A 121,896-nucleotide genomic window follows, 5' to 3' on the forward strand; every position below is an offset into this window, starting at 1 on the left:
ATGCCCTACACGCCTAGAGTTGACAACTGCACCCATGGATGACACGGCCCAGGGATGGCTGTACTGACACACTACTGAGGGTGGTGGCTGGGGACACAGGGGCTTACGGGGGTGCCCAGCCTACAGATATCGCCCTGGCCTAGGGGGACCCACAGCCCTCCTCCCCCACCCAGACACCTCCACTGCGCGACAACAGAGTAGATGATGCTTGTACTCACCCCCTTGTGTCTGCTGTGCTGCCCTCACGCGCCCATCCAAATCAGGGTAGGCCACCGCCAGGATCCGGAACATCAGGGGGGTCAGTTGACGGCAGGCACCCCGCCTACGTTGGGAGGCCATCCCCAGCAGAGACTCGGCGGTCTTCTTGGTCCCGCGGCGGATGTCCTCCCACCTCTTGCGGCAGTGGGTGCCCCGTCGATGGTGGACCCCCAGGGTCCGGACTTCCTTGGCGATGGCACGCCAAATCCCGATCTTCTCATGGGCGCGGACCTATGTGACACGTACAGGGAGGGAGAAATACCACGTTCAAGTTTGTCTGCATTTTCGTTGCCAGTGGCCCAACGCCCCCCATCCCCGCCAGGCCCCCCGCCAGGCCCCCGCCAGGCCCAACATGCCCCCCATCCCCGCCAGGCCCCCCGCCAGGCCCCCCGCCAGCCCCAACATGCCCCCCATCCCCACCAGGCCCCCCGCCAGGCCCCCCGCCAGCCCCAACATGCCCCCCATCCCCGCCAGGCCCCCCGCCAGGCCCCCCGCCAGGCCCAACATGCCCCCCATCCCCGCCAGGCCCTCCGCCAGGCCCCCCGCCAGGCCCAACATGCCCCCCATCCCCGCCAGGCCCCCCGCCAGGCCCCCCGCCAGCCCCAACATGCCCCCCATCCCCGCCAGGCCCCCCGCCAGCCCCAACATGCCCCCCATCCCCGCCAGGCCCCCCGCCAGCCCCAACATGCCCCCCATCCCCGCCAGGCCCCCAAGCCAGCCAGTGGCCCCAAATCCATATTGAATTAAACTCACTTGTTGGTCTGGAGGACCGTAGAGTAGCGCATACTGGGGGAGGACCCCATCCACAAGTTTCTCCAACTCCTCTCCAGTGAAGGCAGGGGCCCTTTCCCCAGTCGCAGCAGCCATTGTCCCTTCCAGACCGAGGTCACAGCAACACTTGCAGTATAGGTCCTCTCCTGTGAAAGTTCAAGTCGCAAGTGGATAAGTAGATAGGAAATGGCGGTCACGTCCGCGGCGGTGCGTACTGCGGCGGGGCGTACCGCCACCGCCGGCGCCCTTCGCCATTGGCTCCTGAAACCCATAGGCTTCAATGTTAACCAATGCGGCTTCGCGCCGCGGTCTTCGCCCGCCGACCGCCGCGGTGTGCCACGCCAGCGCATTGACCTCACATCCCATTGTCACACTTCACATGTCAGGCAGCCGCCATTTCGAGGGTCCCCATGGCTCAATTTCAACTGCGTCACACAGGCCTAGGCCTTGCATAGCCACTCAGACACGCCATTCACTGCATAGAGAATCGTTTACTGTGCAAGCTGTGAGTACGTACCTGTGGGTTGCTTGACTCTGTGCTCCATGTTGTCCTTCCTAGGCACCGTCCGCTGGGTTTGGCGAGGAGACGGATGAATCCTCCCGTGTACCGACCGCTGGTGGACCTGTCGACAATGGAAGAACGCCACATTATCCTGACCTACCGGCTTGACCGTGCCACTATACATGAACTGTGTGCCCAGCTGGAGCCCGACCTGATGTCCCCCATCCGCCAACCCACAGGGATTCCCCCTCTGGTGCAGGTCCTGTCAGTACTCCATTTCCTGGCAAGTGGGTCATTTCAGACAACAGTGGGAATTGCTTCTGGGATGTCTCAGCCCATGTTTTCGAAGGTGTTATCCAGAGTGTTGTCTGCCCTGATGAAATACGTGAGGAGCTACATCATTTTCCCTGAGGTGGGCGAATTGGCTACAGTGAAGGGTGATTTCTACGCCCTTGGACATATTCCCAACGTCATTGGTGCCATTGATGGGACCCATGTGGCTTTGGTTCCCCCAAGAGACAGGGAGCAGGTGTACAGGAACAGAAAAAGTTACCATTCCATGAACATCCAGGTGGTGTGTTTGGCTGACCAGTACATCTCGCATGTAAATGACAAGTTCCCTGGGTCAGTGCATGACGCCTTCATCCTGAGGAATAGCAGCATCCCTTACGTGATGGAACAGCTAGAGAGACACCGTGTATGGCTATTGGGGGACTCTGGGTACCCCAACCTGTCGTGGCTACTGACCCCAGTAAGGAATCCCCGGACCAGGGCAGAGGAACGGTACAATGAGGCCCATGGGCGTACTAGGAGGGTGATCGAACGCACCTTTGGCCTCCTAAAGGCCAGGTTTAGGTGCCTGCATATGACAGGTGGATCCCTAATGTACTCACCTAAGAAGGTGTGTCACATCACCGTGGCCTGCTGCATGCTTCACAACCTGGCTTTGCGCCGCCAGGTGCCTTTCCTGCAGGAGGATGGTCGAGACGGTGGTGTAGTGGCAGCTGTGGAACCTGTGGAGAGTGACGAGGAGGAAGACGACGGGGCTGAAACAGACAACAGGGACAGAATCATTGAACAGTACTTCCAATAGGACACAGGTAACAATTCAAACATAATTTAGTGAATGTGAACTACTCTCCTGCATCTCTGCTGCCTGTCTATTTGCCCCAGTGTATGATGACTGAGTTGTGGCTTTTCCCTCCCTATTTCAGATCTGGGGTCCCCACTACGAGTCCTGTGCTTCGTTTCCCCATGGACTACAGCTTTGTGGCAGCTGTTTGTTGACTTCACTATGTACAAGGACATATTTGCAATGTCATGTCAATTACAATATTTTGAAATCACAGCCAGACTCCAGATAGTTTTGTGCTAAATGGGTGTTTATTTAAGTGCTCAAAATGGGATGGGTGGTTTCAAGTGGGTGGGGGCTATGGTGAAGGAATGTCCATGGCAGAGTCCAGAGTAACAGTCACACAGGTGCATTGTCCAGAGGCCTGTGGAGAGATGGAGCATGGGCAGTTCAAGGATGGACAGGGTGACAATGTGGGACAGTGGGATGACATCAGGTGGTATCCTTTGCTGGCGGGGGTCTTGACATCCTACTCTGTCTTCTTGCGAGATCTCAGGGCCCTCTTGCGGGGTGGTTCTTCTCCTGCAGGAGGTGGGGGTCTGGTGGGCTGCTGTTGTGCGGGGGCCTCCTGACCACTAGCGCCGGCGGAGGTGGTTGGCTGTTCTTGGTCCAGGCTAGTGGCAGGGGCCCTTTGTTGGTGTTGAGTGTCCGTCCTGGTGTTGATGAGGTCCTGCAGCAGCCCGACCATGGTAACCAGGGTGGAGGTGAGGGCTCTGATGTCCTCCCTGTACCCCCGATAGTGTTCCTCCTGCAGTACCTGGATCTCCTGGAACCGGGCCAGTACCGTCGCCATCGTCTCCTGGGAGCGGTTGTATGCTCCCATGATGGTGGTGAGGGCCTCGTGGAGAGTGGGTTCCCTGGGCCCGTCCCCCCCCTGTCGCACAGCTGCCCTCCGAGTTGCCCTGTTTCCCTGGGCCTCTGCCCCCTGGCCGGTGTGCCCACTACCACTGCCCCCAGGTCCCTGTTGTTGTTGGGGTGGTGGGTTATCCTGGGTGCCCTGTAGTGGTAGACACACCGCAGATTGACGCGCCCTGGAGACAGAGGCATGGGCCCGCTGGGTGGGAGCTGTGCTGGTGTTCCCAGAGGGGTTTGGGTCTGTGGTGGCCTGTGGCTGTCTGAGGGGAACCGACTGTCCAGAGGTCCCCGATGGTCCGGGCTGGTCATCGGTGTCTAGGTCGACAGAGCTGCTGTCATCGCTGACGGCCTCTTGGGTGGGGGGTGTGGAGAATTCTGGGCCCTCCGTGGCGGTGTGTTGGCGGTCGGGTCCTGCAGGGGTATAGAGGTATGGTTATAGTTTCAATGTGTGGCATATGGGTGTATCTGTGGGTTCCCGTGTCCCCAAGTGCTGGCATTCGTGTGTGGGGGCTTTGGTGAGGGTGGCTTGTGGGGGGGATGTGTATATGCATTGGGCATGCTTTGGTGATGGGTGTCCATGCTTAGTGGACGCATGCAGGCCTAGGTTTTGGGATGTGTGGGTTGTGATGGTGAGACATTGGCAGGGAATAGGTGTGCTGGGGGTGGGGGTGAGGATGGTGGTGGGGGTGAGGATGGTGGTGGGGGTGAGGGTGAGGGTGGGGGTGAGGATGGGGGTGGGGGTGAGGGTGGGGTTCGAGGATGGGGGTGAGGGTTGGGGCATGATTTGGCATGCAGGTGGGGGGGAAGCAGTAGTGAAGCTTCAACTTACCAGTGTCCATTCCTCCGCCGACTCCTGCGAGGCCGTCAGGATGCAGAATGTTCAAGACTTCCTCCTCCCATGTTGTAAATTGTGGGGGTTGAGGTGGGGGTCCTCCGCCAGTCTTCTGCACGGCGATGTTATGCCGGGATACCATGGAACGCACCTTCCCCCGTAGGTCGTTCCATCGCTTCCTGATGTCTTCCCGATTTCTGGGGTGCTGTCCCACAGCGTTGACCCTGTCGACAATCCTCTGCCATAGCTCCGTCCTCCGGGCAATGCTGGTGTATTGGACCTGTGTGCCGAAGAGCTGGGGCTCTACCCGAACGATTTCCTCCACCATGACCCTGAGTTCTTCGTCTGAGAAGCGGGGCTGTCTTTGGGGTGCCATGGAGTGGTGTGTATGATGTGTGGGGTGGAGTATGTGTAGTTAAGTGTGTTGAGTGTGGTGGTGTGTGTTGTTTTGTGTGTGGATATTGTGTGGGTGATGGTGTAGTGTGCCTCTGTGTTCGATGATGTGTCTCTCGGTGCTTCTTTCTGAATTTTTTGTCGTAGGGGTTTGTGGGTGATGTGGGTGTGTGGTTTATATTGTATTGTGTGTGTGGGAGTGGTGTGTGTATGTGTATCAGGTGTGTGGAATTCAAATCGGCCAATGTGGCTGAGTTTTGTTCGTTTGTGTGTATTCTGACCGCGGCGGTGTGTACCGCCAATGGAAAACCGCGTTTGAATGACCGCCGCGTGGATTCGTGGGTCGTAATGGCATGGGTGTATTTCTGTTGGCGTGACGGTGGAGGTTTGGTCACCTCCACTTTTCCGCCGACCGCTGGTCTGGCGGTCTGTTGTGGCTGTCGGACTTTCGGAGGTTTGGCTGCTGCGGGTCAGAATGACCGTGGCGGGTTACCGCGACCGCAGCGGAATTATGGAGGATTTCTGACCGGCGGTAGGTGCCTTTTACCGCCGAGGTCAGAATGACCACCTTTGTGATCTGACTCCTTGGAGGATTTTTAAATAACCCCTTGCAATATTATTTTGATAAATTTACACTGTAGTGTTGTTATAAATTTGTCAGAAAGTTAAATAAAAATGTATGGCTGACAGACTGTGCCACGTGTGACTTGTTGAAGAGGGAGATGATGATCTAAGTACTGAAATTAACAAAAGAGAAATAGAAACTGAAAACAATCTGGAGTGAATCTTGCTAACCGTCTTCTTTACTTCTAAGCAGGCACTTACTTCTTTATGTCTTTATTTTGCTGCGTTAATACCCCTGAAGAGGTAGGACTCGTCCCGGGTGTCAATACTGTTTATATTGCAGTGTTTTTGCACTAAGCATAGCATCACTGTAGAAAAGAAGCAGATGAATAAGGCACCATAGGAGAACCAGAGCGAACCGGACCTGCATTTTTCAGAAAACAAGGAAGCATCCCTAACCCAGTTGGGCCGCGGCAGTGGCTAATGCTCCCACCCCAAACCACAGCCTACTCTCGAGGCAGGTTAGAAGACAGGAGAGAATTATCAGGGGCAAGAGGAGTATTTTTTCCTTGGCTAATGTTATATGACGACTAAGCTGATAAGTGACCACTACTGCACATCCCTATAGAAAGCCACACACTGCTGTCACCACTGAGTAGCAAGCTTGTCTTAGTTCTCTAAAGTTACCAGTACTAATGGCAGGATCTAGAGAGACCACACAGGTTGTTATCACTGAAAAGAAGATGGCTACAGCAATTGCATTGCTGAACAATAATAAAGCCACAGGCCCAGATGGCTCAACACTTCTATTTTCTATTTTACAAGATGTTTGTCATGGCCCATATCTCAACCATGTGACTGTATAAACAGGCCCACCACACTAACGCAATTACCCTTTCCTGTCAAAAATAAAAATACCTCACCGCTTGCAAAGCCTTAGAGTGGTCTTACTGAAGACTTACTGAATGTACATTTTGTCATCACATTAGCTTATGTTTTTTATGACAACAGTATGGAGAGTGTTGAACTTCGGGGGGATTAGATTTGCTATTCCCATTGCAGCACAAGCAAAATCAGGGAACTTGCTGGACTTTGGAGGCAATATATCTAATAGACCTACTCCAATCTAAGCAACAAATAGGGAGAGTGTTGGACTTTGGAGGGGTTTGATTTACTATTCCTTCTCAAACGTAAGCAAAAATAGGGAAACTGTTGTACTTTGGAGGGGGTATGTTTACTATTCCTACTTCAAAGGAAGCAAAAGTAAGGAAAGTGTTGGACTTTGGAGGGGTTTGCTATATCATTCCAATTCCAATATTGTAAAAAAAAAGCATTATAAATAAAAATGAAATGTAATTGAAAAAGTAAACTCTAATAACATAAAAGTAATTTTAAAAATATACAACAAAAATAATTTAAAATAAATACACTTCCCTCCGTACTACTAAAACCTACATTTTAAATAAATAAATAAGACATCAACAACATTTTAATGGTAGTTAAATAAAACAAATAAAATAGAAAATAAGGACTATAAAGTTTAATTGAAAAGTGTATTATAAAGTATATTTAGCAAAAATCTACCAGTTATTTAAAATATGACAAATAATTGGCATAACAAAAAATCTATTACATAATTTACACAATTAATTTCCAATAATTGTTTTAATGAACCTTAGAACTTATTACAGATGTAAAAAAATAATTCATATTTTCGAGACATTCCCACCCTAGTCCCCTGCCAAAGCCACAAACCACTTCCAAATTATAAATTAGCTATTACATTTGAGAAAATTTATGTTGCCAACTAAAAGCACAAAATACCTTTAAATAATTCAAATAACAATGAACCAATAAAATAATTAACATGAGTAATTATAATTAAATAATTAAGGTAAAATTAATGTAATATCAAAAACAAGAAATCATAATTTAAGTAGCTTCCCACTCTGTTCCCCCAGAAATACAATCTGCAAATAAATTATAATTGACTGATTAAATGTACAAAATATTTAATTACGCATAACTTACAAGCTATATTAAAAATATAAAACAGTTATTATACCAATACAAACACCTAAAAATAATATAATAACTAATATTAAACAATATTATAGACAACACTATTTAAAAAAATATATATTATATTTCTAAAAAGCGCTATTATTACCTTTTATATTCTGTGCCACAATATTTTAGAGTTGGGGATAGTTCTGATACCCGATTGTTGCACTAAATATTTTGGAAACAATATTTTGGTCATTCACCCCAATGGCAGGCCACCCCATAGGGAAACAGCCTCTGGTTACCAAACTCCTTAGAAGGATTAGATTTGTTTCTTCTCCTGAGCCCAAATATTCAGTCCTTTTGGACATTTCCATCATCCTTTGCTTTCTTCAAGTCTAGCCCAATAACGATCTATTATCTTGGAAACAGTTGTCAGCCAAACTCACCACATAATTGTGCCTTGCATGCATTCAGAGAGTCTCTGATATAAAAGCCTTGGACCTAGCTTTGGATCTAGCACTCCACTAGAGTGCTAGGTGTCACACTGATAATCTTTAGAAGAACAAAAACTGATTCAAAATAGATGGCACACCTTTCCCACAGATTCCATATAGTGTGTTGTGAGTTGTGTAAGTTTATGTAAACGCCACAAGAGACCTCAGATCCTTGCCATCTGGCCAGCTCTTCAATTTCCTTCATCCAGCCTCACAGCCCAGTTTCGGTACCCACTTTAGCCAGGTGAGTTCATAGGATTTTGTCTCAGGCTATGTGTCTATATTTGGAGTACGTTCAGTCAAGGGTGCTATGACCTCCAAGACCGTTGCATTAGGTGGAAGCCTACAACATATCATGTGCATGGCTGAATGGACATCAGAATCCACATTCAAACAATTCTGCTATAAGACAGTAAGTAATCCCTTTTAAAATATTATAAATCAGCTCTAAACTTTCATAATTGGAAGCCTCTCGCTCTGCAATAGAATCAAAACTTTTATTAGCTTTCATGAACAAGAATTTTCAGTCCCATTAAGGTCACAATGGCAAGGGTTATCCCACCCTGTGATTTATGAATATGTTGACATGATTCATATTCTACATTGTATGTTTAATTACTGTTTACTACCCACCCATTGTTTGAATGGGATCATATGAAATGATTATTCTTTATTTTATCCACAGATCAGAAGCAAGAATGAAAGTCTTACAGGATACAGCAGGAAAACGTCATAGCAATAAAGAGAGGTGATTAAGTTTACAAAATGGTTTATATGCTACACTGGACTATGATTGGTGTATGAACTCCTATTTTGGGAGTAGTAGTTTTTCCTCTAAGAACCATGGTAGTTCTGTTTTGTTTTCTGTGAGTAACATTTTCAATATAACTGCTATTTGAATAAAGCAGGAATTAGATTCAATAATGCCCTAAAAAGAATTGAAGATTCTTGTTCATGAATGGTAGAAAAGTTTTAATTCTATTTCAGTTGAAATACATCAGCATCAAGATTTCTGAACATTTGTTTGGAAGTGGAAGGACACTTTTAAAAGGACATGGAACATAAATGAGGCCTCTATAAAACTACTAACCTGCTGTTGTTGCCATTTGGCAGGAGAATGGTCAGTATAGAGGAAAAGGCTTCATTCACCAATGGGACAGATACAAAGTGGACTTAGTACCAGATAACAAGAACAAACCTACCCAACTCCCCCAACTCCATACTTCTCAAACCTGAAGCATCTGTTGCAGACCAGGATCTATCCCAACTCTAAAGGGGCTAAAGGTCGGCCGTGCTCCAAACATATCCCATATCTCAACTCATTCACACTCAATGCAGATGCAGCAATGTACCTCCTCCTACAAAAGGTTGTGGTACTGATTACTCAGGGTAGTTTAGGGGGTGGATGTAGTCTCCAGTTTCCGCCTGCCTCTGGTCACCACTCATCCCTGCCCCCTAGAGGGACTCCTCTAGGCCCCCCATACATATTAAAAGTATATGCTGAGACACACCGTATTAGAGTTTGTGTCTGGCCAGTGATCTGGGGGTCTTCCGTATCTATGACCTTTAAGTTAGTCAGGTCATCCCAATGGCTGGTCTGTCCACTTGGTTGCCTTCGTATGTTTCTCCAGGTCAAGCGAGGTTAGTTCTTGTTCCGAGCATGCTCTACAGGATGGCAAGTTGATTGTGAGGGTTAATCTTGTGTGGAAGCATCATTGGTCAGTCACGTGGAGTGTGGGGCTTAATATTGATTTTTACGTCTGTCCAGGTGAAGATGTTCTCCGTGGCGTAAAAGTAGATTGTCTTAGATTGGTATGTAACCTTGAGCCTTGCCAGACAGAGGAGCATTTATCTAATGATGAGGTCTTGCAGTCTCTTTTTGGCTGACATAAAAGCTTTTTTCTGTTGTTGGATCATTTTAGTGTAGTCTGTGAAGATCATGCTTCTCCTGGCTCAATCCTCAGGGTCTTCCACTCTAGTGGAGGGTTTCTTTGTTTGCTCAGGTGGGCTACCTTGTCCTTAGCCATGCCTGTGATGGGGGGGGTGATCCATGGCGCAGTGGCGCCAGCTCTCAGAGTTTCCTACCAGCTAATGACCTTGCTGTCTTCTTGATGAGGCAGCATGAGCGGTCAATGTGCAAACCATGCTCTGCGGAGTCAACAGGCACTCATGTTCCCAGTGTGCCAATCAGCCTTCAGTAGGACAGTTTGCAATGTGGCATGTACCAGTGTTAGCCTCCCGGGAGAGACCGCCTCCCATACCTCGTTTACGTCACCTTAATGGCAAGTTTCCCCTCTTCCTTTATGTGGGCTTACACCCACCTCAGCTTACGTTTTATATTCCAGTGGGGGGAAAACGGGGCTGTGTCATTTTGCCCCCTCAGAACGTTCACAATGTGCAGTCTTCATGCAAGCCTGGCTTTGGTCTTTCCCACATGGAGGGGTTGTCTCACCCGGAACACCGAACCTGTGAAGCCGTCAATTTCTCTTGACCCAAGTAAACCCCACTTTTGAGGGGCGTCTTCTCTGCTAAATCGCACAAGAGATTGAGAAAACTCATTAAGACATGCAAATGTATTTGCCCGAATAATTCATGGATACTGTTCCACAGGGTAAAAGATCCTGATCCCCGTGGAGCACATAACAGCACAGCAAAATCTGATAATTCTCAGCCAAACACATGGTGTCAGGGGCTGAGGCAAGGCACTTTGAGTTTTCATTTGTTGGAGCCTTTGTCAAGACTATTCAGCCAAGAAGTTGAGACATGGAGAAAAGATCAGTGTGGATATTCTGAAGGAGTCCTCCCAAACCAAACTGGCATCTATGTTTAAACAGTGTAAAAAAAAACATTTTTGACACTTCATGCCCACATCCCTAAGTTTCAATGATGCAAACAAAATGCCAGCTCAAGGGAACTAACAGCAACACAAAGGAACATGTAGACAATGTGCCAAAGGACCTGGCCATAGAAGATGATAATGATGATGAACACATCCAAATCATTTCAATGAATCAGGCACCACCACTGTGTCCAAGGGCTCCACAATACACCAATGCCTGTCAAAAAACATTACTAAAGCTTTGAAAAAACATAAGAAGATAAGCACCAGCATTTCAAGAAAGTCCTCTGGGTCCGGTTTGGCTGTGCAAGCAAAATAAATAGATGGGTTGCTGTGATTTAACCATGGACAGTACTGGTACCTGCAATCACTGCAACATGGGTGGCACAAGTTTTCACTGTCCAGAGATGTTGGGTGGCGCCGGCCTCTACAACATCGGCAGTGCCCATGTTCTTAACTTTGACAGGACATCCTGTGGCAAGAAGGGCATCCTTGCATCTCAGACATGCTTTGGCTTGCATGCTTCATGATAGAAAGGCAATGGCTGCATTTGAGGCTCTGGCACAGTCCTATGCAGGTTTCTGATGTCCTATGTTTTCACTTGCCTTAGCTGATATGTGCCAGTGCTGATGGGTGAATATTGAGAAGAAATCATTCCTTGCCTTACTCCATATTGTATTCTGTAGCCAAGAAGGGGCATAGTCAGCTTTCTTATTTTTATATATTTTCCCAAATCCAAGATGGCCACCACTTACATACTTTTGTATGAGACCAATTCACTTAAAAAAAACAAAGGTTGCAGTGACGATATAGTTAGGCACACATTTTAAACATACAAAACCATAGAAATTCACCTGTTGTAATTAGAGTTTTCTCAAGTAACTATAACGCATGCCCTAAGGTAACTATAACTTGCGCCCCCGCCATGCACAGTTATTTCATCAAAAATTTTACTGGATAAGTTCATTGATATTATCAATGACGTTAACAAAGATGTCACGAGTGCTGTAATTTGTGGGATAAATAGCAGTGCATGGCCAAGGAGCAAGTTATATGTATAGAGATAGATAGATAGATAGATAGATAGATAGATAGATAGATAGATAGATAGATAGATAGATAGATAGATAGATAGATAGATAGATAGATAGATAGATAGATTGATTACCGGGAAGTTATAGTTAGGAAAAATAATTTTAAAAACCGTAGAAATTCACTAAAAAAACTAAAGTTACAGGGACACTATATTTAGTTCCAGATTCTACACACACAATACCATAGAAATTCAGCAGTTTTAGTTATCTCAAGTAACTATAATTTGCGCTCTAAGGGAAGTATAACTTGCACCCCTGCCATGCACGGTTTTCTCATCAATAATTTTACTGCAAATGTTGCAGTGATATCACCAATGATGTCATAGAAGATAGCATGACTGATGTAATATGTGGGGTAATTAGCAGTGCATGGCAGGGGGGCAAGTTATAGTTACCTTAGGGCACTAGTTATAGTTACTTGAGATAACTATTACTGCTGATTTTCTATGGTTTGTGCAAGTTATAGTTACCTTAGGGGTAGAGTTGTTTTTTTGGTGAATTTCTATGTTTTTTTCAATTCTATTTCCTAACTATAACATCCGTGTAACCTTTGTTTTTTTCAGTGAATTTCGATGTTTTTAATGCTATGAGGTTCCTTTGTGGCCAACTCACACCTATAGCTACTAACACACCCACACAGACACTCAGAGATGCACTCAGAAACTCATACACCCACTCACAGACCCAATAAGGCACTGATGCACCCACTTACAGACCCACCCAGACACTGACGCACTCACTCATAGACTTACTTAGGACACCCATGCACCGGCTCACAGACCCACTTAGACAGTCGTGCATCCACTCACAGACCCACTCAGACATTCACACACCCATTCAGGCTGTCACACACCCACTCACAGACCCACACAGACACTCACACACCCACTCTCACACCCAGAGGCTCCCTCTCATATCTACTCTCACGCCCAGACACTGTCACACCCACTCCCATACCAACATAGACCCTCTCACACCCAGACACTATCACACCAACTCTCACACCCAGAGAGGCAGGTCCTGCATGGCTCAGGTTTGGATAGGTATGGGGGTTAGCCACAGGGCCTGGCCACGGGAATACCCTGCGGTCAACTCCTGCTGCGCATGGCTGTGCATGGCGCAGGGCTGGGTAATTATAGGGGGTTAGCTGCAGGTCTTGGCAACACGCCAAGCCCTGCTGCCAACCCCCACCACACAAGACTAAAGGCTGTGTGCGGCGGTGGTTAGATTAACTTATAGTAATTAAAATTACTTTGTATTAGAAAAACATAGAAATTCCATGAAGAAAACAAAGGTTACAGGACCTTATTGTTAGGTAATAGAATTTTTTTAAAACATAGAAATACACTGAAAAAAACAAAGTTTACAGGGGCATTATAGCTAGGTTCTGAATTTACTTGCACAAAACCTTTGAAATTCAGCAGTTATAGTCTAGAGTTATTTCTAAGAAAGGGGAGGGGAGCCACGCAGGACCCTTCCCTGAGCCTTCTTGGGTCCTGGGGACCCCAAAACCCAGGTCCAAATTCTAAAGGAAGGGGTTGCGCAGCCCCCCTATCTAAGACTTAATAGGCCCGAGGACCCTATCCCAAAGCGTATATATTAATGGGAAGAAGCATGCAGTGCTCCTTTCTGATCCTCACACTGCCCCCCTCCACTTTTTATTGGAATTTGGCAGTTTGGGGATGAGTCCCTGGGGCCAATTAAGGCTCAGGGAGGGGGGCTGCATACTCCTTCCTATTAGTATATATGTTTTGAGGGTCCAAAGGACAATGCTACGCCTTGCACACCAAAGGCTGTGCACAGCGTGGGGTTGGCAGCCTGCTGGGGGGTTGGCCACACTAAACCCCACGTTACACTCATTTATTACATCTTCTTTGATATAATTGATAATATCACTGCAACATTTGCAATGAAATTATTGATGAAAAACTGCATGGTGGGGGCACAAGTTATAGTTACTTGAGATAACTATTTCTATAACTGGTGAATTTCTGTATTTCTGTGTTTTTTTGTTTAAATAGTTATGTTGTCACTGAACATTTCACCTAACTATAACACTACTTTACTTTACAAAACTAGTTCGCCACTCACTTCAGCTGCTGTCTTGAAAGTTTCAGGGTGATTCGTCAAGTGGGGACCGAGAAAAAGGGAGATTCCAAAACTCGTTTTCCCCATGCTATTTCCCTTAGAAACTTTGAACACGGCTTCAGCCCAAACCGCTGAACCGAATTGCACCAGATTTTACGGAAAGCTATATTTTGGCCCACAAAGAGTGCTTTTTGTAATTTGGTGCAAATCTGTTCAGTAGTTTTTGCGTAAAGAACAAATGTATATATCTAGGGACTCACCGGGTCAGTGGATCTGACATATCTGAGGATGAGATCTGACTGGCTGCCAACATTTCAACCAGGAGGTGTTGTCAGCCATCTTGGGACTTGAACTGAGTTCCAATAAAAAAGTTTAAAAAAAGATGGAAGTGGGCAAGGTAGGTATAGCCTGACTCCCTAGCCCTTGTAGTGGGGTCCTACAGGGACCCCACTGGGGGTCAAAATCCTTTTTGTTTTTTTACATTTGTGCTGCAAATTCGTTGAGGATCCCTAAAAGAAAGCCATTAAAAGGGCCAGCAAGGAATTTTAGCATCCGAAAGGATTCTTGCAGCAGAAAATACAGCAAAATCAGAGACAAAAACTAATTAGTCAAGGGACATTGAACACAAAGAAAAACAGACTTCTAGTGCACTGCAACACATCCACTCCTTGTCCAACTTCCTCTATATTCAATATTCACTCTCTCTCTCTCCTTCTCGAATATATAAATATACAGTGACTAGAATGTTAAATCTTACATATTGCCATATGGCAAGTGAGTGATGATCAACAAATTAATTACATGTAGTAGTGATTTTTGTGTTTATATGCTGATTTGTCCCTATGGTGTTCGTTATGTGGGAGGTACCATTTTTCCTGTGAAGAAGCAGATTTTGGAACATTTAAGAGCCCTTAAAAATGGTGATCAAGGCAACACAGTGGGTAGGCACTGCATGGAGAAGAACTCCCAAGACCCTGATACACTTTATTTTTTTGGCATTGACAGGGTGGTGCTGACAGCATGAGGAGGCGACAGGGAAAAGAGACTTTGGATCATGGAGTCAGAGCATATCATTTGCCTCAATAGCAGGGCCCCAGGGGGTCTTAACCTGGACGAAGAACTGTTTGTTCACATTGGTTGAGTTTCCATATGTTTTCTTTATTATTAATCTGCGCATATGATGCAATTATGAATTGAGATTATGAGTTTAATTAGCTTCTACAGCCGCTAGTCATACCTCATGGGGTGTTTTCTTTCAGTTACAGTTTGAATATGTCACACCATTTGATGTAGATGACTGAGCTCCACTTAGATAAGCATTTGTTGTGCACACCTTTTTGTTTCTTTCTAGCTGCTTTCAGGTCACTTGGAGTGGTTATTGTGTAGCATAATCTCAGTAAGTGGTGAATTATACTATTATATGGGTTGATTTTTTACAGAAATGTACAAATTAAAATATTGATGGTATATATATAAAAAAATAAAGAATAAGAAAATTAAACAATTATGATTTTGAATTAATGACACCACATTTGCAAAATCAATAGGATGAATGATTATCTTCTATTGTGATAATTTGTTTGTCTTACTATGAGATAAGAGCTGGACGACAGTCTTTCTATTATGCTCATGTATTTGGCGTTATTTGTTTTTTAATGGTTTTAAAGGTGGTTGGGCACATTGCGAGTAAGAGGCTGTGAGGAAGATCTTATTTTGATTATAACCAGGTTACAGGGACATTATAGTTAGGTTCTGAACTTACTCATACAACACCATAGAAATTCAGGAATTATAGTGGAGTTCTTTCAAGTAACAATAACTCGTGCCCTAAGGTAACTATAACTCACGCCCCTGCCATGCACAGGTTTTATATTGAATAATTTGACTGCTAATGTTTCATTTATATTTTTAATCACGTTATAGAAGTTGTCATGAGTGCTGAATATCTGGAATAATTAGCAGTGCATGGCGAGGGCGCGAATTATAGTTACCTTGGGTCACTAGTGCTGTGCACAGCAGCGCTACAGCAAACCCCTATAACAACCCAACCCTGCATGGCCCCCCACCCCAGGCCAATCTCGGCCCCGGGGACCACTTCCCTTAAGGCCCAGCCTAACTATTTCATTTTTAGTGGGGGGCCATGCAGCCCCTCCACCCGACCTCAGCCCTTGGGACCCCAACCACTGGGGCCCAGCTAAATATTTAATTTATTTGGGGGGGTGCACCCCCCTCCCCAGGCCAATCTCGGCCCCAGGGACCCTCTTCCCAGGACCCTGCCTAAACATTGAATTTTTTTTGGGGGGGGGCAGTAGGACCGTAGCGTGTGGCCTAATTATTTGTTTTTCTTTAGGGGGAGAAGGCCACGCAGCCCCCTTTCCCAGGCCGATCTCAGCCCCGGGGACCTATCACTTGGGGCCAAGCGCTACACATTTTTCTTTTTTGGGGAAAGGGGTGCCGATCCCATGGGGGGAGCCAGAAGGTCCGACGGTTCCAGCTGGCTCCCCACCTCCCGTGGGAGCCAGCATTGCTGTCACAAATGGGGAGGAGGGGGGGCTGCTAAAGCAACTCCATCTCTGTGAGAGCACTTTCCTCTGTTTGCCTGCCTGCATCTCCGCAGTCAGAGGAAACTCCGCTCCGATGAAGAGTGTTTGCTGTGAATGGGCGGCAGCTGTAAAAGCTGCCACCAAGCCACAGCAAACAGCTATGTCCTGGGGGTGGGCACCCCAGGACATAGCAGGAGCCGGCCCTGGGAGGGTGGCAAGCTCCAGGGCCATCATTGGCTCCTTGAGGGGATGGCGCAAACATATATAGCCCCAGGGAGGTAGTGGTCCCCATGGTTGCGGGGCTGTGTCCCCACCGCACACAATGTAATTAATGCCCCAGGGAGGTTGCGTCCCCGGGGCTGAGGGGGGGGCCGCACGCCCCCTCACATGATGTAATTGATGCCCCAGGGAGGTGGCAGTCCCCAGGGCTGCGGGGGGATGAACCCCCTACTTGTTTTTAACTTTGCACTGGGAAGGTGGTGGTCCCCGAGGCTGTGGGAGGGCTCCCACCACATATATAAATCAATTTATATATAGAAAAGAAGCACGGGAATCTGTGCTTGTTTTTTTAACTTTTTCCTTGGATTTGTGGATCCGCCAGAATTTATTTTTTTTAAATGCTTATTAGCTCTGGGGGTCCCACTAGGACCCCACCACCAGAGCTAAGGGGTCAGGGTTTCTCTACCCGGCCCCCCTGTTTTTTTGTTTTTTTTAAAACATTTTTTAGAGTCCCCAAATGGCTGCCAACACTTCCTGGTTTGAAGTGTTGGCAGCCAATCAGAGCTGCACATTTCCCTGCACGAGCTTGTCATTATTCTTCAAGTCATTGCGTCCAGAGATATACAAATTTGGATTTCCTTTAGTATCTCAAAAACTACTGAATGGATTTACAAGTACCATAATCTGCGTACTGCAAGCTAGCTTTCTGACAGTTTTGGTGTCATTCCATCCAGTGGCCTTGTTCAGAGGTCCTAGGGGAATTAACATGGGAAACACAACTTTTTTGACTCCCGTTTTTCTTGGCCCCTGCTTGACAGATCACCCTGAGACTTTCTGTGTGCTACAAGAGTCACCGGGGCAATTTTTTTGGGGGGAAAATGTTGTGAAGATTTGTCAAAAGGTAGCAAAGATATAGGCAAGTCAAAAAACACTTTATTCTATGGAAACATGGTCCTAACTATAACTACTATTTTACCTACTGGCAGTTGCTATTAGGTAGTTATACTTAAGACCTAGTTTCCTTAGGAAAACCATTTTTTGTTTTGCTAATAACTTTGGTGCCCTTTGCATATCTTGCTGGGCCCTAGAGGATGGGCTTTGCTGGCCGGGCCCTGTGAGATGGGATACCCATGGCAAAATCAGCCAGGGGAGGGAGGGGTGCATGGCCACCTTCGCCCTTTGCATATTTGGCTGGGTAACGGGTCCCCTCCCCTGGCCGATTTCAGCCCCGGGGACCCCATCCTCCAGGGCCCAGCCTCAAAATATATTCTTTTTTATTGAGGTTTTCAGCCACAGGGACCCCATCCCCAAGGGCCAAGCCATGTCACTTGGGTGACCACAGCCACCAACACTGGGGACCGGGTGGGAGCCTGAATGCTACTGCAGTCCCAACCAGCACCCCGCATCTTGCAAGGAAAGAGCCGAAAAATCCTCTCCCAGCAAGTGAGAGCTGTTTGACAGCTCTAGCTTGTTGGGAGCGGAGTTGTGTTTGCTCTGACTTGGCTGGATCTGTCAAAGCTCCAGTCAACTCAGAGCAAACAGCTATGTCCTAGGTGTGGGCACCCCGGGACATAGCAGGAGCCGCCATGGGGGTACCCAGGGCCACTACTGGTTCCAGGAGGGGGGCCTCGCAGCCTCCTCCTTCTGTTTTTACGGGCCAGCCCAGGAAGTTGGTGGCCTCTGAGGCCCTTTATGTCCTGGAAGTTGGCTGCGCAGCCCCCGCCCTCGTAAATAATAGAATTGGCCCCAGGGAGGTGGTGGTCTCCAGGGCCTGGGGGACTGTGAGGCCCCCGTTACTTTTAACTTAGCCCCAGGGAGGGGGTGGTCCCAGGGGTATGATGGGGGAGGATAGTCTGTGAGGCCCCCATTATGGTTAATTTGGCCCCGGGGAGGTGGTGGTCCCAGGGGATGTGGGGGGTCCGCACTGCCCCCCCATTACTGTAATGTAGCAACGAGGAGGTGGTAGTCCCCGGGGCTCACGGGTGGGTTCAGGCGGCACTCCCGTTACAAGCATTTAGCATGTGGTCCCTGGAGCTCGAGGGGTCTGGGCAGCCCCCCCCATTACTATCATTTAGCCATGGGGAGGAGGTGGTCACCAGGGCTAAATGAGCCTCAGGGAGGGGGCCCTCTCCTGTTTTTTAAATAAAGGACTGTAGTGAAATGTGTGTTTTGACCACTGACTTTGTGTTGCACCACTTTGCACTTTGCACCTGGCTTAGCTGTGCAGAGTTCACCAGTTACAGACTCCATTTTGTATTCAGTTTAGCCTTGGCTTCATTCTGCCTATTGACTTTATTGTAGCATTAGACTCTGCCATGTTAAAGGCTGCCCGTAATTTTCCACATTGTAAACTGTGCATTCTGTCTTGTTCTCGTATTAATTCCCACCAAGTGCTTTGGTTGATAAGAATGTACTCAGACGGCAGGGAACGACCTTGCTTTGACTTAACGTCTTGGGATTGTGGCCAAATCCCAACGTGTTATTTTCAAAGCATGCCTAAACTAGCTAGCATGTTTGAATACTTCTTGCGCAACTTGAGGGTTTTTTCCATAAAGCTCCTTTTTTTTTTTTTTTAAAGATATAAAACAGATCCAGTTCGACAGTAGGAGATTCAAAGACCTCAATCAGGATTCAGGCGTCCGATGCCTGATATAGGTTTCCCATGAGGGTAGAGATCTCTCTTTCGCAGTCGAACGGGGTCATCGGCTTGCTGGCAGGAGAAAGATGAAGCACCTGACAGGCCCTATGGTGATCCATTTTTATTAATTATTTGATTTGCATTATAATATAGATACATATATTTGCTGTGTATATTGCAGTCGAGAATCATTTTGGTATGTTTTCATTTAATTGCTGTGACTATTTTTAAACATGTGCCGTCAATGTGCTAATCTCCTTTTAGGAACCTTGCATAGTGAAATAATAAATGTCTTCTTTGGACTAAGAAGTGCATTCCAGAGATTTTATGTCAGTGCATGATTATTTCAGCTCGGTCATTAGTGTAAAGCAAAACATGTGCATGTGAGGATGGCCGGCTCAAGACAACCGGCCAAACTGCCATTCGCAGTGTAAACTGGGGGAGTATGTGCCACTCCCCTACTCCCAGTCAGCAGCAATGCCCCACCCTCCGCTCGGGCTGGGAGCAGTGAAAAATAAAATAGTAATTCATTTCAATACCGTTTTATTTTTCACATTTGCTGCACTGGCAGAAGCGGGGTGAAGCTCCTCTGCCCTAATTGGGGGGCTGCCTCTGCCTATAACTGCAAACCAGTTGTGGATCCTGTAAACAAGGAAAATAGCAAGAAAAGGCCAGATATGAAAAACCAAGATCAAGACAGTAGCACCCGAGAACAAGGGTTGGCATGAGGGGTGCTGGGGAAACTCACTTTGCACCCACCCCATCCCTCACAGAAACTATGAGACTATGACCTCTAATACTTTGAGCAAATTAGTTTTAAGTCAAAGTGGATGCCTGATTGCGCTTGTGGCTATTTTTGTTTTTTTGAGCTTAACATTTTTGGGAAGCATATTACGGTTTCCCTGGGAGCATTTGTGACTGAATGCAGACATACATGCCAACTGACCCGATTCAGGTAGGAAACTCCTGTTTATTTAAGCCAAAAATGGTTTTATTTTAGGTGTCTCGTCTTCAACGTACCTCAAAGGGGAAAAGCAATTCCCAATATTTCTTTTCAAAACCTCCCTCTTACCTCATTCAAAATGCTGGCATGTATGCTAAGATGTCGTAAGCCATTCCTGTAGGGCACTGTTAGAAATGGGTTCTTTGGTTGGCAGTCAGGTTATCCCCTGTCCAAGCAAGGAGCCTCACTCTAGTCAGGGTAAAAGAGAATCACCCTCAGCTAACCCCGCTCACCCCCTTGGTAGCTTGGCACGAGCAGTAGGTTTATCTTCCGAGTGCTAGGTGTAAAGTATTTGTACCAACACACACAGTAAAACACTACAAAATGACACAACACAGGTTTACAAAAATAGAAAATATTTATCTTAACAAAACAAGACCAAAATGACAAAAATCCACAGTACACAAGTCAAGTTATCAATTAAAAACTAAAAAGAATCTTCATGTAATCTTAAACACAATGCTAATGCTGTTAGCGTGGAAATGCACCTGGGTGAGTCAAAAATAACCCAGCGTGGTCTAGTGTGTGTAACAAAGGGCTTGCGATGCGTCGATATCACTCACGAGCGAGACCGTGAGTCGTTTCTCCTTCAGTCAAATCGGCGTGCGTCATTTTTTCTCTCCTCAGGAGAGCGATGCGTCGATTCGAACCGCACTCTCGGGTCCGGGCAGGTCTTGCGCCGTTTTTACACACCCAGCGATGTTTGCGTCGGAAATCCTGCTGCATGATGATCCGAAAACCATGCAGCGCGGGTTGCGATATCACCAGCCTCCGTCAGCGATGCTGCGTGTCGTTTCTCCAGCCGCGTGCGTCGATCTTTCAGTTGCGCTGCAGTCGAGCATCGAATTTCAGCAGCAAAGCGGGCAGCGCTTCGATTTTCCAGCTGCAGATCGGTAGTCTGTGCGTGGATTTCTCACTCTTGTCCTGCCAGTTTCTCCCTTCAGGGTCCCAGAACTGGATGGGCACTACTTGGCATGGTAAGTAGGAGTCTCAGCAGAGGCTCCAGGTGCTGGCAGAGAGAAGTCTTTGCTGTCCCTGAGACTTCAAACAACAGGAGGCAAGCTCTAAATCAAGCCCTTGGAGTGTTCTTCACAAGAAGGAAGGCACACAAAGTCCAGTCTTTGTCCTCTAGCACAGGCAGAAGCAGCAACTCCAGGATAGCTCCACAAAGCACAGTCACAGGCAGGGCAGCTCTTCTTCCTTCAGCTCTTCTCCAGGCAGAGGTTCCTCTTGGTTTCCAGAATTATTCTAAAGTCTGTGGTGCCCTTCTTATACCCATTTTGCCATTTGAAGTAGGTTTACTTCAAAGAAAAGTCTCTCTTGTTTGTGAAATCTTGCCTTGCCCAGGCCGGGCCCCAGACACACACCAGGAGGTTGAAGATTGCATTGTGTGAGGGCAGACATAGCCCTTTTAGGTGTGAGTGACCACTCCTCTCCTCCCTCCCAGCACAGATGGCTCATCAGGATATGCAGGCTACACCCCAGCTCCCTTTGTGTCACTGTCTAGTGAGAGGTGCAACCAGCCCAACTGCCAAACTGACCCAGACAGGGAATCCACAAACAGGCAGAGTCACAGAAAGGGTTTAAGCAAGAAAATGCTCACTTTCTAAAAGTGGCATTTTCAAACACACAATCTTAAGATCAACTTTACTAAAAGATGTATTTTTAAATTGTGAGCTCAGAGACCCCAAACTCCACATGTCTATCTACTCCCAAAGGGAATCAACACGTTAATCATATTTAAAGGTAGCCCCCATGTTAACCTATGAGATGGACAGGCCTTGCAACAGTGAAAAACGAATTTAGCAGTATTTCACTGTCAGGACATATAAAACACATTACTAAATGTCCTACCTTCACCATACACTGCACCATGCCCTCGGGCTACCTAGGGCCTACCTTAGGGGTGCCTTATATGTAAGAAAAGGGAAAGTTTAGGCCTGGGAAGTGGATAAACTTCGAAAGTCTAATTTACAGTTTAAAACTGCATACATAGACACTGCAGTGGCAGGTCTGAGACATGATTACAGGGCTACTAATGTGGGTGGCATAACCAGTGCTACAGGCCCGCTAGATGCATTTGATTTACAGGCCCTGGGCACCTCTAGTGCACTTTACTAGGGACTTACTAGTAAATCAAATATGCCAATCATGGAGAAACCAATCAACAATACAGGTTACACAGAGAGCATATGCACTTTAGCACTTAGTGCTAAAGCCAACAAAAACAGGTCAGAAAAAGTAGGAGGCAAAAAGACTGGGGATGACCCTGCTAAAGGGCAAATTCCAACAGGCACCATTCTGAGTGTTTCGCTGATTTGATTGCTCACCATGTGCCCTGTACTCTGGGCGCTTTGAGAGACATATACCCCCATGCTACACTAGGGGCGCCACCGTTCTCAGAATAACGTATCAGCTATTTATTTACAATTGCTATTTTGGATGGACCAACAGCTGGCGGGTGAAGAGAATGTGGGTAAAATTCTAATTTTTTCAATTGTATCATTATCTTCTTTTACTTTAATACTGTTTATTGTTTTGTGTTTCTGTTTTGAAAGGGGAAAATACCGGATTTTACTACTTTTGTCATTTTTTTTACGGGCATGGACATAACAATTCAGACCAGAACGGTAAAATACACTGCACCCAAGAGTCTCTCTTATATATGCCTAGTTCTTAATGCCATCCTTCTTGGAGATTCAAAAGGTTAATACCTGCCAAATGTACCCATCTCAAGTGTAATGCCCTCAGCAGCAACATGAAGAGTAGTTCCCAAGTTTTCCAAGTCCATATGCAATGTGCTTGTCAAGTCCAGGTTTTCTTCTCTGAATTCTGGAACTTGTAGCCATGTTCATTCCATTATAAAACAAGACTACAGGTCCCGTAATTCAATGAAAAAAACATGGACTACAGTAGCACATCATGGATCAACCTGGGAAACTTAGCAGCTATGCTTTAGGTTTTTGTAATAACCACTTTATTGGACTTTGGAACTGCTAATCTTGCTTTAACAGGTGCAAATGATGTTAGCCAAAAAGTAAAAGATGGGGCTTAAAGTAAGGGTGGGCGAGCCACTGACAGTTCAAGTCAGGCTTCAGCCTGAAGCAAGGCTCCAACTCAGATCAAGGTCCTCTTCGACACACAAGCCCAAAGCGAGTCAAGGTTTCATGTGACTTCTGCATGTCTGCCAAAAACGCTGTACCCATATGTGCCAAAACATATGTGCAAAGCAGTAACCTTTGATGTGAAACATGAAACTTTTACTGACTGAACTGTGCAACGTAGAACTAGAAAACTAGGGATCATTCCGGTTTTCCCTGCTTCATAAAACTGTGTGATCCTTCTAGGTTATTAGAACTATATCCATTAGGACCCTGTGACTAGGGGCGGAATTATGAAGGACATTATGCAATTAATCTGGGAGGTGTCAGGATGTGGTTTTTAACGCTTATTGGGATGGAGTTCAGTTACAAGTTGTACCCTGATGAGTAATGATATTAACTATGAGCTCTGTGTGTGTTGGGTGTTCTTATGCATGCTACCAGGCTGGGGAGGATACGACAACTGGAGACAAGGATGGAATAGGTGCCCCGAAGAATCAGAAGTGCTCTGTAATGAGAGCCTGCAAGAAATAGCAAACTGCGTGTGCTTGTCCGTGCGCCTAAGCAAAACAAAGAATCTTGCAGTTGGTGTATGTGGAGTACAAGCGTCACTCCAGCCAGTACGAGGCTTCATGGAGCAGTTGAAGGCCCAACAGGGGAGCGCCAGTAGAAAAGCCCACAAAAACTTACTCACCAACTACGACCTCAAAATCGGATGAGGTGACTTGAGACTGAACACAAGAGTTGTGCTTGACAAGTTGCTGATCCCCGAAGAAGCTGCTGGTGTCCTTCAGCACAACTCACAAGATCTTCAGAATAATGAATATTTCCTGCAGCTGCTGCATAAAACATGGAATACAGTGCTGTTGCGTTCTTGAAACCTCCACCACTATTCGATACTGCCAAAACACAGAATATTGGCACCAGATGTACTATGTGGATCTAGACTTTCAATGATTTCTTAGATGCTCTGGATGAAGTAAGTGAGGAGAAAATCATAAAATTCTTAAATAATCTCTCTGGTGACACAGTAAAAGAAGTGATAAAGAAACTCACACAGACTGAAACAATGTCTTATTTTCAAATTAAAGAATCCTTAGGAGACAAGTTCAATCCGATGCCAAACGTTGACTATAAAACCTAAATGTTTAATCAAGCAAGACAGCAAGATGGCAAAACGTTGGCAAATTTGGTGAATTTAATGATGAAGAAGCCATGCGCCTAAGCGTTATTGATGGTTGTTTGTCGGACTTGTTCAGAAGAGGCAGGTTGCAAGAAACGCTCAGACTAGAAAAGTACTGCTGGAGCTGAGGAATCAACTGATCGGCAAGCCGTTGACATGGAAGTGGGAAAAGCAAAAGGTGAAACGACCTTAGTCATGAAAAGTAGACACCAGTGCCAAGTGGATGCATGTAAGTTGGCATCCTCTGGAAAGGAAGACTGTGTTTACGATATGGATTTTCATTTTCACATCAGAATAAGTGTTGAGCCATCAGACAAACATGTAAAGGGTCCGGAATGGAAAACCACATTATAAGCGTTTGTAAAGCAGAGAAAAACCCAAGTGTGTCATGGCAGGAGGAGAAAATGGATGCCAGAAGGTTACAGAAGCAGGCTCTCCACACCCACAAAAACAAATAACAACCTCATCTGCGACAGGTCGAAACGAAACTACGTTGATCGTCATCAAGTTAATTCTGCAAGAGTTCTGTGACTTCACCATCAAGTGACAATGAAGAGGGTGAATGTGCAATGATCATAGATAAAGAAACAACATATACAAGTAGGCCTTGCTGCTTGCACGGAAGACTGAAAAGGGGCAAAACCAAGTGAGCTGAGAAAGCAAAAGAACTCATATGGACATTGCCCCTAAATCAAAAATAAGGTTTACCGTTGACCAGTAAATTTTGTAATCGATAGAGGTGCATCAGTCAACATCATGCCAGTTGAACAATTTCACAGTCTATCACTTATACCATGACTCAAAGCGTCAAGTACAAGGTGTACATATGGGCTGCTTCCAAGCAGTTGTGGAGTCAGGGATAATTCATAGTGACCCTGTGGCACAAGAAGACGTCTGTGCAGGCCCCAATTCATGTTCTTTAAGGTACTCCATCTAGTGCATGCCTACTTGGCTTTACAACTGCTGTTGACATGGGGCTGATATCCATCAATAACAACCTAAGTACACAACTTGAAATTGTGAGTCAGTTCCTGTCACTGTTTCATGGTTTAGGAAGGCTCAAAACGATGAAGGTACAACTTCACATTAATGAAGACATCACACCTGTTGCACAGCAACAATGCAGAATAGCATTTCACCTACAGGAAGCAGTTGAGAAGAAGCTAGAAGCTCTGCTGAAATATGACAATGTTGAGTGCTTCACTGGTTCTACAACATGGGTGTCAGTAACTGTGGTAGGGCTGAGAAAGGACAGTGGAGGTGCAGTGAGCATCTGTGTGGATGTGCGCCAACAGAACAAAGCAATCGAGAAAGAGAGATATCCTCGTCTGCACATTGCAGATATGATCATGCAGTTGAATTGAGCCAAGAAACTGCAGGTACAGTACCACTTTTTCGACTCATGTTGGTTTATTTAGATATAAAAGATTGAGCTTTGGAGTATCCTCTGCTGCAGACTTTTTCCAAGATGTTATACATAGGATTATTCAGCCTGTGACACATGGCTTGAGTTACAGTGATGACATACTGGTATTTGCTGCAAAATGAAAGAAGCATGACAAAGCCCTCAAACAAGCATGTCAATTACTTCAAGGTGCTAGCCTCACCTTAAGTGCTGAAAAGTGTGAATTTCATAAAACAGAGCTCAAGTTCTTTAGAAATGTATGGTCTGATGGAGGCATGCCTTCTGATCCTGACAACGTTTGAGCTCTATCCGCCACCAATCCTGCACAAGAAGTCACCATGGTATGATCCTTCTTGGGCACAGCCAGCAACTTGTTCTAGATACATTTGTGACTTTGCCACAAGGAGTACCTCTTTGCAAGACCTGACAAAAAGAAATGTCCAGTTCCGATGGTCTGCTGATTGTAACTGCATTTTCAAAAACATAAAACATGTAATTGAAAGTGCGACTGAGATGGCTTACTTTGATCATAAAGTGCACACATAGATTACTGTTAATGCAAGCCCAGTGGGGTTGGGCGCGATCCTCGCTCAGCATAGTGGACATCCAAATGCTCGGAGACACATTGGGCTGTACGCCAATCTAAGTTTCTCTGAGACAGAACGCGCCTATTTCCAGCTAGAAAAGGAGAGTCTGGCGGTTGTATGGGCCTGTGAACATTTTCATGTGTTTCTGTATGGAAAGCATTTCACAATTGTTACTGAACACCAGCCGTTACCATTTTTGCCAATCTGAAAGCCAAGATGCCCTCTTGCATCGAGAGGTGGGGGTTGCGTCTACAGGAATATTACTATACAGTTGTGCACAAGCAAGACAACAATCAAAACCCTGTTGATTATTTCTCATGAATACCCTTACAGTGGCACAGTTCAATGTTGAAAACCTCAGAGTACATCAACTTTAATTTTAAGTTCACCATGTCTGCAGCTCTGTCTATTGAGCAAATCATCACTGCTACCAATGCTGACAAGGACGTGTGCCCTTAGAGACATTATTGCAGCCTAGTCCTGGAGACGGAGTGGTTGACCTTTAAGTGACGATGTTGAATTTAAAAAATATTGTAATGTCAAAGATGAACTGTCCGTCATTAAAGAAGGGATTGTGGTATGAGGATCCTGGATTGTCATACCCATGAGTTTGAGACAGCAAGTTAATGAACTCGCCCATGAGGGGCATTCGGGCCACTAAGAAGGCATTGAGGGATTGCCTGTAGTTTCCTCGTCTGGAGAGGGAATTAAAAGAGTGTCATTTATGCAACAACTGCTTGTCTCCTAAGATGACCCACCATTCCCTGACAATGTCCGATCTCCCTGATCATGCATGGGAAAGAATTGCTGTTTATTTCTTAGGGCCTTTGGCCAACGGACATCACCTTATGATGACCACTGACGAGCATTCCCGGCTTCTGCTGGTAGAAGACGTCATCCACAAGCCACAAAAAAGTCATTGAACGGCTAGACAACATTTTTTGCAGTATTGGACATACCAGATATTTTCAAGTCGGACAATGGTCCACCGTTCAACAGCAAGGAGTTTCTAGCCGATCTTAACATCAAGCATCAGAAAAGCACACCTTTGTGGCCTCAAGTCAATAGTGTTGTAGAACGATTTATGGGGAACCTGAAATGGGTGATTCAACATGCATCATTAGAAGGACTTGGTCTGAGTCACGCGTTACACCAAGCCCTCCATGCCTACCTGTCAAACCCTTATTCCACTACTCGTGAGAGTCGGCCACTGTGATGTTCGGGATAGCCAAGAGAACCAAACTTCCACAGTGGACAGGATGATGTGGTTTGTGCTACTGACTCTTCTCCGAAGCATCAAATAGAGATGTATGCTGATCGACATCGTCAAATTCGAGAGGTCAAGTTTGAGGAAGGTGATTTGGTTCTCGTCAAACAAACGCGAAAGACTGATCCACCATTTGACATTGAACCTTTAAAGGTTGTGACAGGAAAGGGACATATATTAACTGCGTATCGTCCCAGCAAATCCATCACAAGGGAATTATCCCACTTCAGACACCTGTCTCATTGATCATCAGTCTGTGCGAATTTAGAGGAAAATACCCATCCTGAGGATTCTGATCAAACATCAGACCCTGTACCCCTGGTGTCTAACCCGAGCACAGCTCAGCTACCTCATACCACACAGTCTGTCTGAACTGTACGAGCACCTAGATGGCTGATGAAGGAAATGTAATGCTGCTAATTGTTCGTATATTTTGTTTGAGTCTTTTTATTTAACCACTTCGCTACCAGGCCTTTTCCCCCTCCTGTGCCAGGCCTTTTTTTGCCTATTTGGGGCAGTTCGCGCTTAGGCCCTCATAACTTTTTGTCCACATAAGCTAACCAAGCCAAATTTGCGTCCTTTTTTTCCAACATCCTAGCGATTCTAAAGGTACCCAGACTTTGTGGGTTCCCCTGAAGGAGGCCAAGAAATTGGCCAAAATACAGTGAAAATTTCGTTTTTTTCAAAAATATTGGAAAAAGGGGCTGCAGAAGAAGGCTTGTGGTTTTTCCCCTGAAAATGGCATCAACAAAGGGTTTGCGGTGCTAAACTCAGCAGCTTCCCAGCTTTCAGGAACAGGCAGACTTGAATCCAATTTTTCAACACAATTTTGGCATTTTACTGGGGCATACCCCATTTGTGCAATTTTTTGTGCTTTCAGCCTCCTTCCAGTCAGTGACCGGAATGGTCATGAAACCAATGCTGGATCCCAGACACCTAAACATTTCTGAAAAGTAGACAAAATTCTGAATTCAGCAAGGGGTCATTTGTGTAGATCCTACAAGGGTTTCCTACAGAAAATAACAGCTGAAAAAGAAAAATATTGAAATTGAGGTGAAAAAAACATCAATTTTTCTCTACTTTTTACTCTGTAACTTTTCCCTGCAATGTCAGATTATCGAAAGCAATATACCGTTACGTCTGCTGGACTCCTCTGGTTGCGGGGATATATAGGGTTTGTAGGTTCATCAAGAACCCGAGGAACCCAGAGCCAATAAATGAGCTGCACCCTGCAGTGCGTTTTCATTCTATACCGGGTATACAGTAATTCATTTGCTGAAATATAAGGAGTAAAAAATAGCTATCAAGAAAACCTTTGCATTTCCAAAAAGGGCACAAGATAAGGTGTTGAGGAGCAGTGGTTATTTGCACATCTCTGAATTCCGGGGTGACCATAGTAGCACGTGAATTACATGGAATTTCTCAAATAGATGTCTTTTTTACACACACCCCTATATTTGGAAGGAATAAATGTAGAGAAAGACAAGGGGCAATAACACTTGTTTTGCTATTCTATGTTCCCCCAAGTCTCCCGATAAAAATGATACCTCACTTGTTTGGGTAGGCCTAGCGCCCGCGACAGGATATGCCCCAAAACACAACGTGGACACATCACAGAAAACAGAGCTGTTTTTAGCAAAGTGACTACCTGTAGATTTTGGCCTCTAGCTCAGCCGCCACCTAGGGAAACCTACCAAACCTGTGCATTTCTGAAAACTAGAGACCTAGGGGAATCCAAGGAGGGGTGACTTGTGTGGCTCGGACCAGGTTCTGTTACCCAGAATCCTTTGCAAACCTCAAAATTTGGCTAAAAAAACACATGTTCCTCACATTTCTGTGGCAGAAAGTTCTGGAATCTGAGAGGAGCGACAAATTTCCTTCCACCCAGCATTCCCCCACGTCTCCCGATAAAAATGATACCTCACTTGTGTGGGTAGGCCTAGCGCCCGCGACAGGGTATGCCCCAAAACACAACCTGGACACATCACAGAAAACAGAGCTGTTTTTAGCATAGTGACTACCTGTAGATTTTGGCCTCTAGCTCAGCCGCCACCTAGGGAAACCTACCAAACCTGTGCATTTCTGAAAACTAGAGACCTAGGGGAATCCAAGGAGGGGTGACTTGTGTGGCTCGGACCAGGTTCGGTTACCCAGAATCCTTTGCAAACCTCAAAATTTGGCTAAAAAAACACATGTTCCTCACATTTCTGTGGCAGAAAGTTCTGGAATCTGAGAGGAGCCACAAATTTCCTTCCACCTAGCGTTCCCCCACGTATCCCGATACAAATGATACCTCACTTGTGTGGGTAGGCCTAGCGCCCGCGACAGGATATGCCCCAAAACACAACGTGGACATATCACAGAAAACAGAGCTGTTTTTAGCAAAGTGACTACCTGTAGATTTTGGCCTCTAGCTCAGCCGCCACCTAGGGAAACCTACCAAACCTGTGCATTTCTGAAAACTAGAGACCTAGGGGGATCCAAGGAGGGGTGACTTGCGGGGCTCGGACCAGGTTCTGTTACCCAGAATCCTTTCCAAACCTCAAAATTTGGCTAAAAAAACACATGTTCCTCACATTTCTGTGGCAGAAAGTTCTGGAATCTGAGAGGAGCCACAAATTTCCTTCCACCCAGCGTTCCCCCACGTCTCCCGATAAAAATTATACCTCACTTGTGTGGGTAGGCCTAGCGCCCGCGACAGGATATGCCCCAAAACACAACGTGGACATATCACAGAAAACAGAGCTGTTTTTAGCAAAGTGACTACCTGTAGATTTTGGCCTCTAGCTCAGCCGCCACCTAGGGAAACCTACCAAACCTATGCATTTCTGAAAACTAGAGACCTAGGGGAATCCAAGGAGGGGTGACTTGTGTGGCTCAGACGAGGTTCTGTTACCCAGAATCCTTTGCAAACCTCAAAATTTGGCTAAAAAAACACATGTTCCTCACATTTCTGTGGCAGAAAGTTCTGGAATCTGAGAGGAGCTACAAATTTCCTTCCACCCAGTGTTCCCCCAAGTCTCCCGATAAAAATGATACCTCACTTGCGTGGGTAGGCCTAGCGCCGGCGACAGGAAACACCCCAAAGCGCAACGTGGACACATCCTAAATTTTGGAAAAAAACAGAGGTGTTTTTTGCGAAGTGCCTACCTGTAGATTTTGGCCTCTAGCTCAGCCGGCACCTAGGGAAACCTACCAAACCTGTGCATTTCTGAAAACTAGAGACCTAGGGGAATCCAAGGAGGGGTGACTTGCGGGGCTCGGACCAGGTTCTGTTACCCAGAATCCTTTGCAAACCTCAAAATTTGGCTAAAAAAACACATGTTCCTCACATTTCTGTGGCAGAAAGTTCTGGAATCTGAGAGGAGCTACAAATTTCCTTCCACCCAGCGTTCCCCCACGTCTCCCGATAAAAATGATACCTCACTTGTGTGGGTAGGCCTAGCGCCCGCGACAGGATATGCCCCAAAACACAACGTGGACATATCACAGAAAACAGAGCTGTTTTTAGCAAAGTGACTACCTGTAGATTTTGGCCTCTAGCTCAGCCGCCACCTAGGGAAACCTACCAAACCTGTGCATTTCTGAAAACTAGAGACCTAGGGGGATCCAAGGAGGGGTGACTTGCGGGGCTCGGACCAGGTTCTGTTACCCAGAATCCTTTGCAAACCTCAAAATTTGGCTAAAAAAACACATGTTCCTCACATTTCTGTGGCAGAAAGTTCTGGAATCTGAGAGGAGCTACAAATTTCCTTCCACCCAGCGTTCCCCCACGTCTCCCGATAAAAATGATACCTCACTTGTGTGGGTAGGCCTAGCGCCCGCGACAGGATATGCCCCAAAACACAACGTGGACATATCACAGAAAACAAAGCTGTTTTTAGCAAAGTGACTACCTGTAGATTTTGGCCTCTAGCTCAGCCGCCACCTAGGGAAACCTACCAAACCTGTGCATTTCTGAAAACTAGAGACCTAGGGGAATCCAAGGAGGGGTGACTTGCGGGGCTCGGACCAGGTTCTGTTACCCAGAATCCTTTGCAAACCTCAAAATTTGGCTAAAAAAACACATGTTCCTCACATTTCTGTGGCAGAAAGTTCTGGAATCTGAGAGGAGCCACAAATTTCCTTCCACCCAGCGTTCCCCCACGTCTCCCGATAAAAATGATACCTCACTTGTGTGGGTAGGCCTAGCGCCCGCGACAGGATATGCCCCAAAACACAACGTGGACATATCACAGATAACAGAGCTGTTTTTAGCAAAGTGACTACCTGTAGATTTTGGCCTCTAGCTCAGCCGCCACCTAGGGAAACCTACCAAACCTGTGCATTTCTGAAAACTAGAGACCTAGGGGGATCCAAGGAGGGGTGACTTGCGGGGCTCGGACCAGGTTCTGTTACCCAGAATCCTTTCCAAACCTCAAAATTTGGCTAAAAAAACACATGTTCCTCACATTTCTGTGGCAGAAAGTTCTGGAATCTGAGAGGAGCCACAAATTTCCTTCCACCCAGCGTTCCCCCACGTCTCCCGATAAAAATTATACCTCACTTGTGTGGGTAGGCCTAGCGCCCGCGACAGGATATGCCCCAAAACACAACGTGGACATATCACAGAAAACAGAGCTGTTTTTAGCAAAGTGACTACCTGTAGATTTTGGCCTCTAGCTCAGCCGCCACCTAGGGAAACCTACCAAACCTGTGCATTTCTGAAAACTAGAGACCTAGGGGAATCCAAGGAGGGGTGACTTGTGTGGCTCGGACCAGGTTCTGTTACCCAGAATCCTTTGCAAACCTCAAAATTTGGCTAAAAAAACACATGTTCCTCACATTTCTGTGGCAGAAAGTTCTGGAATCTGAGAGGAGCGACAAATTTCCTTCCACCCAGCATTCCCCCACGTCTCCCGATAAAAATGATACCTCACTTGTGTGGGTAGGCCTAGCGCCCGCGACAGGGTATGCCCCAAAACACAACGTGGACATATCACAGAAAACAGAGCTGTTTTTAGCAAAGTGACTACCTGTAGATTTTGGCCTCTAGCTCAGCCGCCACCTAGGGAAACCTACCAAACCTGTGCATTTCTGAAAACTAGAGACCTAGGGGGATCCAAGGAGGGTGACTTGCGGGGCTCGGACCAGGTTCTGTTACCCAGAATCCTTTGCAAACCTCAAAATTTGGCTAAAAAAACACATGTTCCTCACATTTCTGTGGCAGAAAGTTCTGGAATCTGAGAGGAGCTACAAATTTCCTTCCACCCAGCGTTCCCCCACGTCTCCCGATAAAAATGATACCTCACTTGTGTGGGTAGGCCTAGCGCCCGTGACAGTATATGCCCCAAAACACAACGTGGACATATCACAGAAAACAGAGCTGTTTTTAGCAAAGTGACTACCTGTAGATTTTGGCCTCTAGCTCAGCCGCCACCTAGGGAAACCTACCAAACCTGTGCATTTCTGAAAACTAGAGACCTAGGGGGATCCAAGGAGGGGTGACTTGCGGGGCTCGGACCAGGTTCTGTTACCCAGAATCCTTTGCAAACCTCAAAATTTGGCTAAAAAAACACATGTTCCTCACATTTCTGTGGCAGAAAGTTCTGGAATCTGAGAGGAGCTACAAATTTCCTTCCACCCAGCGTTCCCCCACGTCTCCCGATAAAAATGATACCTCACTTGTGTGGGTAGGCCTAGCGCCCGCGACAGGATATGCCCCAAAACACAACGTGGACATATCACAGAAAACAGAGCTGTTTTTAGCAAAGTGACTACCTGTAGATTTTGGCCTCTAGCTCAGCCGCCACCTAGGGAAACCTACCAAACCTGTGCATTTCTGAAAACTAGAGACCTAGCGGAATCCAAGGAGGGGTGACTTGCGGGGCTCGGACCAGGTTCTGTTACCCAGAATCCTTTGCAAACCTCAAAATTTGGCTAAAAAAACACATGTTCCTCACATTTCTGTGGCAGAAAGTTCTGGAATCTGAGAGGAGCCACAAATTTCCTTCCACCCAGCGTTCCCCCACGTCTCCCGATAAAAATGATACCTCACTTGTGTGGGTAGGCCTAGCGCCCGCGACAGGATATGCCCCAAAACACAACGTGGACATATCACAGAAAACAGAGCTGTTTTTAGCAAAGTGACTACCTGTAGATTTTGGCCTCTAGCTCAGCCGCCACCTAGGGAAACCTACCAAACCTGTGCATTTCTGAAAACTAAAGACCTAGGGAGATCCAAGGAGGGGTGACTTGCGGGGCTCGGACCAGGTTCTGTTACCCAGAATCCTTTGCAAACCTCAAAATTTGGCTAAAAAAACACATGTTCCTCACATTTCTGTGGCAGAAAGTTCTGGAATCTGAGAGGAGCCACAAATTTCCTTCCACCCAGCGTTCCCCCACGTCTCCCGATAAAAATGATACCTCACTTGTGTGGGTAGGCCTAGCGCCCGCGACAGGATATGCCCCAAAACACAACGTGGACATATCACAGAAAACAGAGCTGTTTTTAGCAAAGTGACTACCTGTAGATTTTGGCCTCTAGCTCAGCCGCCACCTAGGGAAACCTACCAAACCTGTGCATTTCTGAAAACTAGAGACCTAGGGGGATGCAAGGAGGGGTGACTTGCGGGGCTCGGACCAGGTTCTGTTACCCAGAATCCTTTGCAAACCTCAAAATTTGGCTAAAAAAACACATGTCCCTCACATTTCTGTGGCAGAAAGTTCTGGAATCTGAGAGGAGCTACAAATTTCCTTCCACCCAGCGTTCCCCCAAGTCTCCCGATAAAAATGATACCTCACTTGCGTGGGTAGGCCTAGCGCCGGCGACAGGAAACACCCCAAAGCGCAACGTGGACACATCCTAAATTTTGGAAAAAAACAGAGGTGTTTTTTGCGAAGTGCCTACCTGTAGATTTTGGCCTCTAGCTCAGCCGGCACCTAGGGAAACCTACCAAACCTGTGCATTTCTGAAAACTAGAGACCTAGGGGAATCCAAGGAGGGGTGACTTGCGGGGCTCGGACCAGGTTCTGTTACCCAGAATCCTTTGCAAACCTCAAAATTTGGCTAAAATAACACATGTTCCTCACATTTCTGTGGCAGAAAGTTCTGGAATCTGAGAGGAGCTACAAATTTCCTTCCACCCAGCGTTCCCCCACGTCTCCCGATAAAAATGATACCTCACTTGTGTGGGTAGGCCTAGCGCCCGCGACAGGATATGCCCCAAAACACAACGTGGACATATCACAGAAAACAGAGCTGTTTTTAGCAAAGTGACTACCTGTAGATTTTGGCCTCTAGCTCAGCCGCCACCTAGGGAAACCTACCAAACCTGTGCATTTCTGAAAACTAGAGACCTAGGGGGATCCAAGGAGGGGTGACTTGCGGGGCTCGGACCAGGTTCTGTTACCCAGAATCCTTTGCAAACCTCAAAATTTGGCTAAAAAAACACATGTCCCTCACATTTCTGTGGCAGAAAGTTCTGGAATCTGAGAGGAGCTACAAATTTCCTTCCACCCAGCGTTCCCCCAAGTCTCCCGATAAAAATGATACCTCACTTGCGTGGGTAGGCCTAGCGCCGGCGACAGGAAACACCCCAAAGCGCAACGTGGACACATCCTAAATTTTGGAAAAAAACAGAGGTGTTTTTTGCGAAGTGCCTACCTGTAGATTTTGGCCTCTAGCTCAGCCGGCACCTAGGGAAACCTACCAAACCTGTGCATTTCTGAAAACTAGAGACCTAGGGGAATCCAAGGAGGGGTGACTTGCGGGGCTCGGACCAGGTTCTGTTACCCAGAATCCTTTGCAAACCTCAAAAATTGGCTAAAATAACACATGTTCCTCACATTTCTGTGGCAGAAAGTTCTGGAATCTGAGAGGAGCTACAAATTTCCTTCCACCCAGCGTTCCCCCACGTCTCCCGATAAAAATGATACCTCACTTGTGTGGGTAGGCCTAGCGCCCGCGACAGGATATGCCCCAAAACACAACGTGGACATATCACAGAAAACAGAGCTGTTTTTAGCAAAGTGACTACCTGTAGATTTTGGCCTCTAGCTCAGCCGCCACCTAGGGAAACCTACCAAACCTGTGCATTTCTGAAAACTAGAGACCTAGGGAGATCCAAGGAGGGGTGACTTGCGGGGCTCGGACCAGGTTCTGTTACCCAGAATCCTTTGCAAACCTCAAAATTTGGCTAAAAAAACACATGTTCCTCACATTTCTGTGGCAGAAAGTTCTGGAATCTGAGAGGAGCCACAAATTTCCTTCCACCCAGTGTTCCCCCACGTCTCCCGATAAAAATGATACCTCACTTGTGTGGGTAGGCCTAGCTCCCGCGACAGGATATGCCCCAAAACACAACGTGGACATATCACAGAAAACAGAGCTGTTTTTAGCAAAGTGACTACCTGTAGATTTTGGCCTCTAGCTCAGCCGCCACCTAGGGAAACCTACCAAACCTGTGCATTTCTGAAAACTAGAGACCTAGGGGGATCCAAGGAGGGGTGACTTGCGGGGCTCGGACCAGGTTCTGTTACCCAGAATCCTTTGCAAACCTCAAAATTTGGCTAAAAAAACACATGTTCCTCACATTTCTGTGGCAGAAAGTTCTGGAATCTGAGAGGAGCTACAAATTTCCTTCCACCCAGCGTTCCCCCAAGTCTCCCGATAAAAATGATACCTCACTTGCGTGGGTAGGCCTAGCGCCTGCGACAGGAAACACCCCAAAGCGCAACGTGGACACATCCACAATTTTGGGAGAAAACAGTGCCTACCTGCGGATTTTGGCCTGTAGCTCACCCGGCGCCTAGGGAAACCTACCAAACCAGTGCATTTCTGAAAACTAGAGACCTAGGGGAATCCAAGGAGGGGTGACTTGCGGGGCTCGGACCAGGTTCTGTTACCCAGAATCCTTTGCAAACCTCAAAATTTGGCTAAAAAAACACATGTTCCTCACATTTCTGTGGCAGAAAGTTCTGGAATTTGATAGGAGCCACAAATTTCCTTCCACCCAGCGTTCCCCCAAGTCTCCCGATAAAAATGATACCTCACTTGTGTGGGTGGCCCAGGTGCCTGCAACATAATAAGGCCCAAAACCTGAAGGGATAGAAGGGATAGCACAGCAAGTTTATAAGGGCATATTCTTTTATACATCTTTAGACGGACTCTGCTTTGGGGACCCACATAAGTGAGGTGTCATTTTACTTGGGAGACTGAGGGGAAAACTGGGGAGTAGGAATTTTGTGCTGGAGCGGTGATCCTACTAAGAAAAATCACGAAAATATGCTTTTTTATGCAAATTGTGAGGTTTACAGAGGAGTCTGGGTAAGAAAATGTTGGGGGAGCCACACAAGCCACACCTCCCTAGACTCCTTGGGGTGCCTAGTTTTAAAAAGTTTCTGGGTTTTGTAGGTTTCCCTACATGACGGCCGCACCCAGGACCAAAAACATAGGTGGGCCCTCCCCCCCAAACACAGGTATTTTTGGAATATATCACTTTGATGTGTGCACATACGTCCGTGATGTGCCAAACACTAAAATTGTGAAAAGAAACACACTTAGGTTATGTGAAGAAGACCCCTCACCCACCAACCAAGTTGGTGGCATGCTTCATCATCGGGGTCCCATCTGAGGCACCTAGCGTGTCTCAAGTGTGCTGCGACGCCTGATTACAGCGGAGCAGGTTTTGTCATTTGTACCACACATACTGGTTGGATTTGGCACGAGGGTGAGTGATGGTTCAGTAGATCAAATTTTATTAACAAGAGATTTCACAAAAGTGAAATGCACTGGTAATAACTGAAAGGCCAAAAAACTGAACCAATGACTCACAGCTCGTGAGCTGTAAAGCCACGACAAGGCACCAACCGCTTTACAGTCCATTCACACACCTTTCATACATGACATGCACTAGACCATTCACGCCGCCAGCCACGGGCCCAGCACATTACAAGACTCGCATCCACAGACAGCGCCAGTCAAGGGCCCATCACTTTCATACGCCCACATGCCTGATACAGCAATCACACCAGCTGATGAGTGTGTGGACTGGCGTTTGGCCGGCACTGCCAGCCAAGCGCCACCCCACCCACACCACCAGCCAAGCGCCACCCCACACACACCGCCAGCCCAGCGCCACCCCACACACACCGCCAGCCCAGCGCCACCCCACACACACCGCCAGCCAAGCGCCACCCCACACACACCGCCAGCCAAGCGCCACCCCACACACACCGCCAGCCAAGCGCCACCACACCCACGCCGCCAGCCAAGCGCCACTCTACACATGCCATCCCCTTTTTTTTGTTTTTAAACAACAAAGAAACCACTAATCATAAATTAGTACAAAACTACAAACACAAAAGCTCTAACTGAATACATGACTAATGCCAACCGTGAAACCGAACATATAAAAATATAAAACACCAGTTTACGCTCACGGAATTTCCCAATAATTCTTCTGTGTGTGGTAGCTCCTGAAACAGCCACCCACACACAGCCCAGGCTTTGAAGGACAATCAGGGCAGTACATCCTAGTCTCCTTCCTGATACCTCTTCGAGCACAGACTCTACATCTCTTAGCAGGAAAGTTTTTTTTGGCCGTGGGAGGAATGTGCTCAGCAAAGTGACGATCTTTCAATCTAGCCACATCCTCCACCACTGCTTCTCTAGGAACTCTTGCCTGTTCCAGCACAACAAGGCTAGCTATGATAGACTCCTGAAATTTCACAAATGTCATCCTTGACTCTGGAGAACTATCCTTAAACACAACAAAAGCATTAAAAGTTGCCAAGTGGAACAAGTGAAGCGCTAATTTCTTATACCACACATAAGACTTACGAGCAGCAGTGTAAGGTTCTAACCTCTGATCTACTCTATCAACACCACCCATGTGCTTATTATAGTCTAAGATGCACACAGGTTTGCGCACTTCGGCAACCTGACCCCAAACAGCCACAGGTGAAGTACTCTCATCATGGATGGTGCTTAGCATGTATACATCCCTCTTGTCTACAAATTTCAGAGCTAGCAGCTCATCATTCCGCAAGGCACTGCACTGTCCCTTCTCAAGTTTTTTACAGACAAGCTCTTTTGGATAGCCTTTCCGATTAGAGCGGATTGTGCCACAAGCAACAGTGTCCACTCTGAACAACTCCTTGAACAACCGAACTCCAGTGTAGAAGTTATCTACATATAAATGGTGACCTTTGTTAAACAGTCGTCTACCAAGTTCCCACACAATTTTCTCACTAACTCCAAAAGTGGGAGGACAACCAGGGGGGTCAATATTGGAATCCCTACCAGTGTAGACCCGGAAATTATAAACATATCCTGTACTACTTTCTGACAGCATATACAATTTAATTCCATACCGTGCCCTCTTGCTAGGAATGTACTGCCTAAAAACCAAACGACCCTTGAACAGGACCAAAGACTCATCTACAGATATTTCTTTCCCTGGAACATAGATCTCTGAAAACCGATCTACCAAATGATCAAGGACAGGTCTAATCTTAAAAAGACGGTCAGAATCAGGATGATCTCGTGGCAAGGCTAAAGCATTATCTACAAAATGCAACATCCGAAGAAGAAGCTCATACCGGTTACGACTCATGATGGCAGGAAATATAGCAGTTGCCATCAAGGGACTAGTAGACCAATATGAAGACAGCGACGGCTTCCTTATCAGCCCCATCAAAAAAGTTAAACCCAAGAACTTTTTCAACTCTTCCAGATTTGTGGGAATCCACCGGCTAGCTCTAGAGTGTGGCCTAAGTCTGGCAGCGTTGTCCCTCAAAAACTGCTCTGCATACAAATTAGTCTGCTCAACAATCTCTTCCAAAAATATATCGTCCATAAACAACTCAAAAAAGTTGACGGGCAAAATGTTTTCCGTATTAACTCGACACCCTGGAAAACCAGTAAACGCAGGCAACTGTGGCTGCTCCATGTTTGGTGCAACCCATGCGTCAGGTCTTCCAATGGGAAGCCTTTCAGCCGCTGGCTCCTGCACCATTGGCACATCACTGTCCTCCTCTAAAACAGGCCCTTCATCAGCACTGAGAGTGGCTTCATCATCAGATGATTCATCTCTGACAGAAAATTCACTTCCAGAATCCTGCACTTCCTCCTCTGCCTCAGATGCAGAGTCAGTCTCATATTCATGGTCAGAAGATGACTCAAAAAGCACACTAACAACCTGCTGAGCGGTCATCCTACGGCTGCCCATGATCCTTCCTACTAAAATTAACTGGACAAATACACCACCAACAACCAGCACTGTGTAAGATAAGTAACAAAGTATAGGTTTATCACTAAGAATTATAAACTCAAAAACTATACTGCTCACTTGCCTGAAAAAGCTTGACTCACCAGCAACTACTCTGCACAGCCACAGCAATCACCAACGATATCCCACTAAAAAGAGAAAAAAAAAAGCAAATTAGACATAAGACAACACAATAATCATTGTGCATAACTCTAAGGACAATTTCACACACAATCCTGCATTCAGTACACCACCTACAAACATGTAATTCATGCATTGCAACAATACTCACTTGGAGTAAATTTATTTACTTACCTAAAACATGCAACTACGCAAACCGCAGGACAACTACTGCCAAAACTGCAACAAGCCACAGCAAAGTCAGCAAAAGCTTTGAACTAAAACAAAAAGGAGAAAAACTGTTATTATCATAAAAGTAAATACTTCGCCAGTTGACAAACACTCCGCCACTAACCATTTTTTCATTTTCCCGTGTCTAGTCTTCTCTGCTTGGGGGAAGATGGGCCTAAAAAAAAAATAGGCCAATCTACCCCCAAGGGGAGGGGGCAGAAATCACCCAGATTACATTGCACCCTTTGGGGGGGGGGCGACCCTTGCCCACGGTGCCACACCCCCACACAAAGCACACACACACATACATAGTATCCCTGGCGCTATGGGGATTCTGCCCCCCTTGGGGACAGAAAGGCCTAAAAAATAGGCATATCTGCCCCCTAGGGGGGCAGAACTGCCCAAAAATACATGTGGGCCCCTGGGGGCGACCCTTGCCCAAGGGGCCACCCCCCAACACAAAAAATAAAAATCAACAATAAAATCCCTGGTGTCTAGTGGCTTTTTGCCCCCCTTGGGGGCAGATCGGCCTAAAAATAGGGCCAATCTGCCCCCAAGGGGGGCAGAAACGACAATAAATACATTGCGCCCCTGGGGGGAGCGACCCTTGCCCAAGGGGCCACCCCCCAACACAAAGCACACATACATACATACTATTTCTGGCGCTATTGGGATTCTGCCCCCCTTGGGGGCAGAAAGGCCTAAAAAAAATAGGCCTCTCTGCCCCCAAGGGGGGCAGAACTGCCCAAAAATACATGAGGGCCCCTGGGGGCGACCCTTGCCCAAGGGGCCGCCCCCCAACACAAAAAATACACATCAACAATAAAATCCCTGGTGTCTAGTGGCTTTCTGCCCCCCTTGGGGGCAGATCGGCCTAAAAATAGGGCCAATCTGCCCCCAAGGGGGGCAGAAACGACAATAAATACATTGCGCCCCTGGGGGGAGCGACCCTTGCCCAAGGGGCCACCCCCCAACACAAAGTACACATACATACATACTATTTCTGGCGCTATTGGGATTCTGCCCCCCTTGGGGGCAGAAAGGCCTAAAAAAAATAGGCCTCTCTGCCCCCAAGGGGGGCAGAACTGCCCAAAAATACATGAGGGCCCCTGGGGGCGACCCTTGCCCAAGGGGCCGCCCCCCAACACAAAAAATACACATCAACAATAAAATCCCTGGTGTCTAGTGGCTTTCTGCCCCCCTTGGGGGCAGATCGGCCTAAAAATAGGGCCAATCTGCCCCCAGGGGGGGCAGAAACGACGTAAAATACATTTGCCCCCAAAGGGGAGCAACCCTTGCCCAAGGGGCCGCCCCCCAACACAAAAAATACAAATCAACAATAAAATCCCTGGTGTCTAGTGGCTTTCTGCCCCCCTTGGGGGCAGATCGGCCTAAAAATAGGGCCAATCTGCCCCCAGGGGGGGCAGAAACGACGTAAAATACATGTGCCCCCAAAGGGGAGCGACCCTTACCCAAGGGGCCGCCCCCCAACACAAAAAATACACAGCAACAATAAAATCCCTGGTGTCTAGTGGCTTTCTGCCCCCCTTGGGGGCAGATCGGCCTAAAAATAGGGCCAATCTGCCCCCAGGGGGGGCAGAAACGACATAAAAAGCATGTGCCCCCAAAGGGGAGCGACCCTTGCCCAAGGGGTCGCTCCCCTACACTAATATTCACTCACACACACACACATACAGAAATCCCTGGTGTCTAGTGGGCATTCCTGCTGCCCGATCGCATCGCGATCGGGCAGCAGGAATGCTCAAAGAGACATCGAGGGAAAGGAAAACCCTTTCCTTTCCCTCGATGCCTCTCTGAGAGCACCCCCACCCCGCAGGAAGGTGAAATACTCACCTTCTCCCTTGACGCGCTGGAAGCAAATGGCTTCCAGCGCGTCATTCCCCGTTTCCATGAAATCAGCGCGCGATCGCGCGCTGACGTCATGGGGGGGGTGGGGGGGCGTGAAAGGGGAAGGGATTCCCCTTTCAGCCCTGGCCTGGGGGTGCTGGGGGGCGGCCCTCGGGGGAAGCGCTAGCGCTTCCCCCGACTGCCAGTCCCTGGACGTAATGGTTACGTCCATGGCGCCACACGGGCGCTGCCATGGACGTAACCATTACGTCCGTGGCGGGGAAGGGGTTAACAAGGGGGTAGATGTAGTGTCTTAGAACTGTAAGCATTAGGACCTCATGACTAGGGGCGGACTTGTGAAGTCCATATGAAGGGCATTACGTAACTACAGGGAGTGCAGAATTATTAGGCAAATGAGTATTTTGACCACATCATCCTCTTTATGCATGTTGTCTTACTCCAAGCTGTATAGGCTCGAAAGCCTACTACCAATTAAGCATATTAGGTGATGTGCATCTCTGTAATGAGAAGGGGTGTGGTCTAATGACATCACCACCCTATATCAGGTGTGCATAATTATTAGGCAACTTCCTTTCCTTTGGCAAAATGGGTCAAAAGAAGGACTTGACAGGCTCAGAAAAGTCAAAAATAGTGAGATATCTTGCAGAGGGATGCAGCACTCTTAAAATTGCAAAGCTTCTGAAGCGTGATCATCGAACAATCAAGCGTTTCATTCAAAATAGTCAACAGGGTCGCAAGAAGCGTGTGGAAAAACCAAGGCGCAAAATAACTGCCCATGAACTGAGAAAAGTCAAGCGTGCAGCTGCCACAATGCCACTTGCCACCAGTTTGGCCATATTTCAGAGCTGCAACATCACTGGAGTGCCCAAAAGCACAAGGTGTGCAATATTCAGAGACATGGCCAAGGTAAGAAAGGCTGAAAGACGACCACCACTGAACAAGACACACAAGCTGAAACGTCAAGACTGGGCCAAGAAATATCTCAAGACTGATTTTCTAAGGTTTTATGGACTGATGAAATGAGAGTGAGTCTTGATGGGCCAGATGGATGGGCCCGTGGCTGGATTGGTAAAGGGCAGAGAGCTCCAGTCCGACTCAGACGCCAGCAAGGTGGAGGTGGAGTACTGGTTTGGGCTGGTATCATCAAAGATGAGCTTGTGGGGCCTTTTCGGGTTGAGGATGGAGTCAAGCTCAACTCCCAGTCCTACTGCCAGTTCCTGGTAGACACCTTCTTCAAGCAGTGCTACAGGAAGAAGTCTGCATCCTTCAAGAAAAACATGATTTTCATGCAGGACAATGCTCCATCACATGCGTCCAAGTACTCCACAGCGTGGCTGGCAAGAAAGGGTATAAAAGAAGGAAATCTAATGACATGGCCTCCTTGTTCACCTGATCTGAACCCCATTGAGAACCTGTGGTCCATCATCAAATGTGAGATTTACAAGGAGGGAAAACAGTACACCTCTCTGAACAGTGTCTGGGAGGCTGTGGTTGCTGCTGCACGCAATGTTGATGGTGAACAGATCAAAACACTGACAGAATCCATGGATGGCAGGCTTTTGAGTGTCCTTGCAAAGAAAGGTGGCTATTTTGGTCACTGATTTGTTTTTGTTTTGTTTTTGAATGTCAGACATGTATATTTGTGAATGTTGAGATGTTATATTGGTTTCACTGGTAATAATAAATAATTGAAATGGGTATATATTTGTTTTTTGTTAAGTTGCCTAATAATTATGCACAGTAATAGTCACCTGCACACACAGATATCCCCCTAACATAGCTAAAACTAAAAACAAACTAAAAACTACTTCCAAAAATATTCAGCTTTGATATTAATGATTTTTTTGGGTTCATTGAGAACATGGTTGTTGTTCAATAATAAAATTAATCCTCAAAAATACAACTTGCCTAATAATTCTGCACTCCCTGTAATATGGGAGGTGTCAGGGTGTGGTTTTTGACTGTTATTTGGAGTTCAGTTACAAGTTGTACCCTGATGAGTAAAGATGATAACTACAAGCTGCAGGAGTGGTGACTTCTTACACATGCTACCGAGCTGGGGATGAGGCGACAATCCTTGACAAATATTTTATTTTACCGAGCACATTTTCATCTTAAATAGCACATGAGAACACCTACAAATGTGCAAGGATGAGCACTGTAGGAAAACTTCTAATTTTGGATTTAACAGATTATAATGTTCTCCATCTAATAGCTGAGGCTACATATTATGGCATACACATTACAAGTGACTGGTCCCTTAGATCAGCAATGGCACTGTTGTCAAGAGGAGGGGGGAAATGTTTCAAAACTATCAGTTTTAATAAATGCCCCTTGATGCAGTTATATGATGAGATGCACTATGGTGAAACGTGTTCTTGGCTGGCTCCCAGTCAACAAGCGCATCACATACAAATTCCTGATCCACACCTTCAAAGCACTGCACAACATAGGACCGGCATGCCTCAACCACCGTCTCACATTCTAGGTATCCAACAGACGTCTCTGCTCCTCCCGGCTTGCCCTTGCAGCTGTCCCCAAGATCCGGAAAAGTACAGCAGGGGGAAGATCCTTCTTCTACCTAGCAGCCTGTACGTGGAACAGACTTCCCCTCAAGCTCAGGCAGACAGCATCACTGAGCAGAACGCCTACATTCAGCGCGTTGAGACCCTATGGGTGATTAGCCACGCTTTACAAATCCATTATTGATTGACTGAATATGTTAGGTTGCAGTTGCGGCACTTGTGAAGTTCGAGGGCAGCCGCACCAGGAATATGGAGGTGATGTATTGGCGAGACAGATTGGCAAGATGGTGCAAGACACCATGCACTCGGATATCGAGTTGGGTTCAGATCTGCCGGGAAGAAGTCCCGTGGTCCCCTTTGTTATTACTCTTACGTCACATAATGGTTAAGCCCATTACTGTGAAGCCTGAAACCAAGGGGTCTTTCACAGATTCCTCTCTGTGAATCGGGCAAATATGGGTTGACCTATCCCACAACACAAAAAAACGCTTCTTCATGTTAAAGGAATACACTTTTTCAAATTTTGCAAAAGCTACTGTATTTCTACAAGCTCGTGCCTGTTGTACGATTTACATGTTAAAATACTTTCAGGGTTCGGCTCGTGTACTAGCTCATAGAGCCTGGCTCGGCTCTGCCTATTAAACTGCTTTGCTAGCCCACCCCTACCTTAAAGTCCCACAAGTGTATCACGAGGCTGGTCCCTCGGTAGCTACGTCTTCAACGATCAACATTTCTGACCACAGCGCCTCCTAATGCTTGTCTAACAATGACAGGCGGCTAGCCCTCTTCCTATTGGCCAATCACGCGGGGGGGCGGGGCTGCTGGGGGGGGGGGGGGGGGCTTGTGTCAAGCCCTGCCCCTTTGTCAAGTCACTCAAACTGATCATTGCCAACATGGCTGCCTGCTGGGGAAGGTTACTGCGAGCCGGGGTGAGACGGAAAATGTGGGGACGTAAGAAATATTGCATGAGACGGCAGCAGGGTGTTTGTGATTTTGCGGAGTGGCGGTAGCGAGCGAGACGGCAGTGCAAGAATAGGGGTGACAGTAGAGGCCGGGGCAGTGGGCAGAGAAAAGAGGGGTGAATGTAGCTCAAGGATGGTGTGGGGGTAATGTTGGGTTTGGAGCCCCGGGTTTCTGAGAGGACGCTCTGGCTTCAGGAGCGGTAGTGGGTCAGCAGGCCTGGGATGTGTTCCAAGGGAGAGTCGATAATTTTCTTCTTGGAGTTGTCGAATACATTGATCTGTTGTGACAAGGGGTGCAGTCAGAGGGGATGAAACTCAAAATGGGGATTAGATAGCAGGTAGGTTGCTCTACGACATCCAGTTCAGTTTTAGCTACCAACACACTCCACGCCGAAGTGTTTTTCGCTCATGCTTGCGTTGTTAAAAAGAAACTATGCCTCGAGCGCCACGTGCTGTTGGCCATTAAGCTCAGGATTGAGTCTTGGTGTCGTACAACACACGGATCACTTCAGCAGCCGTCCAGAAGCGTGGTTGTGTTATGGGCAGAGAGGGAGCTCTTTCAAACTTGGTTAAGGAAAGGTAAGTCATTTCGAAGAGAATTTGAGCGCCTGAGCGAGAGTTAATTGTGGCAAAAGATAATATTTAGCGAAGAGAGCGAGAACGGCGTGGACAGAGATAAAATCAAACGAGACTCAAGAGAGTGAGCAACTTTAAGAAGAGATGGCATAGGAGATGAGACAGTGAGGAGAGAAGTGGACAGTTTCAGAGCATGCGCGGGGGGATGTAGCTGTCAGTGCACAGTACAAACGGAAAGCAGCCGTTAGGGAGTTGATGCATTTATATAGCGCCACATAAAAAAATATATATATATATTGGAAACATGGCAAGCAATAGAAAAGCTAGTAGAGCATACACCATCATATATCAACTCAGCATCAGGAGTTTCACAGCAATAAACTAGACTTGTGTTCCTGCCTTCGAAGAGAGCAATATATTGGCGCAAGTCGGAATGAGCGAAACAAGGACCCCCTCTCTAGTCTAGGGTGACCACCTGGCAAGAAGGCAAATTCTGGACAGTGACAGTAAAAATTCAGGACAAAGAGTCAAAATTCAGGACAAAAATTAGGGCAAAAGGTCATTTTTATGGATACATCTGAGGACGTTGTGCGATTATAAAATAGACATCTGACAGAAGTCCAAGCCAAGATAGGTTTATGTTTTTTAGTTTACATTACACATTGGAGTGTTGAGCATTCACAAATAGCCGGACAGATTAAAAGACAACAACAAAAAACTAGTAAACATATACACTACAACCAGAATCTGGCAGCCAACATAAGAGGCAGGTTTCATAATTCTACCTCAGTACCGTGAACGATTGTGCCAGAAGCAGCGCTCTGTTTCTAAACAGACTAAGAGTTGACAGAAAGGGCACTATAGAGAGTGTGAAAAAAGAGGGAAATGACCGTGAGAAAGGAAAGGGGGCAATGAACAGAGGAGAGACAGAAGGTAGGAACTGTGAGAGAAGAGGAAAGCAGATACAGAGATACTAAGGGTAACAGAGAGAAGGTTAAAATAGAGAAAAAAGGGCAGAGGGGGCATATAAAATGCAAGGCAGAGGAAACCAAGACTAATGGCAAGGTAGAGGAGAGAAGGAAAGAGGGAAAAAGTCACTGAGAGAGACAAGGTTTAATAGGGAGTGAAGTGATGTGAGGGTTCATTTTGTAACTTGCATGAGAGAAGGAAAGAGGGGAAAAAGTCACTGAGAGAGACAAGGTTTAATAGGGAGTGATGTGAGGGTTCATTTTGTAACTTGCATGTCAGACCTTTCAATTCCATTGCACCATATCTTTGAAAATCTGGAGCTGATGTGCTCTTTCCCTTTCACTTAGCGCAGCGACTTCACATACTGAGCTGTGTTACATGAAATGTTAGTAAATATACCTCTCAATAATTTGGCTCAGGTGTCAGACTTAAAAAAAATTCTTGGAACTGGTTCAGTTCTTTTTTCAAAGAGTGATGGAGAAATCCATCCATGGTACCAGCACAGAGCATTTGTCAAGCAGGTTACATTGTGGCACTAGACGATTAGGGATTAGAACACTATGGTCATATCATGTAGGTGTTTCTACTTGTGCTCTTCGTTGTCCGTTAACTAGAAATTTTTAAACAAACACTACACAGAAACACTGATTACAATAAAAGTGAATCCTTCCATTCATAGACTTTGACATCCTACCAGTCGTCCACACTCAGCTGCTGAAAGTGCTTTTACATGAGGGCTTAGGGCACCTCAGAGGCTGTAGGAATGATAGAACTCTGACAGGGCCGGCTTTAGTGCTGGATGGTGTGAGAATATTTGTTGTGCCCCGATCCCAAAAAACACTCCTTCTCCAAAGATTCAATCAGTACCACCCTCCAATGGTGCCCCTCATCTCTACATAGACCCGCTCTCATGTGTAGTTAATTTCTTTTACAGAGCTACTCATTCCAAGTATATAGAGTAGAGTAGGGTGTCGGAAAGCATCATTTAGCACACATATTATGCAGACAAAATAGATTGTATTAAATTTGTAAGCCAATGTATAGGAAATGTTACTTGAGGCCAGGGTCACATGAATTAAGCATTTCTGAGGCTAAGGTGATTTTTAGGGGCGAGCGCAAAGTGCTCCGTCCCTCTTCTAATCTCTCTTTAGGGGGATTTTAACCACGCCCATGTGACGTAAGTCAATTTCATTGGTTCATCAGCTTTTTTTAAAAAAATCTGCTTGTTTTCATTCTTGAAAGTCATGCCTTTTCTGGTGTTTAGCCTTCCTCGGGAGCACCAGTAAACTACTGGAAACATACGAGGCTCCATGTTTTCCGTATGGTTTCTGGACTACTTTTTCTCTTTATCTCGTAGCGCGATCGCGCTCATTTTTTTTCTCTTCATTTTGTGGCAAGAAAAGTCCGGTTAGGAGTTTACAACGCTAATAGCTCTAACTCGACGTAATTTGAGACCATTTGCATTGCAAATGCTTGTTTCTAGTATTATAGATTTGCTGCATTTGCCACATAATCCAACATATGCCACATGTTCTGCGGATTTAATTCAAACGCTCAAAAGTAACAAAAAACGCAACAACACATGTTTCTGCACAGTGGAAAACGCTTTACAAAGCTGGACGGTCACCTTTCTGTTACCTATTGTTATATTTGGGTATTAAACTGGTACTAATGGGGTGCAACTATGCCCAGAGTGTGTTAACACGTTTAAAAATGACAAAATAAGTAATACTATCATAAAATGTGTCACAGTATGCCACATAATTTGCCTTTTCTTGATGCATAAATTTACTCAACACCACTGTATAATTTGTCTCTCCTCTGACACATAATTCCAGTGTCCCTGTTTAAGCAAAGAGGTCCACAAAATGTAGGAGTCACATGTCACCTATACTGATGGGCATTATTTGTTAAGAGTGCTTAGTCTGAAGAATTGCAAACTCATGATTTAAAACATAACATAGTGATTGGAGTTGTTTTTGCTAATAAGTAAATATTGTTATCCAAAGGAATCCTATTTAGCAGCCTTAGAATAGTGAAAGATTAAAATAAAGTAATTAAGGCTATAAACCTATGCCTAGGATAGTATCTTACGAACTACAATTAACAAAAATGTCCATGTGACAATAACAATACCCCACTGAACTGGAACTGTAGTAAAGAAAAGAAAAAAAAGCTTTGATCTGCATGTCACATATTGTGCTTCTCTGGAGGTACAATATCCCTCTGTGCTACTTCATGGTGAACCAAAACGCAGACAAGACAAAACTCAGATCTCTCAAACAGATACACTGTCACCAAAGTAAAAACTGACATTTTTATTATGGCCTACAAAATGCTGGCACATAACCTGATGTCTGTACTTCACTCATGTCAGAAGTGTCAAAATGCAACTACCCCTCTTCTCCTCCCCAGAGTTTGGCCCTGGTGAGGAGACACCAGCCCCTGAATAAAAGCAAAATGCCATGCTCTAGGGTGGAGCAGTAGGAGGCCAAGAAAATGCTGTAAGCGCACATGCTTTGCCCGTTATCACTCTGTATGTGATAATGGGCCAAGCAGAATGATAATGGACCGATAGAAGTCTGTGCTAGGCCGGGGAGGGGCTGATGCAGGTCATTGAGTTCACAGCAGGAGTAAGAGCCTGCCCCTGTTGTGAATGTTGCAGGGAGACAGCACAGCTCCCTTCAGCGTCCAAAATTACAGACAAAGGGTGTCCGTGAAAAAAATCATCACAAACAATGGACCCGAATCCTAAATTAAGGACTGTCTGTGAAATTTACGGACGGGTGTCACCCTACTCTAGTCCTTCCAATGCCCCCAGATTTTCGCACATTTTCGAAGACAACTCCAGCCGGCTTTCATATATCACTTTCTCATCCAACATGCACCAGTCCATGTTTCGTTTCCAGTTCCCCATTTGTCGTGTTTGTCCCACAACCCTCAGGCACGCAATGTTGCGTTGGCTATTGTTGCCAGTCCCATGGTCTTCCAAGTCCTCTCCATGCAGCCTACATCAGTAACATCCCAGATGCTCAATAGACACCATTTGGCAGAGGCCTCCTTGCTACTCCCACATAGATCATCCAGGCAACCACTCGTTCCCAGTGTTGTATCGCAGGGCAACTCCATATAATGAGGAAGAAGTCACCGCCTGCCACTCTGTATATAGCTCATCATTAGGCATAGCGTTATAGCACAGTATTCCTGAGTGTAGTGTATTGAGTGCGTGGCTGGCAGGGTTTTGTATCTGCTGTGTGAACAGTGTTTTGTTGTTCTGCCTGAGTGATCAGAGAAGTGCTCTTGTGGCACAGTGCCTAGGGTTGTGATTGAGGAGAAGGTCTGAGTGATAGGTGCACAAAATGTAATTAGATGGTGGTTATAATTTACTCTGCTGGATTCTTGTAATGTTCAATTTTTGTCTTTTATGTTGGGAGGGGAAAGGGTATGTGTGGTCTCTTTTGTAGGTATTCCAGTTGATTGGGTAGGTGGCGGGAACTAAAAAACAATATTGACAGCACCAACTTAGCAGAAGGGCAACAGGGTGCTTAGTGCGTGTAGAGCAAAGAAAAAAATGTAACAAGAGAAGAGCCAGTATTCAATATGGAAATATACACAAATCGGAGATGCTGTACAATGTGTAACATTATGTCAAATGGGCAAGAATTGAACTTGGTTGCTTCAGACGAAGCCATGCATGTTTTAAAAGGCAGGGATACTGGCAGCCGCTGCACTAATAGATCTCATGAATGAGGAAATAAGTGAAGCGAAGTCAGCGTTGGTAATCCGAGAAGAAACAACATAACCTTTAAAATGCCCAGATTTCACCAACTCCTGTTAGTCTCAAGGAAGCCAAATGTTTGTCATGGGGCTCCTGTCATGCTCCCAAAGGCAGAGGAACCCAAGTCAGATCTTGGCTCAGACCCTAGCTGGGCCGGCATGCGGCATGTGAGACAATGATGGTGAAAAAGAGTGCTTTGTAGGTTGCTGCCCTATCAGCACAAGACCAATTTAGGCTTTTCCCCTTCATGCCGGGTCAATACTTCTATTAGATCCATTACTCTTTGTCAGACCACCTTACAGAGGGCAGTGGGGGGGGGGACATAGGAGCTACAGGGCTCAACTGTGGGGGTTGAGGAGTTTTATTCCTGATGTCCCATTTCTGACCTACTATGGGCCCTGAGCAGCTGGGCCAAATATCACTTCAGCACTTGACTCTCAGTGGTAGTGTGGGTAGAGCTGCCCATGGGACAGGAGGATGAGAAGCAAATTGTACACAGGCTCGCAACTCAAGAACACTTTCAGCATTCCTTATAAATGATTGCCCAGTAAGCTACTTGCTCTTATTGTATTTTATAGGAGCACAAAGTGAAATACGGCATACAGTAAATAATACTCAGTCTTCTTAAGGCTGGCACCCTAGCATATTCTGGGTATATTCCTGAGTCTCACTTTCCTATTCCCCATTCATATGAGGCAACATTCATACTATGCCTTGGGGTGAGCAGAAGACTTGGTAGTTCCACAATGGCTTTTTAAAATTCAGAGTACCATAGCGCTGCAGTGCTTCATTTAGAGCAAGAATCCTCGAATGCTTGGCGGCCCCGTAATCTTTTTTGCCCGTTCACTCTGGAGTGCACATTCCAGAAGATCTGGGTGCGTTTCAGTGGCCCAGTTGTGGGCAGAAGTCTGGATCCCATGGGTGAGGCGGCAGATGTCTGCTGAGTTGCTCTGGTCATGTGGTAAGTCCTCCTGCACCCGGTGGTCGGTCCTGGGAGCTCTGGGTTTGGGTACTTGAATTGATGGTCTGCTTTCACAGTTCACAACCCCCTATGCTTCATGGTCACAGGCTGTTCTAGGGCAATGGCCCTCTCTCTTCATTGCATCCCTATTTGGCATATGGGGTTTATAAACAGCAGCACTCAGACAACAGCCTCTTCCGGGTCAGAATACTGCACTAGGTGACAGCCCTTTTTCTTTACCTCAGTCCCCACCTGGCATCAGGGGCCACAAACAGCAGCACTCGGGTAAAAAGCTTGATCAGTATAACATTCCTCAAACTTCACCACAGCCCCCACCTGGTATACAGGGGTCACGGATGGCCCGATCTGTGCAGTGGTTCCGACACAGACCCAAGCCTCACACTTTGTTTCAGAGATCCACGTGACGGCATCCACACAGGACCTTGTTCCCTGCAGGCACTCACCTCCTCCTCACAGGATCCTCTTGTCTCGGCAGGCAGGCATATACTGGTGCTCCAGGTTCCAGGGTGAGTGGACTTGTTTCTTCTGGGTGATGTCCCCGCACTCTTTATGGAGGTTAGCAGGCCTTAGTGCCATGTCCTGTTCACAATAGCCAGAAGTCGTTCTGAGCTTCTCCAGGCTGATGTTGCACTATAGTTTGACAATTTGAGGAGGCTAACCTGTTCCTTTTTATAATCCTCTTCCAGACACAGGTGTGATGAAGTGTTTTCGTCTGTGAAGTTCGTGTTGAGGCGGTTGTTCACTTTGAAGTGCCCACATCTTTGTCCTTTGTCCAGGAAGCAGTCTGTCAAAGCAGGAGTATCTCCAGACTGACAGCCCCACAACATAGGTCATGTGAGTGACTGGAGGGTCACACCTGGATGTCAGCCTGACTGATTTATGTCTATCGATTTACCGAGCCCCCAGCCCTGCTTCTTAGGACTCCCATATTAGCCCCATCTGCTTCCTGAGATGTCCTGGGACCCCCTGACCAGAATCAAATAACCCTTCTGAACTGCATCAAAGAGCCTGGCTCTCTCCCTTCCTCCAGTGAGTTTGTGTCCCAACCATAATTCCGGGACAGGGTGGTGAACATAGACTTACTCGGCTTCCATTGTTTTGGCCAGGGCAGCAGTCCGGCATAGATTTGGTAAACACACATTTGTTCAGTTTTAGCCCACCTGTTCTCCTACGAGCACGTAACCCTTAGCAGTGAAGGGAGAGTACAGTTGTGGCAGACATTGGCCAGGGTGATGACTGCCTGCATGGTTAAAGGGTAGTATTGAAAGTCTGGAGAGCCCATCAAGCGGGGCACACTAGTTGACTGTGAGGTGGCATGAGTATTAAATATGTAGGGGCTGCAGCATTAATGCTTAGTTGTGTGCCAGCATCTTGTTTACTGTGTGCCTTGGTTTATCAGTGCCTGTCTTATAACCTCATCAATATTAATTAAACCCTGCAGGTTCTTAAAGCCCGGTCTGTGTCCTTTGCTGCTCGATCCCCTATTGCCTTCCAGACCTGCGCTCAAACCCAACGTCCTACACCCTGCATCTTCCAGAGGGCATCATCCTTCAGCACTAGTGAGTACAACAGCATCGCAAGGGTGCCATGGGCACTCTTTTCACTGGTTATGTAGTCAAATGTAGTATAATTGGGGGATCAATGGGCCCCTGTGAGCCTTGTTCTCTTGATGTTGCTACACCTGCTGCTCTTTTTATAGCTATGCCCCAAGTGAATAAGAACGGTTGGCGTGAACCCAGGTTGTATCTCCGAGCCGATCATAGGGGGCATAGCACTTCACTTGCATTTCTCATGTTTAGCATAGGTTTGTGAAATGTATAGCTTTATCTTTTTGCCGTTTCCGTGCCACTTTATTGACTCGCTCAGTCAGGTGTTTACTTCTTTTCATACCATGCTTAGAAACTGTAAGGGTTTGACTTTGAGTTTTAGCCATCAGCTCGAGCATGGAGGTGCTGTCAGCAGGGTCATCATCACTTTTCAAATACACAAGAAATTGTAGACTTTGTGCCACTGAGATATCCTTGCAGGTAAATAAACCTGCTTTGGTTTTTAATGGGAAGCACGTGGGTGAGGACGTGAAACACATTGTAATAAGCGGCATATTTTGTGGTGATAAGCACAGTCTGTGCTCATACAACTATATAAACGGCTTACTCCGATACATATCAGTGTGAGCTACATCTGAAAGTTCCCACGTATGACTGCAGCGCATATTTGGGCACCATCAGCTGGCCTTCCAGTCGGATGACCCTCTCACTCCAGGTCATTAAGAGCACTGTCTCCAGCGATTAAATGTTCACCTACAAATCACTGATTTCAAGTGTTTCAGTCAAGTTCAATGGAAGCCATAAGAGACCGAATGCAGTAGATTATAATAAAGAAAAGTCCAGTAGTAGACTCAGTTGTATTGACCTAGAGGGAGGTGGTCATCCTAATTCCAGATGCAACAAGCTCTAGTTTTGCTTCTCCAATGTTACATGGATAGACTCTGTATGAATCAAACCTCTCCAGGTACGGAGGTAACATATTTAATGATTTACCTATAATTAAATTCCATGTTAGTATTCTAGTAAAACTTAACACACATTGGTAACTTAATGATTTTACCTTTAACAGATTCCCTGTCAACACAAGAGTCCAATTTTTCAAATGCTTTTGCTGACCTCAAAACAGAGGCCTTCGTGTTTAAAACAAATTTACAATGGCCTCTAATTTCATAACGTTAATTTGCACAATACTATTGTTAATTTTTTGCTGACACTGTTAAATTGCTCTACAGGCCACCCATAAGCCATGCTGCTACACCAATAACCAAAATAAAATCCCCCAATAAAATGAGGTGAGGGACTAGACTAGGTCTTTTGTAACCCTCTATTCCATGCAGGATGTATTTTTTTTTTTTACTTTTGGCATCGCAGAGATGAATGTAGTATTAGGGGAAGACTGGAAAGATCTTGATCCTGATTATCATGATCTCTTAATTCTTGTGAAATGTTTACAGCATTGCCTGAGAGAGCAGCATCTGGGTTTCATATGATACTTTGCAGCAGTAGTTTTGAGATCCAAAAAGCCAGATGTCTAGATCCATTTTCAGTGTGTCTGTAGGTGCTTTTTTTTGGGGGGAAGGGCAGAGGGGGATCATGAACTCTACTGCGTGCAGCTGTGTACAGAGATAACAAGTGCTGTATGACACTTAATGAGAGGTATCTCCGGAATGTCCCCGAAACACATTTAACACGAAAAAGGCAGCAATTGCTGTGATTAGCCTCAGAACAATATTAGTGTAAAGAAAATGTTGAGGTGAAGCAGCACTAGAACCCAGTCCAATGAGTTAAAGCTGAAGACCGAACAGTGTCTGTCCAGCATATAAAATGTGAAGACAGGCTCACTGTTATAATGTTCCTTGCATTGTGTTGGTCTGAAATCTCCTGTCAGAAATTCTATGTTCTTACTTAGAATTTTGAACAGTGGAGGTTCTCAGAGCTGGCAGTTACCTGCCGACTGGCGAGGAGAGCACCACGCATGAGAATGTGTTATGAATAAATACTTAAGCTACGTTTGGAAGAATACGACGCATCATTTCACTTTGGTGACGACTTACAGTGCAGCAGGTACTGTATGGAATTCTCAATTTGGATGCTGAGAACCCACATAGGGACAAATTCAAGTAAGGCTTTGTGGGTGGGGTGGTTTGACTGTGTATATGTGTAAGGAAATGCCTCCTTGGCATGGTTGCCCCCTGACTTTTTGCCTTTGCTGATGCTATGTTTACAATTGAAAGTGTGCTGAGGCCTGCTAACCAGGCCCCAGCACCAGTGTTCTTTCCCTAACCTGTACTTTTGTATCCACAATTGGCAGACCCTGGCATCCAGATAAGTCCCTTGTAACTGGTACTTCTGGTACCAAGGGCCCTGATGCCAAGGAAGGTCTCTAAGGGCTGCAGCATGTCTTATGCCACCCTGGAGACCTCTCACTCAGCACAGACACACTGCTTGCAGCTTGTGTGTGCTAGTGAGGACAAAACGAGTAAGTCGACATGGCACTCCCCTCAGGGTGCCATGCCAGCCTCTCACTGCCTATGCAGTATAGGTAAGACACCCCTCTAGCAGGCCTTACAGCCCTAAGGCAGGGTGCACTATACCATAGGTGAGGGTACCAGTGCATGAGCATGGTACCCCTACAGTGTCTAAACAAAACCTTAGACATTGTAAGTGCAGGGTAGCCATAAGAGTATATGGTCTGGGAGTCTGTCAAACACGAACTCCACAGCACCATAATGGCTACACTGAAAACTGGGAAGTTTGGTATCAAACTTCTCAGCACAATAAATGCACACTGATGCCAGTGTACATTTTATTGCAAAATACACCCCAGAGGGCACCTTAGAGGTGCCCCCTGAAACTTAACCGACTGTCTGTGTAGGCTGACTAGTTCCAGCAGCCTGCCACACTAGAGACATGTTGCTGGCCCCATGGGGAGAGTGCCTTTGTCACTCTGAGGCCAGTAACAAAGCCTGCACTGGGTGGAGATGCTAACACCTCCCCCAGGCAGGAGCTGTAACACCTGGCGGTGAGCCTCAAAGGCTCACCCCTTTGTCACAGCCCAGCAGGGCACTCCAGCTTAGTGGAGTTGCCCGCCCCCTCCGGCCACGGCCCCCACTTTTGGCGGCAAGGCTGGAGGGAACAAAGAAAGCAACAAGGAGGAGTCACTGGCCAGTCAGGACAGCCCCTAAGGTGTCTTGAGCTGAAGTGACTCTAACTTTTAGAAATCCTCCATCTTGCAGATGGAAGGATTCCCCCAATAGGGTTAGGATTGTGACCCCCTCCCCTTGGGAGGAGGCACAAAGAGGGTGTACCCACCCTCAGGGCTAGTAGCCATTGGCTACTAACCCCCCAGACCTAAACACGCCCTTAAATTTAGTATTTAAGGGCTACCCTGAACCCTAGAAAATTAGATTCCTGCAACTACAAGAAGAAGGACTGCCTAGCTGAAAACCCCTGCAGAGGAAGACCAGAAGACGACAACTGCCTTTGCTCCAGAAACTCACCGGCCTGTCTCCTGCCTTCCAAAGATCCTGCTCCAGCGACGCCTTCCAAAGGGACCAGCGACCTCGACATCCTCTGAGGACTGCCCCTGCTTCGAAAAGACAAGAAACTCCCGAGGACAGCGGACCTGCTCCAAGAAAGGCTGCAACTTTGTTTCCAGCAGCCTTGAAAGAACCCTGCAAGCTCCCCGCAAGAAGCGTGAGACTTGCAACACTGCACCCGGCGACCCCGACTCGGCTGGTGGAGATCCAACACCTCAGGAGGGACCCCAGGACTACTCTGATACTGTGAGTACCAAAACCTGTCCCCCCTGAGCCCCCACAGCGCCGCCTGCAGAGGGAATCCCGAGGCTTCCCCTGACCGCGACTCTTTGAATCCTAAGTCCCGACGCCTGGGAGAGACCCTGCACCCGCAGCCCCCAGGACCTGAAGGACCGGACTTTCGCTGGAGAAGTGACCCCCAGGAGTCCCTCTCCCTTGCCCAAGTGGAGGTTTCCCCGAGGAACCCCCCCTTGCCTGCCTGCAGCGCTGAAGAGATCCGTTGATCTCTCATAGACTAACACTACAAACCCAACGCTTGTTTCTACACTGCACCCGGCCGCCCCCGCGCTGCTGAGGGTGAAATTCCTGTGTGGGCTTGTGTCCCCCCCGGTGCCCTACAAAACCCCCCCTGGCCTGCCCTCCGAAGACGCGGGTACTTACCTGCCGGCAGACTGGAACCGGGGCACCCCCTTCTCCATTGAAGCCTATGTGTTTTGGGCACCACTTTGAACTCTGCACCTGACCGGCCCTGAGCTGCTGGTGTGGTGACTTTGGGGTTGCTCTGAACCCCCAACGGTGGGCTACTTTGGACCAAGAACTAAGCCCTGTAAGTGTCCTACTTACCTGGTTAACCTAACAAATACTTACCTCCCCTAGGAACTGTGAAAATTGCACTAAGTGTCCACTTTTAAAACAGCTATTTGTCAATAACTTGAAAAGTATACATGCAATTTTTATGATTTAAAGTTCCTAAAGTACTTACCTGCAATACCTTTCGAATGAGATATTACATGTAGAATTTGAACCTGTGGTTCTTAAAATAAACTAAGAAAAGATATTTTTCTATACAAAAACCTATTGGCTGGATTTGTCTCTGAGTGTGTGTACCTCATTTATTGTCTATGTGTATGTACAACAAATGCTTAACACTACTCCTTGGATAAGCCTACTGCTCGACCACACTACCACAAAATAGAGCATTAGTATTATCTATTTTTACCACTATTTTACCTCTAAGGGGAACCCTTGGACTCTGTGCATGCTATTCCTTACTTTGAAATAGCACATACAGAGCCAACTTCCTACAATATGCACATGGTTGCACAAGAGGCACAGATTTTAGGATTTCATAAATTAAATATTGACTGTCATACGTATTAACCCCTTCGCTGCCAGGCCTTTTTCCCCTCCTGTGCCGATCTTTTTTTGGCTATTTGGGGCAGTTCGCGCTTAGGCCCTCAACTTTTTCTTCGCATAAGCTACCCACGCCAAATGTGCGTCCTTTTTTCCCAACATCCTAGGGATTATAGAGGTACCCAGACTTTGTGGGTTCCCCTGAAGGAGAACAAGAAATTTGCCAAAATACAGTGAAAATGTTTTTTTTTTTTTTTAAATGGGAAAAAGGGCTGCAGAAGGCGGCTCGTGTTTTTTTCCCTGAAAATGGAATCAACAAAGGGTTTGCGGTGGCAAGATCACCATCTTCCCATCTTTCAGGAACAGGCAGACTTAAATTGGAAAACCCCATTTTTCAATACAATTTTGACATTTTTCTGGGACATACCCCATTTTTTCTATTTTTTGTGCTTTCAGCCTCCTTCCAGTTAGTGACAAAAATGGGTGAGAAACCAATGCTGGATCCCGGAAAGCTAAACATTGCTGAAAAGTAGATAATATTCTGAATTCCGCAAGGGGTCATTTGTGTAGATCCTACAAGTGTTTCCTATAGAAAATAACAACTGAAATAAAAAAATATTGAAATTGAGGTGAAAGAAACAGCAATTTTTCTCCACGTTTTACTCTGTAACTTTTTCCTGCAATGTCAGATATTTTGAAAGCAATATACCGTTACGTCAGCAGGACTCTTCTAGGTGCGGGGATATATAGGGCTTGTAGGTTCATCAAGAACCCTAGGTACCAAGAGCCAATAAATGAGCTGCACCTTGCAATGGGTTTTTATTCTATACTGGGTATACAGCAATTCATTTGCTGAAATATAAAAAGTGAAAAATAGGTATCAAGGAAACCTTTGTATTTCCAAAATGGCCACAAGATAAGGTGTTGAGAAGCAGTGGTTATTTGCACATCTCTGAATTCCGGGGTGCCCATACTAGCATGTGAATTACAGGGCATTTCTCAAATAGACGTCTTTTTTTACACACTGCCTTACATTTGGAAGGAAAAAATGTAGAGAAAGACAAGGGGCAATAACACTTGTTTTGCTATTCTGTGTTCCCCCACGTCTCCCGATAAAAATGGTACTCACTTGTGTGGGTAGGCCTAGCGCCCATGAAAGGAAATGGCCCAAAACACAACATGGACACATCACATTTTTCCACAGAAAACAGAGGTGTTTTTTTTACAAAGGGCCTGCCTGTGGATTTTGGCCTCTAGCTCAGCCGGCACCTGGGGAAACCTAGCAAACCAGCGCATTTTTGAAAACTAGACACCTAGGGGAATCCAAGATGGGGTGACTTGTGGGGCTTTGACCAGGTTCTGTTACCCAGAATCCTTTGCAAACCTCAAAATTTGGCCCAAAAAACACCTTTTCCTCTCAGTGACAGAAAGTTCTGGAATCTGAGAGGAGCCACAAATTTCCTTCCACCCAGCGTTCCCCCAAGTCTCCCGACAAAAATGGTACCTCACTTTTGTGGGTGGGCCTACACATCAAAATTATCATATACAAAACTACCTGTTTTTGCAGGGGGCACCTGCGTTTTTGGTCCTAGGCTCAGAAGCCTTCTAGGGAAACCTACCAAACCCAGACATTTCTGAAAACTAGACACCCCAGGGAGTCCAGTGAGGTGTGACTTGCGTGGATCCCCCAATCCCTGCCTTGGGGGCACGTGGGGGGGAACCCCACAGAGGGAGCGCTAGCGCTCGCTCTGGGCTCTGTAATGGTTACGTCCTGGGCACACGAGCATTGTGCCGCCGGACGTAACCATTACATCCGCGGCACAGAAGGGGTTAATATATCAAGGAAATCAATTATGGATTTGTAGGTTATAAGCCTAATAAATTTATCAGCATAGATTAGCGCAACAGGAAAAAGTAGTATGGGATAATTTATCGAGGAAGGAGGCTGTTAACAGAACATTTTTTACCTTTAAGCCTGGGTCCTATTCCTTTCAATTTTGGAGCTGTTCGGTTGATGCTCGAAGCTGGCATCCCCATGCACGTCATTTGAAGTACTTGTGTGCAGGGATCGATCAGGAGAGCGTGCTGGTTGTGTTGACACTTCACGTGAAGATAGTGGAAGGAGAGCACGTTGCTTCCCGTACATGACCAGATGTCATAGTGGACACACATCTTAATCAAGACCAACTGTCCATTTAAAAAAAAAAAAAAAAAAGTTCTACCATGTTCAGCGACGCACATAGCGGATGAGTTGGGAGAGTCACTGTTAACTTCTGTGGGCAACGAGGTGTTATTGTCAGATTCTACTGGTCACTATTCTTGCGAACAAGTGCCTGCTGCACACCTAAATTGAGTGGAGTGACAATTTAAATTACAGTGCTCAACACGCAAACTTTACTTGAATATAAAGTGTCTGTGGTGGTGGGCACACTTAAACAAAGTGGAGCTATATTTTAATATAACCCAGACTTCAAACTGCATCATATGTGGATTGTGCTCAATGCGGTGATGGGCACACTGTTAATACCAATAGAGGATACATCAGAGTAATAATGTAGCCATTTTGCCATTTATTGCATCATGTTACTTAATTTTACAAGGGGGCACAAAGAACAATTTAGCAGTATAGTGGTCTTGAGTTTTACATTATAAACTCATAGCATCGTTTATTATTTTTTTTCAAATAGATAAACATATATATAGAAAACTGTATCCAAGAGTGTATAAGTGTTTGCACACAAGCATTAGTTACTATGCCATTAATGTTTTACACTGTGTAATGACTACTAGTGTGGTGTAAATTGGTTGAAATTTTAACTATGGATGTAACAGCAGTTAATCTGCCACCACAATTTCTAGCACAACCAGGGACCTTGTCAATAGAATGGGAAGAGTGGATAGACATTTTCAATAATAACATAGAAGCTTTAGACAGCCTAGAATACTCTTCCAGCAGAAAATAAGCTATCCTGCTTAGTTTGTTGGGGAAGGAGGGACAGCATGTGTTCAAATACTTGCCCAAAGCAGTTAATCATACAGGACAACTAATTGAGGCTGTATACATAGAAGTGAGGTGGAGGCTGGAGTTGAGGTTCGCAAAGACTGCCAATGTAGTCATGCAAAGTTTCAAGTTCTATACACAACCAAAAAGATGACGAGTCGGTGGATGAATTTGTTACCTGTTTAAGAGAACTTTCAGTTAAGTGTAAATTTGGGACAATGACAGAAGAGTTGATTAGAAATCAACTCATTATACAATGCAGAAGCTGTAAAATGCAAGAAAGACTATGGGCAACAAAGGATCCTTCATTGAAGGATGCCATAGATATTGCAAAAGTGATTGAAGAATCTGAGTATTGTACAAAGCAAATGGAGAAGAGGGAAGCTAGGAGTTCTGGGGAGGTAGTGGCAACATCCAAACTGTTTAAGTTTAGAAATAGTAGCAAATTTACCAACAACAGTAGGGTTGACCATAAAACATGCACAAAGTGTGGCAGTAAGTATCGCTCATTAGATTTAAAAAAATTGTTCTGCCATAGGAAAAGAATGTCAGAAGTGTGGATGGAGAGAGCACTTAGCTGGGGTGTACAGACAGAAGGAACTTAATAAAGGAAAAGAGGCTATAGTAGTAGATGAGGAAGTGGGTACATATAGGAACAATACCATTGACGGTATTATTTCTGAGTCGAGCAATTTACAAGAAATAGCAGGGAGATTGCAAAGACCCAAAGCTGAACGTATCTTAAAAATTGAAACGGATATGATGGTGGACTCGGGTTCATTGTACACGATTATACCGAAAAAATGTTTATGCACAAATGGCCCTAGCAAGGTTATAACCAAAAGACATAAACCCGGTGGGTACCAGGGTGAACACATTGATTGATATAATAGGGTATATGCACAGAGAAATAGTGTTCAAAGATAGGAGGATTAGGGGCAAAGTTTATTTGGCCGAGAATGGACCCTTCTTTTTAGGGTGGTATCAGTATGAACTCCACATTATCGTAAACCCTTGTGCCCCTACCCAAGTTATGGTGGTTGAAGTTGTTACTCTGTAGGACACTCTGAGGGGCAAAGGAGGTGTTTAGAAAAGAGTTGGGGGAATTGAAGGGGTATGTACACAAGATTAAGTTGAAACAAGGAGCTATACCTGTACAACACAAACTCAGGAAGGTGCCGCTATTAGTTAGAGAAAAAGTTAAAGAGCTACTTATGGAAGTGAAGGAAGGTGGCATAATAGAACTTTTAGAGGCGTCATAATGGATATCGCCTGTAATAATTACTTTTAAAAACAAAACTGAAAGTTAAAGGTTTGCGTGGATTTAAGAGGGTTGAATCAGAACATAGTGACAGATAACTTTCCATTGCCTAATATCAATGAACTCATTCTGTTACTTAAAGATGCTAAGTATTTTTTTCAAAACTAGATCTCAAACATGCATATCATCAAATAAGGCTGCACAAAAATTCCAAGGCATTGACCGCATTCATCACCATGGAAGGCACTTCTCTATTTGCCAGAATGCCTTTTGGCTTATCAGCAGCCAGTGGCTTCCAGAGAATGATGAATGACATTTTTAAGGGCTTGGATAATTTTATGTATTTTCAGGACGATATTCTAGTGTTTGGAAAACCACAGTGTCACCTTGAAAATGGCATTAGATTGTCTTTTGAAATCTGGGTTGGCTTCAAGACAAGAAAAGTATCAATTACTTTTAAAGGAAATAGAATATCGTGGTCACACCTTAACTGAAGAAGGTTGTAAGCCTAAGAGGGATTTGTTAGCTGCCATTAGATATGCACCCACACCAAAGGATAAAGATCAGTTGCTCTCATTCGTAGGTTTAATTGATTATTATTATTCCAAATTTGTGAAAAATGTCGCTAGCAATACAGAAAACGTGAATTTTGTTTGGGAGTCTGCACAACAACGTTTCCAACAAATAAAGAAGGAGGTTGTAGCGCTAACATATTGGTACCATTTGATACTAAAAAAAACTATTGCAACTGTCGATGATAGCGCAATTGAAATTGGTGATGTTTTGTCTTAAATGCATGGATCCACAGAGAAAACTGTCACTTTTGCATCACAAACCCTACCAACTTCTGAGAGACATTATGCAGCTATTGAAAAAGAAACTTTGGCATCAACATGGGGCGTAGAATACTTATGCACATATGTGTGGGGTAGTAGTATCACATTGTGTACTGATCACAAAACATTGAGAATTTAATCGCCAGGAGGAACTGGGATAGGTTCTGCAAGGCTTGTCAGCCTAGCTTCGCGCTTACAAGAGTACAACTATAGAACTGAATACATTCCTAATTGGCGAAATGTTCAGGCAGATTGCCACGCACGCTTAGCTGTCAACTGGCAACAAGTTGATGAAAAAAAATGTCATAGAAAGTGAACAAGAAGGGTCTGTGGCGAGTGTGCATGGGGTGATCCATTGGGGTAAGGGTATAGTAAGTGAGGAGGACTGGTCTATAGCTCTGAAAAGTGAAAATGTACTAAAAAGTGTAATAGACTTGGTAAAATAAAGGAGTGAGAAGAGAGCACTCTTCCTGTAATAGTGCTAAGTTTTAGATGAGCTATCTGAAGTGAACAGGAAAATGGTGTTGCAAGGAGTTAAAAATTGTTCCACCTGCAGGGGTACGCAAGAGATTGTTTGACATTGCACATGAAGGACATTTATGGCAAATGGTTACAAAAAAAAGGCTCAGAATGGAATTTTGGTGGCCTAGGATGGATGACGATGTAGTAGAATGGGTCGAATGATGTTAAGAATGCAAAGAAAGTGAAAAGCGATTAAGAGTTGGAGTACAAACTGAAAGTGGCAATATAACCAATTCAGGCAGTCCGTGGCATCGTGTATGCATGGACTTTATTGGACCTTTGTCAAGGTTGGATTGTGGAAGAGGTTTTGCTATGGTAATGGTCGACGTTCATTCCAAATGGTTGGTAGTGAAGTTTAGGTCTGAAAGCACCATGTCAACCACCATAAGGGTTCTGAGAGAAGTATTTAGTGAGGAGGGTTTTCCTGTTGTTCTTATGGACAGACAATGGTACACAACTGACTTCAGCAGAAATGAAAGATTTCTTGATGTTACCTGGTATTAGCTATGGCTAACATTGAATGTGGGAATTTTGATTTCAGATCTAGTATGGGCGTATAACACTACAGAAAATATAACTATGGGTAAGGTACCGTTTTGTGTCATGAGAGGGAGAAAGCCAATGTGTAAACTTAATCCCTCTTGGATGCAGAATTTGATCGAAGGGAAAAATTATCACAGTAGTTATCAAATCTACTGTGGAATGTAGCAAGCCTATCAATCAGCAATTTATAAAGCGCGCTACTCACCCGCAAGGGTCTCAAGGCGCTGGGGGGGGGGGGGGGGGGGCATTACTGCTCGAAAAGCCAGGTCTTGAGTTGCTTCCTGAAGGAGAGGTGGTCCTGGGTCTGCCGTTGGTGGATGGGGAGGGAGTTCCATGTCTTGGCCGCCAGGTAGGAGAAGGATCTTCCTCCGGCGGTGGTTCTGCGAATGCGTGGTATGGCGGCGAGGGCGAGGCTGGTCGATCACAGCTGGCGGGTGGGCGTGTAGAAGGTGAGGCGGTTGTTGAGGTACTTGGGGCCCAGGTCATGGAGAGCCTTGTGTGCGTGGGTGAGGAGTCTGAACGTGATTCTCTTGTTGACGGGGAGCCAGTGCAGGTCTCTCAGGTGGGCGGAGATGTGGGCGTGGCGGTGGATGTCCAAGACGAGTCGTGCGGAGGCGTTCTGTATGCACTGGAGTCTTTTCTGAAGCTTGGCTGTGGTTCCTGCGTAGAGGGCGTTCCTGTATTCCAGTCGGCTGGTGACGAGCGCCTGGGTGACCGTTTTCCTGTTTTCGGTGGGGATCCAACGAAAGATCTTTCAGTGCATGTGCAGGGTGTTGAAACAGGATGACTAGACGGCGTTGACTTGTTTGGTCATCGAGAGGGAGGAGTCCAGGATGAAGCCCAGGTTTCGTGCGTGGTCCGTTGGCTTGGGGGTGGTGCCCAGGGCAGGGGGCCACCAGGAGTCGTTCCAGGCGGAGGGAGATGATCCCAGGTTGAGGACTTCCGTCTTGTCTGAGTTCAGTTTCAGACGGCTGTTCTTCATCCACTCGGCGACGTCTTTCATTCCTTCGTGTAGGCTGGCTCTGGCGGTGTCTGGGTCGGTGAGAGAGAGGATCAGTTGGGTGTCGTCGGCGTAGGAAATGGTGTTGAGGTTGTGTTGGCGTGCGATGGCCGCGAGGGGGCTCATGTAGACGTTGAAGAGGGTGGGGCTGAGCGAGGATCATTGAGGTACGCCGCAGATGACTTCGGTGGCTGCAGACCGGAACGGGGGGAGGCGGACTCTCTGGGTTCTTCCGTCGAGGAACGAGATGATCCATTCCAATGCCTTTTCTTGGATTCCGGTGTTGCTGAGGCGCTGTATCAGTGTGCGGTGGCAGACTGTGTCGACGCTGCAGAGAGGTCCAGGAGGATGAGGGCAGCTGTTTCCCCATTGTCGAGCAGGGATCTGATGTCGTCGGTGGCTGCGATGAGGGCGGTCTCGGTGCTGTGGTTGGCTCGGAAACCGGACTGTGAGGGGTCGAGGGATCCGTTGGTCTCGAGGAAGGCGGCGAGCTGTTTGTTGACAGTCTTCTCAATGACTTTGGCAGGAAAAGGGAGGAGCGAGATGGGGCGGAAGTTCTTGAGGTCGGTGGGGTCCGCTGTCGGTTTCTTCAGGAGGGCGTTGAGCTCGGTGTGCTTCCAGCTCTCCGGGAAGGTGGCGGTGGTGAAGGAGATGTTGATGATGTCTCGGAGTTGGGGTGCGATGATGGAGTCGGCCTTGTTGAAGACGTGGTGGGGGCAGGGTTCGGCAGGGGATCCGGAGTGGATGGTGTTCATCGTGCGGGTGGTGTCTTCGGTGCTGACCGGGGTCCAGTTGCAGAGGGTGGTGGTGGGGGGGCGTTGGTTCGGTGATTGGGTGCGCGGTCTGTGCGCCGAAGCTGTTGTGTATGTCAGTGATCTTGCGGTGGAAGAATGAGGCGAGTGAATCGCAGAGGTCTTGCGAGGGTGTGATGTTGTTGTTTCCGGCGCTGGGGTTGGAGAGCTCTTTGACGATGCTGAAGAGTTCCTTGCTGTTGTGGGTGTTGTTGTCCAGTCGTTCTTTGAATGTTGTTCTTTTGGTGGTGCGGATCAGCTGGTGGTGTATGCGGGTGGCGTTCTTGAGGGCTGTCATGTTTTCTGTAGTCTGGTCGTGGTGCCAGGCTTTCTCGAGGGTGTGGCAGTTTTTCTTGGATGTTTTGAGTTCGTTGGTGAACCACGAGGTTTTCTTGCTGCCGGGTCTGCTGGGTGGGTTCTTCAGAGGTGCGAGATCGTTGGCGCAGTTGGTGAGCCACTTTGTGAAGTTGTGGGCTGCTTCGTTGGGGTCCGTTGCGGTAGCGGGAGGGTTTTGGCTGAGGGAGGTGGTGAGCTGGTCTGCAGTGATCTTGCTCCAGCTCCTGCGGGGAGCCTGTTGCGGGTGGTGGTGGGTCGTGGTTCTCCTGAAGTTGAAGTGGACGCAGCTGTGATCAGTCCAATGAAGTCCGGTGGAGTGGCTGAAGGAGATGTGCTTGCTGGAGGAGAAGACGGGGTCAAGCGTATGGCCGGCGTAGTGGGTGGGGGTGTTCACCAGTTGCTTGAGTCCGAGGTTGGTGAGGTTGTCCAGCAGGGTGGTGGTGTTGCTGTCAGTGTTGTTCTCCAGGTGGAAGTTGAGGTCCCCTAGGAGGATGTAGTCCGAGGAGGTGAGGGCGTGCGGGCTGATGAAGTCTGCGATGGATTCGCTGAATTGTGTGCGTGGTCCCGGGGGTCTGTAGATGAGAGTGCCTCTGAGGGTGGTCTTGGGGTCGGTGTGTATCTGGAAGTGAAGGTGCTCGGCGGCGGTGAGGGTGTCGTCGGAGTTGGTCGTGATGCGAATGGTGTTCCTGTGGACGATGGCGATGCCTCCTCTGGTCTTGTTGACGCGGTCCCTCTGGGTGATCTTGTATCCGTCCGGGATGGCTATGGCGATGTCGTGGGCTGAGGAGGCGTTCATCCAGGTTTCCGTGAGAAAGGCGACGTCTGGTGATGTTGTGTCGAGCAAATTCCAGAGTTCGACGGCGTGTCTGTGGACGGAGCGGGTGTTGAGCAGGATGCACTTGAGGTGGTTGTTGCTGGTGCCTGGCCTTTCAGGTGCGGTGCAGGTCCGGAGGCAGGTGAAATTGCAGGCTTGGCAGGTGAAGGGTCCGTGGGTGCGCCTCGGGGTGGCTCGGTAGCAGGCGGGGTTCACGTCTGGTTTGAGTGCGTTGAGGGTGGCGGCGGCGTAAGTCCGTCGTGTGGGCTGGCAACGTCGGGGGCCAGGGGTCCTGGCGCTGGGCGCGGTCCAGGCCCCGTACGGGCGCAGACGGGCTTGCCTCTGGCGCGGCCGCGCAGCGCCTGCATTAAGAAGGGTGGAGGGAGGGAGGAGCAGCAGCTGGGAGGCGGGTGGCGAATGGGAGAGGATGGGGGCGGGGCCGCAGGGGAGGCAGCGGCGGGAAGGAGAGCGGGGGGAGAAGGGCACTGAAAGAAACCAACAGCAAGAGCAAAACGGGCAAGCTAAAAGCAGAAAGCTAAAGCCGGAAAGAGATTAAAACGAGCAGAGGCTAAAGGCAAGAAACCATGAATACAATAAGAGCAAAACAGGCAGGCTAAAGGCAGAAAGAGAAACGAGCAGAGGCTAAAGGCAGAGTACAATTAAGGGCAGCAGACAAGCAGGAGGAGGGAAATCGGGAGAGAGAAAGACGGACAGAGGAAGAGGTCAGATTTGATACTTACTGCCCACCACTGGGCCACCAGGGATGAGGCGCAGGCGGGAGCCTGCGGGTGGAGGAGGGCCTCGAACTTCGATCAGCAACAGCGGCGAGCAGGCAGAGCACTAGCAGGGAACGCTAGCGCGGTGGGGGAGCGGACCTGGCCTGAGAAGCCTAGAATTGAGCCAGGTTATTGGGTCAAGATTAAATCGGGTTAATGTTCATACGACTATAGGCAGCCCATTTATTTAAATCGGGACCTGTAAAAAAGGATTGAATACATTTCTGGGTCCTTTCAAGGTGCTGAAAGTGCAGAGGTGGCATGTGATGCTTCCTAACAGTGAAGGATGGAATTCAAGAAGAGTGGACAAATATGGAACTGAATTAAACTGGATGAATGAAGATGTGAATGGTGGGTGTACTGATTACATGTTAATGAGAGATGAGGAAGTAGTGAGTTCAAGTGGCACAGAGGGTTGAGTAAGAGGTGAAGGTGGTGCAAACTTTACTGCTGTAAAGAATTCCAATGCAAGGTAAAGCAACACAGTTAGCAGAATTCCTAGACCGAGAAGACTGCCTGTGTTTTTGCAAGATTATATTACATGAGTGTTAGGTATACAATATAAATTAGGTGGTAACATTTTACTGCTTATATTGAGTTAATTACCTTGTATATGTACTTAGTAATAGTCTTGCATCTTTTGAACATTATGATGAAATTGTGTTCATTGAAAGATATCTGATATTTGTTTTTTTTCCCTTTTGTTTTTTCTCTATTACCTATTGTTCTTATTTATTGTAAACGGAAGAGGATGTGTTATAATGTTCCTTGCTTTTTACATTGTGTTGGTCTGGAAACTCCTCTCAGACATTCTGTGTTCTTACTTACAATTTTGTACGGTGGAGGTTCTCCAAGCTGGAAGTTACCTGCTGACTGGTGAGGAGAGCACCAAACATGAGAATATGTGTTCTCAATAAATACTTAAACTACTTTTGGAAGAGTATGACCCATCATTTCACTCAGCTGTGTGATGTATGCCTGTCAATCAGATGAGTGTTTCTCTAATGTGGGTTTTTGCCTTACAGGTTGTTCGCGGTTCATGCCAGCAGTCACCCAGCATGCCCCTTTCTTCAAAGGTACAGCTGTGGTGAATGGCGAGTTCAAAGACCTGAACCTAGATGACTTCAAAGGGAAGTACCTGGTGCTCTTTTTCTACCCCCTCGACTTGTGAGTAGTACTGCCTGGTAGCTGGCTTTTTACTTTTGTTCCAGTACATTGTAACTTATTTAGGTGGCCCCCTTTTCTGCATGCTCAAATGAAGAGGTATGATGTGTAGCTTGTAATTGAGATCCAGCATGTGACCTTTTACGTATTAGCTTTGTTGACAGGAGGGCATTTTATTTGCTGATTGATGGCTTTTTTTTTGTTTGTTTAGAAAGTATTTGCTGTTTCTATGACACAGCCTGTCATAAAAATGTCATATTATTCATAATTGACCTTGGTCATTTAAGATGTTTTACTTTGCTGTCATGAAACCAGGCTGTTGCTTTCCCAGATGTTTTTTGTTTAAAACGTAAAGAGATGGGCACACATAGACTTTCTTAAATATACCATGAAAGTACTATATCTTTGACAAAAATACATAAAGTGCAAAATGTTGCTTTTTAAGTTCACCACTTTCTACAAAGCTTTATCTTCTTGCTCCTTTTTATAACTCTCCTATTTGAGTGCTCACCTTAACTACGTTAAAACAGTATTTTGTTTGGTAAAGAGCAAACCCTCTCAGGTTCCATATTGTAGCATGGGATGTTGCTTCATTATTATTTATTTATTTTTGGACAGCGAAAGCAACACACACAGACACCAAGCTATTCTCAAACACTTTTCCTAACAAAAAGCCAGGCTTTTGGCATTGTCGGTGCTTGTTGGTCTCTACTTTGAACTTTCAGGCTAACTCCTGTGAGTGGTGGTGCTGCCATTTAATTTCACTAGTACTGTAACTGCAGCTCCACAAAGTAATTATTTTGGTGCTATTGTAGAATGTATATTGCAGTGTAAAATTTATAACATTTCAACAAGGCAATGTTGATAAATAATATATTTTAAAATATGTCACCCTACTGATAGCTTGAGTGGTCGTATCATCTGACAGTTTTGTTGATCATTTGGATGGATATGGAAAATGCTTCTGTTGTCTGTTTTAGACAGTATTGTTACTCTGTTTACTAATGTGCTAGCTGCAAAAATATTATGTAGTTTGAATTATGCAAACTGTTTATATCGCAACGAATAAAGGTTCAATTGTGTTTTAATACTTACAATAGGTTTCTCTCAGCGCTTAATTTTTGGAGACGGAAACTTACTATTTGTCACTCAACCTTAACCCAGTGCAAGACAGAGTGAAAAAGAGGAAACGGGTACAGAGAAAGTATACAGGAATGGAAAAAAATCTGTAAGAGTGAGATAGTCAAAGTGTAGGATGGCAGAAGATGGAGGAGTGAGGTAGTACAAAGGAAAGAAAGCCTTATATTCAACAACTCGAACATCTGGTAGCAGTTCTGCATTTTTTGAACAAATTCTGTACTTCGTCCTGTCATCCAGCTCAGTGGTATCAACGTACTTATTAGGAAAGGCTGAGTTGGCATAACTGAGATTTAATGGTTACACACCAGTCTAGAGGGCAGCTGCATTAACCCATTGCGCTATGTTATCTGAATGGGGAAATGTTTATCACGAGAGTTGTTTTTGGGTCCATGTGTCGACTCAACTTGTCAGCTTTGCATAGTCGATATAAGTACTGTTTGAGTTGGACATGCTGTTGTGTGTGTGAAGGGTATTTTTTGCAGCATAAAAGTACTTCAGTAGACTGATGTGGAGTTTGAGGGCCACCAGATAGGATGAGATATTGTACTGCTATCTGAAGTTCTGCGGTGGTTGCAAAGTTCCATTGGATCTTGCCTGTAGTGGTGATGTACCGACCTCTTCTGCCTGCATTGTACCTTCTGAGTAAATGGAAGCTTGCAAGAATTTCCCAAGCCTTGTATCTTGTCTTCATACAAAGAGCTGACCCTTTACCCTGTAGCTGGCATAGCATCTGGGATTAATTGGTAATAACATGTTTTACCGGTTCCTGCATGTCTTACTGGCTTCTACTTTGGCAAAGACTGAGATCCAAAGCAATCTATATTTTGTGTGATCTTTTGTTTCCCTGTGTTGCTCCCTTCTTTATTATTAGCTTGTGTCAGTGGTTAGCCCGTTCAGTCATCGACAAGGGACCTTTTGAAAATATGTGGAAATTCCAGAAGGTACTTGTAGGAAGTTGGCTCTGTATGTGCTATTTCAAAGTAAGGAATAGCATGCACAGAGTCCAAGGGTTCCTCTTAGAGGTAAAATAGTGGTGAAAAGAGATAATACTAATGCTCTATTTTGTGGTAGTGTGGTCGAGCAGTAGGCTTATCCAAGGAGTAGTGTTAAGCATTTGTTGTACATACACATAGACAATAAATGAGGTACACACACTCAGAGACAAATCCAGCCAATAGGTTTTGTTATAGAAAAATATCTTTTCTTAGTTTATTTTAAGAACCACAGGTTCAAATTTAACATGTAATATCTTGTTTGAAAGGTATTGCAGGTAAGTACATTAGGAACTTTGAATCATTTCAATTGCATGTATACTTTTCAAGTTATTCACAAATAGCTATTTTAAAAGTGGACACTTAGTGCAATTTTCACAGTTCCTGGGGGAGGTAAGTTTTTGTTAGTTTTACCAGGTAAGTAAGACACTTACAGGGTTCAGTTCTTGGTCCAAGGTAGCCCACCGTTGGGGGTTCAGAGCAACCCCAAAGTTACCACACCAGCAGCTCAGGGCCGGTCAGGTGCAGAGTTCAAAGTGGTGCCCAAAACGCATAGGCTTCAATGGAGAGAAGGGGGTGCCCCGGTTCCAGTCTGCCAGCAGGTAAGTACCCACGTCTTCGGAGGGCAGACCAGGGGGGTTCTGTAGGGCACCGGGGGGGACACAAGCCCACACAGAAATGTCACCCTCAGCGGCGCGGGGGCGGCCGGGTGCCGTGTTAGAACAAGCGTCGGGTTCGTAATGGAAGTCAATGAGAGATCAAGGGATCTCTTCAGCGCTGCAGGCAGGCAAGGGGGCGCTTCCTCGGGGAAACCTCCACTTGGGCAAGGGAGAGGGACTCCTGGGGGTCACTTCTGCAGTGAAAGTCCGGTCCTTCAGGTCCTGGGGGCTGCGGGTGCAGGGTCTTTTCCAGGCGTCGGGACTTAGGTTTCAGAGAGTCGCGGTCGGGGGAAGCCTCGGGATTCCCTCTGCAGGCGGCGCTGTGGGGGCTCCGGGGGGACGGGTTTTGGTACTCACAGTCGTAGAGTAGTCCGGGGGTCCTCCCTGAGGTGTTGGTTCTCCCCCAGCCGAGTCGGGGTCGCCGGGTGCAGTGTTGCAAGTCTCACGCTTCTTGCGGGGAGATTGCAGGGTTCTTTAAAGCTGCTCCTTTGGATAAAGTTGCAGTCTTTTTGGAGCAGGTCCGCTGTCCTCGGGAGTTTCTTGTCGTCGAAGCAGGGCAGTCCTCCGAGGATTCAGAGGTCGCTGGTCCCTTTGGAAGGCGTCGCTGGAGCAGAGTTCTTTGGAAGGCAGGAGACAGGCCAGTGAGTTTCTGGAGCCAAGGCAGTTGTTGTCTTCTGGTCTTCCTCTGCAGGGGTTTTCAGCTAGGCAGTCCTTCTTCTTGTTGTTGCAGGAATCTAAATTCTTAGGTTCAGGGGAGCCCTTGAATACTAAATTTAAGGGCGTGTTTAGGTCTGGGGGGTTAGTAGCCAATGGCTACTAGCCCTGAGGGTGAGTACACCCTCTTTGTGCCTCCTCCCAAGGGGAGGGGGTCACATCCCTAATCCTATTGGGGGAATCCTCCATCTGCAAGATGGAGGATTTCTAAAAGTTAGTCACCTCAGCTCAGGACACCTTAGGGGCTGTCCTGACTGGCCAGTGACTCCTCCTTGTTGCTTTCTTTGTTCCCTCCAGCCTTGCCGCCAAAAGTGGGGGCCGTGGCCGGAGGGGGCGGGCAACTCCACTATGCTGGAGTGCCCTGCTGGGCTGTGACAAAGGGGTGAGCCTTTGAGGCTCACCGCCAGGTGTTACAGCTCCTGCCTGGGGGAGGTGTTAGCATCTCCACCCAGTGCAGGCTTTGTTACTGGCCTCAGAGTGACAAAGGCACTCTCCTCATGGGGCCAGCAACATGTCTCTAGTGTGGCAGGCTGCTGGAACCAGTCAGCCTACACAGATAGTCGGTTAAGTTTCAGGGGGCACCTCTAAGGTGCCCTCTGTGGTGTATTTTACAATAAAATGTACACTGGCATCAGTGTGCATTTATTGTGCTGAGAAGTTTGATACCAAACTTCCCAGTTTTCAGTGTAGCCATTATGGTGCTGTGGAGTTCGTGTAAAACAGACTCCCAGACCATATACTCTTATGGCTACCCTGCACTTACAATGTCTAAGGTTTTGCTTAGACACTGTAGGGGCACAGTGCTCATGCACTGGTACCCTCACCTATGGTATAGTGCACCCTGCCTTAGGGCTGTAAGGCCTGCTAGAGGGGTGTCTTACCTATACTGCATAGGCAGTGAGAGGCTGGCATGGCACCCTGAGGGGAGTGCCATGTCGACTTACTCATTTTGTTCTCACTAGCACACACAAGCTGGTAAGCAGTGTGTCTGTGCTGAGTGAGGGGTCTCTAGGGTGGCATAATACATGCTGCAGCCCTTAGAGACCTTCCCTGGCATCAGGGCCCTTGGTACCAGAGGTACCAGTTACAAGGGACTTATCTGGATGCCAGGGTGTGCCAATTGTGGAATCAAAAGTACAGGTTAGGGAAAGAACACTGGTGCTGGGGCCTGGTTAGCAGGCCTCAGCACACTTTCAATTCAAAACATAGCATCCGCAAAGGCAAAAAGTCAGGGGGTAACCATGCCAAGGAGGCATTTCCTTACAGTACTGATGAGAGAAAGTTCCTTTGCGTCCCATGTTGTAACCAGTGTCTCTCTTCCAAAGTCCTCTGCAAGCAAAACATTAATCTAGTCGCTTGTAGCCAACTATCACCTTTTCAGAAATTGCAGTCACATTTTTCTTAACCAATAAATAACATTCAAAAGGGAAGGTGACCAGGAGAGGGCTCGAGCTTCGTTTCCAAAAGTTTATTTTTCATGTAACAAGCAAAGCCAACAATCAAAACAATATTGCTTGGTTTTTGTATAGCAAATGTTTTCTCAAGTGTCACCGTCGCACACAGAAAGAGTATATATAGGACAGACAGCTGTAACGCGATCCTCGTCACAGGCAGAGAACAGTGTCAAAATGGGCAGCAGAGCACAAACTTTTATGAAACGACTTTGATCTCAGCATGAATAACATTGGTGCAAGCTGCTCAAAACAAACCACACGCAGAAGTAATAGAAGTTTTTATTCTCACACATAGCTCAGGCAGCAGTCTTGCAACATCCCTCACTATCTTAGTAGAGGTGCAACGTAGACAGCAGCACAAGATTCTGTCACACATAGATCACTAATTGAGCATAGTCACAAAAGAGCGATTTTCCCTGACACAGCAGTTCCTCAGCACAAGCCGTGGCAGGACAAGCTTCCTTCATATACATAAAACACTTAGGCTGGTCAGTCAATCAAACAACAGTTTGTATAGCACTACTCATCATCCATGGGGTCTCAAGGCGCTGTCAAGGGGGAGACGGTCAGTAGAAGAGGCAGGTCTTGAGGTCTTTCTTGAACTGGTTCAGCGAGGGGGCCTGCTTGAGGTGGATTGGTAGCTTGTTCCAGGTCTACTCTGCGAGGTAGGAGAAGGATCTGCCTTCACTGTGCTCTTCCTGATTCTAGGGGTGGCAGTGAGGGCAAGTTGGGAAGATCAGCGTTGTCTGGCAGGGGTGTAGAAAGATAGGCGTGGTTGAGGTAGGCCGGCCCGATGTTGTGCAGAGCTTTGTAGGCATGTCAGGAGCTTGAAGGTGATGTGTTTGTTGATGGGGAGCCAGTGCAGGTCTCTAAGATGGGCTGTGGCGCAGCTGTGGCGGGGGATGTCTAGGATGAGTCTGTGTCGCGTTCTGAATTCTTTGGAGTCTTGCTTGGAGCTGCTTCATGATCCTGACATAAAGAGCGTTGCCGTAGTCTAGTTTGCTGCTGACAAGTGCGTGGTTGACCGTCCTTCTTGCCTCAGTGGGGATCCACTTGAAGAACATCCAGAGGAGGCGGAGCGTGCGGAAGCATGGCAGTGAGACAGCGTTGACTTGGCAGGTCATGAACAGCGTGGAGTCCAGGATGATGCCCAGGTTGCTTGTGTGGTTGGTGAGTAGGGGGTGCTTCTGAGGGCAGCTGGCCACCAGGAGGAGTCCCAGGTGGAGGGAGTGTGACCCAGGATGAGGATCTCAGTCTTGTCCGAGTTGAGCTTGAGGCAGCTGTTTTTTAACCAGTCGGCCACTGCTCTCATTCTGTTGTGAAAGTTATTTTTGGCTGTTGATGGTTCGTCGGTGAGGTAGAGAAATAGTCAGCGGGTCCAAGGGTGCCCCTGAGTGGCTAGAGTTCATGAGCTTTCAGGTGTCTTCTGTGGAGATGGGGGTCCATTGGCTCGGGGTTGGCTGGGTGGTGGTGCTTGTCTGAGGTGGAGGTGGGATTTGGCTCGCAAACCCATTGTATATCTCCTGGATTTTTGGTGGTGGAAAAATGTGGCAAGGTCGTCGCAGAGGTCATGGGGGCGGGGGGAGTCTGTGGTGTCCGTGCCTGGGTTCGTAAATTTTTTGACTTTGAAAAGTTCTTTGCTGTTGTGTGCGTTGGTGCTGATGCATTCCTGGATGGCAGCCTTTCTGGAGGCTCTGATGCGTTAGTGGTGCTCAGTGACTGCTTCTTTGTATGCTATGTGGTCAGCCATGTTTTGCTATTCCTCTATTTTTGTTAGTCGTCTGCAGGTGCGTTAAGACTCTTGGATGTCAGTTGTGAATCAGCTGGGTTTCTTGTGGTGCTGATTTCTGTTGGTTTTTCTTAGTGGGGGCTACGGTGTTTGCGCAGTCGGTGATCCATCGGTGAAGGTTGCAAGCTGAGTCGTTCGCATCCACGGTCTCCGGTGGAGGTGAGAGGCTGAGTGCGTCAGTGAGCTGGGCTTCGATGACCTTGCTCCAGTTCCTGCAAGGGGGGGGGGGGCTTGTTGTTGCATGGCGGTCTTGGTAAATGTGGGGTGGACACAGTTGTGATCAGTCCAGAAGTGTTCAGAGGGAGATGTTTCCTGCTGAGTAGACGCTGTCAAGGGTGTGTCCTGCTGAGTGGGTGGGGAGGTTGACTAGTTGCTTGAGTCCAAGAGTGGCGAGGTTGTCTAGTAGTTCATATGGTGTTTGGGTCGTTGCAGTTTTTGAGGTGAAAGTTGAGGTCACTGCGGAGGATGTATTCTGTGAGGATGTTGGGGGCAATGAGGTCGACAGTGGCTTCGCTGAACTGGGGGTGGGGTTTGGGAGGTATTTAGGCAAGGGTTTTGCAGAGAGAGATGTTTAGGTTGGTCTGGATTTGGAAGTGCAGGTGTTCGGTGGTGGTTGTCTGGGTTAGGGCCTCATTGATGGTCATAAGGTGGAGTGCGTTCCTACTGATTAAGATGATGCCTCCTCCTGGTCGGTTGACGCAGTTTTTGTGGATGATTTTGTAGCAGTCTGGGATGGCGATGGCTGGGGTGGGTGTTATCCAGGACTTCATGAGGAAGGTGACATCAGGGGCGATAGTCAAGGAGGTCCCATTCTTCTACTGCATGCTTGACTAAGGGAGCGGATGTTAAGAAGTTTGCATCTGAGGTGTCCGGCTGGGCTCAGGGTGGGGTGCTATGGTGTGTGAGGGCAGGTGAAGGAGCAGTTGTGGCAGGTGAAAGGCCCTTTATGTGCTCTTCGGGGGAGGTGTGGTGGCAGCAGCAGTGAAAGCTCTCTCCATAGTGCCTGAAGTCACTTTTAGGCACTTGAAGCAGTTATTGTTTCCCGATGCTTGAACTCAGCAGGGCCAGTATGTTCTGTTCCTGACCTTTCCTTTTACAAATCATTGTTTTCAAACACGTTAGTGAAATTGAAGTGAACCAGTACTAAGGCTCTTAAAATATATGGTTGTTAAATAAGAATCCAGGAATAGAGGATGGTGTCGCTGGTGATGGAGCTTCCAGTAACCCTGTTGTTGGCACCCCTGACCCTAATTTCCCTAAATTGTGATTTAGTCAAGCTGCTAGTTTAGTTGCTCAAACAAAGAAAATATTTAATTTAAAAAAAAACTCTGTAAACCGGTTTTGTGTAGCTGGGAGGCTCATCATGAAGAGTACAAAAACAACTTGGAGCCTCCTTCTCTTTTTCACATGTACAGCTGAGAGGCAGAAAAATCCAGGCATGACAATCCCATCTGTTCATTTGAGAGATGCTTAAAAAGGAAGTATTCTCACTTTAATGCATTGGTGGCCTTGGCAATAATCAACTAGCCGTCTCTTTCCCATCCTGGCTTGTGATTTGTTGTTTCCCAACAGTTCTAAAAGTAAAACAAGCCTCTAAATCTCTTGATGGCAGATACTAATTTTGGTATCCTTCTAATAATAGTTACTAATTACACAATCAATGGAAACATAATAGATTTTTTACTTGTTTTCCAAGGATGCTGCATTCTCCACATGCTTGAATGCTGTTGGAGTTCTTAGGGACTGATACCTTGTCAAAATGGTTTCTTAATTCAAGAAGTAATCCAGGCAATCTCGGGTAGCTAACTTCAGTCTTTCTACAAAAAGGGCCAGTAAGACAGATTTCTGTCAATGTGCATCTGGAGGCAAAATGTGAAGAATATTTTATCTGCAGGCTCCGCTCCTTTAATACTAGTGCTGTGGTGTATCCTAGTGCCATTAGTCATAGTGATGACCTGTGCATCTTCCCACTTAACTGGCTACAGAAAAAACCTATGCAGGTGAAGATGAGAAGGGCTTGTGGATTCACCTTGCGGGCTAGAGTGCTTTTAGTCCCCTCCTTTAAGACGCATTGAGCAGTAGGGAGTTTGGAAACATCCAAACTTTCATTGCACTTGTGCCTGTAGGACAGGCTTCCATTGCCTTCTAATAGGACAAGCAGGCACGTGTGAGCTGAGTGGAATTTTAGACTTTGAGAGTGTTTGATAAATAGGGAGACCTACTAGGATTGGATAGAGCTAGGAATGCCTGCTACTCTGAGCTCGTGAGAGAGGGCACTGTGCTTTATCAAATGGCAGTTCTCCCTTTTACAGGAGCACAACACCCTCACGTACGAGCTGCAGAGCATCATTGCAAGCAGCGACCAAAGGCCTCCCTCTGCGTCCTTGGCAACTGCTGAATGAACCACATGCGGTCTGATTGAGGGGAAGCATCCAGCTATTATTCTATCTGGATTATGACCATTTTATCAAATACCTAGAGCTGATAGTTAGGTTGTTCGTACTCTGATAGTTAAAGGGATTTTCTGAAACTCTGATGACAGTAACCTCTTTTAAGAGATGTGATGCCACTCCTTATTGTAGAGGCGATAGTATCTCAAGTGTTGTGCTGTTCTGTGCTGGTGTTGGTATGGCATTGAGAGTCAAGATTTCGGTTTTATGTGGTAGTAAATTAGTCTTCAGTTTGTCGTCTTCTAGCCTGCTTGCTGGGCTTGGAGATTATTAAATAGCATTAGTAAACAGAACATACAGCTACTCATTTACCATTTGCTTTTGTTAGAAGTATCTCGAGGCAGCACAAGCTGATGATTCGGTAATCAATCTAATATAGTTTGTGGGTGATATTCAGATCTTGCAATTTTTCCAGAGCACGACCCTGCTCTCGATTTGTTTGTTTTCTCCTTGCTGTGTCATGCTATTTTTGGCAAGATGGTCATTAAATCAGTTGATGCCTGGGGTGCCATGTGGTTTATTACTTGCTTTGAATCTTTACATGAATTGCCCCTTCAGAAAAAACATATTGAAGTTAGGATTTTTAGAACTTGAGGCGGCAGATGTAGCATTTATGATGGCGAAGTAAGGTGTTAGAGTGAGTGTCATGCTATTGATGTTTTATCAGATTTAATGTGAAGACCACCCGCCTTGTTTTGTTTTGTTTTTTCTAATTCTGTTTGGAAGATGTGCGGATCTTCTGGAAACTGAGTAAAGGACTTTAACGCACCTAAGTGTAAAGTTATGCACTGGGAAAAGAAATATCCTGAGAAGTACAGATTCCCAACTAAGGTGTTCACAATATTAGTATTTGCTTACTCTGTTCACCTCAGTGTAACAATACATTGTAATGAAGCCATGCTGAGGGTAAGGGAATTTCGGATCCATGGAAAGATGAAAAACATGGAGGCAAAGAAATGTGTTACTGATATAAATGCCACTTGTTTTCTATCATATGGAGATGGGTGTCCTATCCTTAGGCCTCATGTTGGAGTATATTGCCCAGTTCTACAACCCTTATCAGGGCTCACCTAGATTACTAATTAGAATTCTAGAGGCCTTATTTAGTACATCACCCAATGTTATTGCTTGATTTGGAATATTGTCAATTATAGGAACTCATCTAGAGCATAGTGTTTAATTCTAGAGTGTTCACCCCTCTCCAAAAAGACAACATATTGTTAGCCTGCATACAGGTGATTAAATGATGGATGAGTGTAATAAATAATGGCGAGTATCCCTGTTGGAGTCAGTTTGAAAGATTACATCTGGCAGAGGAAAATGCACATACAACTAGAGGGCACAGTAGGAGAGTGTTTGCAACATGAGACTATTTTAGGGGCAGTTCGGTCTTGGAATGGCCTGCAGCAGGAAGCAGTAGAGCGAAAACCGGTAACTGGATTAAAGGATTTGATCAAATGGAGGCAGAAACGCTGAGAATGTGGGATAAACCTGTACACCGTGCATCCGTACAGAGCAGATAGGCGCTGTCAATACGATCGATGGGCGGTGCTTCTGTCAGCACATGCCTCAGTGAAAGTAAAGTCAGCCTTGGCTTTTAGGCAGATTCTGCAACTTGTGTTCCTGAATGATGTTGGGTCGTAGATTTTCTCTGAGCCAATAATGGCTGGAACAGTGTTTAAAATGATGCAGCGTATATTCTTCCTAACGTGGGGGCTTTGTGTAATGAAGACGGGTTTCCCTTTATCAGTGAACTGTGAGGTAGCTAAGTGCTACAGTTGTTGTTTGTCGAGTGGCATATTGTGAAATTCATATTCTATGAACGTCGTATGGATGCGCGGGAGGATGTAGCCATACTGACCCAAAGACAAGCGAACTGAAAGTGAAATATTGAAAAAGACAAGGTGCTAAATTATTGAAGTAAAATTAAACCTAGTGTCATTGCATAAATAAAGCATTTAGCCGGGGGTAATGTGTGCTATATGTCACCCATAGAAAATCTATTTTCTACATCATTTTAGAACATAGGTTGTAGAAAGCTGATAAATAGTCCAGGAAAACGTGGTTCTAATCCTGGCTGTCCCACTTGACCACATGCTGTGGGCCTCAAGAAAACCCTTTACCTCCTGCGCCTCAGCATCCATACCAGGCAAACCTAATCAGCTTGCTGGCAGTCTAAACACCAGTATTATATACTAAACAAAAGACAAATGTTATGTTCACGCCTTTGTTTCACACCTTGTTCTCATGACGCCCTCATGAACACATAACGTGCTTAATTTGGCTTAAGCAATATCACTGTGTGGGCACATAAATGGCCACAGTCTGCCCTGGAATAGGGTGTCAGCTAAAGGGTGTATCTTGCCACACACACTGCAACACACAAGGGCTGATAAGACACGGGTTGGAATTTTTTTCTGCTCCTTGTGGCTTTCTCCCTCTTATCAGTAACAACACAGATTAAAAGGAGCTAGTTGTGTCTTGCACGGACCCCAGGCCTGTAGGCCCACTTTTTATTTGTTTGTTTATTGATTTAAGCCCAAAACATTGTGCATTTAGTCAATACAGATTGTAGTAGTAATATGTAAATTATAAATCTCGGCGCATAGAACATGTAATTCAAACCTAAGCCGTAGATAACCTCATCCTTTCCATTTAAATAGTCTCGGGTAGGAGGATATTTTTGCATGTTTGCTCTCAAATAGCCCTGTCCAGTGTTGGGAACCCATTTTCTTCTGTATGTTCTTGCATATTTGTCGAGTCAAGTTGAGCGAAGAGTTGCTTTGATGGAATGGCTTGCCTAGCCAGTGACCAGGTCAGAGCATGCCTGTTTCATGTATATAAGTGCGGGGTAATGGGCTCGTTACTATAACTGCGTGAGGGAGGTGCAACGTGTTGCATTTGGTACTATTTGAACCTTTTTCCCTTAATCCTTATAAGAACAGTGAAAGCAAACGAAAAACTGAGCATTTATTCATCCTTTTGTACAATATTTTCTAAATATTTTGTGCTATTTGTTCATAATGTACCAGTTATAAAGGTGTCCGTAAAGCAGAGATTTAGAAACACCTCAATTAGCAACGGGCTATTTCTGGTGACTCTTGCACCAAATGACATTTGATTGTGTTTGTTCCTTCCGCTGATGCATGTCTCTGTTTTCAGCACTTTTGTGTGTCCTACGGAAATTGTGGCCTTCAGTGACAAAGCAAATGAATTTCGTGATGTGAACTGTGAAGTTGTGGCTGTGTCGGTGGATTCGCACTTCAGCCATCTCGCCTGGATCAATACACCAAGGAAGGTAAGGGCAGCTACCTTGTTAGGCTGTCTGTCTCTGTCAACAAGGGTATACAAACAGCTTTGTTTCTCTCTGACTGTATCCACCACAAACACAAAATATAGGATAGGGGTGTCCCAAATAGTTTAAAGTGTCCCTGCCTGTCACCCAGAAGGGCACTTCACTAATGCGTCCCTTACTTCCCCTGCGCGTCATCTAGGCCAAGAAAGCTCTTCCCGGTTCTTCTCCCCTCCTCCATCCCCCAACCACTTCCCTACCTCCCTGGCATCCACTTGTAATATAAACCTTCTGTACAGTACTGTGCTAGATAGGGTTGCGTGAACGCCAGTGCATAACGTACAATATGAGCTAGCTAACAGTGCAAACCTAAGCCCTATTAGACTTTTTCACCCTCTACAATCACTTCAAACTTTAATTTAGGATATCTTGACCAGCTGTGTTAGTGGGTGGGAAGGCTCCATTTTAGGATAACGGACATTGCATTTACTTGGGATTTAGCTTTCTTTTTGTTTCTTTTTTTCATAAAGATTATGAACAGATTAGCATCTAAAAGAGTAACCAAACATTTGCATTTATACAGTGTGTAATCTGTGCTGTGTAAAACAATCTGAGGTGAGCTTTTACCTTTCACTGTTTTGATACACTAGCACAAATTAAAAACATAGTCCAAAATCATGAATCTGAAAAGCTATGCATTTCTAAAAACAAGACAAATTTATGATTTCACAAAGTGGTTGTTTTGTATATATTTTCCACATATTTACTGGAAATGTTCATTAGATTCACAGAATATTTAGATGCGGTCAAAGAGAAACGTGGCTGCTTGGATACCCTTGTTGACAGTAATACAAAATAGCTACAACTTGATTTCAATAATGTATATGTCTTAGAACGTTGTGAAATTATACAGTAGATTTGGCCCTCTGAAATCTTATAGAAATAGAGCACTAAGTCGGAATACATTACCATTATAATTTACACACATTTTTCGGTTAAAAAAAAATACACCCCACACATAGATCGTGGCTAGAAAAGTGACAACACAGAGCAAAAGGTTGCATTTTTTGTAGCAGGGAGTTGCTGGTTACAATGGATAGACTGAAAGAGCACGCTTAAAGTGTAAAACGAGGATTTTTTTTATTGAAAGGGTGGTGAATGAATGGATGAGCCTTGTAATAGAAACAGTGGAGAATGTGTCTGTACAGGATCGCAGTGTTTTTTGAAATGTTAAAGCCAGAAATCAAACCTTGGGCTCCTGCGTTCGTACTTAACTATTTAGCAATTAGTCCACACCTCCTTTGTGTGGGTTAGTGCCAGTGAAGACAGTAATGTTTTATTTTATATCGAGATGTTGCACACAAAGTCCTTAAACAAGAAACGATAAAGACTCGGGGGCATTCAATCTAAACATTTCATTTGAATTTGAAAACTGAGGTAAGGTCTGATTGTTCATCCTGAGCAGGCCTCACTTAAAAAAAAAAAAAAGTCTTTAAATTGTGGCATTAAACTATTGGTGTTTTAAACGAATGTTCTTCAAAGCTGTTGAAGAAGGATTCGATAGATGCCTGGTTAGTTTTAGATCTCTAAGCAATGACCACTTTACAGTAAGTCTGTAAGTGACTAACCGTATTGTGATACTAAGTTGTGACAAATGCCAGTTGTTTTTATTCAATTTTTAATCCTCTGAAAGTGCTCGAGGGGCAGTTGTCACCTGTGACAGTATCACACACATAACCTCAGTTGCACCTGTGCACTGTGCCCATCATCCCAATTTATATCTTCACTGGTCCTTAACTTGCTGAAGAGATGTTCTCAATCTGAGGTTCGTAGATGATCTCAAACAGGTTGCTTTGAATGAAATAGAAAAGATATAGTTTAAATAGATCAGACGTGTAGGTCAAAATGGTGCATTTTTTGACTGCTAACTCGAGTGACTACCCCCATGCAGCAGCAGTGGGAGGGCAACAAGTCCATGTTGACACCACCATCGACCAGGGGAGCCCTGCGGACTGAATCAGTTATTCTGCCACCCATAGGGAGACCATGCAAAGAGTTCTGCAGGCCTGCCGCTGCAATCAGTGTGAAACGGGTGCATGCACCCTTTTTCACTACAGATCACTGCACCAGATCGCTATAAGTCACCCCTATGGTAGGCCCTCTCAGCCCAGAGGGCAGGGTGCAGGTACCAGTGTGTGAGAGTACCCCTGCACTAGCAGAGGTGCCCCCACAAACTCCAAGCCCATTTTCCTGGACTTTGTGAGTGCGGGGACGCCATTTTACGACTGTAGTGGACATAGGTCACTACCTATGTTTAGCTACATAATGGTAATTCCGAACCTGGGCATGTTTGGTATCAAACATGTCAGAATCATACCCCAATACTGTTGCAAGTATTTGAAGTATGATTCCATGCACTCTGGGCTCCTTAAAGGACCCCCAGCATTGCTACCACCAGTCTTGCAGGGTTTTCTGGGCAGCCCAAGCTGCTGCCACCCCTCAGACAGGTTTCTGCTCTCATGCTGCCTGATCTGATCAAGCCCAGGAAGGCAGAACAGAGGATTTACTTTGGGAGTGGGAGGTAAAACCCTCTCCCATTGGAAATAGGTGTGACTGGCTTGGGAGGGGTAGCCTCCTCAAGCCACAGGTATGCTTTGAAGGGACATTTGGTGCCCTCCATGCATAAACCAGTCAACACTGGGGGCTCTGCTCTTGTGCAAAACTGGGTAGTGGAAAGGGGAATGACCACTCCCCTGTCCATCACCTCCCCAGGGGTGGTGCTCAGAGCTCCTCCAGAGTATCCCTGGGTTCTGCCATCTTGTTTCCAAAGTTGACAGGGAACTCTGGGAGCATCTGAGTGGCCAGGGCAGGCAGTTGACATCACAATCTCCTCCTAATAGGTGTTTTCCTGGCTGGGTGACCAATCCCCCTTTCAGGGCTATTTAGTCTCTCTCTCTCTTGGGTCGGTCTTCAGATTTGGCTTGTGAATTTCCAGCAGGACTCCTCTGCAACCTCCACTTTGACTTCTGGCCTCCAGAACTGCGACTTGAACCTCCAGGACCCGACAAGCTGCCTCCAAGAAGAAGAACTCTTCTGGAACATTGTTTCCAGGGCTCCTGCCAGCAATTGGAACCTTTCTACCGGCTGTGCATCCACTGAGGGCAGCGTGTCTTCAGTCTACACTAAAAGAAAGAAGGAATCTCCCTTGGAGTGAACGAGTCACTCCCCTACATCCGCAGACACCTGCTGCAACGACGACCGGCTGCGTGGATCTCCTCTTATCCGGAGCTTCGTGGATTCTGCATCACGGTTGGTGGTCCGTAGAAGTCCTCTTGATCCTCTCTGCCAGCTTTCCAACTTTGGTGGAGGTAAGCCCTTGCCTTCCCACGCAGGACAGTACCCCGATGCACCACGTCTCTTTCGGCTACCAAGGCTTGTTTGCATCTTTACAGGATCTTCAGGCGATGCGTAGCTCCAGTCCCCAGTGCTCCTTCGGGTGATGCCCAGCCCTCTGCGTGGTTATCCTGCGATGTGGGATCCCTTTCTGTAGTGCTGCGTGGACTCCTTCTGCGACTTCTGTGTCCCTGTCCTGTGGGTGCTGCCTCTGCTCCTGTGGGCTCTCTGTCGCTGTGGGCCTCCTCTGACTCCCCCCTCCTGGGTTGAGTCCTCCTGGGCCTTGCTGGTCCACGAAAGCTCCACTTTTCCACTAACTTCGAATTTGCCTTTGCCAAGGCTTGTTGGTGGAATTCCTGCACCGACACCCATCTGCGTTCACTCCAGCGTGGGACACCTTCTGCATCCAACAGGAACTCTTCTCCGGCTCCAGGGCGGCAGGGCTGACCTGTTCTTACTCACCGTCGACCAACTTCTGCAAATACAGCTGGGTAGATAGTAGCTCCTACTCCTCCAGGACTCCAATGACACTTTTGGACTTCGTCCCCTCTCTCCAGTCAATCAATTAATCAATCAAGGATTTATAGAGCGCACAAATCACCCATTAAGGTCTCACGGCACCTGGGAGGGAGCTACTGGTCGTAGAGCCATGTCTTGAGGCGCTTCCTGAATATCAAGAGGTCGGGTGTGCACTTGACATCTTTTTTGTAGACATCACTGACTTGGTTTATAGCCGTACTGTCCTTGCCACTGTATATCGTACTACTGGGGAGCTTCAGCCCTGGGTGGATTAACGGCACAAACAACAACGCACAGAAGTATTTGACAGCTTCCGTGAAATGTGTATTGCTAACATGATTTCTTCCTCCAGTAATAGAGTTAGAAATCCCCCTCACGTTGTAGTACCTGTGGCTTACAAATATCACACTTTGGTTGTCCAGTCCAAACCCTTGTCACCGTGTTCTCAGATCTAATTACACTGTCTTTAGGTGGCCAACACCCCTATATGTAGAAACTTGAGGAAGATAACCATACCGAGAACTGTTCACCAAATTCATATCTTTGCTTCCAGTTAGACAAGACTTCAGCAACTCCGTGAGCTGTTAAATGAACACCTCACCGGAGTGCACTGCAATCGGTAGCCAGCCAACACTGCCAGTAAGTAGATCTGCCATAATCGAGCCAGGGCAAAGAGACTGGGACATAGGCTGGGTTGGGGGTTGGGGAGGAACCTCTTTGACAACTGACAGTACCTGCTTTAAGCCTCATGTAAGGGGTCCCAGTGAAGTCTGAGAGCCAAAAAGACGCAATACATCTTATTGCTGTGTCACACATAGAAACAAAAAATAATTTAAAATATTTTAACAAGTGACAACTGAAAGTAACCAAGAAAGCTTAATACCCTTCATCCTACCACTGCAAAAATGACACAGGCTTTTAGGTAATAATTAAAACAAATCAGAAACACCACAGCACCCACAGCTAAGTCATCCCTGCCTTCCGTTGGAAACGAGAGTTGCACAGAAGTTCTTTATATGGCAGGAAGGTGGCACAAATCAGATTGAGAACACCTTGCATAGTTAAGATTTATAATCCGAATACCTGCAGAAGCTGGTTTAACAGTACATCCCTAAATCAAAGAGCTAGTCGTCCTGTCTGCAAGAACAGAGACGATCGGACTGCATTTGAAAAGTGCTAGCCAGTGCTGTCTAAATCGCCCTAAATCCACACCTGGAAAAACTAACTAGCTTCTCACCATAAAGAGGAACCCTTACAAGAGGCATTCATAACCTATGAAATAATCTACAGAACCACCTTACACTTCCTTACAGGTGTGTGTGGGGTGGGGGTTCAGGCCCTACCAACTGCACACAAGAACCCACCACACAAGTGTGTGCTGAAAAAGATGACCTTCAACAGCTCCTAAAACTAGAAGGCAGCTGCCTGACTCACCCCTCAATCTCAGATGCAGCAAAGTACTAGGAATACAGTATTTTTTCTGAAACCACTAAATGAAAACATGTTACATGACATTAAGATCTGAGATCAGTGAAAGGTGTGACTGGTAGAATACCATGGTCGACTGGGTCAGAAATGAGCACTGGTGGGAGTTAAACTTATGAACAGGCGTATTAAAAATAAAATTGATAGCTTTGCTGTCTGGAGCGTTGCCCTGGTGTGAAAGTATATGCCTTTGTGATCGGAAAGAATTGCATAAAGTGGGTGGACTGGTCTTAAAGGAACACCATCATTGTCGTCATGTTTATCTCGCTTTTGCCTCCTAGAATGGTGGGTTGGGAAAGATGCATATCTCACTTCTATCAGATCTTACCAAGCAGATTTCTCGAGATTATGGAGTTCTTCTGGAGGGTCCAGGAATAGCACTGAGGTAAGGAGCATTTTTGAAAAACAGTATGTGATTGTGCAACAGCTGCTGGCATTTTGCACTTATGAATATTCATCTTACAGTACTCTTCTCTAGAATGCTTCTGTCCCCTCTCCCTGATAATCCCCCGCGCTCCGTGTCTGATAGCTTTCTTTTCCTTCTTGATAGGCCTCTGCTTCACACCTCCCACCACACTCTGCAACCACATTCATCACTTCGGCTCCTTTGTATGTGTTGGGTCCCTTTCCTTCCCTTTTTACTTTGCATTGAACAGTAGGTTTCTCGTTGGTCCTTAACTATTTATTATCTTTTTTAATTATTTTTTACTTTCTTTTTTATTTTATTGTTTAGCTCTGTGGCGCTTAGTTCTTCTTGTTGCGCTTTTCACTTGAATCTTTATCGATTCAATTATAAAGTCAAATCTATTGAGCTGTTGTGTATGTGTCTCATATAAATTATGCCAAACCTCAGCACAATTTGCTACCTTTACATGACGAACACAAGTCAAAGTGTTGAAAGATCTGAAAATAGTTTGTATGGGACTTGAGAAAATGAAGTCTGGAATTCTATGCCTGGCTTTTCTGGTACGTTCTTCTGGTTTCAATTTAGAAGCTAAAGTGAAATCCTTATAGTTCCTATCTTATCCAAACATGTATGAGCGCACTTCCAAAAGGTCCTAGGCGCTGAAGCTCGTGATAGTGGATACACCACTTAAATCTTCTGTGCTACAGTCCCTGAGAGATGATGGCTTAGAAAACTGGTAGCTCCCAAGGAATTGCCACCAGGCAGTCAGCCGGCATCAGAAGCACCTTCCGCACCAAGAGTATAGTAAACTCGAAGGGATTGGCAGTCGACTTAGATTTATTCAGTTAGAGTACGTTCGTCACAGTGTTTTTCACTGGATGCTGAAGGTGATGTTTACTTGTAGGAGGAATCCAAAGGATACCATTTACTCAGCCAAAAGCCCCATGGCATTTTGTCTGATGATAGAGCTAATGCCTCATCAAACTCCTCTGAAGCTATCAAGTGATGCCTTCCCTTTTTTGTGTTACAGAGGGGGTCAGTTAATAGTTTTGCATTAACACGGACAAATGCTAGTGCTAAAGGCCTGTCCATCTTTAACTCGATTACAGACCGTACCTCAAAAGGTCTGTTGGCAAATACAGGCAAGACCCTTGTGGCTCTGCCTGTTTTTCAGCACAGCTTCTTATGCTGTGATAGAAACAACTTGTAAAAGGATCACAAACTGTGTCTCATAATCAGTATTCTTGTTCCATCGTAGATAAACATTTAGGTCTGAATATTTCCTGTACAGGCTTCTCGACACTTGGTTGTTCTGGCCCACTTATTAGGGTGAACTGAGATATAATAGAGCAGTTGATGCAATCCTTACCAGAAGCAAAGCAGCATGTGATATGTGACCATTTTAGATCATTATAGTTTTGCTGCAAGAATATTACTCTGAAGTGTAGAAAAAGGTATAGGCTTGCCTTTTGACACTAGTTTTTCATTTGGACAGTGTATGGTTAGTGTCTGAAGAAACCTGAGAGGAAAGGTGATGGGAACTCCAGCAATGTTGTCCTCAAATGTATACTTGAATATCAGTGCCCTAAAACTTGTGATAAGCATGTGCCAAGGTTTTATGGTTTCTTCATCTTTTAAGTCGCAGTTAACCTTTAGTTGCCGCCAGTCAGCAGTCTCATCCACCTCGGAACAGGAGGTAAAGGCAAGCTGCTTACTACAGAATAGACCACCCTAACGACAGGCATGTCGAAGCAGGAGCACTGCTGACCCAGGAAGCTTAAGAGCGAGGAGATACCAGCTACCTTGCATGGTTTTTTTCTCCACCAGAAATATGAAGCCACTTAACCCTCCTGCTGAATTACATGTTGTTTAAGGAGAGTCCAAATTCCGAAGACTGGAGGGGCAGTGTGCAGAGCATTGCTACAAGCAAGATGACTGCTTGCATCAGTAAACAAGAAGTGCGTGTTTACCCAGCTGCATTAGTATGCCGTTTTTAGTTGCAGAGGCTGTCAAAGCAAGCCTATGTTCAACAGTCCCTTTGACAGCACAGCATTTTTAAGCGCTTCGTTCAAAAACCTCATGAAGGCTTCAGGGAGGATGAACTTGTGAACATGAAATAAACACCACAGGCACAATCGTTATCTTATAATGTTCTGAAAATATTACCAGGCAAGGAGTGTGGGGCCATTCTACTCAAGTTGAGATTCAAAGGCTTACGGTGTGGAATGTTTCCTATCAGACGGCGCTTAGAATAGAATTTTCTTTCGAAATTAGGAGGCAAGGGAAGCAATATGTTATCATACCGTGTATGGTCATAAAATCACTGTATCGTATTAGCTTTTTTGAAGACCATTCATGGCTTGGGTTATGTGCTATCAGAAGAGGACTGGGGACTGCAACAACACAGCTACTGCTGCTTTGATCAGGCAGCTAGAGTGAAGATGGGGGTGGTAAAAATGTCTGGTGGAGACACAAGAGCTGTTTGCAGGGGAAGCAAGTTATATACAAATTGTCTGAAAGGGAGTTTCTGTCCCAGAAGGATGCCACCATGATTTCTGTGTGCCTGAAAAAAGCCAGGGTGTGCTGCCCGTGTCTATAGCAAGATATGCAAAGCAGCCATATGAAAGTCACAGTCTTCAAACATAACCATTTGGACATTGGTGGTCAGTCATTCCGTCCTCAAACCCTTAAACCACTATTGCTTTCACACTACCATCCTTTTAGCATGTATCACAATATTTGATGCTGAAGAAAGGGAATGTGGAATTCTAAAATGAACAGACTAGCCATCAAATACATTCACGAAATTCTTTTGTTTTTTTAAGGCACCCCAGACAAATCCAGAGTCTGTCTGCTTCAGTTGAAGCCCACCTCAAGTTCTCTGCATCAACATTCTAGGACTTAATAGAGTTTTGCTATCAACCCCCGATTGGTGGGTGAGGGCAGCAAAGTGAAGATAGCTCAGGGAAATTGTTTTAGAAGACAATCTTGCAAGTTTTTTTGAAGAGTCCACTAGATGGCAGTATCATATTAAAGCCCCTCCACTCCCTGTCAATGCCCTTCCCCCCCAGGTGAGTCAGGACAGGTGTGACAAATAATGTTATTTGGGGAGCGGGGAAGGTCTCTGAGGGGCCCCGGGACACACCATCATGTTCCCGTCATCTGGAAGCAGACATGCGTTCTTTTTCCCTGTCTGCACTGATGCTGGCAGGGAAGAAAGAAGAACAGATTGCTTCTGCCCAGAGGGAGAAGCATAATTAGCTGCTCCCTCTTCCAGGAGTAATGTCAGCTACCACAGCATGGAACCCGGTTGGGGCTGCTGGGGCCCTGTGATCCCCAACATATGGATGGTGGGTGCCAATGTGGACACCAGGGCATGCACCTATATTAAAGGCAGGCCTCGGGGATGGGGTCCATGGGACCTAATAGGCTCAGGTAGTGTCAGCGCAGGCCCCCTCCCCTTTAATACATATACGGCCCTGGGGGATGGGGTACCCAGGGCTTAATGAGACTGAGGGAGGGAGGCTGCACCGCCCCCTCCCATTTATAAGGAAAAAAGGGAAAGGCAGGTCCCCCAGGTTGGTGTCCCCATGGCCAAAATAGGCTGGGACAGAAGGGGCAAGACAGCACCCTCCCCTTTAAAATAAGTTTGGCCCTAGGGAATGGGGTCCCCAAGGCCTGATAAGGTTCAGTGAGGGGCCCTCCATTCCCCTTAATATATATTGTGTGGTCCCGGGAGATGGGGTCACTGAGGCCCAAAGGCCAACCCTATGCCATGTCGCTGAAGGCTCTGTACAGCGTAGGTTTGGCTGCCAGTGGCCCAACCCCCTGCCGTGCATGCCCAAAGGCCCTGCGCAGCTTGAATCGGACTACCTTTGGGGGAGGGTGGCCACAGGTCAGGCCCTGTGTCCAACCTCCTGCCATGCATGGCCAAAGGCCATGTCCATGGGGTTGGCCGCATGCAGGGGCCAACCCCCCCCCCCCCCCCCCCCCCCCCCCCCCCCATGCTGGCTGCATGCAGGGGTTGGCCAAGGTAACTATAACTTGCACCCTTGCCATGCACTCCTAATTACCCCACATTTCTGTGACCTCATTAATAATACTATTGCAACATCTGCAGTATAATTATTGATGTGTGAGTTTTAGTTATTTGAGATAAGTATCTGTCGAATTTCTGTGGTTATTAGGGTTTAAAACGTTATGTTGAGAGATGTATGTGTGTATGTATATATATATATATATATATATATATATATATATATATATATATATATATATATATATATATGAAAACAAACTGGTCCTGCTTCTGTCGCGCTCTTTCATGCTGGTGCAGGTGTGAGGAATGGACAATTTCCTCTCATAAATCCAAGAACAAACAGTCCAGGAGGAAGTTTTTTTTTTTTATTTTTTTATTTTTTATTGCAGTCAAAATTAAATCACCATCCTTCAACACCAACGCGTTTCGACCTGCTGGTCTTGATCAGAGTGCGGTGGTGAAGTTGCTTGCAACTAAACGATTAGGGTACCATAAACTGTGCCCTTCTCTGAAGGCCCCTTCCCCCTGGCACTCCACTGCCCAAATGAAGAGATTAGTTCACCCAAGGTGACCTCCATATTCCATCCTAGAAATTTTCGACTGTTTTTTTTGGGCCTTCATATGTTTTCTAACAGCCCTATTTCTGCAGAACGATTTTCCGTCAGAACCAACCATCTTTAGGGTAGACGGGACAGATATTCAAGTAGGGGGAAACATTTTTTTTTTTTTTTTTAATTCTTGACCGTATACATCAGACTATAGGACAGTTTCTCTGTTGCTAGAGTGAGGCAGAGATTTTGCACTTACAGTGTCACTGAAAAGGGTTCTGTCTTTTTTTTTTTTTTTTTTTCAGTCCTTTCATGTTAACTAGTACCATTGCTGGATCTCTGTGTGTCTTCCCCGTAGCGTCATTTATGTTGCTTAGTAATTCGTTACCGAAGGGTTTAATCTTTCCTCATTCAGTCTCTGCTTTACATCGCCAACACACATCTGAAGTTCCTGGGGAATATACTTTTCAGTTTAGGGTTCAGGTACCATCTCCTACTCAATTATATTCAGCCTCTCTGTGTTGGAAACTTTTGAAGCCACACTGGATGTTGAGCCAATGTTTAGGCTATTCTTTCTCACTAAATTCTCTTCTCAGTTCTGTTTCTATTGAGTTTGATAAGACCAGCTGTCCTTGTAGCAATCTTCCAACAAAAGTTGGTATAGTTTTGTTGTGAGGCCCTTAGATGTTTCATGTGTCGTTAGTAACTTCTCAAACAGGGTTAAGGGACTGTGCATTTCCCAGCATCTTATCTAAATATATTTTGTTCCGTCAGTTTTGTTTAGGTGGAACTCCCTTCTGCAGTCCCCAAACGAGCCCAGTTATCAGGGCTTTTCTGAATTGCAAGAGGTCCGTCAGGGATCTGATGGGACCAGGAAGCAAATTCCCGATTTGGGCTGCTCTCACCATAAAGGCACGTCCGCCATGTCTGGTCTTCCTGACTTTCAGAATGCACACAAGGTTGGCAGTGGCAGAAAGAAGCCACCTCCCCGCGTAGTATATTTTTAGTCTGTTTTCTAATGGCACTGGCCACTGCCCTGGAGGGCTCTGAAAACCGTACAAAGAGATTTAAAGACTATGCGCTGGCGCAACGGAAGCCAATGCAGATCTTTCAACGCCATAGAGATAGATGTCCTCCTGGGTCTATTTAAAGCCAACTTGGCAGCAGTGACCTGCACTCTGTACAGTCTATTTAGAAGGTTCTCTGGTGCAGCTAACAAAAGGGCATTACAATAATCCAGCCTTCTCAAAATAACACTGCGAACATTGAGTGTTTTAGCAGAAGGGGGCATCAGCGTGAGAATCGTCCAGAGACCTCGAAGTGGTGAAAAACAGGTGCCTCTTACTTTGTCCACATGTGTTTCCATGGACAGCTTACTGTCAAACATAACCTCTCGGTTACGAACTGATGCAGAAGAGGTTAACTCTACATCAAAAGGCCAGCAATTCGATGGGATTGCAGTCGGCTCTTTGCTTGCGGAACAACACTGGAGCTCGGTTTTATCTCCGTTAAATTTAAGACAATTAAGATTGAGCTAGCTGATGACATTGTTCATACAGTTATGAAAAGCAGTGACAGACGCTGGTTGACTGTTGTTCGAAGGGGCCATCAGTATTTTTTTTTTTTTTTTTTTTCCCTTCCTAGTCTAGCTCGATACCACCCCCCAAACCCTTTCATTTTCACAGCAGTGATTCCACCCAAACAAGAAATATAATGGCCTTTCAGTTTGTTATTATCTGAAATTTAAAACTGGGCCAGTTAGTGTTAGTCAACGTTTTAACAGATCTAGTAATATCAATTCCCAAATATTTGATCAGGGTTTTGACCCATTGCATTGGACAATGAATCCTCAATTAGATCTTGCTGTCTCTTGGAATAGATAGGCTTAGTACCTCCTATTTGTCCTTATTCATTTGAAATCCTGATGCTTTTTCGAAGTCTCCCAGGCATTTCATGACCACAGTTAGAGATCTCAAATTCCATTATTGGAAGGAGGAAATAGTCTTGAAACAGGCTTATTTTTAGTTATTTCCACCCGAATTAGACCACCTGGATAAACAGGTGAGATCTGATAAGCCCTGCTAGGGCCACAATTACAAGGACAAAGAATATGAATTACAGGGGAAGCCCTGTTGTGTGCCCCTAAACAGCATGAATGTTTCAGGTGACACACCATTAACTTGGATTCTTACCTCCAGTTGGACATAGCAAAACTCTGTTTATATTGGGGCCTAGACCTAGGCTTAGTCATGCCCTGAAGAAGTCCCAGCTCACACCATCAGACATCAGGAGAGCAGGGACCCCCTCTCTTTTTTGCATTTATTGATCACATAGCCTACGTTACTCACATTGTCAGCCCCCTGTCTTTCTATAACAAAACCCACTTGATCTTGGTTCAGCCAGGATGGGCAGAAACTTATTTAGACACTCTACAAGTTTTTGTGTGAAGACCTTAATGTCCATGCTCAGAAGGGCCACAGGCCTGTATGATTTGCTGTCTTCACGTTTCCCTGGTTTTGCGACCACCGCTACCTCAGCTTCCCTCATAGTAGGGGTAATGCCTCCTGCTTTGTGGAAAGTGTTGAACAGTTCAAAATGAAAGCCCAGCAAAAGAAGTGCAAACTGTCTATAGAATGCCACAGTGAGGCGATCCCCACTAGAGTCTTGTTCGGTTGCATGTATTTTAAAAGCACGTAGAACCTCCTGTGTGGGGATTGGTTTGACTACTTCTGTTTTCCAAACTGGAGGCTAGATGGCACGTGTACCCTGTTCTGAAAAGTCAAGATAGCCTTCTGTTTCTCCTAACCTGAAGTGTATAGGGTTTTATAAAACGTGAGAACTAAATCCTGGTTTCCCTTTTCACTAGTGACTTTTATCCCACCCTGAGATCATAGTTTTTGCTGTGAGTTCCATCATCTTTTGAGCCCTCAGTTTGTTGGCAAGAATTTTAGCAGAGTTGTTGCTCTTCTTTCAAACCTTTTGCTTCAACCTCAGTAAAAATGCTTCTGCCTTGCCAATTCTATGGACTCTCAGTTGGCCATTATGTGCGTCCCTTCCCTTTACCTTCTTATGGAGGGATTACGTTTGTGTTCTCTTTACGCTTTCTCGACGTCCACTCAGAGTTTGTGTTTGCTAAGGTGTGCCTTTCTACATATATTTGCCATTATAGAGGTGGCTGCTTCCCCTCAAGATAGCTTTAAAGGTGTTCAGATTTGTGCCCTGTGATGTATCTTTTAGGTTGGTTTTGCTGAAATATTCCCTAGTGTTCTGGCAGAGCTCTTCTGCCCACCTGATCCCAAGTGGCGTATGTCAAATCTGTGGCCTATATAAGTATCTAAATGCTGTAAAATGATGCAAAACCATCTTTATCCCATACAAATGTTCCAAATTTGAATAATCCTGTATCGAATGGTGACACTACTCATGGTGGAAGTAGCACTGTTTAAGAAACTGATAGGTTAAAAGTAAAGCAAGTGACTCATTACAAGGTTCCCATTGGCTATGCTTACTGCTAACAACTTTTTCTCCTTCAGCTGTGCTTTAGAAGTCTAGAAGCACAAGCCATCCCGGCTGCGTCTAGTGTTTACTAGCAATAATTTCACATTGTTTTCTAAAACGTTGCACTGTTTCTTTAAGATTTATTTTGGGAAAGCATGCAGTGTCAGTTAATGTGCGTGGTCCTTTTTCTTTTCACGTAGGGGGCTCTTCATTATTGATCCAAATGGCATTGTGAAACATTTGAGTGTGAACGACCTCCCAGTTGGCCGCAGTGTGGAAGAAACCCTGCGCCTGGTGAAAGCCTTCCAATACGTGGAGTCGCATGGCGAGGTGTGCCCTGCCAATTGGACCCCAGATTCCCCAACGGTATGTAATGTAATGGAGTGGCTGAGCAATGCTAGAGGTTTCAGAATGCTGTTGGCAGTATCTTTGTTGGTAGGAGCATCATGAAAGTGTGAAGGTTCACAACACCAATAGATCCAGAGCAATGTAACACGCTGAACAGAAAACAAATGCAGGATGAGATTGGTATCTCAAAATGGTGGGGCTTTGGTCTTGATCTATGCAAGCTTTATGAATCGCTCATGCACACAAAATCTCTGAAATAATACTAATTGGATACACCATCTTTACACCCCTTAAATTGTATTTGTTTATTGAATCTATTATAGTTTTTTTTTTGTGTGTTTTTTTTTTATATTTTTTGTTTTTTTTTAGCAAAATCGTCGTACAAAACATATCCATACAAAACATGTCCAAACAGAACCAATGAACAAATTATACAGGCAGTGATAGTCCGTGGTCTTGTTCCAGAAGTGGAAGAGGCAGATAAAAGTTGTTTGTCATTTTTAAAATGTTTTTATTAAGGCTTTCCGAAATAATTCGGCAGTGGAGTACTTGTACCAAGTTAAAGATGTAGTGTGCTAAAGTCCAAAACATTACTAAGCTATGAAGCCGTGATGCACTATTATACGACTGAGGATAAGCGATCTCCATCTTCATATATCAGCACTAGAACATTTTCTCTGCTCACATATTCCAGGATATGTGCTATTAACAGTCGCCCACTCGCTAGCAGCAGCGTTTTAGATTCAGAAAGTACTTGATTAAGCAACTATAATGTGTTCTCATCTGAGAGATAGCCTACCATAAAGCATAAAGAGAGCAACTGTGTCGAGGGGATTAGGAGTGTGTATCCCCATGGAAACTACAATGCAGAGCATTGTAGGGGTATTCAGCCCTCTGCCTTAGTGAAAGCTGTGAGAATTTTCACCCATAGGTATGCAATGGGTTTCCTACGAATCCACTGCAGTTTCTCAGCTCCTATTACGACGCCCTCCCCCAGGTCTCCACCTCGTGCTTCCATCTGCTGTGAGGTGGACGTTCCAGCGACTGCCAGTGTCACACTGTATCCCTACGAGCAATAACCAGGGCCAGGTCTAAGAATCTGTTGCCCACTTTTTTACTTCGCTGTCGTGTATAAGAATGCATATCTCTAAAGTGTGTAGTTTGCATCTCCTCGAAGTGTGCTCCAAACCCCAACTACCTTAGCTCAGTGCTTCAGCACTACAGGGCAACTCCACACCACGTGGATAAAATCCGTGTCTGTCTGGGCACAGTCGGGGCAGCGTATGGTCTCTCTTTGCATCATAATATTTAGCCCATGTGGAGTAAGGTAAGTCCGATGTAAAAAGTGTGTATTTGTAGCGTTTGTTCAGAGATAACCTGTGTACCCGCTCATGTCCTGCTTACATTCCTTTCTTACGAACAGTCTATGCAAATATGTTTCCCATCGGGTTTATAATGCAGGTAAATTGCCTGTCCTCATGCACACGTTAGTTCGATAAATCCGTGAGACGAGTCTGCGTCCACCCCCTAAAGTCACCCAGGTTTGCAGCAAGTCCTGCGTGGGCTGCTCAGTGGAGCCCGCCTATCAAAGACTGATTATCAATATCATAAGTGCGGCAGTGTTGGGAATTCCATCGATGGAAGCCATATCCCCATCCGGCTCATCGAACTTGTGAGCCCTGCCTTCTGCGTAGCAGTCTCCCACTGTAGCCCACTTTCGTCCTGCATTTCGGGAAGAAGCCTTCTCCAGTTGTGGGTAAGCCAACCATTAGAAGTGCTGGCACAGTCGGCGGGCGGTGCGATGTCTTTCGGAACACAGATGTAGAGCATCGAAGTGCTAGGCTAAGCAGCTGAGGGTGCTGAGACGCTTTCAGCTGCACGCCACAAGGGCACGCCTGTGGCATGGGTATCCCACCTCCCCAACTCCACTGTGTTTGTTAGAGCAAAAATGAAAACAGACCTAGACTAGATGCCCATCTAACAGCACACAGGTCAGAAGCTCAGAAGAGCGAACATGGGATGGTTTGTGGTGAAGTCAGAGCAAGCATGCTAAGGGAGACCATAGGAAACAGTTTTGTGAAATTAGGTAGGGAGGAGAACGGTAATTAAATAAAATACTTAAAAATGGGATGGGAATTACAACATAGAAGAAAGATAGCGAGAATAGGTGCTGTAGATAAGAGCGTATAGGTGAGTGAGTCACAACAAAGGGAATGTAAGGATTCTATGTAGACTTCAGGTGAGTTGAGATAATTGGACAGACCTACATATAGTGAAGAGCAGTTGTTTTGGAAACGAGTAAAAAGTACAAGTTTAAGGGAAGAGAAAGGAATGAATGATTCGATTTTTATGAATGTTAAATAATTTGAATCAGCAAGATGTAATAACCGAAATAAACCGAGGAGCGAAATTGAGGCAAATTGACGATAAAACCAAGATTACAAACAGAAAGAAAACACGATATGCGGATAGGTTAAAAAAACAAAAATTAATGGTGGGTGAGATTAGCCAGAAATGAACAGAACCTCGGTCTTCGTGGCATTAAGTTTTAGAAAAATGATTAGCCACTCAGTCATAAATGAAGGAAAGATAAGAGGGACACGTCCCAAAAAGGAGGTAAAAAGGAAGAAAAAGAGAATAAACTATGGAATTTGTCTGCATAAAACTGTGATTGCAGGCTATCGGTCTTGATGATAAAAGACAGAGGGATGGTTTAGAGAGGGAAGTGGGGGCCAAGACCAAAACCAAGAGGCATCCCAATTTAAAGAGGCTAAATAGCGGGCACAATACCATTCCAAAGGACAGACAAAGAACGATTTTATTGGTAAGATGAAAACCAGGACTAAATAGATACAAAGAATGAAAGGAGACCAAAAGAATAGTACAATCAAGTGTGGAAAGTAGTAGTAGATTGTTTGCTCTTAAACAGAGATCTCTTGTATGAATAACATACACTTTTAGAAAGCTGACCACTGAGAGCCACATCATATTCTCTGCACCACTACCACTCCTTGCTTCCAAGCCATTAGATCATTTCTGGGAGGGAAGAGTGATGAGATGGTAGCCATGCTGATGGGCAAGTGTCCCTGAACATTTATGAATCCCAACCATAAACCCACCCTTCCCGACCTCTGCTTGAGAACTAGAGACTGCAGTTCCTGGAGTAGAAAGAAAGGAGGCACGCTGGCTTTGAGTGAGGGATTGATTATACTTGTCAACTTTGAGGTGGATAATTATTGTGAGGAGATGCAAAGTGAGCTGGAGATTTTTCTTAATACATGAGTTATTGAGCAGCAAATAAGGTAAGGTGACATTGCAACAATGATACATTTTCAGCAAAACCATGTCTGGGGTGTTTTGTCTAGTAAGCTAGTCTACCACTGATGTGAAGTTTCCCTTCATGTAGCAGTGGAGAATGGACAAGGGGATTTAGGTTACTGCAAGTTCTAAATGTGAGGGAGGCTTCAAAGTTTAGTGCTCTTTGGATCTTGAACCTACAATGTTTTAAATTAACTTGAACAATGTTTGCACAAGTAACATTTGTCCTGTCTCTGGTCTCGTGCTTGCAGATCAAACCTAGCCCGGAAGGCTCCAAGGAGTATTTTGAGAAGGTGAACTGATGGTGTCCAGACTGGCTCACCACACTGCTGATGAAGACTGTCGGGTGCTGCTGAAAGAACCAGATCTCCATAGTGAAGGAGTTGTTCCTATCTCTAGGGAGAGCATTAGGCAATGAAGCAACGCCTTACATTTCATTTTCACTTTGAACAATAATGTCAAACGAGATTTGATTTTCTGTGACCGCCAAGTATATGGCTGATATATTTTATGTTAATTAAGGATCATGATTACCATTAGTCTGGCTCCCACGTTTCAAATAAAAGTGGTGCACATGGAGTTCTTACAGTTGCCTAGAGATTACTACTGTATGTTGGAAGTATTTCGCAGATTTACCTTCAGTGTACAAAAATGATTTATTTATGTGTTTAATGCCCAACACTCTGATTGTGGCGGCAAAGGTGTAGGGGCCACGTCCTTCCTTAATTTCCAGACCACAAGAACGGATAGTGTAAAGGCTGAGCTGTGTTTAGCTAGAGAGCTGTTTACATGTGCTTTCTGCGGCTTCTCTAAGTGAATCTAGCTGACAGTAGGTAGGCTTTGTACAGGAAATGGAGAAGTGACTGGAAGAGCAACTGCAGAATGAGGATGTCACGGGAGCGGAGAAAGAGATTGAGAAAGAGGACATCAGCAAAAGGGTGAGTTGAGGGTCCTGGAGTGATTGATTTTAAAGTGAATGGGGATATTAAGTCAATCAATCAGATACTTTATTTGATTAAAAAAATATCATAAATGTATGACAGCTCAAAATTCTTCAAATGTGTTTTTTAAATCAATAATAAATACATTAAAACTGCATGCTTTTACGATATCAAGTAGTACATTTCAACAAATATCCCACAGCCACACATATATAAGGATCACATGGCGTTGAAAGGAAAAACAAAGCAGGCCTATATAATCTAAAATTATACCTTTTCAAAGCTGGCGAAATAATAAAATAGTATATTCAAAGTAAAAATTACAGAAAAAAAATAAAATGTCAAAGCCTTTGGGGAGAAACATTGTCGCACGGGCAAACAGAAACAGTTGAATTCCTATACTGGCCGAAAGGGAACGAAACAGAGAAGACTCCGTATAGTGCAGAGTCTAAATCTCAACAACAGTGCATGTTCCCACTGGTCAGATATAAACTGCAAATACAGTTCAATACCAGCGAAGGCTAACAAAGCAATACATTGCCTATTGGTAGGCTTTTTAAGTTCGACCTCTTCCCTCAAATGCCGGCTTTCATCATTGAAAATTCACCTTAACCACTGCAAGTCAGATTTGGTAATGCTTTTAGGGTCGTTAAAAAGGGAACGCGTACTCAAACGAAAAAGCCTGATTTATCATAGGCAAGCTAAGAATATGCCTACCCTTAACACAATATATGCAGTCCTCGATTACTTGTTTGTTTAAGGTGGCCTTACTATTATTCCAGATTTGCAGCTAAAGTCTCGGAGCATCATGTCCTATACGGCCTATATGGTAACTTAAACCACTCTCCTCATAGCAACAAAATGGGGACAACAAGGGGCCTGAGATAATAACCTTTGATAGAAGCAATTTTCTTTTATCTGAAGACAAGTGCCCATTGTGAACCCCCAAATACCAGCAACATAAGTATCCACTGGCGCACACTATGAATTATACATTTCAAGAAAGGCCACTCTGTTTGCCCCGACTAGCGGAATTAGATCGAAGAAGGCACCAAGCGCCTGTGAGTATCTGAGACACCTCGCAGTGATATTAGTGCTCAAAGTTCCGTTTGAGTCAAAGTAGACAGAATATTACCATTACAGCTCTCAGATTTTGTTTTTAGCAAAACAAGCCATAATGTCTGAGCTAGTAACACATCAGCAGCCTACAGTAATGCTGGAACATGCTGTTGACTTATCTGTGGAACATCCTGTCCACTTTAAATCAGATGTCAATTAAGATAATTTATATATCGGATAAATTATATGTGCACTAAAATACATCCCTAGCGAAACACCCTTCCCGCCCCCGCCCCCGCCCCCCCTCAAGTAGACCAAACAGCTCACTGCACTCTCCGTTTGGACCAACACTATCCCTTCTTGATAGATTTAAGTGGAAAAAAGTGCAAAACGTTGACCAAAGCAGGATCCAGACCCCTGTCATAACAAATGGCAACATTTAGAACGGTTAACCCAGTCAAGGATGCTGGAAAGGTCTATGAAGGCTAGCTACAGCGAACAGTGCCTGACTACCACATATTAACTTATGAGGAAATTGAGATTCGGGCCCTGCTACGTTATACCCATGCCCTCCCAAAAACAAATATACTGACAAGAACAAAAAATATTTTGATCGTGGGTCTGATATATAATTCAATTAAAAATTACTCCCAGAGAGTTTTCACAGATGTGTCAATGAGGGAAATAGGACGATAATAGCGGGGATCGAATCTGTTGCCTCTTTTTGAAAATCGGTATGATCACAGGCCCAGGACACAGGTAAAGTTAATAGTCAAGCAATTAAAAGATTAGTAAGTAAGGGAGACCATATATCCAGGTTGCCCTTAAATAAATTGGAACTGTAGCCTAGGAGCTTTGTTGGTGGGATAATTCCAAGAGGACAGTAATAACTTCCTCTGTGTTAAACTTTATGCATGTGTACTGGGCACATCCAACAAAAGCCTTTTTTTTTTTTTTTTTTTTTTTTTTTTTTAGTACCATTTATTCATATGATATACTGTTAAAAAAAAGTTGTACCCAACACACTGCTGTAATGTGCAAACTAAATGGGGTCTAGCTGCAAGAGTTGCTTCTAATATGGTTTACAGTGGCCCAAAAGAGCTTTGCATCTTTGATTCAATTAGGGTGCGTAAATCACTGGGGCAGATCTTCCTCTCACAGAAGGCACTTTTGTAGCTGACCCTACATCTGCTTTCACCCAGGTTTCTTAGTCTAGTGTGCAAGGCAATTTGGCAGACAGCAACCACCTACTCATTGAGACACCTGTAACAAGGTTTAATAAGCAGAAGTCTTTCCTTCGTCCATATTTCTATGAAAGACCTGACCAGTATCCTGTGCTTCAGCGAGGCAGAGCTTAACCGCCCTCCTGTTAAGCCTAGTTAAAGTTGTCAGGAGGATTGCCGGTTATGAAGCTTCCAAACAAATCAGTATTATTCTTTGGGAGCATGGCGCAGTGGATCCAGGCCAGATTGGGATTTGAGAGCTGGGAAAATAAACTGACAGGATGAAGGTTTTACGATCCTTAATTTGCAGATCTACAGCCTGACTATTAACAACCCGGCTAATCGGGGAATCTAACAACAAATATGATCTATATTGGATACACAGCCTCTACCAGCGCAGCTGAACACTAACCAGGTCCCTTTCCATAATGAAATCACCCAGTTCGAGGCCTTTCGTATTGGATCCAGAGGATGGATAGGCTAGCACACAATTGGCCCTGGTCAAAAGCTACCTAAGTTTAATGCAGCATTAAAATCCCCACAAATTGACTGCCAGGATCCTTATCTGCTCCAGAGAGCGTTCCCAGACCCTTCACATTACTTAGCTGGAGAACTGGGCCGTCCAACTGGAGACGCGAACAGAGTGCGCAGCCAAGCGAAGTAGTGGCCAGACAGCTCCTACTGATCTGAGAGGAGAACCATGACCACTCTCTGGAGGCGGCTAAACACCTTTGGCGAGCGGCCAATGCCAGGATGTATGGATGGGGGGACAAAAACAGGAAGCTGCTTTACTGGTTGGCTTCCCACCATCAATCATCTAGCATTATCCCCAAAATATTCTAATAGGTGAAGAAAATGGGGAAGCCATTTCCTCGCTGGGGGCGGGGAAGACTCCTGGGCCCAACGGGTTCCCGTTGGAATATTATAAAGTGTTCCTGGGACAACCTGGTACAGCACCTTACAGCCTTATACGAGGAAGTGGATCGACTGGACTCCATTCCGGATTTAGATCTCGCTACTATTGTGGTGCTTCCCAAAACTCAACCACCGTCGCGTAATGTGCTGATTACAGGCCAACATCCTTTATTAATAGTGAATTGAAATTTATGCCACAATTCTTGCCTCGTGTCTTAAAAGGGTACTACCGCTGCCGATTCACCCAGGTCAGTGTGGATTCATTGCCAACCGAAGCATGCAGCACTGTATATGTCTTTTACACATCATCCTAGCTCGGCGCCACCAGTTGCCCCAGAACCTAGCCCGTCTATTTATTGATTTTGAAAAGGCCTTCGACACTGTTGACTGGAGATTTCTCTTCCTTGTATTACAGCGTGCAGGTTTGGGGCAGAGATTCCACCAACTAGTCCATGCCTTATATGCCAACCCCACGGCCCAAGTGCAAGTCAGCGGTACCCTAACCTCTATATTTCCTGTCCGCCCGGGAAGGCGACAAGGCTTTGCCCTGGCCATTAAACCTTTGGCATAACTGATTAAAATAGACCTGCTATATCGCGGTTGGAATTGGGGAACAGCCTCTGAAGACCGTGTGGCCCTGTATGTCAACGATGTTCTGCTGTATATGAGGGAGCTCAGTGAAAGTGGCCCAAGGAGCTTTCACTTCCTGCGTTGCTATGAAGAGGCCTCGGGGCTCTAAATGAACCCTGCCAAATCGGTGTTGGTGCCCCTAACGCTGTCGCAAGACTGATGTGATTGGCAGGGGGTGGTGCCCATTTGCCGGCTGAGCTTTAAATACCTTGGTATATGTGTGGCCCTCCTTCCAGAACTCACATAGACCCTAAATCTGACACCATTACGATCCCGAATCAAGGCGTATCTACAAAGATGGCAAGTATTGCCGTTAAACATCCTGGGCCGCGTGGCCTTATATAAAATGATGGCCTGCCTTTTTATATGTGCTCCAAAATTTTCCTTTTTTGATTCCACGTTCCTCGTTCCAGACACTGGAGAGAACTACCTCATTCCTCTGGAAGGGCGCGAGACACCAGATAGTACTACAGCATTGCCGGAGGGGGGAGGAGGTTATGATGGCGGGGATGAGTATGGCTAACCCATACCTGTACTACTTGGCGACACAACTCCTGGTGGTGCATGACTGGTTTAATGGGGGGGGGGGGGGGGGGGGGTGGAGGGGGTTGGACGGACATGGCCTATCAGTTTGAGTTAAACACACTCGTATTTCCACGTACTCTAGGTCTTCTTTATGGCTCACCGCTTCCCCAAGACATGGATCCAGTGACCAGGGCTGTCTTTCTTGCTTGGCGAGCAGCACTGCAACATACTCAGTGGAGCAATGTCATCACCCAACAGACTCCATTGTGGCACGGCATATGGCTGAGCGAATCGCCCACATTGGGGGGGTTTGCAAAATGGGACCTTCTGGGCATTTCGCACCTAGGGGGCGTATGGGTGGGGGATGCCATGCCATGCGATCCTTTCATGATTTCCAATCTGACTTTCAATTCTCCCACATGCAGTTCTTCAGATACCTCCAACTCCGGCATGCCCTGGGCAAGCACTTTTCCCACACAGACTCCGTGCCGGAATACAGTCCACTACAGGCTAAGCTGCTAATGGGAGTCTTGGGGAGGAAAAAAGGAATATCCCAAATCTACAGGATGTTAATTAACAACACTCCAGGTAACCTATACCATATCAGGAACAAATGGGAGGGCTGGTTTTGAGACCCATTGAAGAGAAAGACTGGGTGGAAGTGCTAATGGCACCCAAAATATTGTCTGTGTCTGCAAGACTGCGTGTGGTGCAGCTGTACTTTTTGTATGGGGTGTAACTATTCCCTGACCCGCTCTATCGGGCAGGTCTTCGCCCTTCTGCTCAATGCCCATGGTGTGCAAGGAACTCATCAGACTTCTTTCATATGGTCTGGACATGCCTGCTAATACAGGTGTATTAGGGTAAGATAAATTGCTAATTGAATGTAGTGCTGGGAAGTGAACAACAGATGTTCCCAAAATTGGTCCTGTTGGGCACGATGGAGGAGTTGGAAGGCACAAGAGCTGACCGCACGTTTGTTGGCACTGCCATGCTGGTGGCCAAGAGAGACATTGCAGCCACCTGGAACTCCCCCAAGGGGCCGTCCTTGCAGAAATGGAGGCGCAGAGTTGACTGGTGTGCAAACCAAGAAAAATCATTCTACGAGGCGAGGGGCTGTCCCCATAAGCACACGAAAATGTGGGGGGATAATAGTTGGGTCTTCTCCTGTGAATGAACACAACTGTGTATCTCTACTGTATAACAATGTTGTGGATCTGTCATATGGTTAAAAGATATAAGTATGACTAAGCTGGCTGTGCAAGGCCTTACCTGTGCAATGTTTTTCTCCTCCTTTTTCTTCTTCCCCCTTCTTCCTTTCTTTCAACAGAACCAATAAAATTGTTTTTATAAAAAAAAAAATCCCCACAAATTAGGGCATGACTAATTCCGTGGGCACCTGTTCTGGGAAAGGACAGTATCAACGTTCTCAAACAGTTTACCAAAATTAACAATATTTGAGTAGGAAAAATCTTTATAAAAATTAAAAATACAGACTGAAAAATTATTACAGCATTCAGTAATTATCACCTGAGTAGCAGTATAGATCAAACTCATCTTGGCATTTAAGGACAGTCTCGCCAAAACAGATAGGCTCCCTGAGTTAGAAGGCTGAGCTGAAATAGATCAACATTAGTAGGCATTGTGCAGGATATCAGTTAGCTCCCAGATCTCCTGCAGCGGAATAATGGCAGAGCGCTCAATAAAAGAGAGCCAGGAACTAGACTCTGGCCTAGAGCGTAGCCCACGATGTTCAAACTCACAATTCTTAGGACACCAGGGCAGTGTGTGCAAATCCAGGTGGATCTAGCTAAGGGTCCTGCTGCCACGGAAACACCGCTACAGGCTAACATTAAAATATGTCTACATAGCCCCTCAAGTCCTTCTAATGGCGAAAAAAGGCTATGGATGGGGGACAGACCTTTCCGGTGAAGGGCCTACAGGGACAATTTGAGTTATCAAAGCAGAGGAACAAGATAAACTGTTTGTATAAGTAACCAAGAGAAAATACATGAATGCAACTAGACCCACCAAATTAGTTGCAAACCCTAGAAATTGAAAAGCTAGTTTTTTTACGTTGATTTCAATAGTGTCGCCCACAAACTGTTTAAGAGCAGTCCCAATCCATGCAATCCGGCTCACTTGTAAAGCTTTGTTAGTTTGTTAAATGAGAATCCACCAGTATCTACTAAGCCAATGAGTGGTCCCTATTTCTAAGTTTGGTATGGTTCCCAAATTACCCCTCACCAAGCAAAGGAACGTTTATCAAGATTAACACATAGGGATAGGTCTCAAGTGGCAAATGTATGGTAGGCAGCTTCTTTGGCGATCTGCTTGGCAAAGGACCTTGCATTTCCAGAGCCAAATAGGTATGACTCACGGATAGTGCACTAGGCACAGTAGAAATTCAGATGAAATGAGTCACCTTTAGTTTTTGTGAACAGCGATTAGAAGAAGTGCAAGACGGACCTGCATCCTTGCTACTCAGTGCCTGAATCGCTCCAGATTCCACTTTAGAGCTAAGAGGTCAGCGGGAGAGCTGAATATCATCAAGAATGTACAAATCTTGATCCTTCTAGTCTATTAACAATAAATCAATAAGCACTAGCCTACTGAGAAATGGCTTAACCAGATCCTTAAATAGGCCCCCAATTTATCATACATCTTATGTCAGTCTATCCAAGTATGCTTGTACCATAAAAGTTGGACAGGGTATACTGTCCTATGTATTTATAACAATATCCCTGGTAGTAATTGTGGGTGCATCTATTGCCTTTCATGCTTAACGGTTGGCACAACAGTGAGGGAAACATTCTTAAAACCAGCCACATGAGCACTGGATGAGATTCCAGCATCACCTTCAAAGGGGACAACCAAACCCGTAGAACTGGCAAAGATTGAATAAGCACCGTGAACATGGCAGTCAGTGGAAAAACGTCTCTATTTACCACATATACAGCTCTTTTGACTAATTTATCAATAATACTAGTACCAGATGAAGGGCTAGATGTGCTCAGGGCTTTCCGCTTACCTGTTTAGAAGTCCTTGGCCTCCTTCCTTCCACGGGACCACCCTCAGAAAAAAAAAACAAAGAAGGGAGGCCACTCTTTGCCTGGGCACGTTCCGTGCTGCAGGAACAGGTGGTGCCTTATGTAATGCACCAACGCCCCACTGCACTATAGCCACTGACGTCCAAACACACCTACATTGGTGCAGAGCAGTCCTGTGTGTTCGAGCATCCCTTGAGAATCAAAGGTTTGAGTTACCCCATTGTTTCACAAGTTTGCTTCCTCTGGGTGCTTTACTTTGACAAGAAGGGTGTCCCTCGTGGAGCCTCCGGTGACTTCTGAAAAACCGAACTGGTGATCTGGATCCCGTGATATGCACTATATGTAGGCTTGCTGGAGTTCAGAAGGTGAGTAACAATTAAAGATGACTTTAAATTTGTGTTTGTCTTATCACATGCAGTATGATCAAAGACAGAGGTGAAATGTCAGTCTAATCTTCTGACACACTGCTATTTATTCTTTTAACATGGAGACTTCTGTTTACTTTTCCTTGTCTTGCAGCAAACTGTAAGGATTATGTAAAGTGTGCAATCTTGCTGGTACGAAAGGAAAGACTGTAGGATGTTGTGGACTTATTTTGCATCATTAAATTTGACCCAGAGAAAAAGAGAAAGTAGAAAAGGAAGAAATTAGGGAAACTCAAGTTGAAGTAATGTTACTTGTTGCAAGGTGCAACTTTTACAAAGTTGCTGCTTTGTTGCCCAGAGTCCCCTGTGCCCATTCACAGTTTCACATGAGGTCTGCCCCGAGACAGCTTTCCACCCTCCTGGGGAGACATGCAAATTACTTCAAGTTAAAGACTCAAAGAAACCTGCAAGGGGAGAAGAGATGTTACCTCTCTCACAGAAGTCACGTAGGTGTTAGCCAAAAGGCGAGCTTCAAAGGAGAAGCCGCCTTTGAAAGGCAAATGGCCAATACTTGGAAAATGGGATGCTCTTTTGTATAGGTAGACAGGGTGGCACTAGGGACAGAGAGGAAAAGCCTGTAGTCAAACCAGTTTTCCAAGGGCATGTAGTACCCGTGGTAGCCACACATCTGGGTTAGGCTAAGGAGCTTTGCATGCCAAGGGTGGGGTCCTGCCATGTTGAAAGTGGCCAGAATAGGAAATTATGGCATAGCAAAATGCCGCAATTCTCCGGAAGTGGTCATCAGGAGGGAGGGAAACTAGTAGCCCAATGGCAACTGATCATGCCCTATCCCGAGGGCCTTTTCTGAGCATAATAAAGGCACCCTGGCACCCAAATGTCATGATCTGGGTGGACTGGGGAAGAGGACCGAAGAAGGACTACCCTGCTGCACCAAGGACCCGGTGAAGAGAGGCTGTATCTACTTGGACAGCACCTGCTGCAGCTGGTAGCTAACAAAGGAAAGGGACTGTGCCTGCTGTGTCCGGCTCATGAAGTTGATTCCGTAACCAGAGACTATAAGCGTCAGTTGGCATACCTCCTGTTTGCAACACAGGGTCACAACAGCTGAAGAAGCCTGATGTGGTGAGTTGTTTGCCGAGGTCTTGCAATTGCTGCTCCTCGCCATCATGTACACCAGGACACAAAGCTCAAAAGTTGCTTTCGAGTTTGCTGGACCTGAGAGAGTAGTCGGAGTGAAACTTGGCCTCCAAGAAGGCAAGTTATCACCCAAGGAAGGATTCTACTGTGATTGTGATACCTGGTGACTGATAGCCCAGTGGTGATTGGACTCCTACCAGGCCAGAGAGGTCTTCGAGGGACATCAACCCCACTCCTACCTCAAGTTTATTGACTAGGTTAATTAAAACCATCATAATTCAAGCATGCATACAATATAAATACTTAACATACTCGCTATATAAAATAGAAGTTCATAAAAACGTATTTTGCTTATTTGAAACTAAATCATATCATGGTGTTAAATTGTGCGCGACTAAAACCTACTCCACTAATTTCAACCTTATTCTTGATCTTAAATTCAGGATTTTCTTACTCCTGTGTTAAAGCTGCGTTGCGTCCTAGTTGCAAAAAAGTAAAATTTAGGGAATATCCTTAAATAATTAACACTCAGTTATACCTATGACTGTTATTTATTTATTCGGTCTAGATATAGACCATTTGAATACAATAGAACAGTCATACATAGCAATGGTAAAAGCTCATGTCCATCATTCAAATAAATACAATACATTCCTTAAAAAAGCTAAAACAAATAACATGATCAATTTGGGGACTGGTACATTTCTTATCATATCAATATAATTTTAAAAAATGCCATGCAGTTTAGGCTAAAAGTATATCAATAAAAAACAATTAAAACCATAATTGCTCACATAAAAACGATCCTAATAAAAAGAAGAAAAAAGAATCAAACGCCAGCAGTATACAATGTGTGTAGGAAGTTGGCTCGGTATGCACTATTTCAAAGTAAGGAATAGTATGCACAGAGTCCAAGGGTTCCCCTTAGAGGTAAGATAGTGGCAAAAAGAGATAATACTAATGCTCTATTTTGTGGTAGTGTGGTCGAGCAGTAGGCTTATCAAAGGAGTAGTGTTAAGCATTTGTTGTACATATACAAGCAATAAATGAGTAACACACACTCAAAGACAATTCCAGGCCAATAGGTTTTTGTATAGAAAAATATCTTTTCTTAGTTTATTTTAAGAACCACAGGTTCAAATTTTACATGTAATACTTCAAATGAAAGGTATTGCAGGTAGGTACTTTAGGAACTTTGAATAATCAAAATAGCATACACAGTTTTCAAATAAATCACATATAGCTATTTTAAAACTAGACAGTGCAATTTTCAACAGTTCCTGGGGGGAGTAAGAGTTAGTTAGTTTTTGCAGGTAAGTAAACCACCTACGGGGTTCAAGTTTGGGTCCAAGGTAGCCCACCGTTGGGGGTTCAGAGCAACCCCAAAGTTACCACACCAGCAGCTCAGGGCCGGTCAGGTGCAGAGCTCAAAGTGGTGTCCAAAACGCATAGGCTTCAATGGAGAAGGGGGTGCCCAGGTTCCAGTCTGCCAGCAGCCGCGTCTTCGGAGGGCAGACCAGGGGGGTTTTGTAGGGCACCGGGGGGGACACAAGTTAGCACAGAAAGTACACCCTCAGCAGCACGGGGGCGGCCGGGTGCAGTGCGCAAACACGCGTCGGGTTTCCAATAGAAATCAATGGGAGACCAAGGGGTCTCTTCAGCGATGCAGGCAAGGTGGGGCTCCTCGGGGTAGCCACCACCTGGGCAAGGGAGAGGGCCTCCTGGGGGTCACTCCTGCACTGGAGTTCCGATCTTTCAGGTCCTGGGGGCTGCGGGTGCAGAGTCTTTACCAGGCGTCGGGATCTGGGAAGCAGGCAGTCGCGGTCAGGTGGAGCCTCGGTATTCCCTCTGCAGGTGTCGCTGTAGGGGCTCAGGGGGGCAACTGTGGATACTCACGGTCTCGCAGTCGCCGGGGAGTCCTCCCTGAAGCGTTGTTTCTCCACAAGTTGAGCCGGGGGCGTCTGGTGCAGAGTAGCAAGTCTCACGCCTCCGGCGGGAAATGCAGTTGTTTTAAAGTTGCTCCTTTTGAAACAAAGTTGCAGTCTTGGGTGAACAGAGCCGCTGTCCTCAGGAGTTTCTTGGTCCTTCTAGAGCAGGGCAGTCCTCTGAGGATGGGGAGAGCGTCGCTGGAGCAGTGTCTTTAGAAGGGGGGAGACAGGCCGGTAGAGCTGGGGCCAAAGCAGTTGGTGTCTCCGTCTTCTCTGCAGGGTTTTTCAGCTTAGCAGTCCTCTTCTTCTTAGGTTGCAGGAATCTGAGTTCCTAGGTTCAGGGGAGCCCCTAAATACAGAATTTAGGGGTGTGTTTAGGTCTGAGAGGGCAGTAGCAAATGGCTACTAGCCCTGAGGGTGGCTACACCCTCTTTGTGCCTCCTCCCAAGGGGAGGGGGTCACATTCCTATCCCTATTGGGGGAATCCTCCATCAACAAGATGGAGGATTTCTAAAAGTCAGTCACCTCAGTTCAGGTTGCCTTAGGGGCTGTCCTGACTGGCCAGTGACTCCTCCTTGTTTTTCTCATTATCTCCTCCGGCCTTGCCGCCAAAAGTGGGGCCGTGGCCGGAGGGGGCGGGCAACTCCACTAGCTGGAGTGCCTTGTGGTGCTGTAACTAAGGGGGTGAGCCTTTGAGGCTCACCACCAGGTGTTACAGTTCCTGCAAGGGGGAGGTGATAAGCATCTCCACCCAGTACAGGCTTTGTTACTAGCCACAGAGTGACAAAGGCACTCTCCCCATGTGGCCAGCCACATGTCTTGAGTGTGGCAGGCTGCTAAAACCAGTCAGCCTACACGGGTAGTTGGTTAAGGTTTCAGGGGGCACCTCTAAGGTGCCCTCTGGGGTGTATGTTACAATAAAATGTACACTGGCATCAGTGTGCATTTATTGTGCTGAGAAGTTTGATACCAAACTTCCCAGTTTTTAGTGTAGCCATTATGGTGCTGTGGAGTTCGTGCATGACAGACTCCCAGACCATATACTCTTATGGCTACCCTGCACTTACAATGTCTAAGGTTTTGCTTAGACACTGTAGGGGCACAGTGCTCATGCACTGGTGCCCTCACCTATGGTATAGAGCACCCTGCCTTAGGGCTGTAAGGCCTGCTAGAGGGGTGACTTATCTATACTGCATAGGCAGTGTGAGGTTGGCATGGCACCCTGAGGGGAGTGCCATGTCGACTTACTCGTTTTGTCCTCACCAGCACACACAAGCTGGCAAGCAGTGTGTCTGTGCTGAGTGAGGGGTCCCCAGGGTGGCATAAGACATGCTGCATCCCTTAGAGACCTTCCCTGGCATCAGGGCCCTTGGTACCAGGGGTACCAGTTACAAGGGACTTACCTGGATGCCAGGGTGTGCCAATTGTGGAAACAAAAGTACAGGTTAGGGAAAGAACACTGGTGCTGGGGCCTGGTTAGCAGGCCTCAGCACACTTTCAAATCAAAACTTAGCATCAGCAAAGGCAAAAAGTCAGGGGGTAACCATGCCAAGGAGGCATTTCCTTACACAACCCCCCCCCCCCCCCAAACGAAAGAGGGTGAGACTAACCTTTCCCAAGAGAGTCTTCATTTTCTAAGTGTAAGAACCAGGAAAGGCCATCAGCATTGGCATGGGCAGTCCCAGGTCTGTGTTCCACTATAAAGTCCATTCCCTGTAGGGAGATGGACCACCTCAACAGTTTTGGATTTTCATCTTTCATTTGCATCAGCCATCTGAGAGGTCTGTGGTCAGTTTGAACTACAAAGTGAGTACCAAAGAGGTATGGTCTCAGCTTCTTCAGGGACCAAACCACAGCAAAGGCCTCCCTCTCAATGGCACTCCAACGCTGCTCCCTGAGGAGTAACCTCCTGCTAATGAAAACAACAGGCTGGTCACGGCCATCATCATTATTTTGGGACAAAACTGCCCCTATCCCATGTTCAGAGGCATCTGTCTGCACAATGAACTGCTTGGAGTAATCTGGAGCTTTTTGAACTGGTGCTGTGCACATTGCTTGTTTCAGGGTGTCAAAGGCCTGTTGGCATTCTACAGTCCAGTTTACTTTCTTGGGCATTTTCTTGAAGGTAAGTTCTGTGAGGGCTGTCACTATGGATCCATATCCCTTCACAAACCTCCTGTAATATCCAGTCAAGCCAAGGAATGCCCTGACTTGAGTCTGGGTTTTTGGAGCTGCCCAGTCCAGAATAGTCTGGATCTTAGGCTGGAGTGGCTGAATTTGGCCTCCACCTACAAGGTGTCCCAAGTAAACCAAAGTTCCCTGCCCTATCTGGCATTTTGGATGCCTTGATAGAGAGGCCTGCTGATTGCAGAGCCTTCAAAACCTTCTTCAGGTGGACCAGGTGATCCTGCCAGCTGGAGCTAAAGACAGCAATATCGTCAAGATAATCTGCACTAAAGGACTCCAAGCCAGCAAGGACTTGATTCACCAACCTTTGGAAGGTGGCAGGGGCATTCTTTAAACCAAAGGGCATAACAGTAAACTGATAATGCCCATCAGGAGTGGAGAATGCTGTCTTTTCGTTTGCTCCTGGTGCCATTTTGATTTGCCAGTACCCTGCAGTTAAGTCAAAGGTACTTAAGAATTTGGCAGCACCTAATTTGTCAATCAGTTCATCAGCCCTTGGAATGGGATGGGCATCTGTCTTGGTGACAGAATTAAGTCCTCTGTGGTCCACACAAAGCCTCATCTCTCTCTTTCCATCTTTGGTGTGAGGTTTGGGGACTAAGACCACTGGGCTAGCCCAGGGGCTGTCAGAGTGCTCAATGATTCCCAATTCCAGCATCTTGTGGACTTCCACTTTGATGCTTTCCTTAACTTGGTCAGACTGTCTGAATATTTTGTTTTTGACAGGCATGCTGTCTCCTGTGTCCACATCATGGGTACACAGGTGTGTCGGACCAGGGGTTAGGGAAAAGAGCTCAGCAAGCTGTTGCAGGACCTTCCTACAGTCATATTGCTGGTGGCTAGAGAGGGTGTCTGAATAGATCACTCCATCAACTGAGCCATCTTTAGGGTTTGATGAGGAGATCAGGGAGAGGTTCACTCTCAGCTTCCTGGTCCTCATCTGTTACCATCAACAGATTCACATCAGCCCTGTCATGGAAGAGCTTAAGGCGGTTCACATGGATCACCCTCTTGGGGCTCCTGCTAGTGCCTAGGTCCACCTGACTCTTCTTTTCTAGCACTGGGTAAGGGCCACTCCATTTGTACTGAAGTGCCCTGGGAGCCACAGGCTCCAGAACCCAAACTTTCTGCCCTGGTTGAAATTCAACCATTGCAGCCTTTTGGTCATACCAAAACGTCTGGAGCTGTTGGCTGGCCTCAAGGTTTTTACTTGCCTTTTCCATGTACTCTGCCATCCTTGAACGTAGGCGAAGTACATAGTCCACTATGTCTTGTTTAGGCTCATGAAGAGGTCTCTCCCAGCCTTCCTGCACAAGAGCTAGTGGTCCCCGTACAGGGTGGCCAAACAGAAGTTCAAAGGGTGAGAACCCTACTCCCTTCTGAGGCACCTCTCTGTAAGTGAAAAGCAGACATGGCAAGAGGACATCCCATCTCCTTTTGAGTTTTTCAGGTGGCCCCGTGATCATGCCTTTTAATGTCTTGTTGAATCTCTCAACAAGGCCATTAGTTTGTGGATGGTAGGGTGAAGTGAATTTATAAGTCACTCCACACTCATTCCACATGTGTTTCAGGTATGCTGACATGAAGTTGGTACCTCTGTCAGACACCACCTCCTTAGGAAAACCCACTCTGGTAAAAATACCAATGAGGGCCTTGGCTACTGCAGGGGCAGTAGTCGACCTAAGGGGAATAGCTTCAGGGTATCTAGTAGCATGATCCACTACTACTAGTATGTACATGTTCCCTGAGGCTGTGGGAGGTTCAAGTGGACCCACTATGTCCACACCCACTCTTTCAAAGGGGACCCCACCACTGGAAGTGGAATGAGGGGGGCCTTTGGGTGTCCACCTGTCTTACCACTGGCTTGACAGGTGGTACAGGAGACACAAAACTCCTTGACTTTCTGGGACATGTTGGGCCAGTAGAAGTGGTTGACTAGTCTCTCCCACGTCTTGGTTTGTCCCAAATGCCCAGCAAGAGGAATATCATGGGCTAAGGTCTGTATGAACTCCCTAAACTCCTGAGGCACTACCACTCTCCTAGTGGCACCAGGTTTGGGATCTCTTGCCTCAGTGTAAAGGAGTCCATCTTCCCAATAGACCCTATGTGTTCCAGTTTTCTTGCCATTGGACTCTTCAGCAGCTTGCTGCCTAAGGCCTTCAAGAGAGGGACAGGTTTCTTGCCCCTTACACAACTGCTCCCTTGAGGGTCCCCCTGGGCCTAAGAGCTCAACCTGATAAGGTTCTAACTCCATAGGCTCTGTTCCCTCAGAGGGCAGAACTTCTTCCTGAGAAGAGAGGTTCTCTTTTTGTTGTTGTGTTGCAGCTGGTTTCCCAGTTGTCTTTCCTTTTCTCTTGGTAGGCTGGGCCCTTTTTCCAGGCTCCAACTCTACTTTTTCACCCTGAGCCTTGCACTGTGCCCTTGTCTTGACACACACCAGTTCAGGGATACCCAGCATGGCTGCATGGGTTTTCAATTCTACCTCAGCCCATGCTGAGGACTCCAGGTCATTTCCAAGCAAACAGTCTACTGGGATATTTGAGGAGACCACCACCTGTTTCAGGCCATTGACCCCTCCCCACTCTAAAGTTACCATAGCCATGGGATGTACTTTAGTCTGATTGTCAGCGTTGGTGACTGGATAAGTTTGTCCAGCCAGGTATTGACCAGGTGAAAACCAGTTTCTCTGTCACCATGGTGACACTGGCACCTGTATCCCTCAGGCCTTCTACACTTGTCCCATTAATTAAGAGCTGCTGTCTGTATTTTTGCATGTTAGGGGGCCAGGCAGCCAGTGTGGCTAAATCCACCCCACCCTCAGAGACTAATGTAGCTTCAGTGTGACACCTGATTTGCTCTGGGCACACTGATGATCCCACTTGGAGACTAGCCATTCCAGTGTTAGCTGGAGTGGAGTTAGAAGTGGTACTTTTCTTGGGACAGGCCTTGTATCCAGTTTGGTGTCCAGGCTGATTACAGCTACGACACCAGGCCTTTTTGGGATCAAAGTTTTTACCCTTGTACCCAAAATTGTTTTGTGAAGAGGCTCTGGGCCCACCCTCCTGTGCAGGTCTTTGGGGGCCTATAGAAGACTCTTTACTATTTTTATTTTTGGATGTCTCAACACTCTTCCCCTGGGGAGGCTTTGTGACCCCTTTCTTTTGGTCACCCCCTGTGGAAGTCTTGGTCACCCTAGTCTTGACCCAATGGTCCGCCTTCTTTCCCAATTCTTGGGGAGAAATTGGTCCTAGGTCTACCAGATGCTGATGCAGTTTATCATTTGAACAATTACTTAATGGGTGTTCTTTCACAAATAAATTGTACAGCCCATCATAATCATTTACACCACTGCCTTGAATCCAACCATCCAGTGTTTTCACTGAGTAGTCTACAAAATCAACCCAGGTCTGGCTCGAGGATTTTTTAGCCCCCCTGAATCTAATTCTATACTCCTCAGTGGAGAATCCAAAGCCCTCAATCAGGGTACCCTTCATGAGGTCATAAGATTCTGCATCTTTTCCAGAGAGTGTGAGGAGTCTATCCCTACACTTTCCAGTGAGCATTTCCCAAAGGAGAGCACCCCAGTGAGATCTGTTTACTTTTCTGGTTGCACATGCCCTCTCAAAAGCTGTGAACCATTTGGTGATGTCATCACCATCTTCATATTTAGTTACAATCCCTTTAGGGATTTTCAACATGTCAGGAGAATCTCTGACCCTATTTATGTTGCTGCCACCATGGATGGGACCAAAACCCATCTCTTGTCTTTCCCTTTCTATGGCTAGGAGCTGTCTCTCCAAAGCCAATCTTTTGGCCATCCTGGCTAACAGGAGGTCATCTTCACTGAGGCTATCCTCAGTGATTTCAGAGGTGCTGGCCCCTCCTGTGAGGGAAGCAGCATCTCTGACTATCACAGTTGGAGTCAGGGATTGAGGGTCCCTGATCTCCCTAATTAGGACAGGAAGGGGGGAATTCTCCTCCAAGTCACTAACATCATCCTCTGGGTTGTCATCCTCAGAGGGGTTGGCTTTTTCAAACTCTGCCAAAAGCTCCTGGAGCTGTTGTTTGGAGGGTCTTAAGCCAACTGGGATTTTCTTTATTTTGCAGAGAGACCTTAGCTCCCTCATCTTAAGATGGAGGTAAGGTGTGAGGTCGAGTTCCACCACATTCTCTTCTGCACCAGGCATTATGTTTCTAAAAGTTGGAATACTTTTTAAGAATCTAAAACTATTTCTAGAACTTAATTCAAACTTTCTCAAAACTTTTATACTCTAAAAGAAATGCTAACAGGGACTAACACAAGGCCCTAGCTGGACTTTTAAAAATTTAGAAAAATAGCACAAATTGAAAAAATCAGTTTCTAATGACAATTTTTGGAATTTGTCGTGTGATCAGGTATTGGCTGAGTAGTCCAGCAAATGCAAAGTCTTGTACCCCACTGCTGATCCACCAATGTAGGAAGTTGGCTCTGTATGCACTATTTCAAAGTAAGGAATAGTATGCACAGAGTCCAAGGGTTCCCCTTAGAGGTAAGATAGTGGCAAAAAGAGATAATACTAATGCTCTATTTTGTGGTAGTGTGGTTGAGCAGTAGGCTTATCAAAGGAGTAGTGTTAAGCATTTGTTGTATATACACAAGCAATAAATGAGGAACACACACTCATAAGACAATTCCAGGCCAATAGGTTTTTGTATAGAAAAATATATTTTCTTAGTTTATTTTAAGAACCACAGTTCAAATTTTACATGTAATACTTCAAATGAAAGGTATTGCAGGTAGGTACTTTAGGAACTTTGAATAATCAAAATAGCATACACAGTTTTCAAATAAATCATATATAGCTATTTTAAAACGAGACAGTGCAATTTTCAACAGTTCCTGGGGGGAGTAAGAGTTAGTTAGTTTTTGCAGGTAAGTAAACCACCTACGGGGTTCAAGTTTGGGTCCAAGGTAGCCCACCGTTGGGGGTTCAGAGCAACCCCAAAGTTACCACACCAGCAGCTCAGGGCCGGTCAGGTGCAGAGGTCAAAGTGGTGCCCAAAACGCATAGGCTTCAATGGAGAAGGGGGTGCCCTGGGTCCAGTCTGCCAGCAGGTAAGTACCCGCGTCTTCGGAGGGCAGACCAGTGGGGTTTTGTAGGGCACCGGGGGGGACACAAGTTAGCACAGAAAGTACACCCTCAGCAGCATGGGGGTGGCTGGGTGCAGTGTGCAAACATGCGTCGTGTTTCCAATAGAAATCAGTGGGAGACCAAGGGGTCTCTTCAGCGATGCAGGCAGGCAAGGGGGGGCTCCTCGGGGTAGCCACCACCTGGGCAAGGGAGAGGGCCTCCTGGGGGTCACTCCTGCACTGGAGTTCCGATCTTTCAGGTCCTGGGGGCTGCGGGTGCAGAGTCTTTACCAGGCGTCGGGATCTGGGAAGCAGGCAGTCGCGGTCAGGGGGAGCCTCGGGATTCCCTCTGCAGGCGTCGCTGTGAGGGCTCAGGGGGGGAACTCTGGCTACTCACGGTCTCGCAGTCGCCGGGGAGTCCTCCCTGAAGCGTTGTTTCTCCACAAGTCGAGCCGGGGGCGTCGGGTGCAGAGTAGCAAGTCTCACGCTTCCGGCAGGAAATGCAGTTGTTTTAAAGTTGCTGCTTTTGAAACAAAGTTGCAGTCTTGGGTGAACAGAGCCGCTGTCCTCGGGAGTTTCTTGGTCCTTCTAGAGCAGGGCAGTCCTCTGAGGATTCAGAGGTCGCTGGTCCCTGGGGAGAGCGTCGCTGGAGCAGTGTCTTTAGAAGGGGGAGACAGGCCGGTAGAGCTGGGGCCAAAGCAGTTGGTGTCTCCGTCTTCTCTGCAGGGTTTTTCAGCTTAGCAGTCCTCTTCTTCTTAGGTTGCAGGAATCTGAGTTCCTAGGTTCAGGGGAGCCCCTAAATACAGAATTTAGGGGTGTGTTTAGGTCTGGGAGGGCAGTAGCCAATGGCTACTAGCCCTGAGGGTGGCTACACCCTCTTTGTGCCTCCTCCCAAGGGGAGGGGGGGTAACATTCCTATCCCTATTGGGGGAAGCTTCCATCTACAAGATGGAGGATTTCTAAAAGTCAGAGTCACCTCCGCTAAGGTTGCCTTAGGGGCTGTCCTGACTGGCCAGTGACTCCTCCTTGTTTTTCTCATTATCTCCTCCGGCCTTGCTGCCAAAAGTGGGGCCGTGGCCAGAGGGGGCGGGCAACTCCACTAGCTGGAGTGCCCTGTGGTGCTGTAACAAAGGGGGTGAGCCTTTGAGGCTCACCGCCAGGTGTTACAGTTCCTGCAAGGGGGAGGTGATAAGCATCTCCACCCAGTACAGGCTTTGTTACTAGCCACAGAGTGACAAAGGCACTCTCCCCATGTGGCCAGCAACATGTCTCGAGTGTGGCAGGCTGCTAAAACCAGTCAGCCTACACGGGTAGTTGGTTAAGGTTTCAGGGGGCACCTCTAAGGTGCCCTCTGGGGTGTATGTTACAATAAAATGTACACTGGCATCAGTGTGCATTTATTGTGCTGAGAAGTTTGATACCAAACTTCCCAGTTTTCAGTGTAGCCATTATGGTGCTGTGGAGTTCGTGCATGACAGACTCCCAGACCATATACTCTTATGGCTAACCTGCACTTACAATGTCTAAGGTTTTGCTTAGACACTGTAGGGGCACAGTGCTCATGCACTGGTGCCCTCACCTATGGTATAGAGCACCCTACCTTAGGGCTGTAAGGCCTGCTAGAGAGGTGACTTATCTATACTGCATAGGCAGTGTGAGGTTGGCATGGCACCCTGAGGGGAGTGCCATGTCGACTTACTCGTTTTGTCCTCACCAGCACACACAAGCTGGCAAGCAGTGTGTCTGTGCTGAGTGAGGGGTCCCCAGGGTGGCATAAGGCATGCTGCATCCCTTAGAGACCTTCCCTGGCATCAGGGCCCTTGGTACCAGGGGTACCAGTTACAAGGGACTTACCTGGATGCCAGGGTGTGCCAATTGTGGAAACAAAAGTACAGGTTAGGGAAAGAACACTGGTGCTGGGGCCTGGTTAGCAGGCCTCAGCACACTTTCAAATCAAAACTTAGCATTAGCAAAGGCAAAAAGTCAGGGGGTAACCATGCCAAGGAGGCATTTCCTTACAATGTGTACTGTAAAAATATAAAATAAATGTTAAAACAATGCTTTTGAAACTAGATTATATAAACAGTTATGAAAGTCATCCACAATTTTGTACTATATTCAATACCAATTAGCCTGCACTATTGATAAAAAGATTAATAAAAATACCAGAACCCATGGTTAGTAATAGTTGGAGATGAGACATGGGTTCCAACAATCATATCCTAAAGCCCCCCAATGATCCTGATATATTTAAAATCCACACACAGGTTAGATAAAATTCCCCATCAGAGTTGAAATACATAACACATCAAAAGCCTAAGATCTGCTAAACTCGTCCGAATATAAAAAGACATAGACACTCATATTTATGCCACCAAAGAAAAAGAAAAAATAGATCTAGTTGGAGTCCCTGTCCATAAGCTATAGAATACCTATCCAACTCAGTGCCCCAAGGCTAGGGTGAACCTATAGCGGATGGACTAAGCTGCAGACAGATATTTGGTGACTGAGCTTACTACCAGCGTAGATTAATCATATTTGCATATTCTAAAGGCATTAGCTCGGTCCTGCAAAAGTAAAACTTTGCACAGAGGGATGATCCACCCCCCTCTAGGGCTCTTATATAGAGGACAAAAGAACAACACATGCTTGGGTGTTTCCTTACATTGATGGCAATTTATGCATCTATCAGTCGTGGGATTACTTGTTGACCAACAAGCCGTAAAACTATTAACAGGTAAAATGCCATACCTTAGCTGAAGGAATAAGGCACGAGCAGGTATAGGGAGGTCCATGAGATTCTCAGGCCGGGGTTCATGTTTAACCTGCAAAAACTCTGCTGTTAACCGGCCTACCCCATTACGGTGGAAAAGCTCATCGTTGATTTTTCCCCAGTATCTCCCTTTAACAAGTTGTCTAACGTTAGCAGGGATCGACTCGGGGTACTTCCAATAGTGAGGGAAACCTAACTTATCCCAAGCGGATTTCATCTCCCTCAACCATAGGATTTTTTCCCATCCCTGTGGGGATGTTATGAGATCTCATTGCTACCCTAAATGGTTCAAGTTCATCAGTGTTACATAATTGAATCCAGTATAAAAGCGGTCTCAGACCCGCCGTGTCTTTAATACTATTTAATCCTAGATCGAGTATGAGCGGCATCATTGGTGTGCCCTTCCCTAGCCTGGATACATGTCTAAGAAAGTGATTTTCTTTGGTTTGCAAAATATCCAGTTGTCT

At 46.0% G+C, this 121,896-nt stretch overlaps 2 protein-coding genes across 3 annotated transcripts; one reads left to right on the forward strand and one right to left on the reverse strand.

Annotated features, from left to right (window-relative positions):
• Positions 1-38,068: 38,068 nt before the first annotated feature.
• LOC138302029 (piggyBac transposable element-derived protein 4-like) lies at positions 38,069-40,426 on the reverse strand. Its single transcript, XM_069242445.1, has 2 exons — positions 40,342-40,426; positions 38,069-40,175 (listed from the first exon to the last, which is right to left on the reverse strand). Exon 2 carries the CDS (start codon positions 39,985-39,987, stop codon positions 38,194-38,196), a length of 1,794 nt encoding a protein of 597 aa, XP_069098546.1. The 5' UTR covers positions 39,988-40,175; positions 40,342-40,426; the 3' UTR covers positions 38,069-38,193.
• Positions 40,427-45,617: 5,191 nt separating this feature from the next.
• On the forward strand, positions 45,618-100,144 carry PRDX3 (peroxiredoxin 3). 2 transcript variants are annotated; one of them, XM_069239237.1, is made up of 7 exons: positions 45,618-45,700; positions 53,480-53,597; positions 69,383-69,524; positions 81,882-82,017; positions 87,690-87,793; positions 96,100-96,265; positions 99,817-100,144. In XM_069239237.1, the coding sequence occupies exons 1-7, from the start codon at positions 45,665-45,667 to the stop codon at positions 99,865-99,867; spliced, it is 753 nt and encodes a 250-aa protein (XP_069095338.1). In that variant the 5' UTR covers positions 45,618-45,664; the 3' UTR covers positions 99,868-100,144. The 2 variants fall into 2 exon arrangements, with proteins under 2 accessions (XP_069095338.1, XP_069095340.1); XM_069239239.1 differs by having other exon boundaries at positions 45,700-45,722.
• The last annotated feature ends 21,752 nt before the right edge of the window (positions 100,145-121,896 follow it).

The sequence above is a fragment of the Pleurodeles waltl genome, chromosome 6, assembly GCF_031143425.1.
Source record: "Pleurodeles waltl isolate 20211129_DDA chromosome 6, aPleWal1.hap1.20221129, whole genome shotgun sequence".
In the NCBI taxonomy this organism is placed as follows: Eukaryota; Metazoa; Chordata; class Amphibia; order Caudata; family Salamandridae; genus Pleurodeles; species Pleurodeles waltl.

Coding starts and splice junctions, on each gene's coding strand:
- PRDX3 (XM_069239237.1), top strand. CDS start 45,665: ATGGCTGCCTGCTGGGGAAGGTTACTGCGAGCCGGG. Junction 53,598..69,382: donor GGCATCATCCTTCAGCACTA/GTGAGTACAACA, acceptor TTTGCCTTACAG/GTTGTTCGCGGTTCATGCCA. Junction 82,018..87,689: donor GGATCAATACACCAAGGAAG/GTAAGGGCAGCT, acceptor TTTGCCTCCTAG/AATGGTGGGTTGGGAAAGAT.
- LOC138302029 (XM_069242445.1), bottom strand. CDS start 39,987: ATGGGCAGCCGTAGGATGACCGCTCAGCAGGTTGTTAGTGTGCTTTTT.